General features: G+C 37.4%; 6 protein-coding genes and 1 long non-coding RNA gene across 18 annotated transcripts; 5 read left to right on the top strand and 2 right to left on the bottom strand.

Moving 5' to 3' along the window:
- The first annotated feature begins 29,869 nt into the window (after nucleotides 1-29,869).
- Nucleotides 29,870-36,441, top strand: LOC120295756 (glutamic acid-rich protein-like). Of its 2 annotated transcripts, none has more exons than XM_039317316.1 (2): nucleotides 29,870-30,772; nucleotides 35,743-36,441. In XM_039317316.1, exon 2 carries the CDS (start codon nucleotides 35,890-35,892, stop codon nucleotides 36,283-36,285), a length of 396 nt encoding a protein of 131 aa, XP_039173250.1. In that variant the 5' UTR covers nucleotides 29,870-30,772; nucleotides 35,743-35,889; the 3' UTR covers nucleotides 36,286-36,441. The 2 variants fall into 2 exon arrangements, with proteins under 2 accessions (XP_039173250.1, XP_039173251.1); XM_039317317.1 differs by lacking the exon at nucleotides 29,870-30,772 and adding an exon at nucleotides 33,503-34,487.
- Nucleotides 36,442-37,196: 755 nt separating this feature from the next.
- Nucleotides 37,197-44,444, top strand: LOC120295755. Its single transcript, XR_005553138.1, has 2 exons — nucleotides 37,197-37,886; nucleotides 43,281-44,444. It is a non-coding gene; the product is annotated as an uncharacterized LOC120295755 (long non-coding RNA).
- A 391-nt stretch (nucleotides 44,445-44,835) lies between these two features.
- Nucleotides 44,836-46,350, top strand: LOC120295654 (disease resistance protein At4g27190-like). The gene has a single exon (XM_039316942.1). It carries the CDS (start codon nucleotides 44,836-44,838, stop codon nucleotides 46,348-46,350), a length of 1,515 nt encoding a protein of 504 aa, XP_039172876.1.
- A 716-nt stretch (nucleotides 46,351-47,066) lies between these two features.
- Nucleotides 47,067-68,542, top strand: LOC120295752. Of its 11 annotated transcripts, none has more exons than XM_039317310.1 (12): nucleotides 56,894-57,082; nucleotides 57,827-58,548; nucleotides 58,654-59,370; nucleotides 60,633-61,118; nucleotides 62,045-62,900; nucleotides 63,014-63,161; nucleotides 63,761-64,091; nucleotides 65,636-65,808; nucleotides 66,362-66,527; nucleotides 66,775-67,360; nucleotides 67,483-67,629; nucleotides 67,999-68,542. In XM_039317310.1, exons 2-5 carry the CDS (start codon nucleotides 58,534-58,536, stop codon nucleotides 62,879-62,881), a joined length of 2,055 nt encoding a protein of 684 aa, XP_039173244.1. In that variant the 5' UTR covers nucleotides 56,894-57,082; nucleotides 57,827-58,533; the 3' UTR covers nucleotides 62,882-62,900; nucleotides 63,014-63,161; nucleotides 63,761-64,091; nucleotides 65,636-65,808; nucleotides 66,362-66,527; nucleotides 66,775-67,360; nucleotides 67,483-67,629; nucleotides 67,999-68,542. The 11 variants fall into 11 exon arrangements, with proteins under 11 accessions (XP_039173247.1, XP_039173244.1, XP_039173243.1 ...); XM_039317309.1 differs by having other exon boundaries at nucleotides 65,632-65,808; XM_039317311.1 differs by having other exon boundaries at nucleotides 65,625-65,808.
- Nucleotides 68,543-70,021: 1,479 nt separating this feature from the next.
- LOC120295753 (18.1 kDa class I heat shock protein-like) lies at nucleotides 70,022-70,895 on the bottom strand. The gene has a single exon (XM_039317314.1). It carries the CDS (start codon nucleotides 70,795-70,797, stop codon nucleotides 70,204-70,206), a length of 594 nt encoding a protein of 197 aa, XP_039173248.1. The 5' UTR covers nucleotides 70,798-70,895; the 3' UTR covers nucleotides 70,022-70,203.
- A 582-nt stretch (nucleotides 70,896-71,477) lies between these two features.
- LOC120295754 (methionine S-methyltransferase-like) lies at nucleotides 71,478-74,325 on the bottom strand. Its single transcript, XM_039317315.1, has 2 exons — nucleotides 73,026-74,325; nucleotides 71,478-72,137 (listed from the first exon to the last, which is right to left on the bottom strand). The coding sequence occupies exons 1-2, from the start codon at nucleotides 73,191-73,193 to the stop codon at nucleotides 71,811-71,813; spliced, it is 495 nt and encodes a 164-aa protein (XP_039173249.1). The 5' UTR covers nucleotides 73,194-74,325; the 3' UTR covers nucleotides 71,478-71,810.
- A 33,172-nt stretch (nucleotides 74,326-107,497) lies between these two features.
- On the top strand, nucleotides 107,498-118,264 carry LOC120295652 (putative disease resistance protein RGA3). The gene is made up of 8 exons (XM_039316940.1): nucleotides 107,498-110,392; nucleotides 112,178-112,707; nucleotides 112,874-112,938; nucleotides 114,202-114,266; nucleotides 115,938-116,184; nucleotides 116,348-116,643; nucleotides 117,363-118,085; nucleotides 118,214-118,264. Exons 1-8 carry the CDS (start codon nucleotides 107,498-107,500, stop codon nucleotides 118,262-118,264), a joined length of 4,872 nt encoding a protein of 1,623 aa, XP_039172874.1.
- The last annotated feature ends 25,915 nt before the right edge of the window (nucleotides 118,265-144,179 follow it).

Below are 144,179 nucleotides of genomic sequence, written 5' to 3'. Positions count from 1 at the left end.
ATTTTTTAAATCATTAATTATTTGTAAAGCAAACGGAGCCTAAGAGAAAGAGGGCGAGGAGAGAGAAACAAGGTTATGGTAAGTAACATTGTTTATTACTAAATTGAGTATTGATAGCATGAGAGTGTTTTGGTCGCTTTAAACAAAAAGCCATGATTATCTACTATGCGAATAAGACACACACACAACACATATATATAAAAATCAAATGGCGGATTTGACATTTGTAATACGGTGGGATTCTTTTTTCAGATCTCATATTCTATTGGAAGAGTGGGGGGAAAGAAACAAGAAATCAAAGGAGAGGAGAGGAGGGTTTTTACAGGAGAGAGAGGCCTCTTTTATGGAATTTCATCGTCGAGAGATTGCTTTATTCGCTATTATCGATTTCCCCCACTTTATTCCACTCTCACCACCACGTTTACAACACTTTATCCCCATCTTTAGGGTTTTGTTGCTATCTATGTTGTCTCTTCTTCTAGTAATTCTCTTGTCTTGAGAATACTCGACCTTTTCCCCTTTTCTGCTTTTTCCCTAGTACCCTTTTGAAGTTTCTCTCTCTTTCACACACACACACATACATACATACATACATATATATATTTATTTATTTATTTTCTCTCCTTTCTTTCTTTTTATCATTGTTCCTTGTACTAAGTAGCTCTAGTTGATTCTGACGAAGTATTTATTACAATGGTAGAACGGTTGTTACATTGGAAGTCACGAAATTGGTTTGAATCAGTTGCTAATGTAACTGTATTGATTATGCCTGATGTTTAAGTTTACACTTTGCATCACAAGAAATGTGGAAGTACAAATGAGTGAGGTATGATCCATCGGACCAAGCCATGTACTGATAAAGGAACTTTCATTTTGTCCATTGAAGTCGGAAAATAACATTACGGTATATATATATATATATATGCATTAATTATCCATTCACAAGTTTTCCGAATGTAATGAAAATTCACGAAAATGTACTCTAGATAATACAAAGAAAATAAATGAAAAATAAAACAAAACAGCTCGGTTTTTTGGAAGATTTTCTGGGTAAGACATCGCGATAGGACACGTCATTTCGAACTTAACAACGTATTCTATGCACTGTTTTCTGTTTGATTTGATCAAGGCGTGAATGTCATACAAAGCAGCAGCCTTAGAGAGTTAGAAAGAAAATCGTAAAGGCTAAAAAAAAAAATCCAGTTTATATAAAAGGCCAAATATATATCTTAAAGCTCCTGAATTGTTTACAACATTAAAATTGAAATTTATCCATGAGATACCAAAAGTTAATTTGTTACCATAAATGTGTCTACAATTTTGGCCGGTACAAGTGTTATTGAAGTGGCGGTCGACACATGAGTTAGGGCTTACGTCATGTCCACCCGTGTCGTGGTCCTTCGACGGTCACGCAAGAGGCTAGTCAAGGCCTATGTATTCATTGCGTTAGTTTGCGAGAGCGGCGCCAACTATTGATGAATTGAGGCTAGGGTTGTGAGTTATCACGGGCTAATCCTCCTATCCTCTCTTTGATTTCCTTTTTATTTATATATCCTTATTTTCAGACTATTTCTTTTTCTTATAAAATTTTCGAAATACATGACTAATGCAATATCACAGTAGCCGTAGTTCACGAAACTAATGAAGAATGTATTTCGTAGAAGAATTGCCTAAGAACACATTGGATAAGTTTTGAAATTCGAATCATGTCTTATAAATAATATAAAGTTGAAGGTCTTCGAGGATGTCTGATGAAAAAAAAAAAAAAAAAAAAAAAGAACACAGCAATCGAAACCGATGTCTGATACCATGAGGCACCGGTTTAGATTTAAAAAAGAAAAAAGAAACAATCAATGTCGATAGAAAAACAAGTTGGCAATTGGTGCCGATTTCGTAATCCGTCACATCGCAATCATGTTTTAAGATCCATATTATTATTGTTTGCGTGGCCTGCCGTTCCTCACTTCCTCTATTGTCACAAGACACAAAGCAAATATTTGCACAAATTTCGATTTTGCGAAAGAGGGGAGAGAGGGGGTGTCCTTGCGCGAGACAGAGGTGGTGGCCGGACGCAAAGGGTCCACAAATTAATGCTGAGATCGCAAACTCCGAGAAAACCCCGACAATTAATTTCCATAGATTTATGTTTTCCTGACAAAACACACACACCCACAACAACTTCAATCCCATCACCAATCATGATATGTATCTCTCTCTCCTCAGCTAAGATACACCTGTAAATACTAGAGATTTATACATGCACGCTCTTATTGTTTCCCTTTTCTTTAGTTCTTTGCATGTATTATTTAAAAATTCAATTCAAAAACTTAAACTAACCGAGAGAGATCAAGTGAATATATGAGTAATACCTTCATCATGTGAAATTCGATTGATGGGAGGTGGACAAATGTATATGAAAGGAGTAGAAATAATTCTAGGGTCATGTTAAAAGGTTTAACAAAAAAATTTAAAAATTTGTGAAAGCAGATTATATGAATATATAAAAAAAAAAAAATACATGATTCATTGTCAAGTAATCTGGCATGGTATTCTAGTACGTACTATAATCTTGTTTGCGTGGGATGATGATGATGATGCTTTTAGATGCGGGGAGGGGTGAGCAAGAATCGTGAGAACTGTTTCCTCCCTAAAAAGGAACATAAGGGGCACGCCCAAAGATGTTTATGATTCTAGGGTTTGGTGATAAAGACCATTCATTATTCTCCAACCTAAGGGAATGAGCCTTTTTTGTGCATTTTTTAAAGCAATTTATCATTAGTCAAATGGGGATCTTGCTTTTGAGACGACAATTATACCTATCTTTACTATAACAAACCCTCTTCCCAGATTGGGGAAATCTCAACTACTCCCCTTAAGATTGAGGGCCAATCATTTCCAGTTTCTGCTAATAAAAGGAAAAAAAATGGGTGCGGCTTTGATTTGTGCATAAGCCTTGCGAGAGGACCCTCGAGCCTTTGCTTTTTCTAGGGTTTGGTGCTCAGATGTGCATGTTAGTCGTCATCATCATCATTTGACATGAACAATCATTTCTATTTCCAGTTAGGGTGAAGTGACTTCGAGAGCCTTTGTTTTGCAACTACTCAAGAGCAATGTGCTTTTCTGCAACAAAAGAACTTAATGGCAATCATCTGTGACCACTCCACCAATTCCCATTTCCCATCATAATTCTTCCTGACTTGGTACATACTCCTCCCTCCCAGTGTCCCTCCCTTTTGCCCTTTTTTTTGCCCCAAATCAAAAATCTTCCCTTGCGGTTTCAGTCATCCACCTCTCTGATAGAGAGCCCATGATTTTCTTCCTATGTTCTCCCATTGATTACTAAGTTGTTCATACTATTACTAGGTACATTTATGGTAGTAAAAAAAAAAATGACACAAACACCAGTAATTTTTTTTGTAATATTTGTATCAAAATTGATTTCATATAAGCATACATATGAGACTATTGTAACTATCGGAATTACTCTATACGTCTTTGCAATTGATTATGTTCATGAATTTTATTTTTGTAACCATTGTACCTAGGATAAATCCTAAAGAGTTTATAGATCACTCTCCCATGTGATATATCTGAACTCCAAAATATCCTTATGAACATAATATGCTCCACAAGTTAAAACTACTTAACAGAAAATTATAGGTAGAGATCTCAAACTTCTAGATTTCTCTTTTACCCATTTGTGAGCTTTTTCATTTTTGTCATGTTCCATTGGTCTTTGTACAAAGGAGAACAAACGATTCACTAACTCAATTTTGCAGAAAATTTTGCAACCTTAAATAGAGTTGGATAGCTTGAGGTGGTAGATATAATTCAATCAAGTACCTCACCATAAATATATATAACACGGGATACCCATCGGGTCATTCCGATGCGTGTAAATTATCTCACGGGAAAATTCATCGCGTAAAAGAAAGCATCCTGGCAAACGAGGAGACGTGGTTTACCAGAGGGGGCTCGTTCCTCATCTTGGGACAAATCAATAAATAAGGTGGGAAGATGGAGGAGTTTGCTTTTGGAATCACGCAATTGCAAGTGATTTGGACGTAAGGGTGGTCTTGTCGGCTCTGCGCTTTCTGTCCTTTGCCTTGGGGTCCTTTCCCTCGTTAAGAGAATCTAATGCAGAGGTCTCTTTTAGCACCTTCTCTCTTTTTTCTCTCCCACATTTCATTGCACCTTTGTTTTTATAATGTTGTTCTCTTCTGAATTAAACTTTATGCCGAAAAATATTCAAGATCGAGGGAAGCGCAAAGACCAGTCCTTGGGAACATTCCCCCTCCACTTTTTCTAAGCCAGAAGAAACCAACTTATGACAGCATCCGCAAGATTCAAAGCGAGCGAGAAGCGCACACATTCAGAAAAAGAGAGAGAGAACATCCCTTTGCTTTCACACAATCCGCTGGGTATCTTGCTAGCTTTGCGCTCCCATCTCTCCTAATGAATGATTGAAGCTCCGATGACCCAAAAAGAAAAGGGATAAAACAAAAAAAAGGAAAGAAAGAGAAAAAGTGGGAAAAGCATGCGTATGAGTTGCTTTATTTGCATGGGTTGTTTCTTCTTTGGACATGACCAAACAAATTTAGAAGGAGTATTTCGTTTCGATAAATTAGACTGATAAGAAGAGAGTTAGTTTACATAACATGTACCAATTTAGTATTTCCCATGAATGAAAATCAAGTTTCACACCTAATTGCGGGGGCATTCTTAATTTTTCTCTTTAATTCATTTGTCATCCTCTATTTGCAAGGCTTTGCACTTTGAACTGCTGTATTTTGAAATTTTTTACACTCTGCACCTCGTAATAGTAAGACCCTTCCACTTTTTTTTTTTTTTTTTTTTTAAAATTCATAAAGGTCCTCATACTTTACACCCAAAGCAAATGCACGAATATGAAAAGTAGGGCGAAACTATAATAACCTTGATGGTTTTATGTAAAGCAAAACAGTATTACTCATGCAAGTTTTGACTCTGATTTGGCTTTATTAGACTTCCCAAGCTTTGGACTCCATTCGAGGACATCATCTTTTTTTATTAATTTGTGTGGAGGACCTCACTTACTAATTTATTCGACATGCTACCTAAAATTGGGACTGATGAATTTTTTTATTTATTTATTTTATCCTCCCAAATAAAATCCCTCCAAAATTCTCAAAAATAGTCAACCTATGTTCACAAACCACGAGCAATCCTTTAAATAAGCAAGCAACTTTGGTTAGCCTCAAAACTTCAACACGTGGGAAGGAATCAGAACTACTAAAACTGGCTAAGTAATATTGAGACATCTCAAGCTGTACAATCAACATATCAAAGAATGTCGCGACAAGTCAGTAATGAAAACAAAAGTCTCTTCAGTCTACATTAGGAATCCAAATCAACTTAAGAGAGGACAGACTTCTCTTCTGTGAGTGAAGCAATCATATTAATTCAAACAATATTTGGATTCCATTTCTTTCGTGAAAAATAACTAAATAATTTTTTTCCCCAAAAATTTATGTCTAAAATTTTTTGCAGACATTTCATTCTTCATTTTTGCAAGTGATATAATCAATCAATTTTATGCAAAAAAATATTATCCAAATCATTTATTTTTCCACGAAAAGATTTATCTCAAGAAAACAAACACTCATTATTGCATCATCAAACTACACTTTACTATTAAGATGCATAAGAATCCTCTTGAACTAGGAGTAAATTGATTCAATTTACCAATGGAGACGTGAAAATTTTCTATTGTTGTGCTTCCATAGTAAATTGTTCCATCACATCTCTGTTTGATTGGGAATAATCCCAATGCATCAAAACTTTAGGTCATTGTTCAATTATGAAGTTTGGAGTGCTTGTTAGGAACTAAGTAAAAAGTCGAGACCTTAGCTTTAAGGTTTTACTTTTCTATGTACTAACTTTCACGCGCACATTATGTGCAATGACTGATTCGAAATGGATTGAGATGATTTTATGCTGGAAAATATGGAAATAAATTTCAAAGATGAGAATACATGATCCATAGAAGGTACGGAGATGTTGAATATTTATCCTTGATGATATATAATGCCGTCTTTTTACTCTCTCTTTTTCGGTATCGAGATTAAGATGAGATGATCGCATTTTGGTCATCTAATAAGTAGTCACGAAATTTGAAAGCTGCCTGAGATTGTATTTTTCAGATGTAACAAAGAAGACCTTTTTATATTGGAAATGTTGCCTCCGTGATGGATTCCTAGAATGGCTTCGTTGGGTCGGAAAAGCTTCAACCTTAACATATCTTATCTGGCCCAATGGACAATGTCCAGGCCGTGCAACGTCCTTCGAGGAGCAAAAGAAACCGGCACAATTCGCTTCCTCGAGAGAAAAAAGATCTGCAGTCTTTTAAGTATGAAAGAAAGACTACGTTGAAACTTTTCAAATGGCTTTGAACTCCAAGGTCAAAGACTCAGTCAAGTTCCATGCTAAATCATGAATTCTAGCTGACTTTTCCTACTTTAGAATGCCTGCTGCTGGATTTTGTACGATTGTTTGCAAAGACCAAAGCGAAAATAATTTGCAAATTTAGGCGAAATGACAAATGCTACAGTCAATGGAATCCTTGCTCGAGACGAAGAGGTAAGTCCTCGTTCCCTTCCCAGGCCCATGGGTGTAGTTGAGAATTTGCAATGAGAAACTAGGACGTCAAATTGAGCCCATCTCGGCCTGTTTAGACTATAGATATTACGCTCAGTGGTGTCTGAGAGATGGGCCCTTTGAGAGTTTCCAATGGACCCCAACTTGATCCCCCTTCTGTCATGAGAGGATCAAGAGGACGGGCTAATCGAAATTCGAGAGCTGTATGCTTTCCCAACACACGAGCCCTTCCTCTCGGCTGTTAAAGACTACACGTTAGTCTCTCAATACCATTAATCTTCATATTAAGACTCTTTGGCCTCAGGGAAAATTTTGTGATCCGTAAGATCCGCTTAAAGTGGCAAGTGAAAATCGTACTTGCTGAACCGGTTCATCTTATGGGATCAAGATTGTAGTACTATCCTTCAAATATCACCATGCCTAGAGGAGAAAAGTTTAGTAGAACAGTTGAAAGAACGTATCAAAACTTTGGGAATTTTACAACTCTCTTGACTATTGCTTTCTATTCAAGTAGCATATCGCCTTATAAAGATGAAATTAGATTAATAGGGACAATTCATCAGTATAACCGACAAAACATATTATACACCGGCAAAAAACATTACAGAGTTATCAAAGTAACAAAATCTAGAAAGATTTGTTATAAACTCAATAATACGACAAATCTTACAATTTAACTTTATTAAGTAGTCACATTAATTTTGAAGGATTCCCTCTCTATTTATAGGTTCATGGTATGGGTCGAGATTAGGGTCTTCATTTGAGCTTAAATTTGGTCGTCACATGTCTTCAAGATGAGACTCTCTGAAATTCCATGGGTATTGGGAAAATCCATTGGTTCTGATCGGCTCTGCCTGTACTTGTCCAATATGTGGTTGAGACATTTATGGCGGCATGATATGTGTGGGAATAATCTAATGGCCATTTTCTCTTGACGAGTATTGGGCCATGAAAATCTCAAAATAGTTTGATTCTCTTCGTATAGGATTCCTAAAGGTCTCGATATTCTTCATAAATTTCTTTGAAATTGCATCCAAAGGATTTGTACAGGATTATGAAAGTCTTCCACATGACCTTTAGGAACAAGTACGAGGCTCTTTAAAGTTCAAGTGACATGACTGTCCATGGGAAATAAGGGTTTGGTATGCAAAACCCTATGTTGTATTTGCCTTTTGGATGAATTTCAAGTGGGAAAACTATTTAAAAAAATGTCATAAACCTTTTGTATTTGTACCAATTTAGTCCTAAATTTTTTATTACCTTTTATTGGTGCCAATTTAATCATAAACCCGTTCATTTGGTGCAAATTTAATCCTTTCAACTAATTTTGATTAGATTTTGATATTGGTTGGTCCGCGAACGTGACATGATGATGCTAATGTGGATTAATTTTTAATAAATTTTTAATAAATTTTTAATAAATTTTTCGTGTTTTTTATTTTTTATTTTATTTTCCTTTTCTTGTTCTTTTCTTTTTTTTTCTTCTTCTCCTCCTTCCTTTAGCCGGTCGTCGGACCTTGGTGATCACTAAAGGCAACCTTTGACGAGGTCAAGGTCGACCCTACTGGCCTTTGGTGAGCCTCATCGGCCACTGGTGAGGCTCGAGCCCTCGCCGCCCTAGCGCGAAGGCCGCCCTCACGGCCTAGGTAGCATCGAGCTAGCCTCACCAGGCTGGGGAAGGCTCGACCCCATCAGATTTGGCGACATTGGGCCTTAACCATGGCCAATGAGGCTTGACCCTTGCCAAATCCAACGATAATGAGCCTTGCCGCCCAGTGCGAGTTGCCCTTGTGGCCTTTGGCGAGGGCTCGAGCCTCGTTGGTGACCGACAAGGTTGAGCTCGACCTCGCTAGGCACTGCCTTTGGTTGGTCACCGAGGTCTAGCGATGACGAATAGCTAGAGGAGGGGGCAAGAGAAGAAAAAAGAAAAAAGAAAAGAAAAGGAAAAATTTAATAAATAAAAAGAAAAAAAAAAATATTAAAATATTATTAAAAGTTATCTATGTTAGGTCGATTATGATATGTTAGCCTAGTTAGCAAAATTTGATCAAAATTAATCACAAATGACTGAATTAACACAAAGTGAAAATGTTTAAGACTAAATTAGCCATAAGTGAAAATGTTCATGACTGAATTGATATATGCATAAGATTTATGACTTTTTCTTCTTTTTTATTTCACTTTTCCCAATTTCAAATAGCAAAATTCTCCATTTGAGACCAAACTTGGAATATATCCTCGCATGAGAAAGGTTAGAAAGACGAGTTCTAATTTGGTGGGGGAAACTTACCATATTGCAAAGAATAGTTAAGTGGCTAATAGTTGATGACAAGCCTTATCTTATCTCTAGTTTACTCTACTAGTTGTTAACATAGAATACTTCACAATCCCATTATGAATCAAAAAGTTCAGTCACTCCTTTACTGGATTAAATCATTATATCCTTGTTGGGTTGGTTTAGCATGTTCTGGTGATTCATTCTTGAACGACTTTCCAATGGTGGGATTGGCATCCTCAATTTTCTTGCAAAAATGATACTTGTTCAAGCTCCCATTCAAAGATAAACAGCTATTAACATCTAATTTTGCTTATTTATTTATGGCTTAATTGCATAGAAAATTAGGGATTAATTTCTAACCCTTAGCAAAAATAATTTCTATTAAATTGCATGGCATATAGATATTAGGATTATTTGCATTATTAGAATTGATTATTATTAATTTAAAAAATAAAAAAAATAGGTTGATAAAAATAATAATATTATTTTTTTAAAAGAAAGAGAGAGAAGAAGAAACGAAGTCGGACCGGGCTGGCCCTTTCTTCTTTTCTCCTTCTTTTCATTTCCCCTCGAGCAAGCCGGCCCACTGTTTCCTTTTCCCCAACCCCGGCCCCCTTCTCTTCTTCTTCTTCTTCTTCTCTCCTCTGCGCATTTTGGACACAAGGCCCACGGCAAAGGGCAGGAGGACGATAAAAGGATGGTACGAGAGGAAGGACGAGTGAGGAGAATGTTGTTTGCGCAATACTCGGCCAGGATGATCTGCGAGGGCAGCTGGCGTTGTCTTGGGAGAGAGGGAGAGGGACGAGGATGAAAAGAAAGGGGGAGGATAAAGAGCTCAGGAGAGAGATGTTCTTCTTTGGCTGAGAAGATGGGAAGAGCGGGGCTGGGAAAGCGAATCGAGAAAAAGGGGAGGAGAACGTGGTGGTTCTAGAACTCCAAGAAAGAAAAGTCGAGCGAGAAAGAGTGAGTTGGCTCACTGGGGTTGAGAGAGAAAGTGTGTGAGCAGAGAGAGAGAGCGAGCAAAATGGGGAAGATGCTCGCCGAAGGAGTGATTGGTCGGATAATGTATGCTCGAGGAATCGGTAGAGAGAGAAATCATGAGAGAGACCGGCTGAAGGTAAGGAGTTACTCCGGTCGCTCGGCCATGCTTGAGTCCCATTCGACGACTATTGGTTGTTATCCTTGTCGTCCCGACCTCGCTTTCTCGATACCCACATCTCCGGTAAGTGTCTTTTCGGTTCGAACCTCCCTTGCCCCAAGGATCTTAGCTCAGGGACAGCACGATGCGGTTCTTGAGTCTTTTGTGTTCGACTGAGTTGATTTCTATGGTGGGCACGAGTCTAGACATGAGTCTGAGCCCTGGAATGGTCATTTGCTTCTCCTCAATGCACTGCATGCCGTTCGTTTGCCAAATGTCCAAATGAACCTCTGTTATTGTATGGGAACATCCCCTGAATCAAAACATTTTGATGATCGTTTCTTCCTTCTTTTTTCAAATCACAATATTTGTCTTTGAGTCATTCATTTTGAGTTCATTTTTCGGTGGCTCGAGTACATGGCTGTACGCGCCCTATTTTTTTCTCGTGTTTGGCTCCCTATTTTGCATCTTCTGGTGTTGCCTTTGGGATGCTTGCTGGAAATGAAGCAGATGGAGTATACGTACGGCTAGAATGTATAAGATGAATTGATATGATGATGGGTGGTCAATGGTGAAGTCCATTCGTTTGTGGCTTGAAATTTTGGTATGTTGATCTTAAATTGTGATTCTCAAGGTTCATGAGTTAACAGATAAAATTTAATAAGCTTTCGGTCCACTAACTGGAAACAGTGGATATAGAAAGTTTAGTAAGCATTATGGAGGGTGAGAGAAGGAACCAAAAGAAGGGAAGTTTTACATTCTGGAAATGTTTCTGTGGATGAGTTGAATGTGAAGAAAAAGTGAGCGAGAAGCATAGAAAATTAGGGTGTGGACTTGGGTTTAATCCATCCCTTTTTGAAGGAGGCTTTAGTATTGATTTGGCCTTACTTTAGTAGAAGAGTAGGTTAGTTGTGAGTCTTCTCAATTTGGGCTTGGTTTAAGTTAAGCAAACATGGGGCTTAACTTGGGAGTCTTTTTGAAATCGGGCTTACGAGGTTAGAATTGGAGAGGGTTTGAAGATGGACTCAATTGCGCCCTTTAGCCCATCTCGACAAAGCCACAATACTGCCTTTAATCGGATTGGGCTCAAGGACCCAGTTCGATTCACCATTTTCAGAATTTTCAAATATTAAAAAACTAAAAAGTATTTAAAAAATCAAAAATATTTAAAATTGTGAAAATTCGGAAGAATAAAAAAATTAAAAAATTTGCAAAACTCCTCAAATTCCTAAAAATTCCAAAAAAAGCTTCTAAAAAAAATTAAAATTTCTAGAAAATTTTTAAAATAGTTTTTTTTATTTTATTTTTCAAAGTAATTATCTCTTAACAAGCGGAAGTCCTTCAATTTAGAATTGTACTCAAAATTAAACAAGCCCTTAAGGCTCTACTTTAGGGTTTCAATTGTCCTCAAAGACAAATACCCTTAATTGCGCACATCTATGATGATGATTATTATTTACCTTTAGCTTGGTTAGGGCTGACGTTTATTTCATGTTGGATCCTTGTTCTCCCCTATAATTTATTTAATGCTTTTCTTGATTGCTTATTGTTATTTTAATGATTGTGCACTCGTATGATCACATTGTATATTAGCGAATAGGTTTAAAATCAATATGGACTGTCTAACAAAAATCTTTTTGAAATGAACAAGATTAAATATCAAAATGACGCTAATTGATTAATTAGTGTAACTAAGTTCCCGATTTTAGATTCTTTAGCTGCGTGGGAAATGAAGTATACTCCTATTTTCACTTGGTTTCTAGCTTACCCTAATAGGCTAATGGTAATTTCTCATTAGAAAATTTTCTTGAACACCCTAATGCGACCTGAGGTACAGGCTTGGGAGAACTTCTGTCTAATACTAGAGTTGTAGGATGTGACATCCCAAATTTTCCACGTTTGATAATAGATTTTGACATGATTATCCTTTACTGTTATAGTTCTATTAGTTGTAGAAAGGGATTGATATGCTCAAGATTTTAATTTTATATGATATTCAAGTTTCAAACTTATTGAATTGAGATTTTCTTGATTTTGATATTTTTCATTGATGATTCAAAATATTTTCAAAACTCACAAGTGTTTAAAATTAGATGTTCAGAAAGAAAATATTTTTAGATGCAAGAACTTTATCTTATGAGGCCATTTGTATCCTAATTATTCACTTAGGGTCACTTGAAGCAAATCTATTAGAACACAAATCCTCTCTACCTATAGACATTATGATTTAACCCAAAGTCCTTATTACCTTTAATCTTGGTTATGTGTTCAAGCAAACTAAATGTGGCCATGAGTGCTCAAAGTCATTATTACCTTTAAGGCTTGGTCTTCTAAGTTTATTCCCCTTAGCCACATCATTTGAAAGGAATCACATGATCATGCCACTTGTGATTCTCTAACTTAAATACGTTTTTTGCACTTCCACCTAGCATGTTCTTTAATTTCAAGTCATCATTTCTCTTAACTTGAGTTACTTATTCTTACCTCCTTTGGCCTATAAATAGGTCTCCTTTAGTTTTTAATCTTTTCACGTTTTATCAATTGAGTTATTCGGTAAATTTTGGTCATTACTGATGTGGATGCCGACAGTTTTACATGATATAACCGGCGTTGGCGTTGACAATTTTTTTTTTTTTTTAAATTTTAAATATTTTTCATTTTTGTTTTTTTGTTTTTTCCTTTTTCCTTCTCTTTGTGTTGGCCGGATCAATGTAAATGGCAAGCACCCTTTTGAAAGGTAAAATATGTGATGTGGTACCTTTTCATTTATTTGGGACATTCATGTGTGATTGGTAACTTTCCAATACATCAAAGTAATAATTATCATATGGCCAATGAATTTTCTTATGCTTGGATAAGTTTCGTGTGTATTTTGACTAAGTTTGACTATTTAGTTCTTCCACATCTCACTTATCCAATAATGAATATGGAAGGTGGACCTAATTTGTAACATCCTTGATTTCGACCCTTACCTTGATTCTAATTAGTAGGTTAAGGATTGGCACACCAATGTTGGGAGTAGGCCATAAGCCGACTCAAGGGTTGGTTGTGAGCCATTTAACTTGTTCAAGAATGGGCGACTAAATGATCGATTATACTCGAATAGAGTATTTGACTATGGACAGGTTATTCGACAATAATAATTGGTCATGGGACGATCACGTACCATCACGGATCGATCAATAGATGGTTATGGATTGATTACGCACATTCATGTACCGATTGTGGGTGATTCCACACGGTCATTGTATCGGTCGTGAACGACCATGAATCGATTCAATGCGAATGTTTGTCGAGGTGGATTGATCAATCCCACATGATTACATGACAATCGAGAATCGACCATGGATTGAATGAACTCAATGTGGTCCAGTTTCGAATTGACCATGGATTGTGGTGTGGGATCTTGAGTTGGCCATAGGACCAGCCCTAGGACTAGTTGATAGAACCAAGGACTGGACCTTGGACCCAACTAAGTGCCATTTTACATGGTAAAGGGGATTTTTGAATTTGGTTTTGCCAATTAAGCTTGGTTGTGGCCGGCTTAGTCCGATCATGGCTTAAGCGCAAATCTCGGACCAAATAAGGTAGTCGATTGTGGTTAGACTTGAATAATTCCCACCCAATGAGATGGCCTTCAATTTAGTCACTTTTCCCATGAAGCATTAAATGCTCTCAGAAGCTAGTTAATAAATGTAAGTATTAACTCATCAAGCCACTTTTTGACCAAAAAAAAACTCATCAAGCCACTTGGCACAAAATGGTCTTTTTTTCTTAAAGATGATCATGACTTTTGGATTTTAGCACATAATTGGAGGGTGAGTCACACGCCTATTTAAGAAGCTTGAAGACCAAGTTAGATTAGTCAAACTTCTTGAAAGATAAGAACTGCGACAATTAATGAAGGTAATGATTCATAGGCATATGTGTCCCTAACTACCTAGGACCATCATTGCCCTAAAATGAGAGCCATGAGACCATGGAGGCAAGAAGAAAGGGCTGCACTCCCATAATGAAGAACAAGGCAAAGTCAAGCCTTCTTAGATTTAAGATAAATATGCATTAAATGCCTTTGGACTTAATACATTAGTACCAAGTTGAGTCATATGCTTAGGTATCCCTAATTGTTTAGGACTAATCATTTCCCCCCATAATGAGACTTGAAGACCAAGTTGCCATCTAATTATTGTCTTCCTTTAATGCTTCTTGACTTGAGACAAATTAAAGCCGATAATGGTGTATTGCAAGAAACCTATGGACGCCACTTTTGGGAAGGAATAGGGAGACCAGCTCATCAATTTAGGACCATTAGTATAGGTTGAGTCATGGCCTAGATAGAACAATTAGAAGCTTGACACGTGGATTCTAGAACATTTTAGGATAATCTCATAGTCTTGCCACCTTGCTCATTAGGCTTACCACCTAAGTCCTCATTAAAATCCTTAGCAAGACAATTGTTGAAGAGAGCTCTATAAATTGGGAGAGGACTCATTCTTGCCCAAGGTTTAGACACACAAACTCCTCTCTTCCTCTCCATCATTGACCGACTCTCTCTTTCTTCCTCTCAACTTTCTTGGGCATCCTTCTTGCACCAATTGCTACCATCGTTAGGCCGTCATTTAGATAGTTGTAAGTGAACTTATTAATATTTAGTCAAGGTGTTGTGTTATACTATTCCGAGTGTGTAGCGAGTCATTGATTGAAATTGTTTGAAACGTTGTTCTTGCTTGATGAGGTTCGGCTAGTGCTTTGTTTGGGTCAGTTTAGACCGTCATTATTGTTGGATGAGTTTCAATTCTTGCTTGTTGAGCTTCAGCTCGTACTTTTGCTCAAGTTGCTTTGGAAGAAGTTTGGCTAGTGTGCTTATTTGATATGCTTCCGTTTTGCTTCAATTCAAACTAATTTGGAAAACGTTTCTGTAGGAACTTATTATTTCCTTGCAAAACCATTTCACACTATTTCATAAGTGCATGTTCTAGTTCACACCCCGAGCTTCAAAAAGGGGTTTCGTTGGACTTGAATGTAGGTGGGATCGTGATGGATTAATCCTTCCTCGATTTCGATGTGGTATTAAGGCACATCGTTCTAGAACTAAGTTTGGTACTAGATCGGTGTTCAAACGTGTCGGATCAAGCTATGATCTCTGATTTGTGCTTGGCATGTTCAACGTCACGATTTCAGTAAGTCATTTCACACACATATGCATGGCACGCCTTCGGGCCCTTTGACTAAAAGTGAAGATAAGAACCGAATTGTGTTGCTCGATGCATGGGTACACGAGAAACTATTTTTGTTGTTGTTGACCGATGGATTTTGGTGACGTTGCCTGATGGATTTTGGAAGAATCGATGGATTTCGGTTAAGCCATCAACCGATGGATTTCAAATGCCCATTGGATTCCGAAAGAGTCAACAGATTTTGGCTATTAATAAATAAATTCCATGTGCATGAGTTCCTCATCTTATGGAATGGATCTTGGTTTATGCTTGCATATTAATGAGTGAGGATTTCGCACGTTCTAAATAAGACAAGGCTTTTGTGTTGCTATTGATTTGCTGTCGACAAATGTTTTGGATAAGTTATGCGTTTGTTGAAAGGTGAGGCATCCTCCTGTCCGAAAAGTAGTGGGTTTAGTTGTCGAGTTCATGACTCACCAGTTGTCCTTTTCAGACTTGTAGGTATGGATTCGTTGCCCACATGCTTCATGCTTTTGAGGGTGCTTGTAAATATGGAAGTCTCAATTGTGGACATATTTAGGGAGGAAACCAAATACCGGAGGGTCACTACTAACGTCTGAGTCGAGGAAGGCTATGGCAATCTCGTCCCCCACAATTACCGAGCTTGGTATGTGTGGTTTGATGGGGACTTTGTCGGGCTCCTTTGTGGGTTTTGTGGGCCACTTGGACCAATTGACGATGGTCCGCTCGATGGCACTGTAGATGACTCCTAGGTGGCTAGTCCTTATAGGGGTACTACTTTTGAGTAGCATCTTGTTAGAGGAAATAGGGTTACCCCTAAGCTTGACAACTTTTTGGAAGGGACCAGTTACTTTTGTAGAAGGAGCTTGGCCCGAGTGAATGGGCTTGTAAATGTTTGAATTGAAATATGTCAATATAGCAGTTGTCGTGCATACATGTTTGCATGTGTGTTTTTCCTACTGCTTGTTGATGTTATTGATGTTATGGTGATTGGTGTTGTTGTATTGCTTCTACATGTGCTTAACTCAAAGATTACTAAAAGAAAGAAATATGGGATGGCGACAAGCCTGGGATGTCGCAAAAATATAACCCCGTCGCTTGTGACCCTGGAGATGGAGTCATTTTGTTACATAATTATAATCCAGAAGGGTATATAAATTAATATGGATAGTGCTTTTCTTGTTAAACTGTAAACCCGATCTCAAATTTGAGATCAATTGTAAATATATTGACCTAATATTTCAGGCTGACAAACAATTCGAAAGTCCTAAAATAAAATCTAGGCTTATTTAGGATACTTAATTGAGATGACGGTCCAGCTTTAGTCATAAGGTATCCTCATGCACTTTTTGCTTTTCATTTAGGTTTTTGGCCCACTCAGAAGTTCGAGAAAAATAAGTGCCATGACTAGGCCTTCTAACAGGAGCCTTGGAATCGGGTAAATCAAGATGCAAAAGGAAATCTTTCATTTGATTATAATTTTATGATTTTCAAAGAAATGTTTAAAAAGAAAGCCTTTAAAGGCACAAAAATACCAAGATTGGACTCGACAAACAACATAAAGTTTAAGCAAAGGTAATGACAAGTGAAATTACGTGAAGAGCAATATCATTAGATACCAACCAACAACTCACTTGAGCAGCGCCAGTGCTGAATTATACAAACTATTTGAGAGACCCAAGGCCATTCGTCAATGTTGCCTATTTGTTGCACGGGTGGAAGACTATATCTTTTTAACATATGTTGCCTTTGTTAATATTTCAAGTTAATTATTTACATTTTCATTGAAGGTGTTACATACATTTGAAATCCTAATCATCACGCGCGCGTGTGGGTGTGGCCTGTACTTCTCTATTTGTTCTTCTAATTACATCTTGTGATATGGACAATGAAGACTACAAAGAGTACTTATTCAACAAGAAACAAGTTTCAGCACAAAAAAAGAAACACGCGATCTTCCGAGTCGAATCATTTTCTTACTTTAACAGCTGGCAATCATATGTTTTTTTTAAGACCACTTGAGGGAACTGCAATTTAAATTCTTTAATGCCAAGAAATTAATTAAAATTCACAAATTTTGTCTTGATTGAGAAGATTGAGAGCGGTCATTTCTCACTCTTGTTCTTGGCCAATGAAAAACTTGAACAAGGTTACATTTCAGATCCCTGTAGTCGATATAATCGATATCTATGCCTTTCTTATTTCTAGTGATTTGGATCTTTGTTAAGATTCTGGATCGTTAGATCTCTTGTACTAAATCTCGGGTGTTATTAATAGAATACTATCAACAATTACTATTCAATATATAAATCAATAACACAGCCATTTTATGTTTAGAGATGTTGATCTATATACCATTTTACATCCACGGGGGACTTAATAAAAACCTAGAAAGGTATCAAAATTAACATAGGTAGTGCTTTTCCAGTTAAGTTATAAATTGTGGGCCGACAAACATTTCAAAAGCCCTAAAAAAAAGTTGGGCTTATACTGCACACTTAATTTAGATGGCGGTCCAACTTTAGTCTTAAGGTATCCTCATGCGACTCCTTTTGCTTTTCATTTAAGTTCTTGACCGGCTCGAATCTATGAGAAAAATAAGCGTGATGACTCTTTACTTTTTAACAAGAGCTTTGAAATCAGGTAAACTAAGATGCAAAGGGGAATCTTTCATTTAATCATTATGGTTTTCAAAACAAAGTTTAATAAACAAAAAGCCTTAAAAAGGTACAAAGAAACAGAGATTGAAGTAGGTCTCGACACATGACATAAAGTTAATAAGAGAGGGAATCACATGAAGAGCAATATCATTGGGTACCACACAGTCATATGATTATTTTTTAAATATTATTTTTATGTGAGTTTTAATCTATTTTGCCTTTGTTAATATTTCAAGTAATTATTCACATTTTTATTGAAGGTTTTTAATAAATTTGAAACCCTAATCGTCGTATTGATTCCCACAGCCGCCCACATGCACATATCGACGAGAATATCAATATTGTGAAAAAGATTAAAGATGCTACTCATCACAAGCGTATGGGAATTTGGCCTGTCCTTGTCAATTTGTTCTCTTTATTAATTATATTTTGTTATATAGATAATAACAAACTATAAAAATTACTTATTAAACGAGCGATAATCCTAGTCAAACCATTTTCATACTTTAACAGTCTTCGTTTTTTTTAATCTTCTTTAGGCCACTTGATGGAACTGCAATTTAAATTTAGTAATGCGAAGAAATCAATTAAAATTCACGAATTTTGTCTTGATTGAGAATACTGAGAAAGCTCATTTATTATTTTTATTTTCGGCCAGTGAGCGACTTGAACATTGTGCTGCAAAGTTTTCAGCTTCCCAAGATTTGATGTTGCTTAGTTAACCAGGTTACATTTCGGATCTCCATAATCGACATCTATCTCCTCCTCCTTTCTAGTGATTCGGATCTCTAGTAACATTCTGAACCGTTGAATCGCTTGTACTAAACTCAAGTTTTATTTAATTAAACATTATCAACGGTTGCTATTCAATATATAAATCAATAATATGGCCATTTTATATTTTAGAGATGTTTCGATCTATATACCATTTTATATTGACTATAGATTGAAATTAATATTTCTTTGAGTTGTAGAATTAAACACCTCTCTCTCTCTCTCTCTCATAGTTACATTTCGGGTTTGAGTTAGTAATCAAGATGAGTTGAACATGGGAACACCCACATGAAATGTCAAGCCGCTTAATAGAACTAGGCACATCAAAATTGACTTGATGACATGCTGTATAAAAGTACATGTAATGTGGGTGTGGCCCATCCTTATCTATATGTCCTCTTTTAATAAAGGGAAAATGTCACAAATTATCCCTATACTTTTACTTAATGTGCAATATCGTATCTAAACTTTCGATTTACTCAATTTGGTCCATGAACTATTGATAAATGTCCGATTTAATCATTCGGTTAATTTTTTTTTTTCATCTTCTCTCTTCCCTCCGCCGGCTATGGCGGAGCCGACGGAGGGAAGTCGGCATCCGGTGAGGGCTGTCCTCGCCAGACGCCGGTGAGGGCCGCCCCGGCATCGGGCGAGGGGCTCCCTCTCTTGATGCCGGCGAGGGGATCCCTCACCAGATCTATGAGGGAGCCCCTTGCCTGACGCCGGCGAGGGCTGCCTTCACCTGCGTTCGGTGAGGATGGCTCTCGCTTGACGCCAGCGAGGGCAACCCTCACCGGACACTGGCTTCCCTCTGCCATGGCTAGCGGAGGGAAGAGAGAAGAAGGAAAAAAAAAGAAACAAGAAAAAAAAAGTAACCGAATGACTAAATTGGACATTTATCAATAGTTTAGGGACCAAATTGAGCAAATCGAAAGATCAGGGACTAGATCAAACATTTATCAATAGTTCACGGACCAAATTGAGTAAATCAAAATTTCAATGATGAGATTGCACATTAAGTAAAAATATATGGACCATTTATGACATTTTCCCTTTAATAATTGGGTTAATACCTTGAAAAATTCAAAACTGGTACACCCGTGACAAATTTACTATAAATTATTATCATAAAAAACCTCAAACTGGTACACTTGTGACAATTTTACCCCGATTAATTATAAAAACCATAAACTTGTACATTTATGACAAATTTACACAAACTAATTTATTCGACAACAAAAAACCCTAAACTAGTAAATTTGTGACAATTATATATCTTCTCGCTAAATTGGATTAATACCACAAAAAATCACAAAAATTGTAAGCTGAACCAATTAACTATCACATGTCATTGAAAACTAACGAGGATAAATTTGTCACAAGTGTACTAGTTTGGAGTAAATTTGTCAAAGGTATACCGGTTTGGGATTTTGGTAGTAAAAAAAATAGTTTTGGATAAATTTGTTACAAATGTACCAGTTTAGAATTTTTCAAGATATTAACTCTTAATAATTTCATTTTGTTATATTAATGATAATAGATCGAATAAAATACTTATTGCACGAGCAATGATTAGAGTCGAATCATTTCGGCACCTTTAACAGCTGGTAGGCGTCCGTTTTCTATATTTTTAAGCCACTTGATGTGCCTGCAATATTTCTGGATTGTTTATAATTCCACTTTGTGGTGCTAATTGAGGCGATTAGTCTTTTTTTATTTTAATATTTGGCCAGTGACGAGTTGTCCTACTAACCCTATTTGGTTCAGCTTTTGAAAGTGGTTTGGGACTCTAAAGTCTCTTGGCCAAATACAAACGTGTTTGATTTAATTTTTTGGGTCACTTTAGTGATATGCAATTGTATCTCCAAAGGATTCTAAGGGCCCTTAGCCCAAAGCAGTCTAGAGGTCCTTTGGGAACTTGCATTTCTGGAATGCAAATTCCGGTTACTGTTCGCTTCAAGTTACTGTTCATATGTGAGGAAAACCACCACACGGAGGCCAACAACCGCCGCCCGAGGATTGCCCTACCCCGGCGACCGTTGCTGGACCTTAGGCAACGCCCGGGTTGCGCAACCTAGGTGATTGATGGCCTGAATTGCGTGACCTAGGTGATTGCCGGAGGTCACGTGACCTCAGGCGTGACCTCGAGCGATGGTCACTTGGGTCGCGCGACCTCGGCGACCTTCCGAGGCCAAATCCGGCGATTAGATCCGGCAATCCGATGGCCGGACTTCAAAAAAAAAAATACAAATATATATATATTTTTAAAATTTAATGAAAGTCATTTATGAATGTAAATTTTACTAAATGGTGTTTTGGCCAAAGTTGTATCTCAATGCAATTTTTACCAAACAATATTTGCATTTTGGAAAACCCCTTTCACCCAAAAGTATTTGTATTCTTGCAAATGCAATCCCCAAAAGTTCAACCAAACGGGCCCTAAGGAAGGAGGTCCTGCATTTCACGGTTTTCTTGGTGGTGGAACCATACTTTAAATTTTAAAATGCAAAGAAATCCTGCAAAGAATCTACCTGCATTAGTGCTCCGATTGTTAATAATTCCACGTCGTGGTCTTGATCAAGGCAGGTGGTCTTTTCTATTTTAAGTTTTGGCCTACAATGATCCGCAATTCACGGTAAAGGAAATCACGTGAAAAGCAGTATCAATAGGCGCCTCACACTCATTCACATTAGCAATGGAACCACAGTTCGACAACTATTTGAAAGTCCCAAGACCACTCACGACTCTCGAAATACTTTAATTAACTTGTGTGTCGGTGACATGTCCCAAGCACACTCACTCCTAAGACTTTACTACTTTAAGTTAGTTTTTTTTTTTTTTTATTTTATATCCAAGATCCGGCTTGGCACAACCTTACGTGTGCTCACAACCGTACGCTATACTTGGAGGGGAGCTAACTTAGGACCCCACCATCAGGGCTCCCCACTTAAGACCCTAGCAATAGAAGATTCGAATTTTTTCCCCCAATGATGAGGTAGTAAGGCGCAAACCATCACGGCTACCTATCACTTTAAGTTAGTTATTATTTATTTTTATAGTTATTTTTCACAATTTTGTAAATATTAAATTTAGATTGTAACACTTTCATGATTACTATGGTACGAATGAAAATAGAATGAGCTATCGTTTAGAAGATAAACTAAGGTTTTGGGAAAATACAACTCAAAGACCGATGCTGACAATATTTTAAACTTGGTATTGTTGTAAAAGTGTGCTTTGAAATATGTCAATCAGTCAATTAAGAAAAACCAATGACCAATTCAACTTCACAATTTTACAAAGAAAATTCTTGAAAAACCTATACATATATAATAATAATAATAATAATAATAATAATAATAATAATAATAATAATAATAATAATAATAATAATAATAATAATAATAATAATAATAATAATAATAATAATTTTGTAAGTACTCCATGAATCTCTTACCTTTTAAATTTTGATTCAGAATAATCGTCAAATATTCCATAAATGCTCATCTTTTCTAAGAAATTGTACATAATGCAAATGACTTTTGTTCTCCACAAAATGTAAATTATACTTACTTGACATTTTATTCAACATGAACAATATGATAATTTTATGTTAATACTTCCTGTTTCTTAAGAAAGGATACGTAAAAAAGCAAGTTATTCTTTACGATAAAAGATTGTGCTTATCGGACCTGTTTGGTTCGCAGGACTATACAATTATTCCTCGCAAACTAGTTAGTTATCACACAAAAGATCATCATCAACATACTTACAAAGAGAACGCCCCTCATGTTATTTAATAAATCATGATTTTTTTTTTGTTAGAAATTGGTCATAATAAATAGACAAGTTTTAGGATTAGTTTTACGTTTTTTTTTTTCCCTTATAATTAAGTTTCTTTTCACTTAAACAGATAACTTGAGGGGCTTTTTGCTAACGAACCTGCAAAAATTTGAAAGATAACACATGAAAGGTAAGACTTATTTCAGCTAACAGTTAACATTAAAGTCCATTTTGGTACTTATTACACAGGCGATATAAAATTGTAATCTCATTTCGATGATGACAGACAATATAAAGTACTTACAACACAGGCGATGATTAAAGTCAAACCATTTTGGTACTTTTACAGCTGATGATCATCTGTTTTCTATTTTCTCTTTAAGCCACTTGATGTATGTGCAATTTAATAATAGCAGAGATATCAAGCAAAGAGCTTTTATATCATGTATGTAGACATTACTTGATTGTTCATAAGCTGCTGGTCGGCGATTCACAAAGATAATGTCTCGAATTGCTAGAAAAGCAAATGCTGAGGCAAATCATAAGAATTATAATCCAAGCAAATTATATAGAGAAATTTGACAAATTCATTTAATGCCATCATAGAATATATATGGAATCACACAAAGAGCCTATGTTGATACGAACAAGCAAATTGTAAAGAATGTCGCTGCCTCCATAACTAAAGGCAAAAGCCTTAAAAATGAGGGGATGGCTAGCTATTATTCTGAAAATTCATTGTAGATCTAATGGTTAATAAATTTAGTATCAAATAGGAGACACCGTTGTATTTTGTCATATTAATCAGATATCTGAACCAAAAAAGACAAAGAAAAAAAGATTACTTTAGTTTGTCAAGTTGAACTAATAGTTTGATGAAACATTGTTTGAGCTGTGGAGTTAAACCACTTTCTGTTTCTATTTTTTTTTAAATATATATATTTATATAGTTACATTTGGGGCTTGAACTAGTAACTCATCTTGGGCAAACACCTCCATGAAATATCAAGCCACTTAATAGAACTAGGCACATGAAAATTGAGTTAATGACAAGCCGTAAAAAGTACATGTAATGTGGGTGTGGCCCATCCTTATCTATATGTCCTCTTTTAATAATTTCATTTTGTTGTATTGATGATAATAGATCGTATAAAACACTTATTGCACGAGCAATGATTAGAGTCGAATCATTTCGGCACCTTTAACAACTGGTAGGCGTCCGTTTTCTATTTTTTTAAGCCACTTGATGTGCCTGCAATATTTCTGGATTGTTTATAATTCCACTTCGTGGTGCTGATTGAGGCGATTGGTCTTTTTTTTTTTTTTTTTTTTTTTAAATATTTGGCCAGTGACGACTTGTCCTGCTAAGGAAGGAGGTCCCGCATTTCACGGTTTTCTTGGTGGTGGAACCGTACTTTAAATTTTAAAATGCAAAGAAATCCTGCAAAGAATCTACCTGCATTAGTGCTCCGATTGTTAATAATTCCACGTCGTGGTCTTGATCAAGGCAGGTGGTCTTTTTCTATTTTAAGTTTTGGCCTACAACGGTCCGCAATTCACGGTAAAAGAAATCACGTCAAAAGCAGTATCAATAGGCACCGCACACTCATTCACATTAGCAATGGAACCATAGTTCGTAAACTATTTGAAAGTCCCAAGGCCACTCATTAACTTGTGTGTCGGTGACATGTCCCAAGCACACTCACTCCTAAGACTATAATTTTTTCATATATTATTTTTAATGTTCTTTTATAATTGATTTTGCCTTTGTTAATACTTTAAGTTAGTTATTTTTCACAATTTTGTAAATATTAAATTTTGTTGTACCATGGTTGTTTGTTAATATTCTTTTTTTTTTTATATATATGAATATAATTAATAAGTTATGCAGACAAAAGTTAAAATGAGAAATATTTATGACCTCAAAATGAGAAATTTATGGTATATTTGACAATTATTTTGAATTAAAATTTAGATTGTAAGACTTTCACGATTACTATGGTACGAATGAAAATAGTATCAGATATTGTTTAGAAGATAAACTAAGGTTTTGGGAAAATACAACTCAAAGACCGATGCTGACTATATTTTAAACTTGGTATTGTTGTAAAAGTGTGCTTTGAAATATGTCAATCAGTCGATTAAGAAAAACCAATGACCAATTCAACTTCACAGTTTTACAAAGAAAATTCTTGAAAAACCTATATATACATATATGTATATTTATTTAAAAATTCGTAAGTACTCCATGAATCTCTTACCTTTTAAATTTTGATTCAAAATAATCGTCACATATTCCATAAATCCTCATCTTTTCTAAGAAATTGTGTAGAATGCAAATGACTCTTTGTTCTCCACAAAATGTAAATTATACTTACTTGGCATTTTATTCAACATGAATAATATGATAATTTTATGTTAATGCTGCCATTTTCTTAAGAAAAGATAAGTAAAAAATTAAGTTATTCTTTACGGTAAAAGATTGTGCTTACTTAACCTGTTTGGTTTGCAGGACTATACAATTATTCCTCACAAACTAGTTAGTTATCACAAAAGATCCTCATCAACATACTTGCAAAGAGAACTTCCCTCATGTTATTTAATGAATCATGAATTTTTTTGTTAGAAATTGGTCATAATAAATAGACAAGTTTTAGGATTAGTTTTACGTTTTTTTCCCTTATAATTAAGTTTCTTTTCACTTAAAGGGATAATTTTTTTTTGGCCCAGACTTAAAGGGATAACTTGAGAGGCTTTTTGCTAACAAACCTGCAAAAATTTGAAAAATAACACATGAAAGGTAAGACATACTCCAGCTAACAGTTAACATTAAAGTCAAACCATTTTGGTACTTATTACACAGGCGATATAAAATTGTAATCTCATTTCGATGGTGACAGACGATATAAAGTACTTACAACACAGGCAATGATTAAAGTCAAACCATTTCGCTACTTTTACAGCTGATGATCATCTGTTTTCTATTTTCTCTTTAAGCCGCTTGATGTGTGTGCGATTTAATAAAAGCAGAGATATCAAGCAAATAGCTTTTATATCATGTATGTAGATATTACTTGATTGTTCATAAGCTGCTGTTCGGCGATTCACAAAGATAATGTCTCGAATTGCTGGAAAAGCAAATGCTGAGGTAAGTCTTAAGAATTGTAATCCAAGCAAATTATATAGAGAAATTTGACGAAGTCAGTCAATGTTGTCATAGAATATATATGAAAATCACACAAGGAGCCTACATTGATACGAACAAGCAAATTACAAAGAATGTCGCTGCCTCCATAACTAAGGGGAAAAACCTTAAAGATGAGGGGATGGCTAGCTATTATTCTGAAAATTCATTGTAGATCTAATGGCTAATAAATTTAGTACCAAATAGGAGACACTGTTGTATTTTGTCATATTAATCAGATATCTAAACAAAAAAAAAAAAAGATTACTTTAGTTTGTCAAGTTGAACCAATAGTTTGATGAAACATTATTTGAGCTGTAGAGTTAAATCACTTTCTGTTTCTATTTTTTTTTCATCATATAGTTACATTTGGGGCTTGAGCTAGCAACTCATCTTGGGCAGACACCCGCATGAAATATCAAGCCACCTAATAGAACTAGGCACATCAAAATTGAGTTGATGACATGCTGCATAAAGTACGTGCACGTGGGTGTGGCCCGTCCTTATCTATATGTTCTGTTTTAATAATTTTATTCTGTTGTACTGATCGTAATAGATCGTATAAAGTACTTATTGAACGAGCAATGATTAGAATCGAATCATTTTGAAACTTTAAACAGCTGGTAGGCATCCGTCTTCCATATTCTTAAGCCACTTGATGCACCTGCAATATTTCTAGACTATTTATAATTCCACTTTGTGGTCTTGGTTGAGGCGACTGGTCTTTGTTTTTATTTAATATTTGGCCGGTGACGACTTTTGCTACTAAGGAAGAAGACTCTGCATTTCACGGTTTACTTGGTAGTGGAACCATACTCTAAATTTTAAAATGCATCCTGCGAACAACCTACCTACGTTAGTACTTCGATTGTTTATTATTCCACGTTGTGCTCTTGATCAAGGCGGCTGGTCTTTTTCTATTTTAAATTTTGGCCTACAACAATCCACAATTCACAATAAATGGAATCACGTGAAGAGCAGTATTAATGGGCACCACGGCTCTTGAAAGAGCTGGTTAACTTGTATGTCGGTGATATATCCCAAGCACAGTCACTCCTAAGACCATCATTTTTTCAAATATTATTTTAAATGTTATTTTATAATTGATTTTGCCTTTATTACTACTTTAAGTTATTTATTTTTCACAATTTTGTAAATATTAATTTCGTTGTATCATGATTGTTTGTTAATATTATTTTTTATAAATATGAATATAATTAATAAGTTACCTAGAAAAACGTTAAAATGAGAAATGTTTATGACCTCAAAATGCGAGATTTATGATATATTTGACAATTATTTTGAATTAAAATTTAGATTGTAAGACATTCATGATTACTATGGTATGGATGAAAATAGTATCAGATATTGTTTAGAAGATAAACTAAGGTCTTGGGAAAATATAACTCAAAGACCGATAGTGACTATAGTTTAAACTTGGTTTTGTTGTAAAAGTGTGCTTCGGAATGTTAATCGTTACAGTCAATTAAGTAAAACCAATGACCAATTCAACCTCACAATTTTACAAAGAAAATTCATGAAAAACCTATACATACTTACATATATGTATAAATATATATAAAGCAATTCAAAAGCACTCAGTGAATCTCTTACCTTCTAAATTCCGATTCAAAATAATCGTCAAATATTCCATTAATCCTCATTTTTTAAAGAAATTTTGTAGAATGCAAATGACGCTTTTTCTCCACAATATGTAAATTATACTTGGCATTCTATCTTGCAATTACTCAACATGAATAATGTGATAATTTTATGTTAATGCTGCCATTTTCTTAAGAAAGGATTTGTTAAAAATTAAGTTATACTTTACGGTAAACAATTGTGCTTACTTAACCTGTTGGATTTGCATGACTATACAATCCTTAGCAACATACTTGCAAAGTGAACGCCCCTCATGTTATTTAATAAATCATGAATTTTTTCTGTTAGAAATTGGTCATAATAAATAAACAATTTTTAGGATTATTTTTACATTTTTTTCCCCTTATAATTAAGTTTCTTTTCACTTAAAGGGATAAATTGAGGGGCTTTGTGCCAACAAACCTGCAAAAATTTGAAAGATGATAAGTGAAAGGGAAGACTTATTTCAGCTAACAGTCAACAACAAAGTCAAACTATTTTGGTACTTTTACAGCTGGTAATCATCTGTTTTCTATTTTCACTTTAAGTCTCTTGATGTCCGTGCAATTTTAAAAAAGCAGAGATATCAAGCAAAGAGCTTGTATATAATGTATTTAGATATTACTTGATTGTTTTTTTTTTTTTTTGGTGACCGAGGATTTCGCCACATGCCTCTTGTGCCCGAACGGCTCCTGAGGACCAGGCTTCTATACCTTGGGGAAGACTAGCACAGTAACCCACCACCATGACTTCCCACTTAAATCGCTAGCAACGCAAAGTTTCGAACTCTCAACCTCAACGACGAGGGAGAGACTCTCAATTAACTACACTACCCACAGATGGGTGATATTACTTGATTGTTTATAGGCTGTTGGTCATCGCTTCAAAAAGATAAGGTCGCAAATCGCTGGAAAGGCAATACCGAGGCAAGTATTAAGAATTATAATCCAAGCAAATTATATAGAGAAATTTGACAGTCATTCAATGTCGTCAAAGTAGAATATATATGGAAATCACACAAGGAGCATACGTTGATACGGACAAGCAAATTGCAAAGAATATCACTGCCTCCATAACTAAAGGAAAAAACCTTAAAGATGAGGGGTTGGCTAGCTATTATTCTGAAAATTCATTGTAGATGTAATGGCTAATAAATTTAGTATCAAATAGGAGACGCTGTTGTATTTAGTCATATTGATAAGATATCTAAACAAAAAAGAAAAAGATTGCTTTAGTTTGTCAAGTTGAACCAATAATTGATGAACCATTATTTGAGCTGTTACATTTGGGGCTTGAGCTAGTAATCAAGATGAGTTGAATATGGGTTTGGACACACCCGCATGAAATATCAAGCCACTGAATAGAACTAGGCACATCAAAACTGAGTTGTTGACATGCTGTATAAATAACGTGTCATGTGGGTGTGGCCCGTCCTTATCTATATGTTCTCTTTTATTAATTTCATTTTGTTGTGCTGATCATAATAGATCGTATACACCTTTGACAGCTTGTAGGCATCCGTTTTTCATATTTTTAAGCCACTTGACACACGCGCAATATTTCAAGATTGTTTATAATTCTACTTTGTGGTCGTGATTGAGGTGACTGGTCTTTTTTTAATTTTAATATTTGGCTAGTGACGACTTGTGCTACTAAGGAAGAAGATTCCGTGTTTCACGGTTTATAATTCCACGTTGTGGTCTTGATCAAGGCGACTAGTCTTTTTCTATTTCGATTTTTGGCCTACAACAATCCGCAATTCACGGTAAATGAAATCACGTGAAGAGCAGTATCAATGGGCACCACATATTCATTCACATTAGCAATGGAATCATAGTTTGTCAACTATTTGAGAGTCCCAAGGCCACTCACGGCTCTTGAAAGAGCTAGTTAACTTGTATGTCGATGACATATCCCAAGCACACTCATTCCTAAGACTATAATTTTTATATATATTATTTTAAATGTTATTTTATAATAGATTTTGGCTTTGTTATTGCTTTAAATTAATTATTCAATTTTGTATTTGTTGTATCATGATTATTTGTTAATATTTTTTTTATATATCAATATTATTAATAATTTATATAGACAAACGTTAAAATGAGAAATATTTACGACCTCTCAAAATGAGAGATTTACAATACATTTGACAATTGTTTTGAATTAAAATTTAGACTATAGGATATTCACTATTACTATGGTACGGATGAAAACAGTATGAGATATTGTTTAAAAGATTAACTAAGGTTTTGGGAAAATATAGCTCAAAGACTGATGTTGACTGTTGACACCTATTTTTAAACAAAAAAAAAAAAAAAGAAAAGAAAAGAAAAGAAAAAACAAAAAAAAAAAATGCTTAGGGGTTGGGTCGGGCTGGATCCGGCTTGTCCGCCGCCTCTCTTTTCTCTCATGGCCCAAGCCGTTTCCCCTTGGGCTTGGCCCACGCCAGCTTCTTCCTCCTTCCTGGCCATCCTCGCACACGGGGGAACCTGGGGAAAAGAAAAAGCAGCAGGCAAAGGGGGACAGAGAAGATAAAAGAGAGTAGAGAAGTGGAGCAGAAGAGGGGAGGGGGGGAGAGCAGAAAGCAAAAAGAAAAAGGAGCAACAATGGAGTAGCAACGGAGGGCTAGGAGAGGATCGAGGGAGAGAAAGTAGAAGCAGAAGAATAGAACAGGGGCTTCTTCTGGGGGAAGAGGACCCGCTTGCCGCCCTCTTCCTTCCGGGGGGAGCTCCGAATGCCGACCCCCGGCACTTGACGTCGCTGCTGCCGAAGCTTCGCCCTACCTCAACCCGACGCCGATACAGCACCTGCAACCGCGAGCACCGCCATGCCAGCAGCCTAAGCCCCCCTCGTCGCGCCGCCACTGCCCTTGCAACCTACCCCCACAACTTGCCCGTCCCCTGCAGCTCGAAGCTGCAATGTCGCCGCTGCCTTCCAAATGTCAACCTACGGCACTCGCCGCTGCTGCTCCCGACGCCGAGCCAACCTAGACTAGAGGGAGAGGGAGGATGAACTTGGAGCCTCCGATCTGAAGATTCGAGGCAAGGGGTTGGCCAAAGGCCTAGATCTGATCGCGCTTGATCAGATCTGGGAGTCAATCGAGCTCTACCGCATCACTAGGCCGGCCGCTGCTGCTGTTCAATCACCGACGACACCGCTAGGCCACACCTCTCCAGCACTGTCGGCACTCAGCCTTCGACATCATCATGGTAAGCCCAACACCGCCCATCCTCGCAGACCCCAACGCCGTCATCCTCCACTTGAAACTCCAACCGTCGCCCGTCACGTCGTTGCTATCAAGTCACCGCTCGGTGATGTCCTAGCCAACCCCCCTTCCGATGCCGCAGATTGCCAGCTTTGAAGGCTCGAGAAATCCGGATCAACGAAGAGGAGGCCGAGTTGGAGTCGAGTCGGGCAAGGGTTGGCGTTCGGGTAGGGTTTCGGCCAAAAATCGGGTCGGGCGTGGATTTGAATCAGGTAGGGCTCCGGTCATAATGGGCCAAGTCGGTGGGCTCGGTTTATGTTTTGTTTTGTTTTTTTTTTTTTTAAGGAAAAGAATCACAGGCCAGGGGGATCCGAACCTGGTCCTTTAAAAAAAAAAAATATATATATATATATATATATTATAATATTAAAATAATATTTTAAAAATAAAAAAAATTAAATTTTTTTTTTAAATTTCGAAAATTAAAAAATTGCAGGGTTTGTTTAGAAATTGCAAAGTCTTGCTTTCTTAGTATAATTAGACATTTATTTTCTTACACATTGATTTTAGCGCATGTTTAATTTGCATAATTAATTATGTTTAATTGCACGTACTCCATTTTTACTGTAATTAGGATCTGGGTAGCTATGATTATTATTTTAATGATTGCGCACCTGCATGATCACTTCACATGTTAGTGGATAGATATAAAATCAATCCAAACTACCTGACAAAAATATTTCCTTTTAAAATTAACAAGATTAGGTACTGAAAGGGCACTAATTGGTTAATTAGTATAATCAAGTCCATGACCCTAGATTATCTGGTTGCATAGAAAGTGAGATATACTCACATACCTCACTTAGTTTCTAGCTAGCCCCAATAGGCTAGTGGCGACTCTTTTTTGTGAAATCCTTGAGAATACCCCAATGTCACATGAGATATGGGCTTGGGAGAGCCCGCGCCTAATCATGAGCTTTAGGTCCGTCTCTTAGGCAATATCTCTAAACCTGTTCTCTCCCTCCGAGGGGTAGGTCACGACACTGACTATAGTTTAAATTTGGTGTTGTTTTAAAAGCGTGCTGTGGAATGTTAATCATTACAGTCGATTGAGAAAACCAATGACCAATTCAACCTCACAGTTTTACAAAGAAAATTCATGAAAAACCTATACACACATATATATTTAGAACAATTAGTAAGTACTCCGTGAATCACTTACCTTCTAAATTCTGATTAAAAATAGTCGTCAAATATCCCATAAATCCTCATCTTTTCTAAGAAATTGTGCAGAATGCAAATGACGCTCGTTCTCCACAATATGTAAATTATACTTGGCATTCTATCTTGCGATCATTCAACACGAATAATATGATAATTTTATATTAATGCTGCCATTTTCTTAAGAAAGAACATGTAAAAAATTAACTTATTCTTTATGGTAAAAATTGTGCTTATTTAACCTGTTTGGTTTGCAGGACTATACAATTATTCCTCAGAAACTAGCTAGTTATCACACAAAAGATCCTTATCAACATACTTGCAAAGAGAAGGCCCCTCATGTTATTTAATAAATCATGATTTTTTTTTGTTAGAAATTGGTCATGATAAATAGACAATTAGTTTTACGTTTTTTTTATCCTTATTATTAAGTTTCTTTTCACTTGAAGGGATAACTTGAGGGGCTTTTTGCCAACAAACCTGCGAAAATTTGAAGGATAATACATGAACGGGAAGACTTATCTCAGCTAACAGTTTACATTAAATTCAAACCATTTTGGTACTTATTACACAGGCAACGATTGAAATCAAACCATTTTGGTACTTTTACAGGTAATCATCCGTTTCCTATTTTCTCTTTAAGCCACTTGATGTGATAGCAATTTAAAAAGGGCAGAGATATCAAGCAAAGAGCTTCTATATCATGTATGTAGGTATTACTTGATTGTTCATAAGCCACTGGTCGGTGATTCACAAAGATAATGTCTCGAATTGTTGGAAAAGCAAATGCTGAGGCAAGTCTTAACAATTATAATCCAAGCAAATTATATAGAGGAATTTGACAAAGTCATTCAATGTCGTCAAAGTAGAATATATACGGAAATCACACAAGAAGCCTACATTGATACAAACAAGCAAATTGCAAAGATTGTCGTTGCCTCCATAACTAAAGGGAAAAACCTTAAAGATGAGGGGATGGTTAGCTATTATTTTGAAAATTCATTGTAGATCTAATGACTAATAAATTTAGTATTAGATAGGAGACATTGTTGTATTTTGTTATATTAATCAGAGATATCTGAACAAAAAAAAAAAAAGATTACTTTAATTTGTTAAGTTGAACCAATAGTTTGATGAAACATTAATTGAGCTGTAGAATTAAACCACTTTTTGTTTCTATTTTTCATATATGTTGGCACCTAAATTTTGGCAATCAAGCTAGTTATTTATTGTATAAAAAATTAGGGGCTAAACCTAAACAAAATGTGACATCCTAAATTTTCAATCCTATTTTCTAGTGAATTAATTGGGCATTTCATTGACGCGTCTATAGGGCTGTTCTTAGAGTTGATCACTCTCGAGATAACTAGACCATTTGAGATAACTAGACTATCTAGGTAAGCCATTAGGGAATTTTAAGACAATAGATTTGAGAATTTGACAATGAATTGACTTCTCGACCGTTCTCATCTTTAGAGGCCATTACGGCACAGTTAAAAATCGATTTGAGATCAGAGATAGGTTGGTTCAATTGAGATGTGTGGCCGATTGTGGGTGACTCCACCAAATTGGAAAATTTTCGTCGACCGACACTAATTTGATTTTTACTATCGTTTTGGTACCTTGTGTCCATAATTGAATTTTCGAGATTTTCATGACAACCAAGAGTCGCCAATGTGTCGAGTTGGCTCATTGTGGCTCAAAGAAAATCCACCACGGGTCATTTGCCCAAAGAAGTTCTAAAAACTACCTAGTAGCCTAAGTCACGCTAAAAATGCACCAAATGGAAATTAACCGCTAATTTAAGTCTGATTTCAGAAATTGAAGATTTTGTCATGTTACAATAAATTCTGGAATCCACGACTCAGTCTCAGAAGATTTTTCTGACAATTGAGACTTTTTGGGAACCAGTCGGTTTAGGACCATTTTTGTTTAAGCAAGGCCAATGATTGTTTTTGATTGCAAAATTGTGAAGCATGATGGATGTATGGGTGAGGAAAAATGCCGAGATGATTGAGGGATGGCCAATTGAATTTTTTATGGTCAATTGTGATTGAATCAAGAGAGTATAAGAGTCCAATTAGAGGAAAGGACTTGCAAATTCGTGTGCCCCCTCTTCCCTAGCATTTTGGACCGTTTTACATGTCCAAGGAGGCATGGGTGACCCGTTGTGAGCCAAGGGATGATACTTGGCCTAGGTTGATTCTTGGGGATATTTTATTGGAAAATAAGGCCATATAGACTCCATACTCTCACTCATCTCTATCATCTCCCTCACTTTCTCTCACTCCACCGTCCACTCTACCCTCTCCCTCCTCCAAGCCGTGCGACCAGCCAATAGGGAAGAAGAGCCACAGCCGCCATGCCTGGATGCTAGATCGCCACCCCACCGTCACCGGTTTGCGAGCCACCGCTCGCACGCCACTCTGCCGCACGCTGTTGCCCCCTTGGCCGCTTCCGTCTCGTCCAGCAACTCTGTTTCTGGTCTATGGAAGCTCAACCGGAGCTGCCTTTCGCCGTTTCTTTGCCGGTAAAGCTGCGCTAAGGCCCGGTTTGGTCTATTCTTTCATTCCCGAGCAAGTTCCGCCTAAACCGAGTGATTTTTCTTCAATTTCCAATCAAGAGCAGCAAGTTTCAGAGTGGGTTTCCAGCCACCTCTTTGGCCCATTTTGAAGTGCTTGTGGGCCTCGGTTCCTAGGCCTGCTTTGGAAGAAAGTATTCCCCGTGCCGTTCCCATCGGTTTGATCCAACTCGCGTGTTATTCCAGTGAGTTTAGCTCACTAATCTTTGCTTAGTTTGCTAATGATGCTTAATGGTTGATTAGTATTAATTAAGTAGGATTAGGTGGTTAGATTATAATAGATTAATAATTATTAGTTAATTGCAATGCATGTTAGGTGATTAGACATAGACATTAGGGAGTAGAAATGCTCTATTATTTATTGAATGCATCTCGGGATTTTTCCTGACCTGTTTCGGGCTCTAATTAGGCATTACAGGCTAAATTTTATTTATTGCATTTATTTATTAATTTTTGAAATTATTTATTTATTTATTTATTTTTCGGAAATTAGGCTGGGATATCCAACAACCGAAATTTTGTGCTGATTGTCGTGGTGTAGTCCGTTTATTTATTTGAGCTCTACGTTGTGTTGAATTGAATTGATTGTGCAATTTGAGGAATTTATCTTATATTGAGTTGAATTCGAATAATTGATTGGTAGATGGCTGAGTATAATTATTTAGCACCAATAATGCTTGATGGGCTAAAATAGAGAGAATTGTGAGAGTAAAATGGAAATACTCTTGGCTAACCAATCTGGTACGATGTTATAGACATACGTAGTTCGGTGATTAAGGATATCACTGGCGAAAGTGGCGCCTTAAAGAACGCACGTAATTGTCTATTAAATACATCATTATGGACACGTGATTTAGTGATTAAGGATATTATTGGTGAAAACGACGCCTTAAAGAATGCACATAATTGTCTATTAAATACATCATTATGGACATACGTGGTTCGGTGATTTAGGATATCACTGGCAAAAATGGTATCTTAAAGAACACACATAATTGTCTATTATATACATCACATTGGCGAAAATGGCGCCAGAGAGAAAGAATGTACGTGATTTATGGAAATATGTGGTTCGGTGATTAGAGATATCACTGGCGAAAACGATGCCCGAGAGCATTAATGTAGCTCTATGACTAAGTATACTATTGGAGGTTATATAGTGTGAAGTGAAATGGCCTAAAAATGGTCCGACTGACATGTAACCGACTAAATCAATTGGTAAATGATTTGATCTGATGTCGTGAATTGACTGATTGCTTGATGTGATATATGAGGCATCTGTGTATAACCTTGAATTGTAGATTGGGACTGAGGCCAAGGTAAGTCCTCTGACCCGTGTGTGCATAAGCAGCCTGGATAGTGTATTGGTTTACTAATCAAGTCTTAAGGGGTAGAACTTGCTGAGGCGTAGTCTAATTGGTTATTAAATAACCATTTCAGGCCCGTAGATGGCAACGCCTCCACCTCCGCATCCTCCTATGCATTATGGCATTCCTGAAGCGAATGCCGAAGTTGCGTACCACTTCCTGATAGACCCCCACCCCAAAGGATTAGAGTATGTGTTGATAGAGTCCAAGATTTGGGTTGATGTGGGTAGAGATGACTTGGTGCCCCACGAGTATCAATCATGGTATCACCACTACCATGATGGGCGAAGAGAGTCCCATTCTGGAAGGTGATGTGCCTTTGTACGTCCTAGAGGCAGCATTCGGACTGGGGACAGAAGACCCTAAGGATGGGTCGGAAATGAATGCCAAGGATCCCAAGCTTGAGGGCGATGCTAAGTCACCAGTTTACTCAGCCGGGGGTGCTAACTGGAGTGATGTAGAAGAAGGGGAGATTGTCGAGCAGGAAGAGCTAGAGAAGGAGGAGCCAGAGGAGGAAGAATCGGAAGAGGACGAAGAGCTTGAAGAGAATGAGATTGATTTAGAAGAATCAGAGGATGATCAGGATGATCTTGAGTACGACTCGGATGAGGACTGAGATCCCATCCCGTTTTGTGTGAACCTTATGTTCATGTAGATAGGTGTGAGATCATACCTTTGTGAATAGTATGGTAAAATACTATGGGTTGTGCTATGTATAAAAGTAAGGTTGTGAATTTCATTATGAAAAATATGGCCCTACTTTTCTATCTAATTGCTTTATTGTCTAGGGATTTATAATTGCTTCCGCATGTGCTTATGAAAATGAAAAGGTCGGCGATACGTAGTCCTAGGATATCGCATTTAAAATCGACCAAGGTAAAGGATGCTTGTGTGTTTGAAGATCAGGGCATGACACAAAAAATATTAGTTAACATTGCATATCATTAGATAATAGGAACACTTGCATTAGTAGTTAATAGGCCCATATATTTTCATATTTATGAACCGGCGGATGGACTTGAATAAATGATTTCAAATTGGATTGATTGGACTGAACCCGGCGATAAAATTTGACCCAAGCTTGTAGCTGAAAATTATTGTGATTAACAAGGCTATTATTTTTGTCATCCGATGGGAGAATATTTCAAAATATTCTTACATATGAGATGGGTGGATTGCTTTATATTCAGGCATATCAATTTCGGTCAATAAAGAAAAGAAAGCAATCAGCATGGATTCCCGGTTATATTTGCACGTGCTCAGTTATTTGGGGAAGTGAATATAAAGGAGGAGCAAGGCGACGACAGAATATCGCCCACTGTTATTTGTATTTCTAATTTTGTAATGCAAGGAAAAACATACGAGGAGAACACATGACACGGATGCAGGAGATAATGGAGGAAATGTGGATTTTAACGATTCTTTTTTTTATTAAAATTTCCTTTTTTTCAGTACAAGGCAGGCACTATAAAAGGGGGCCTTTCTTCAGCTGAAGGGGGCCTTTCGACACGATCATACGAAAGAGAAAAGGGGAAAACTTAATAGGAGTGGTCTTCTTTTGGAGGTGCCTTCAACGGCGACCAACTCGACACCTACAAGCTTCCGCCCGCAGTTGCTCGACCGCCAACGACGACGCCGCACGACGCCTGTGCTCTTCGGACACCAACGACGTCACCCACTACGTCGCTCCCACCGGCGTGACCTGAGATCGTAAGCTGCCCTGAGACGTCTCCGCTGTGTTGAACTGAGATCATCGCCACCCCACCATCGTCGTCGTCCCCTCACCGCTGCATCTCCTCAGTCACGGACCAGTCTCACCAGTGCTTCCATCTTGCACGGATCAAGGCGGCCCCCGGCAAAGGAGTTCCCGTTGACCTGTTCGGTCAATTGCTAGCGTTTCAGACTAGGCCTAGCGGCGCAGAGCTTCGCTACGTAGCTCCAATTTTTCTCTGGCCAGCATAGTGCTTCTGCGGTGGTCCAGTTCGACGCTGAGGGTGTTCCGTGCTTGAGAAAGCCCATCATTGCCATTGAGGTCTTCTCGTGGCTGCCCGTCGCTGTGCTGGTCATCCTTGTTGACTTTGCCAAGCCAAGTCAGTGAAGCGCGGACCACCACTTGAGATTTGCTATTGCTTATCGAACGAGGCAACATCGTTGAGCCATCCCGCAATCTGTGTTCGCCCGGACTCGGAAACTTATCCGCACAATAATCTGAATTAGGTAATTATCCTGTTTATCATCAATTTGATTGAGAATATTATATGATTCCTGAATTTGAGTGATTCGGTATATTATGATATATCCTATTAGATATTAGATATATTTTGTTAGATATTAGAATATTCTGTTAAATATTTACTTAAATAATACAATATCAACAAAATCCTAAGATATCCTTCAAGTTAGGAAATTTTTCTATAAGAGATGCAGTGCTCAAGATATGGAAAATCTTCCATCTTATCCATAATCTATTTGAATACAATCATTGATTTACATGTTTCCAAATTTGAATAGATAAGTCCTCCATCAATATCCGTAACAACTTGGATATGATTATTGATTTATTTTGTCTCCTTATTGAGATAAATAACATAAGATTGTAGATTGCATTATCTAATTATATGTCTATCCATTATTTGATTGCTTGCTTTAAAGAAGAAAACCCAAAAAAATATCTTTGAATTAGATTTGATTCTTGCTAGAATATTGCTTGTTTTAGGCTAGATCGCATATTTAGATTAGGGTATATCTTTATTCCGAATTTTCAAAATAAAAAATACCAAAAACATTGTTTTAGAATGATAGATTTCCTTTTCCTTAATTAAAATTGCATGTTTAATTATTGGGTGATTTTAATTTCCGATTTTAATTAAAAAAGAAAACAAAAAAATATACATGTGTCAAGTAAAATTAGGTTATGCCTTGCACATTATTTAGTCACTGCATGTTTAGGATCATTTAAATGTGTGGCATATTATAATAGCATTAATATTTGCTTGTCATTAGATTAGGTCATGTAAGTAATGTAGTATGATAGATAGTTTGCATATTAGGTTGCACATTGCATGTCATGTTAATATAGATACATTTTTGTACATCATTGCATTGCATTAGATTAGGTTTATAAAATCCTAAAAGATTGAGTGATTGTGTGCCAATTAGAAATCATATTTGGGGCTATTAATGTGAATTCTAAGCTAACATTGTAGATGTTTTTGTTCATATTATTTTATTGGGTATAAATTTGATGGATTACACACCCGCATGGCCAGCTCATATGCATTTTTTCATGGAAAGAAAGATACCAAAATGAATCTAGTGTAATCAAGTCTCCATTCTTAAAATCTCTTGTTCTCTTGTTCGGAGTAGAATACTTAAAGGTGTCTAATCAACCAAACATAAACTATTTAATGGCGATTTCTAATTGAAAAGTCATTTACATGTTAAAAATTTGAATCTAAGTTGCAAATTAGTATGGGTTTAGTAATCAATTAATCAAACCCTAGGTCATTCATCAAATTAGGTCGTGACAATATAGTTACATTTCGGACTTGAGCTAGTAATCAAGATGAGTCGAACATCGGTTTGGTGCAAATCATAGAGACTCGCACAAAATATCAAGCCCCTTAATAGAACTAGGCACATCCTGAAATTCAGTTGATGACATGCTGAATAAAGTCTGTGCCATGTGGGTGTGCCATGGGTGTGGCCCGTCCTTATCTATATGTTCTCTTTTAATAATTTCATTTTGTTGTACTGATCATAATAGATCTTATAAAGTACTTATTGCACGAGCCATGATTAGAGTTGAATCATTTTGGCACTTTTAACAGCTGGTAGGCATCCGTCTTCCACATTTTTAAGCCACTTGATGTGCAGGCAATATTTCTAGATTGTTTATAATTCCACTTTGTGGTCGTCATTGAGGCGACTGGTCTTTGTTTTATTTTAATATTTGGCCAGTGACGACATTTGCTACTTAGAAGATTCCGCATTTCACGGTTTACATGGTAGTGGAATTGTACTTTAAATTTTAAAATGCATCCTGCAAACAACCTACTTGCATTAGTACTACGATTGTTTATAATTCCACGTTGTGGTCTCAATCAAAGTGACTGGTCTTTTTCTATTTTAATTGTTGGCCTACAGCGAGCCACATTTCACAATAAATGAAATCACGTGAAGAGCAGTATCAATGGGCACCACACAATCATTCACATTAACAATTGAACCATAGTCTGTCAACTTTTTGAGAGTCCCAAGGCCACTCGCAGCTCTTGAAAGAGTTGGTTAACTTATATATCGGTGACATGTCCCAAGCACACTAACTCCTAAGACTATAATTTTTCATATATTATTTCAAATGTTATTTTATAATCGATTTTGCCTTTTTACTACTTTAAGTTAATTATTTTTTCATAATTTTGTAAACGCCAATTTTGTTGTATCATGATTGTTTGTTAATATTCTTTTTTATAAATATGAATATAACTAATAAGTTATATAGACAAACATTAAAATAAGAAAATTTATGATCTCAAAATGAGAGATTTATGGAATATTTGACAATTATTTTGAATTAAAATTTAGATATGAAGACATTTACATTTACTATAGAATAAATGAAAATAGTACGAGATATTGTTTAGAAGATAAACCAAGGTTTTGGGAAAATATAACTCAAAAACCAATGCTGACTATAGTTTAAACTTGGTGTTGCTATAAAAGTGTGCTTCGATATGTTAATCATTAAAGTCAATCAAGTAAAACCAATGACCAATTCAAACTCATAGTTTCACAATGTATGTGTGTATGTATGTATGTATGTATAAATAAATATATAAAGCAATTCGTCAAGTACTTCGTGAATCTCTTTCCTTCAAAATTCTGATTCAAAAAAATCATTAAATATTCCATAAATCCTCATCTTTTCTAAGAAATCGTGCAGAATGCAAATGACACTTGTTCTCCACAATATGTAAATTATACTTACTTGGCATTCTATCTTGCAATTACTCAACATGAATAATGTGACAATTTTGTGTTAATGCTGCCATTTTCTTAAGAAAGGATATGTAAAAAAAATTAACTTATACTTTACGGTAAACAGTTGTGCTTACTTAGCCTGTTTGATTTGCATGATATTCAATTATTCCTCATAAACTAGCTAGTTATCACACAAAAGATCCTTAGCAACATACTTGCAAAGAGAACGCCCCTCATGTAGTTTAATAAATCATGATTTTTTTGTTAGATTTTGGTCATAATAAATCGATAAGTTTTGGGATTAGTTTTACATTTTTTTTCCTTACAATTAAGTTTCTTTTCACTTAAAGGGATAACTCGGGGGGTCTTTTTGCCAACGAAGCTGCAAAAATCTGAAAGATAATACATGAAAGGGAAGACTTATTTCAGCTAACAGTTAACATTAATCGATTTAAGGGTCAAAGTTAGCCCTAGCCTAAATATGTTAATATGTAGAACATTATTAAAAATTGCTATTCAATATTTAAATAAAAAAAACAAGGCTATTTTCTTTTTTGTTCTAGAGCTATTTCAATTTGTATATTATTTTGAAAATTGAACTTCACTTTTTTTTTCCTGTTCAATTAACTTAATTGTGATATTATTTCTATATTTTCAATATGATTTCATGGATCCGCACAAGGAGCTGGTTTAGGACTGATACCTAATTAATATGGAAGGATAGATTAGGTTTGTCTAAGATCCATAGTCCGTTGTCCATTTGATTAGCAGACCATGCATGAGTCTTGTGAGTTGGGTTTTCCTTCCCAGTAAAACACTACTTCAGAAAATGATATATGAACTCCTATTTTATTATTGATATAAGAAGTGATGACTCTCGCAGCTTCTCATCTCTCTTTAAAAATAAATTTTATAAAATGAACCGTATGTCCTAGGATTAGTCTACATCCAATGTCATCAATCCCGTTGGAAATCATCATCCCCAAATTGTATTATCGTTTAATTCGAAATGAATTCTAACCCGAGTAGTAAACTATATTTCACCAAAGAACATATCTTTGAATTTTACGGAAGGGGTTTAGTGGGAGTTGCAATCAGCGTAATAACGAATATGAACAGTAAATTTAAAGGTAAAAGGTATTTGTAAAAGCCTTTTTATACTCCAATAATCATAACCGCTCATTTAGACTTAACTATTCTAAATGTAGATGTAATAGCATACCTGAGATTCTAGGTCTCATATCCGCACACCGACTCTATTCTAAATGTAGTTGTAATAGCAAACCTGAGACTCTAGGCCTCATATCCGCACACCGATTCTATCCACAAGCTATCACAACTCTTAAAGTGCCATTGGGTTTACCATTGCTCATTTGCTCGGTGCCTTTATCTTCAATCGACATCTTCACCATCTCCTTTCTTCTTTTCCCTTTGTCCAACGCTTGGGCAAATTTGGGAGTCGATAATCGTCGACCAATCTCTGTTGTACGTCGACAATTGTATCTCTAGGTCATCTGTAGTCACTGTTCATGGTCATCCATAAGCGCTTCTATTATCCTTAACTTACCAACAACCATATCAATTGTCAGGAACTCTATACCCACTTAAATTGACATCATGTCATTTACAAAGACTTGATCATTTTTCGGTATAAAAAATTATACATTTGGCTACAAAAGTATATTCCATAATCAAGCAACTATCATGTGATTGGAAAAAAATCTTTATTCTAAAAGCTACAGTACAACATGTTACATAAAATGTACAACCAATCATATGGGATTTACACATTGAATGATATATTTCCATCTACTTATTTGTATGGTTGCCAATTTAGAAAGTTAAGCTCACTTGAGTATATCAATTGGCTAAATTCTCAACATAAAAGCGCACGATCATGGACTTATCATGTATTGCGTGCCACTTGACTTTCGCCATTATAATGACTAAAATCCTTAGTATCTATTTAGACTAAACTCTCGTCATGGATGATTGTAGACCTGCTGTGCATTACGTGCCGTGATGCTACTTGATTTCTACACCATAGTATGGTGTCATCAACAATTATGCATTTAGTCATATTTACTTATTATACATGCATAGCCGTGTAATATAACCCTCTAAAAATTTATTATTTTTGTTCTACAGAAATTTTGTAATTATGGATAGTTTTTTAATTTCCTATTGATTTGCTATCAGTTGTTTCTTTTACTTTCGATTATTTATTTATTTGTAAGTCATGTAGAGAACCCTATGTATATACACACACCTTGTTCAATGAAGGGTATCCATGCATTTTTAAGCTCTTTATACAACTCGACATAATCTGTAATATAAAATATCTATAGAGATATGTTAAAGTAATCTTTATAAACGATTTGCTAAAGTTCAAAATACAATTGATATTCAAATAAACAATATATGCTCAAGAATTAGGGATTTGTTAAAGTGACCATCAAAATCAAATTGTCGGGAAAAGCTCACACGTGAGCGTGCTGGCTCGACCTCAAGAGAGTTTTACCATATATATTTTTTCCTAGTTAATTAAATTTATTTAAATAACTCAACTATTCTATTATTTAAATACATGGAGGATGCCCAATAACAAATAACTTTTAATTTATCCAGGTCAAGCGCAAATTTGGAACATTGTGGATCTTCTGTAAGACCGAAATAATCAAATCGTGAGATTTGCTTAGTCCAAGCAAGAACTTGCACGGTAAAAGATCTTTCCATACTTTAGAAAAGAGAAATCTGCATTTTAGTCGGTAAAAGTTGTTTCCAATGCATCTTCCGTCATTAAAAGCTTACTTCGGAGGGTCCTAAAAACCCCTAGGAGGACTTATTTTATCTGTAGCGTGCTTGCACTAAAGGGGCAACTCTTGGGCTCGAAGAATTCGCACGTGAACAATATCAATAGAAACATTTTTAGAACCATGCATATTAATCATAGCTTTCATTTTATTCATGTGTTCTGATATACAACATTTAGTAGTATGAGAAGTCCCAATTCACCACGCGTTGTGCAGATATGTTTGAAACTATATGCACCTTAGTTTGACCAAAGTTATGGTGACATCATTGGCACCAACCAGGACTTCTATTGCTGTATGCTTTCTTGTCTAATCAACCAGGCATCGCTCATTAGAGGTGTCATGTACATTTCAAATTCGAATCGCTGGATTAACGCAAGCCCCCACATGCAAATATTTCGATATTAATATAACAAGAAAGATTAAATATGTTTCTTCATGAATTTTCTTAAGTACTCTGGAAATTCCAAGGGTCCGCATGCGCTTTTGCCTTGGTATATGGTCCACATGTTGTCACGTGAGTGTAGCCTGTCCTTGTCCGTTTGTTCTTTTTGTCAATTACATTTTGTTATGTCCACGATGACAGAGAAATCATCCATTTCTGTGACTCGATTTTTTGTAAGTCCACCATAGCTGTCTGGATTGAGGTGTCCACAGCGGTCTTTTTCTATTTTTATTTTTGGCTAGTGATGGCTCTAAGTTTTCAGATTGTCGAGGATTTGATTGGGGTTTAGTTAACGCTTTAAGTAAGATTTGGTACCGAGCTCCATAGTCTATAACCTTCTCTCCTTTCTTCTTCGTGATTTGGGTCTTCGTTAAGATTCCAAATTGTTGGATCTCTAGTTCTAAATCTTGGCCGTTGATGATCAAATATTCCAGCAAAAAAGTTTCTTTGTTTGTTTCTCCTTTCATTGCTCTTCGGTGATCCTTTTTTGCAGTCAAATCTCTTCCGGTCGTCTTCTTGCTCTTGTTTCTCGGGGGCCAAAGGAAAAAAAAAAAAAAATCAAAGAGAAAATGTCGCTCGATTCCGCCGTTGCTGTTGCATGGGATGTCTTGAAGATGGTAGTTATTCCCATCAAGCATCAATTTGGATACGTGATATCCTCCAAGAGCTACGCCCAAGATCTTCAGAAGGAAGTCGAGAAGCTGGCGTACGAGGCTGAGAGGATCGATAATGCCAGCCGAAGTGGCTAGAAACAATCTTCGGAAGGTCCGCTATCTGGTCGTGAAGTGGCAGGAAAGTGCGGAGCAGGCCTTGAAAGAGGCGCGAGACCTATTGCGTGACTTTGACGAGGCAGAGCAAGACTTGCTGCTATGGGACTCTTCCCAACCCCAATTGTCGCTATCAATTCAGCAAGAAGGCGAAGGACATGATTAAGGGCATTCAGCGACTAGCTCAAGAAGGCAGTGAATTCAGAGACATCTCCTTCAGCGATCCTGCTCCAGGGAATGTCGCCGCTCCTACTTCAGCTGGGAGAGAAGGCAAAGATGTTGTCCAGTCGACCACTGCGATGGCCTCCACTTCTTGTGCCTCGACGTTGATTAAGCTTAAGGACGATGGCGTCTTTGAATCCAGAACTTCGATCATACAGGACATCATGGACGCCCTTGCTGATAACAGCAATAGTGTGGTTGGGGTTCATGGAATGGGCGGGGTCGGCAAGTCCACCCTTTTGGTGGATGCCGAAAGGAGAATAAAGGAAGAGACCTTGTTTGATCAAGTCACAAAGGCCGACGTGTCAGCAAATCCAGACATCAGGAGGATTCAAGAAGAGATTGCGCACGAGTTGGGCCTGGACATCAAGAACGAAGAGTTTGTCAGCGTGCGAGCGAAGCTTCTGTGCAAGAGGTTGGAAGCTGAAGGGAAGAAAAAGAAGGTCCTCATAATACTGGACAACCTATGGGAGCGGCTCGACTTGAAATCAGTTGGCATTCCTTGCGGACATGACAACAAAGTCATCGGATGCAAGTTGTTGTTGACGTCAAGAGATCGGAATGTTTTGGAAAGGGAAATGTGCTGTGACAGGGATTTCCTTCTTGCTGGGCTGCAAGAGGAAGAGGCAAGAGGTTTGTTTGAGAGGATGGCGGGAGACAAAGTTCATGATGACAAGTTCAAACCCTTGGTGGATGAAGCACTCCACAAATGTGCAGGTTTCCCTTTCCTAATTATTGCAATGGCCAAATATTTTAAAAACTCTCTTTTATCTGATTGCAAGGATGCTTTGAAACAAATTGACATGTCTACAAACAAAGGAATCAGTAAGGTAATAAATGATATGTTGCAATTGAGTTATGATCATTTAAAAGATGAGGAAGGTGAGGAGGCAAAGTCTTTGTTACGACTTTGTGTTGCTTGTGGTGTCTCTAAGCCATATCTGGAGGACTTGGTGAGGTACGGTGTGGGTTTGAGGTTATTTCGAGAAGATAGTAGCATGGAGGAAGCTAGAGATAGGTTGAACTCACTTATCCATACTTTGCAAGCCTCTTCCCTTTTGTTAGATGATGAAGATGCTAATGGTTTCAAGATTCATGACTTGGTTCGTGGGTTTGTTGCCTCGGTTGCATTAAAAGATCACCCATTTCTCGTTTTGAAAGATGAAAATAAGTTGGTAGCAGAGTTGTCGAAGGATAAGCTCAAAAGTTATAAGGCGATATGCTTTCCCAATGTTAACTTGGAGGAGCTTCCCAAAGATTTAGATTGCCCTGAATTGCAAATGTTTCTGTTGTTCACAAATGAAGAATCTCTTCAAGTCCCAGATTCATATTTCAACTCTATGAGATATCTCATGGTCTTACATCTTAATGGGATACATCTTAGTCATTCGCCTTCACCATTTCAATTCTCAGAGAACTTACACACTCTATGTCTTGATTTTGTTTGTTAGATAATTTGGCCATTCTAGGTGAGCTAAAAGGGCTACAAATTCTTAGCTTTAATACTCCAAATGTTCATCGATTGCCGAAAGAAATTGGGCAACTAGTAGAGCTGAGGTTGTTAGACTTGAGCTATTGTTCACAACTTGAGATAATTGAACCAGGTGTACTTCAAAGCTTGATCAAATTGGAGGAGTTATATATGAAGAATAGCTTTCATCAATGGAATGACAAGGAGCAAACTCCACCAACTAATGCCGGTCTTATTGAGTTGAATAACATGAAGAAACTCTGCACTCTACACGTATCCATTCCCAATCCAAGTTTGCTCCTAGAGGATCTAAACTTCAAGCAATTAACCAAGTATGAAATCCAAATAGGTAATGCACAACACTGGAGCAAGTACAAAGGATCGAGGACATTGGATCTCAAGTTGGATCTAATAAGCAATATTCTTCAGAAAGGATGCATACAAAGTATTTTACATAAAACCGACACTCTATTTTTGGATGGGTTGAACAAAACTAAGCAAAGTGTTTGTGCATTATCCCAAGAAGGTTTTCCAAATTTGAAGCATCTAGAGGTCCAGAATAGTCCTCTATCCAAAATATCCTCCAATGGCCTTCCCTTATTACTTTTAAGACATTGGAGTCGTTGCATCTTCAGAATCTCATCAACTTGGAGAAGATATCCAACAACAATATCTCCTCCGAGTCCTTCAATGCATTAAAAGTAGTACGAGTTGACAATTGTGACAAGATGGAAGTCTTATTTCCTCTTTCAGTGGTGAGAAAACTTCCACATTTAGAAGAAATCAAAGTTGTCTGTTGCAAGTTGATGTGCGGGATTATAGAAGTTGATGATAGCGGCAAAGTTGAGTTGTGTAATTTGCGTGTATTGAAATTGCGTGACTTGCCATGTATCAAGAACTTCTTAAATGTCGGGTCAAGTCCTTCAAGCAGTACATCACATGATCAAGTTAGCACTCAAATTGCATTCTTCAATGGAAAACGGGTAACTATTTATTAACTATTCCTTCCTTTTCTAATTAGATGTAACGTAGATTATGGTGCTTATTTATTTTGTTATATTTAATTCAATTTTTCTCCTAATTAGCTTACCTGTTCATGCCTTCTCTACAATTATATAAAGCAATCTTCTGTTTCTCTTCATTGTGTAGAAATCCAACTAATTTATGAAATCGATGTAAATTTAGTTTGTGGTATATTATTAGTTATAATCCAACTTACATGCTGCAAGTATATCCACATTAATAGGGATTCATAAAGCAAAAGCAAGAAATTTTTTGCACTAAAGTAAATCCATAAGTAAAGTAATTTTTAATCTTTTGAAATGGATTCCATTGAATTGACTTGTCAAACTTTATTATTATCCACAAAATGTAAAATATAGGTGACTCTTAAAAAAAAACAAACAAAGAATGGAAAGGGGGACCGGGTTTTTATATAGAAGCAACTATGCTAATCTAATTGATGCGCGTCTTTTGTATATCGTGTTTAAACAAATAAGCCCTTAGTCATTGCATAAACCTCATAATTATATGAGTACAGAATTTTATGTATGTTCATGCACTCATATAATATGTACAGATATATATTTGTGTGTACACACGATATCCTAATAAATTGATCCTAACATTAAAGAGAAGCTAGTAAATTGAATACAAACAATTGCCCAGTTGAGGAAAGGGCACAGCTTTTTTGTCCAACAAAAATTGATGTGACTATTTCGTTGGCTAGACAAGATTGCCCTTCTATAATGGTGCGATCACCAATGAAGTTGATGGTGGGGCCCAAAACTCCTCCGTTACATTAGTTTTCCGTCGGTAAAGGGTCTTAGAAATTTTAGTCTATGGGCCCCACGTGCTAGAATGTAGTACGACTTGTTTCTTCCCATGCTTGGAGCTTCCATGGAGAGAGCTTGCGCTCGAAGATAATGGAAATAAATCGGCAAAATTTTGTGAAGAGCCTTTGTGGCTTTGCTTTTCCTTTTTCTTTTTTGTCCGTAGTAACAATAGTCCAATGAACGAAACACATGAAAGTTAAAACTTGTTTTATGGATGAGAGCAATGGGTGATGACAAGGTAGATGGAAGATTGCAAGCAACTTCGCAGATAAAGGATTTTCTTAGAGTTTTAGCAATGAACTTTGGACAATGACAGTTACTCTTAACACAACCAAAAACAGAAGAGAAAAAAAGAAGCAAAACATAAAATAAAGGTTTCCATTATAATTAGAGACAATTGGGTGTTTTAAACTAAAACGTTATGGTTTTGGACATGTAGGCTGCGGATTTAGACTCACCCTTAAGGAAATTATGACAACAAGGATGATTTATTGGGATAGGTTATAAGAGCTTACCTTATTGGAAGTAATTTAACTTGAAAGTACTTTTTGCTTTATGGGTAATTAATATTTGTTGTCATTAGTAAACTGAATGAGTGCTAATTCTTGATGACAATAATTTTCCTTATTGTTAGGAAATTGCAAACAAAATCTAATCAGCACATGCCTTCTTTATTGTAAATTTTGTGAGTGCAAAAATTATCCTAAAGGTTATAAATTATCTTGCTTGTAAATTTTCTTCATTGATTATTTATAATATGGTGCTATAGAATGTAAATTTCCTGCCCATCCTTTATAATTATAAATTATATTGTTGATGGCTCTATCCATTAGGTTTCAATCCCATCCTTGGAGTCTTTGACACTGGAAGCACTTCCCGATATGCAAGAGATATGGAGCGATGAATCTCCATTGGGGCTAAGCAATCTCCAATCTCTCGTAGTGGTGCAATGTAAATCTCTTTTGAAGGTTTTCAGCTTCGGGTCGTTATTAAAACTACGCAAGTTACACACTTTAACTATCAAAGATTGCGTTTCGGTGCAAGAAATTTTTGACCTTGATGGACCAAGCGGTAGTGGAAATGTTGCGACTCTCTTTGAGCTAGCCACCTTGGAATTAAGCAAAATGCGAAGCTTGAGGCGCATATGGAACAAGAATCCTCATGGAACAATGAGTTTGCATAATTTAAAGAAGTTGGTGGTGGAAGACTGTGAAAACCTCGAGTTTATGTTTTTCCCATCCATGATTAAATCTCTTGCACATTTGAGAGATCTAACCGTATCGAATTGCAAGAAGATGGAGGCGATCATCATGGAGGAAGAAGAGGTGGGAATGGAAATAGTAGAAACTTTGGAGTTCCCGATGTTAACCAATTTATGCTTAAAACAGTTGGAAAGTCTTATGTGCTTCTCTCACGGAAAAGGTAAGATTGATTTCTTGTTTTTCTCGTTGATGATTTTCACGTAGATGGATTCATCCTTGCAATATAAATGGTGACATTCTTTTCATCCAATGACAAATCGATGACAGGTTCACGAGAAACTTGGAGTCAAGGCCATGTCCAATCACGCTTCATTGCACTCTTCAATCGAGAGGTACATGAAATGTCAAAGTATTAAATATACTAGAGACAAAGCATAGCCAAAATGAAAACTAACTAAAACAACTTGCAGAATATACTTTGGTTAAAAAAAATAATTTAGAAGTAAATTGAGTGGCCCGCAAGTATATGTGTTCAGAGTTGGCGACATGTATGGATTGCAGTTTCTCACTTTTAGTTTCTCCGAAAATAGTTTCCATAGACCGTTGAAAATCTCTTACGTTTTCTACACAAAGCATGAGGAAAAATTTGCTAGTCTAGGAAAGCGCATGGCTATTTTGTCCGGCAAAAATTGCCACGGCTATTTCCTTGAATAGACAAGATTGCCCCTTTATAATGGGGCAATTATCATTGAAGTTGACAGCGGGGTCGAAGAACCCCCGCGATAACAAGAAGTTCATCAGCAAAGAGTCGTCCAAAAGAAAAAAAAAATGTAAAGAGTCGTGGAAATTTAAGGAGTGGGTCCCATAATTACAAGAGAACGACCGTTCTTCTTCCCATATGCTTGGAGCTTCCACAGAGAGAGAGAGAGAGAGAGAGAGAGAGAGAGAGAGAGCTCTTTCAAAGATAATGGAACTAGATTGGGAAATTTTGCAAAGAGCCTCTGCGGATTTGCATCTATTTTATTTTTCATTGTAATATTGTCAGGGAAGACGATAGTCCAATGAACCAAACACAAAAAAGTTAAAGTTGCTGAATGGATGGGAGCGATGGGTGCTGGTAAGATAGGTGTGAGATTACGAGCTATTTTGCAATTGAAGGATTTTCTAAAGTTATAGCAATCAACTTTTGAAAAAGACTAGTTACTCTTTACAAATTAAAAGAAAGGAAATAAAGATTTCCATTGTAATCAGGAAAATTGAGTCTTTTCACCTAACGGGGTATGGTTTCATACAAGTAGGCTATAAATTTAGACTCACCCTTAAGGAAATTATGATAACGAGGATGATTAATTGGGATAAGTTATAATAGCTTACCTTATAGGAAGTAATTTAGCTTGAAAGTACTTTTTGCTTTATGGGTAATTAATATTTGTTGTCATTCGTCAACTGAATGAGTGCTAATTCTTGATGGCTATAATTTCCCTTATTGTTAGGAAATTGCAAACAAAATCTAATCGGCACATGCCTTGTTATATCGTAAATGAATATTAAAGTTCGTTAGTTGTCTTTTGGGGTCTTATAGTTCCTTTATGTACTGAGTTAATTAGATAAAACAATATTCTGTATCTCTTCATTGTTAGAAACCCAGTTTATTGTGCGAAATTAATGTAATTTGTGATAAGTTCCGAGTTATTTTAAACTCACATGCAGCAAGTATGTCTATATTAATAGGGTTTCATAGAGCAAAATTTAAGGGAATTTGGATACCAAAGTAATTTCATAAGTAAAGTAATTTTCTATCTTTTGAAATGGATTCCAATGAATTGGGTTATCAAATTTTGTTATTATCCACAAAATGTAAAATGTAGGTGACTCTCTCAAAAAACAATGCGAAGAATGGGAAGGAGGACCTGTTTTAAAATAAAAGTAATATGATAATCTAATTGATCCACGTTTTTTTATGTCCATGCTTAAATAAGCACTTAATCATTGCATAAGCTCCATAATTATTAGAGTACATAATTTTGTGCATGTTCATGAACGTATTTAGTATGGATATATGTATTTGGACTCATTTATGTCATCACATACACACAATAGTGTTTGATATCATGTTAAATTGGTTATTGATAGTGATTAACTAGCATTAAAGAGAAGTGAGTAGACTAAGGACAAACAATTGCCTAGTTAACGAAAGCACACGGCTATTTCGCCAAGCAAAAATTGCTGCGGCTATTTCGTTGACTTGACAATGTTGCTCTTTCATAATGGCTCGATTATGACTAAAGTTGATGGTGGAGTTCAGGCTCATACAATATTTTAGTTTCCCTATCAGTAAAGGGTTGTGGAAGTATAGGTTGTGGATCTCACATGCCAGTGTGTCTGAGTATGACTTATCTTTTTTCCGTGCTTTTAGCTAGAGCTCGCTTTCAAAAATAACGGAACTAGACCGGGGCAAAGAGCCTTTGCGGCTTTGCTCTTCTTCTTTTTTTTCCTTCCTTTTGTGGTAATCTTGTCGGGGATGACAATAGTCCAATGAAACATAAAAAAGTTAAAACTTACTGTATGGATGGGAGTGATGCGTAACAGCGAGGAAGATGGGAGATCGCGATTAACTTTGCAGATGAAGGATTTTCTAGAGTTACAGCAATGAGCATTTGGAAAAGACTAATTACTCTTTCCAAAAAAAAAATTAAAAAAAAAAGCTTTTTAAGCTTTCTATCGTAATCAAGGACAATCGGGTCTTTTCAACTAAAACGTTATGGTTCCAGACATGTAGGCTACGGCTTTAGACTCACCCCTGAGGAAATTACGACAGGAAGGACCATTAATTGGGATTAGGTTATAAGAGGGCTTACCTTAAAGGAAGTAATTTAGCTTCAAATTACTTTTTGCTTCATGGATAACTAATTTTGTAATCATTAATAAACTGAATGAGTGCTAATTCTTGATGACTATAATTTCCCCTATTGCTAGGAAACTGCAAGCAAAATCTAATCGGTCCTTCCCTTGTTATACTGTAAATAATTGGTAAAGTTCATTAGTTGTGTTTTGAGGTCGCATAATTCCTTTTTGTATAGTAAATTAGCTTTTGTTTATCATAAATTTCTGTGAATGCAAAATTAATCCTAAAGTTGTAATTTATCTTACTTATATATTTCCTTCAGTGACTATTCATAAGAACATGATATAGCATGTAAATTTCCTACCCATCCTTTGTAATTGTAAACTTTATTGTTAATATGTCTGTCCGTCAGGTTTCCATCCCATCGTTAGAGTCCTTGATAATGAAAGGGCTTCCCAATATAAAAAATTTATGGAGCGATGAATCTCCATTGGAGCTGAAGAATCTCCGATCTCTTGAAGTGGTGCAGTGCAAATCTCTCTCGAAGATTATCAACTCTTGGTCGCTAGTAAAACTATGCAAGTTGAACACTTTAATTATCAAAGATTGCATTTCAATGCGAGAAATTTTGACCTTGACGGACCAAGCGATAGTGGAAATGATGAGACTCTCTTTGAGCTAACCACCTTGGAATTAAATGAAATGCCAAGCTTGAGGCACATATGGAACAAGAATCCTTGTGGAATAGTGAGTTTCCATAATTTAAAGAAGCTAGTGGTGAATGACTGTGACACCCTTGAGTTTATGTTTTTCTCATCCATGATTAAATCTCTCACACATTTGAGAGATCTAACCATATCAAAATGCAAGAAGATGGAGGCGATCATCACGGAGGAAGAAGGGTTGGGAATGGAAATATTAGAAACTTTGGAGTTCCCGATGTTAACCAATTTACAATTAGAAGGGTTGAAAAATCTAAGGTGCTTCTCTTGCGGAAAGTGTAAGATTGATTTTTGTTTTTACCACTAAATATCTTTGTGTAGATACAGTCGTCCATGCAATACAAATGATGACATTCTTTTCATGCAACGACAAATCGATGACAGGTTCACAAGAGGTTCGGAGTCAAGATCGCATCCAATCATGCTCCATTGTACTCTTCAATCGAGAGGTACGTGAAAAGTCAAAAATATTAAATATACTGAAAACAAAACATAGCCAAAATCAAAACTAACTAAACTACTTGTAGAGTATATTTTGGTTAAAAAAATTAAAAGAAAATGAGTAGCGTGCAAGCATAAATGTTCAGAGTTACCGACATGAATGAGTTGCAATTTCTTCCTTTTAATTTCTCCGGATATAGTTTCCATAAAGATGGATGAACATCTCCTATGGTATCCGTACAAAGCCTGAACAAAAACTAGCCAGTTAAGGAAGGCACACGACTACTATTTTGTCCAGCGAATAGCACGATTATCACTGAAGTTGATGACGGGCCGTAGCCTCCTTCAATATTTTCGTTTCCCCATCAATAAAGAGTTCTGAAAATTTAAGCTGTGGATTCCACATGCTAGCATGCCTGAGTATATGACTGTTCTTCTCTCCAGGTTGTGGCTAGCCTTCAAAGATAATGGAACTGGATCTGGAAATTTTTTAAAAGAGCCTTTGCGGCTTTGCCTTTTCTTAATCAGCCTAGTCTTTGGGGCTTTTAACTTTGCCATTGTTCTCATTAGACACTGGCCATGTATATTATCTGAACTTTGGGCCATAATTTGAGGTTGAAATTATTGCGAAGGGAGAAATTCTTTAGATAGAATAAACTTATTTACTAAACAAATTAAGCTTTGCAATTCAAAGTTGTTTTCCCAAGGGAAGACTGGATATTCGAAACCACACTAATATGGAGATTTTTTCACTCCTTTTTTATTGTCGATTTTATTCCTTTCTTCCATTTGTGTAACTTAATAATCCCCCACTCCCCTCAGCACTCATCTATATTCACATCTTGGAAGTCCATGAATTCAAGATTTTACAAAATCACCAATTTTGTGAGTGAATTTCACAGGTTGCCTTTCCGAGATTGGAAACATTAGAAATTATGAGCTTGGATAACTTCGGGTTTATGTTTCTCCCATCTTCGGTTACATCTTTCACACAACTAAAAGAATTAAAAGTATGGTTTTGTGAGAAGATGAAGGCGATCATTGTGGAGGAAGAAGGGTTGAGAATGGAAACATCAGAAACTCTTACATTCCCAATGTTAACCGATTTACACTTATCTAATTTGACAAGTTTGAGGTGCTTCTCTCACGGAAAATGTAAGATTTGATTTATTCTTTAATCACTGAAGATGTTCTCGTAAATATATTCATTCTTGCAATAAATATAACGACATTCTTTTCATCCAATGAAAAACTGATGACAGATTCACAAGAAGCTCGAAGTCAGGACCGTGTCAAACCACACTCCACTGCACTTTTCGATGGGGAGGTATGTGATTAACATTACGTTAAAATATTAAATATACCAGAGACAAAGCATAGTCCAAAATAAAAACCAACTAAATTCCTTACAAAGTGTACGTTGATGAAAATTATTTAAAAGAAAATCAGTAGTGTACAAGCATATGTGTTGAGTGTTGGCGACATGTATGAGTTACAGTTTGTTACTTCTAATTTCCCTGGGAATAATTTCCATAATGGTTGAACTTCTCTTATGATACATGAACAAAGCATGAACATGTAATACAACTGTCGAACAGGATTTCTAAAATCTTTTCAAATTCACAAAAAACTTAAAAACTCTTAGCAACCTCACGGCTTAGACATTGCACATACATTGAAAGAAATTGAGGAAACAATTGGGAGGAAAGTGAGCAGCAAGGGTCAAGAGGCTGAAGACGAGCCTTTAATATTCTCACTCGACTTCATTTGCACTTACAAGATCTCCTTTTTTTTTCCTGATTGAAGGAAGCTTTGCTCTCTCTTAATTGCAATTTGCACTAGGCGAAAGGAATCTGGGCCCTCCGCGTCACCAAAATGAGCAAGATCTCTAGGGTCCAAGGCCTTTCTTTTTCGAAATCAGCCCTTCAGTTTTTACATGAATTGCAAGACCTTTTTTTTTTATGAAACTCTTATTAAAGAAATAAATATATTTCTCGAGTGGAAAGTGGAAGAACGTTTAAATGGAAAATGAAAGAGAGTAATTTACAAGCAAGTCCACTTCGACTAAACTAAAAGCAATAGAGGCTGTTCACCAAAAACGTTGTTTATGTAGCCAAAGAAGCTGTAAAAATGGGACCCCCGTAGGATTAATACGTCGACTTTCTTAGATACTTTCAATTTGTTATAATGAGATATTTAGCAATGTTTTCTATAGTTTGACTCGAGTATATGTATATGATCTGTCATTGGCAAAGAGCTACCGGATCTTCTAGCATTGACAGAAAATCAATGAATTTTAAAGGAAATTCAATCAATCAAGTATATTTAGTTCTTTCAAGTGTGGAATGAGATAACTAAGATTTTTTCATTACCCAAGCAATTCCTTTTTTAATTGCTTTCTTTTAGCCTAACTTTTTAACTGCTTTGGAGTGATATGATATTCATTTGAGGAATTCGGTATTAGATAAAGTCACACCTCCTACTGTATCGCACCATTTGATGGATGTTTGGTTGGCTCTATCTCAATCTCTCCGCCATTTTCTTTCTAATGGCTAATATTCTTCCCTTAAGCGATCCTTAGCTGCAATTTTTCTTTTACTACATCAATTCAATGACTTCTTACGTTGATTAACCTTTAGACGTGCTTCTTGTTTCTTTAAATATATTATTCTTTCTTCTTAAGCAATTTATGCGAGACTAATGTGATTATATTTATATGATTGCTTTATGAGCATATTTATATCACCATTGTCAACAGAAGAATCTGGTCAGAATTCCTACCTTTTGTTTTGTCTCCAGTAATTCCAATAGCCATCTCATCCTAGAGTCATCTACATTTGCATAGAGATTTTCTTTACTAACTTTTTTTTTTTTTTTTTGTGCAACTCAACGACAGAATCGCTAATTCCATTAATTTGTAATTTACAGAAGTTCGTGACTAATTCCGTGAGTCAATGTTGCAGGTCGCCTTTCCTAGCTTGGAGACATTAGATATCGTTGTTGTAGATAACATCGAGAACATATGGAACAACCAAGTTGCTGCGGATTCTTTCCACAATCTAAAATCCCTTTATGTGTGTCACTGTCATAAGCTAGTGAACCTTGTTCCTTCTCACATTCTAGGACGGCTCTCGAGTTTGGAACGTTTGGAGGCAAAAAACTGTGGTTCGCTTGTAGTTGTTTTCGAACTTCAGCCACCGAATCCTCCAGATAGACATCCCACTACTTGTTCTTTGTTAAAAGAGCTGATATTAATTGAGTTACCAGAGCTAAAGTGTGTATGGGATGAGGAACTCCACTGTCAAGTTATATTCCAGTGTCTACGTTCTATTAGTGTTTCTAGATGTAAAAGCCTCACTTCTTTGTTTCCAGCCTCAATAGCCAATGATCTAATCCAGCTCGAGGATTTGAAGATCGATGAATGTGGCATTGCGAACTCATGGAGAATGAAGAAGGCCTAGTTCCCAAGTCTGTGTTCCCAAAGTTAATCTCCCTCAAGCTTAGGCATTTGGTAGAGTTGAAGTGCATCTACACGGGAATGCATGCTTTACAATGGTCGGCATTGAAGACCTTGGAGGTCCATGGTTGTAACAAAGTGGAGATATTTGCTTCGCAACTTGAGAGTGAGATGACACTTGATAAACAGCCGCTTTTCTTGATAGAAAAGGTACGACCCAAGATTATTTGTTTTGCTTTGATGGCGAATATTTGAAGTGATGATTAAAGTCACAGCCAAACATCTCATACATGTAGCTTTATATATGAAGATGTGAACTATATGACTCTCATTTTTTTCTTTATGGGTAATAAGTTTCTCCCTAAATCCATAAAAATTTCATCGATACATCATATGATCTTCATGTATTGACCAAACATTCTTGTCAATATCTAATGTATCAAATGCATCCTAGTTAATCCCCCTTTTGAAAAAGGTAATGCTAATTCTGATCATTTAGCTCTCTCCTAAGCACCGCAAAGATTGACAACATGTGGCATGTGGTGTGATCTTACCATGGCACAAGTGTGTTGTCTAATTTGAACCCCGTTAAGGTCATCGACGTTATGCTAAAAACAAAAAAAATGGGACATTATCGTTGACATTAATCACCAAAATTTATGCAATTATGATTGTATTTGATGCATAAGTTATTTTCAGAAGGGATATATTTTTACAAACATGAATGTAAAGAGTTACTTAAGTTCAGATATGGAAACAAGTCAAAATATAAAAGATCAGTGATAATGTTTGGTTCATGAGAGCACATTTCTTTCCGTTCAATCATATGAGACTCAACATTTTAAAATGCAATTATTTTGTGCAATATACAAGACTTATGTAATAATACATGAATACTTCTTTAATTAAGTTTTAATTAAGCTGGCTATAGGTTCTGATTTGACTATTTTCTAGGGCACATTACCTAATCTCCAAAAGTTAAAATTGGATTTATCCAAACGGATGGAGATATGGCATGGACATTTTCATGATGAAGATTTCTTCCACAAGCTTAGAGTACTTGAGCTTCATCATCTCTCCAAGGAAACTCCAATGTCCACATATCATTTTCTTGAGAGCTTAACCAACTTGGAAAAGTTAGTTATATGTGAATTCTATCTAGAAAAGCCAAGTAGCAATGAGGTGGCCATAGAAGGCACAAGTCACGAGCTAAAAGTGGCATTACCCTTTTTAGGATATATACGACATCTGCAGATCCTATACATGTCACATTTTGATGGCTTATCAAATTTGTTCACAATGATAATAGCTGAAAATTTGGTGGCACTCACAAAATTGAGGATAAGTAATTGTGAAACATTGACAAAAGTCATTAGCGATGAGGAAGGTGAGGAGGGGCATGTAGTGGCTTTCAATCAATTGAAGTACATGGAGCTTGACGGGTTGACAAATTTGAGATGCTTCAGCTTAGGTGGGTACACTTTGATATTCCCTCTCTTGGAAGATGTCATTGTGAGTAATTGTCCCAACATGAAGTTTTTCTCCAAAGGACCAATAGAGACACCAAAGCTAGAGAGAGTACAAGTAGAGTTGAAGGGATTGTATAGACCAACAAGCACCAGTATTTTTGGGAGGGAAACCTCAACATCACCATTGAAAATATGAGTAAAGAAATGGTATGCATCAGTTACTAAATTATCTGCAATTGGATTCTTTTTATCACCAAGTAATTGCTTTTTTGCTAAGTAGAATTTTACATTTAATGATGCATTTTCTGACAGGTCAAGGTTGTTGGGATTAAGTTTATGCGGTTATTTGAGTTCCCCGAGTTGATTAGAAAATGGCATAGCGAATTGAATCCCCTCAAGTCATATTGGCAATTACAAACACTAATTGTGGATAAATGTCCATCATTTATTAATGTTATTCCATCCAAATTGATGCTTGCTTTAGAAGAAATGAGAAGCTTGCAAGTGGGCAATTGCGAGTCTTTGGAAGAAATATTTGATCTTGAGGGGCTTGATCCTGACAAAAGCACTCAAGTGTTGCCTGGGCTATGGAATATAAATTTGATTAATTTACCAAAGTTGAGGCAATTATGGAACAAAGATCTCCAAGGGATGATGTGCTTCAATTCTCTATATTCTCTAACCCTCTATAAATGCAACAACTTGAGACACGTTTTTGTTTCATCGATGGCTCGGTGCCTTGCTAATATACGGAGGATGAAAATAAAGGGGTGTGGTCAGATGGAAGGAGTGATCAAAGATGAAGAAGGACTGGGAAGTGCAGTAGAGAAGATTACATTCTTGAAGCTTACATCGATACAACTGAAACACTTGCCCAATTTAACTAGTTTCTTATCAGGGAAGAATCCTACACTGGATTGTCCTAAAATGGAATATCTTAACATTGCCCATTGCCCCCAAATGAGAAGTTTAACTTGGCAGTCTTCAGTGGATATTGACCATGGCACCTCTTCACTTTTCACTCCACAGGTTTGTCCTCTTTTTCTTCATCCAATGCTTTTGTTTTTTAGATAAATCATCTTGTCAAATGGAAGTACCAATGAATCGAATGCCAGTAATTGGAATTTGGAAATAGAACGGTGCTTTGCACGCATCATTTCCGCATTTTTTCAGTGCAATAAAACATCCACTTTCGTTTTTCATCTTGGGCAAAAAAAAAAAAAAATCCCTAAAAGAAGGCTTTAATCAAGGATAAGAAATTGGTTTCCCCTTACACAACCAAATTTTGCCAGCAGTTGTATCACTGACCCACCTCAAAAGGGAATAAATATTATTTCAAGCAAGTTATTAATGGTCCACTGGATCTTGATTTGAATCTGAATCTTTTCACTGTGAAAACTTGTAAATTGACTCAATTTGCTTTTTCAGGGATCACAATATACGATATTTATTGAAGTTGTTATGTCGTCCGTGCTTGTTACGAAGTCATTTTCTTTCAATACGAAAGATTTCTGCACATATTGAAGAAAAAATTGTAAACAATTAAAGTTAATTTTTCTCTTGTTTGCTGACAATTTTTCTTGATGCCTCTCATTAGTGAACTTTGCTAATTTGAAGATTCATAAGTAATATTCGCAATTAGTATCATTGGTGAATAAGTAGCGGTGTTCAGAATAGATAGAGGAAATAATGTTTAGCCCGTGCTTCAGCTTCATTCATTCCTCTGTCGATACATGCGCTGCTTAAATTCTTTGCACGCATTATTCATACCCTTTAGTTGATTGACTCGTCATCACCAAGCCCTTGCTTTTTTTGTCCAATTGTTATGCATGTTCACCTTGAAGCAAATAAATCTAAGAAATTCTTACCTTATCTGATGTTGCATTATCAAAAGACCGGAGCTAGCAACTTTGATAATGATTGGTGCAAACAAATCTCACAAATTGCATGAAAATTGAAGAATCTAAGAATTCGTCATGGCAACTTTCCAAAAATCAAAGGGATAAGGCCCTCCTAATAATAAATGTCAATTAAGCCACTTAAAAGTCGATGCTCAGTGTATTATCGATTATATGCATTTATAATTTCATGCGTGTTGCAATGCAACATACTTGACCTTAGTCATTAGCCAACTAGATTGAAAGCATCAATCAGCGCTCTCTATTTAAGTCACTAACAAGCTCTTGAATTCTCATGATTTTTGAGAGGAGGGAAGTTTGGAAGTTCCTTCTTTGAGGTCATAACTCAATGTAATCATACTCATTGGGTCTTTTTTTTTTTCAATATGGCAGGTACAATTTCCTCAACTTAAGTCAATCGTTATCTCCCATATGGACAATCTAAGCAATATATGGACCGCCAGTCCTCAAGAAACTCTCACGTTTGACTGTTTACAAATAGTGCATGCCTGGAACTGTAAGAGCCTCAAACATCTATTTCCACATTGGGTGGCTACAAGTCTGACCCAACTTATGCGACTTGAAGTGGAGTCTTGTGTGATCGAGAGAATAGTCTCTTGTGGAGATGACACTCCACACTTTAACATTGCTCAAGTTCTTTCCCCGAAACTAACCTCCCTATATTTACATGATATGCCACAATTCCAGAGCTCTTGTCCTAACTTGCCCACTTTGAATTGGCCAGTCTTGAAGGAACTATATGTGACTCACTGTGACAAACTAAACATGTTGTCCTTTGCAACATCCATGAACAGTTGGGTTCAAAGAGATGATCAACAGGACCTTTTAGACCAAGAAGCACACTCTTCATTTGAGAGGGTATGATTATACCTGCTCTCCCTCAGTTTCAACTTTGTTCTTTGAAGCACTCGCTAAACTCTTTGCCATTGCATAATCACGTCATGTTGTAAAGCTATAGAAAACATGATCTCCTTTGCCTATTAATTTTTCGACAACATGACTATTAATTTGTCGACAACACGAAGATATTTGTAATATCTTACATATACTTTCATTTATGGACATCCATAAGAAATTCCATTACCTAGAATTAGAAAAATATTGATAGTCTTCTATTGACAACACATATATTCCTAATATGATATAATGTTGCTTCTTGGGGAAATCAATGAGAATTTGACATGAGGTCCTCTCCATTGTTGACACGTGTTGCACATTTAAACTTTTCTTCTCTATAAAAAGATCAATTCAAACAATTCTTTTAAAACAAAAATAACATTATGACCTTAATGCACTATTTTCTATTGTATTCCTTAATATACTTGTCCACTACATAGTCGTCTTGTTGTCCTGTTATGATACTATAGAAAACTTGAAACCCCTTACCTATGAGTTTGAGACAAAGCAAGATATTTCTTGTATCTTAAGCACATTTTTTAGTTTGTGGACCCCGTATGTTTTAGTAACATTATGAGTGTTTCTCATTACATAAAATTCCAAAGATGATAGATTTTATTGACAAGATAAGATATTTTGAATGAAAGATGAATTTGATGAGCTGGAGGGCTCTTGAATTTAGGTTCACTCTACCAACTTAACCATGCCAACTTTTACTTGAGACTTTTAAAAGCTTGAGAATTGTATATAGAGATATTATTTAATTAACTATAAGAAGATGGCCACCTTCCATGAAAATCATCTGAATTAGGTTTACCTTTTACAACACATGTTTATTGCTTAACTTTGTTGAATTTACTTCTCTTCTTGTACTGGCAATTTGACAGGACTTTCCCATGTTAGAAAGACTTTCATTAGACGATAAAAATATTCAGATGATACAAGATGGAAAATTTCCCAAAAACTTCTTTGGCAAGCCAGAAGCACTAACATTGGCATGCTTTCATGATGAAAAGGCCATTTTTCCTCTCAAATTCCTCCTAGAGAGATTTCAGAATCTACAAAGTCTTGTGATCTTCTGTAGCTCCTTTGAAGAAATATTCCCTGATGAATGGCTTGTTGACGAGGGAAAACATTCAGTGCTTGGAAATTTAAGAGAACTTAAGTTAAACAAGCTACACAACCTAAAGAGTGTGTGGAGAGAAGACTCTTTAATGTCAAAAATTCTTCAGCGCATTGAGACATTTGAGGTTTGGGATTGTCCCTGTTTGACAACAATATTTCCGACTGTGACATCCTTCCAAAATCTAACGAAGTTAGTGGTGAAAAATTCCTCTGGATTGGTACATCTAGTAACAGCTTCAATAGTCACAAATTTGGTGAATCTTACTTGGATGACTATAATAGGATGTGAAAGAATGAAAGAAGTAGTGGCCAACGATGGAAACGGAGAAGGAAAAGTGATTTCTTTTGGGAAGCTAAGCCAGTTGACACTCCAACATTTGCCAAGTCTAGAATGCTTCTCTTCCATCCCGAGTTGCATCTTCAAGTTCCCATCATTGTCTAGTATTACAGTGAATGACTGCCCGAAAATGAAGACCTTTTCTAAGGGTACACTAAGCAACCAGAGACCATGGTTTGTGTCATTGTTCGGATACTACATGCTAGAGGAGTGGGGGGAGGTTGTTGATCTCAATACAACCATACAAAAGTTATCAGCATAAAGGAATTCACGTAGACCCGGTAAAGGTTCAATCGACATCATCCTCTCATCCATTATTTTTACTTTTTCTTTTATTATTGATACGTCATTAGCCCTATTAATCGATCTCGCCTCCTCCATCACTAAACAACAGGAAGCAAAGAGGGGCTCCTTCTCCTTCTCGACGCCAGAGGCCGTCTCTCTCTCTCTCTCTCCATCGGGAGCGGGAGCGAAAATGGGGGAACTTGAAGTGAGCACAGAAGTCTGGACAGTTAAGTCCTCCACTTGAACCCGGCAAACTCGTAAGTTCACGTTTGTTCCGATCTTCGGGTCTTGTTGCGCGTGAATTAGTTGAAGCCAGAAGTTGGTTTCATGGAGGGAGATCTTCCTCAATCCTCGCCTTCTTCTTCTTCTTCTTCTTCTTCTTCTTCTTCTTCTTCTTCTTCTTCTTCAGTTAAGGGCTCTGTTCTTCAAAATTGGTTCCACATTAGAGAGTCTTAAGAGCATGAGTTCCTCAAACCTATCAATGTTATTGCCCTATTAAGAGATTTCTGCGTGTTTGAGCTCATCATTGATGGAGATGATATGGTGGAACTTGAAAATTCAGAGAATCCCATGCCTTGTCAAAATATGAAGGAGTCACTGATTACTCCTCGTTCATCATCACGACAATTTGGAGGGATGACTTGCGGTTTAACATGTCTTGTTTTTGATCGTGTAACTCTCTTTCTGCCATTCTTTCCGGATTCTAGAATAGTTTCTAAGAAGCTTTTGTTTTAATCTTGACTGTTTACGTCACAATGTGGGGATAATATAAACTTCCAATCCGAATGTTTTCATGGCAAGTCTAATTAATGAAGTGTGCATAAATTGTCAGTGAAGTTGTTGTTTTCAAGTACAGGGAGGACCAAACAGTTAGCAGATTGAGGCATCCTGAGCTGGTTTTTTTTTTTGTCCCCATATCCAAGTCCTCTCACTGCTCTTAAATAGGCCAACAAATTTTAAACGGAGCATCCTGGGTATGGCTTATAAAACGGAGAGGGAGGTCACGGGGGATGATCCCGATCTTGGCGTTCCACGCCCTGAGCGAGTACTACTGGCTCGAGCGGAAGCCCCCTGTCACGGCCGGCCTCCTCGCCGCCAACACCCTCGCCTACCTGCGGCCCAGCCCCCTCAACGCCCTTCTCCCCACCATCGACCGAGTCTGGTTCAACCCTCACCTCATCCTCAAGGTGGGTCGCTTGGCGGTGTTAATAACATTTTTGTTCCTCTTTGGGTGGGGAATGCTGGCTGACCTTGATCGTGCTGTGTCGTCGCGAATGCGAATTAGTTCATGTTTGGGAATTATATTGACCTGTTGCCAGAGCCGCCTCTTGCGGTTCCAAGATCAAAATTTGATTGTGATTGGCTTGACTGTGAATTAGTTCGTGTTTTAGACTTAAATTGGCCTGTGGTGAGAGCTGCCTCTTGCGTTTCCGAAATCAAAATTGGATTTTGATTGGCTTGACTGCGAATTAGTGGGTGCTGTCTTGCACCCAAGGTTTCTCATTTATCAATGGCTTGAGTTCAATCTGCGGTTGTTTTTTAAGTTTCATGAAGCTTGGAGTTTCTAAGGATCTCTTGTTTTTTAAGTTTCATGAAGCTTGGAGTTTCTAAGGATCTCTTGTTTTTTAAGTTTCATGAAGCTTGGAGTTTCTAAGAATCTCCTGTTTTTTTCCAAAGGTGGTGATGAGGCCCTATTATGTTAAGTATGGCTTGTAGTCTAGTGTATTCCAAGTTGACTTAATGTAGTAAACCACATAACATGTTATTTTCATTGAACTTTTCCTGGGTATGTGTTTAAAACCACTTATGAAATCTTAACAATGGAGTAATTGAAGTAGGGAAAAGAATGAAATGACACTTATTGGGACATAAGCTGGTGGTCGAGGTTCGGAAAGATAACAATTGTCTCCTTTTTTGTGGATAGATGTTTTGGAAAGAATTGCTGAGGCAAGTGTTAAGAATTTATATCCAAATCCTCCTATATGGTATGTTATCAATGCTGTAAAAGTAGAATATATATGTAAATCATACAAGGAGACTAGTTGATACGGAAAAGTAAATTGCAAAGAATGTTGCTACCTCCATGACTAAAGGGGAAGACCTGAAAGATAAGGGGGTGGCTAGTTATGATTCTGAAATTCCATTGTAGATCTGATGATGAATGCTTATAATGTCAAATAGGAGATACTGATTTATTTTGTTACATCAATTAGATATTTAAGAAAAAAAGATAAGTTTACTTTGTCAAGTTGAATCATTAATTTGATCAAATTTGAGTTGCGCTTGAAAGAATTGAACAGCTTAGATTAAAAATTTCACTTCCATCTGTGTTCAGGTCATTGATGTCTTTGCCTTTTATCCTGCACTTGCGGTTTGTGTGGCTGAAATTCATGGTCTCAGTTATATGTAGGACATGGAAGGCCTTTTCTGGTTACGTACCCTATTGCACTCTAGGAGTGTATATTTTGACATTTGACTTTGGGTTGCACGTTGAGATTGTTTACTATCATTATTTGGCTCATTGTCAATTCAAACTCCTGAAACTAGCAACTACTACCTTATACTCACGCTGTGTGTGATTAGATTCTCTCATTAGTACATGCTTATGTTTTGGTCTTTCTTCACCATAAGTTGGTTTTCAACCACGTAAATGGGGAGACTGCTCCTGTTCAATTCATTAGGCAACTTATTCAGGAAAACAACAAATTGCAACTCTCAAGTATTCAGACAGGTCGTGGACAGTGAAGCTCGGGAGCCATGGACATGGATGGCGGGGGGCATTTTTTTTCTTCTGGTTAGCCCACATTTGCCAGAGAAGCTCGTCTGCATGTAGGAGATGTTTGTGTGTTCGAGCTCATCGATAGCGAGGATGTGTGTTCAGAGTCTACATTTCCACTAGTGCTGGTAAGGACTTGTTTTACATTGATCGAAATGTACTCTGGAAGTGTCATTTTGGCTCATCCAAAATCAATTCAGTTTTCATTTGTTATATGTGCTTTGTTTAGCCTTGGTGAATCAATCAAGTGTACTTTTTCCATTCCCGTTGGGTTTGTGAGTTTCACAATATTAGAGATGCGTCCTCATTAATGCCGCATCCCAAATCGAAATGAACCAAAAAAGATGTGCTGCAACATCAAAGCAAAAATTATAACCTAAAACGCTCATCATGAGAATTCAGAGGTGACTTGTTGGTTTCTAAGTTACGCTTATCTGCACGACATCACATTCTTTTTCTTGGTCTCTCTCAAAAGTTGAGACATTTTCCTAACAAGCTTTTGTATATTGATGGGTGACATTACGATTTAGGAGATGCCAAGTGTAGCTAATGTGTTATGTCTAACGTGAAGAACATGTAAATGTTAGTGACATGATCACAGGTATTGATTTGTAGATCGTTGTAACTCGATGCAAGGTTTACAGTAGTACCTATGAAAACTCTCTTTTTTCTTTCATGCAGGTTGGACTAAACAATCTAAATGTCAGGTGTCCCCTCATGAGCAAGCTTTGCATGGTCCCACGTCTCCGCAGCCTCCCTCTGCTCTTGAAAAAACTGGAAAATTTGAATTGGAGTATCCATTTTAGAAATTGGTGATGTGGCCACTATTATTAAGGAAAGAACTGTGGTAAGGCCCCTATGTCCTGTCATAATTAGCATAGCTCAACCATGATGCCTTCCACATCTTTCCCTTCGGTTTTTTCATATGAATCACATTAGATTTTTTTTTTTTTTCAATTTAAAGTGTTCATGGCTTTATGTGTAAAACTGGGGCAGTCTTGATTTTGATTTTGAAATTTCATTTTTTTTTTAAATTTTGGATTCATAAGATTACCAATTCTAAAATAAAAGATTCTATTTTTTTCACTGATCAGGTGTAAAGAAGATTACTATTATTCATAAACTAAGAGGATGTGGTGGAGATGATCAGTGTTAGCAACTCTTGAAGCTTTGCCACGAGAGTTCAAAAATTATGTACGCTATTGTAGAGTCTACAAGCACTGTATTGTGAAATTTTAACTTTAAGTTGTAGGTTGGGATTGAAGACTTCTATTACCCAGTCAAGACTGTTAATTAAATTACCTGAAACTAGTAAATGGTAGCATATATTTACATTTTGTTTGCCTTTTCTGTCTATTGTTTGTTTGTATTTATTCTTTTCCTCATCATACTATATTGGCAGTGTGCCTTGTGAATTCATAACGAGACATTTAGAAGAACTAGCAAATTCCAACTCTTAGGTATTTGAACAAATCATGGCTGGTGCAGCTCAAGACCTATCAACTCCATTATCTAGCTGGTTGGCCTGCGTTTGTGAGAGAAGCTTGTCTATATAAAGGGGATGTTTGTGTGTTTGAGCTCATTGAAGGGACGATTTTACGGTCAGTCTCCATCTCCAATTATGCTAGTAAGGACCTCATCTAGGTCGATTGAGATGAACATTGGAAGCGTTACTTGAAAGTAATTCATGCCTCCTTTATTCAGCTACGACAAATCAATTGGAAGTGCACTTACTTTTAGCTTTGCTTCTCTTTCTCAACTTGCTTACAGTCTTATTAGAATTCTCTCCTTTTTTTGTTCAGGTCAGAATAGACAGTCTAAAAATGTCCAATGAGCCCTTCTGTGCAACTTTTTCATGGTTCCAAGTGTCAGAGACTGCTCACTACCCTTGAGAAAGCTAGATAATTCAAATGAGAATATCCCTTTTCTTTCTTAAGCAAGAGGTGGCGGTAAGGCTCAGATCTCCATTCATAACTAGCATATCTCAATTATGAATGCCACCTATTCTATATATGTGCCCCACTGTGCAATTTTTCCCGCGTAAATTTGCTTTTTATAGAAACCACAGGATATATTATCTTCCTTGAAGTGTTCATGGTTATATGGGTAAAACAGACATCTTAACGACTGCATAAAGGGAGTTGGGAAAAGTAATTAGTTGGATAGTAATTAGGAAATAACCTAGAGACAGATGGGTGTGGAGACAAGGTCAAAGGGTTGAGAAAGGCAATAACAACTATAAGTTGAGAATTTAATGATTTCAAGTTTAATAAATTCCTCCCAAAGATGACTACTTGGTTCTTTATTTGGCTGCCTAGGCTTGGGAAGAAGAGGTGGCACAAAATGTCCAGCTTGAGCCTTAACTACTGCATCAGGCCTAGGCTTGGGATGACTGAGCTCACTGCAACAGCATAGCAACACTTACGAGAGCTACTATTGCAAGCAGGTTCAAACTTGAGATTGGAAATGAAGGGAAGGTAGTGCGGCCTTAGAACTCAAAAATTAGTCCCACCACCTCGATGCTATGAAAAGAAGCAAAGGTGATTGCCAGGGAAAAGAAAGTAATTCCTTTTTGTGTATTTGTATCCATCTAGGAGCCTAGGTGCAGCTTTACATGTTTGTTCAATGCATATCGCAATGCAAGAGTGGTGACTTGGATATTCACCTGATCCATGCATGTCTCTATATTGATTACACATACTTATTGTGAAGTCTTAGAAAGCATAGGATCGCGATACTTTGATTTCATATTGCAATTTGTGATTAGAGACTAGCTCATCAAACCATTTAGACTGCTAATATGGACTCTGGAAACTAGCAAGTACTAGCATAAATGCACATCTTGTAGGCCTTTTCTGTTCAGTTTATGCTTCCATCCCATGTCTTATCATATATCAGCTGGTCAAAGTCTTCATGGGCAGACCGTTCTTTGTGAATTTTTGAAGACATACAGTCAAGAAAACCAGCAAATTGCGACTCTTAGGTACTTGGACACATTTTGGCCGGTGACCATCAGGACCTATTGACACTACAGTGTAGCAAACTTTTGTGTTGGTTGGTCCAAGCGAAACTTGTCTCGAGTGAAGGGGATGTCTGCATGTTTGAGCTCACTGACAGGGATGATGTTTAGGTTGAATTGGATGAACATCGGAAGTGTCATTTTAGACCATATACTAGTTAAAAGCGATTTATGCTGCTATTCTGTTGTAATGAACTGGAAGAAAGGCACTTATATTTGTAACTAGCTCAGAACTGCGCTCTTTTCTGAGCTAGTTACAATCTTATCATTTCTAGGCCTGGCCACTCCCATACATCAGATGTTTGTGATTATAATTCCTGCAAACATTTTCTACTTTGGGTATCTCCCTTGAGCTTGTTATGCTTTTATCATTGCCTTCCTGGAAAGGATCTCTAGTTTAGCAGTTGCCCTGGTTCCAGGTTATTGAACCTGGTTTTCTATTACAAAAAAATGTCAAAAGTGACGTTTTAGTTCTGGAAGGGATGTGGAAATTTTATGCACCATTCCATCATGGTCAACTGATAGTTTTCAAATCGCGTTCAGAGTATCGATTTTCAGAACCACTAATAAGACTAGGGTGAACAATACTATGGAACACGATACAGCAGAGGAAGCATCGCTTTGGCCTACTTTTGGTGACGACAGAACATACAGAATGGCTAGGCTGGATTCTTAATTTGGCAATTTGGTCTAGAGATCCCAGCCAATGACAATGTCTCTATCCGGGGATTGATCCAAGGATTACAGTAGCATTGTGGCGCCCACGGAAAAGCTAGATCTTAATTGGTTTGCCCTCGATCGAGGAGCCGAAACTTTTCTGGAGGGAAGAGTGAAATACTTGGCGTGCGGTTCCCAAAATGATAGACAGGCAGGATCTTTGGACCTAACATGGATGAATGAACTCCGTCTGTAAGTGCAATCCCAGAAATGAGCTCATCATATTTGAGCAGGGAAAATCTTAAAAGAGAAACATAAGGAGCTACCTGCACACTCTGATGTCATCTGTTTAGACATCATAGCTGAAAACGCTAATTTCCGATAATGGCACAAATGTTTGGATTGGGTTAATCTTTCAATGAAGAGAGTCATTCAAGATCATCATCTTCTCGAAGGGAAACGCCAATTTCTTCGATCACGTGCCTACCTTTTCTTTTTGGTAGGTAACTCTTGCGTGCGCTTGTAATATCTATTGATTTCTTGCGAACGTTTCACCCTCTTTGGGGTTCTTCCATTTGCTCTTCATCTTTGGATTTAACACTGGAATTTCTTGTGGTCTGTTTCTTTTAGTTCTTACAATCACAGGAGAAACCTTGGAGAAAGCATTTGATTTTGCAGGCCCGGTTCAAAACAGACTTTGTTCAACTCTCATTTCTGGGAATACAATCTTTGACAATGGTTTATACCTTATACACGACATTAACCATAAATCCAAACATCTCGTTCATCCAACACAAAAACATTATTCCTCGTAACGGTTGAAACTGAGAGATCAGTCTGAGGCTCTTCACATGTCGGCCTTCTTGACGTGTGGCGAAGACGGCTCTGCCTCCGACTCGGCGATCTGAATCACCTTAGGCTGCCTCTTCCTGTCGTCGCCGAGTTTGGGGATGGTGAGCCTGAGGACGCCGTCCTCGAGGCGAGCCTTGATGTTGTCCAGGTCGGCGTTCGCGGGCAACCTGAACTGCCTCCAGAACTTGCCGCTCGCCCTCTCGGCTCGGTGCCACTTGTCCCCTTCCTTGTCCTCGACCTTCCTCTCTCCGCTGATCCGGACGACCCGGTTGTCCTCGACTTCGATCTTGACGTCCTCCGTCTTCATCCCCGGGAGGTCGAGCGCGATGACATGGGAAGTTGCCGTCTCCTTCCAGTCAGCACGCGCCAGGAGGGGCAGGGGAGCGTCAGCATCGGGCAAGCCCTTGGGGAGGGAGAGCGGAGCGTGTTCAAGTACCCGGAAAGGGTCGTCAGGGAGAGACATGAGGTCCCAAAGCGATGACCTCGAGTATGGGACGAGCGCAGTGGCTGGAGTAGCAAGGGACGAGAAGAAGATGAGAGCGACCGTGACGGCGAGCGGCGGTAGGGTTGCCATTTTGGCCATGGCCATGGAATGAGGATTGAGGGAACAATGAGGATGAGGCGATTCTCTTGAATTGCAGAGGCTTCTCGACGTGAATTCTGTGCTACTTGGGGAGAGAGCGGTGAGAGGTGTTTATATAGGTGGGGGGAGTTGTCTGGATTGTTCTGTGCGCAGGGAGAAAGGGAGAGTTGTCTGCATGCTTCTAGAGACACTCCATGGCTTCTTGGCAGTTCTAGAAAACTCTGCCCTCATCAACAGATCACGAAAAAGAATTGCATACAGGTTTTCTTCTCATAAGATATGACCCGTCATTGATATGTACCCTAAATTCATTACCGAACTTATTAACTCAGATAAAAATAACGGATAATACTGATTCAACGTTACTTAAGAATATCATAAGATTATTGAGCTCTCTTCAAAATTCACCACATTTTTGGAAAAGGACATTAACCTGTTGATATGCTTGCTAATGTTAGCATAGCGAAGCATTTGGATACTACGTTTTACTCACAACCTCTTAGAGAATTATCTTATATTTTGCTTAGTGATAAAATTGGTATTGTAGACGTTAATTTTTCTTAATTTTGTAACTTGTATTTACCAAAAAAAGAGATATAACTCATCTTTCTACCCGAAAGATTGAGATTTCATGAAAGATTAGATGCTTTACTAAGCGGAATGTCGAGTTGCTACAACCACTTGAATTAGATGCAGATCGAATTCCTCTTGGCATACCCTCTGGATAACGCTCTCCACATCATACACAGAACAAGGAGTGGCAGACAAATTCATAAAACCAAAAAACTATCATAACCGCAGGGAAAGCGCAGTCTAACCATGTGCAAACAATTCACCGTCAGTGCAGACAAACGACATTTTCCTGTAATGTTCGTGCAAGAAGCATTTCACGATGCTCTGGATTTCAGGGAAACTCAGGTAAGAGTTTCCAAACAGCACGGGCTTATTAAGACAGGAACACAGAATGAAGGGCAAGCAGTGGTTAAACGAGATCACACATGGCACGTTGCATTGTTTGCTCAGCTACTGACAGCGCTTCCGAACTTGACTATGCAACCCAAAGCCTGGTCAAATTCATTCTCATCCAAGGCGATTGTGAAGCGGCAGTAGCCAGGAATCCCAGTCCACGAACTGCTGTTTATGCATAAACCGGTGCTTCTGAGCAACGCTTCCCTAATGTTAGAGTTGTCTATCTTAATGTCATATGTAGATCCCTCTTCTGCACAGACGCCATCTTTAGGAGTAGGCTTGATGGAGAGAGTCTTGTCAAGGTAAACAGAAGGCTTTGCCACCATCGAAAGACCAGCACAAGGCTCTAGAACATCCCAACGGTTTTCCTCAAGAGTCTGCCACGTACCACAAAGTAAAGGATATAATAGCATGAGAAGTAAAATGAAACGCATCCGCATCAGCACTGCAAAACTAGCTGATTTAAAGCCTTAATGGTCTGCACAACACTAATTAGCAATAACAATGTGCCATTAGCAGACATAAAGCCATATGTCACCAAATGGAGAATATTCTAAATGAGGGAAACAAAATCTCTACTACAAGTTCAGCTCATACTCATGTATAACGTTGAAAGATAGATCGTAAGTAATCTAAACACCAGCTAGGTGCCAGACTTGGAGTTGTCCAACCTGGTCCAACTATTTCCAGTGCTCTTAGGAAATAGAGTAGAGACAAAAGGCAACTACAATTACAGATCTCAATTCATTCCTTATGGATGAGCTACTCTGGGTAGAGATGAGCATTTCACCAAAATGCCCATCATTGCGACTACAAAATGGACAAAACCCATTGTACCATATATGAGCCACAAAATTGCCACTCCCAACTCAAAGGGGGCATTGAGTTATATAGTAAATGTAGCCACCTGTTAAGCGCCCAACTAACCATTCTTTCGACTTTTACTATTAAATAGTGAGTGCTCAACGCTTATCCAAGCATATGGACCAGAACTTTCATTATGGCAGAGACGCATTTGTTAAAAGAGTTGCACTAATTAGAACGAGAGGAAATTACAATACATTTACACCCAAATGAGCCCCTTCAAAGGTTTCATAGTGGAATCCCACTCCAGCATGGAGTTTAAACGTCAAACCAAGCACACGAACATTCATTACCATTTCTGCAACGCCCTTAATTATAACTGGATTTATGACTGAATCTGAAAACAGCAAAAGCCATGACATAGTAAATGGAAAGCTTCCTGTAGAAAAAGGGATTATTACCTCCTTCAGTCGCTTTGATCTAGTCTTCAACATTTCTATATGGGTGGCAACAGCATCCATTAGTTCCCCTGCTTTTCGCTCCCTCAGACCCAACAACTTCTTAACGGCATACTTGACAGTGCCATGAGGTTTGCTTAATCCTGGAAAGCTCTGGAATGCATCAACCATATTTTGACAGGTTAAAAACCAGAAAGCCGAACTTCAATGCTCCAGTAAGCAACTTAAACGACAGTCCCCCGAGCAGACACACAGAAAAAGCTGGATTGCTGGAGGAATTTAACTTTGACAAACTGTTTGCAAGATCCCAACCACCCCGACCATCAGAACCAAACTCCAATCCTGAGAAGGAGGTGTCGATAATAACTCTTGCGCCAAACCTTTCACATGCAGATAATATCTTTTCAATCTCATGATTGCTGTAAAGCAAGCCAGTAGGACTGATTGTTGGGCCACATATGCAAACCCTTTCAAACAAAAGAAGGCAGGAAAAGAGGACGAAGGAGACGTGAAGTTTTCTGAGGCTAATACCAAACATTACAAGCTGATGAAATCTGTGTAATAACAATGGTCCCATCCTGCGCCTACCATATTATGTTGAGCATATGTGTCAAAGTATTATCTCATTTTTCTGCGCTTATTTCTGGAAAGCAGACTTTGAGTAAACACCAATGAAATCTGCGACCACGCAAACCATCCACTCCTTGACGACAGTCAATTTAAGAAATTAGTGACTGTAAATCTAAAACTCGATTCCCCCTCCACAGTGCAATCGACGGCAATGGGAATTCAGAGGACAGCGAGAGAGAACTGGAGAAAAACAAAACGAAACAGATATCAACAGACGAAGTCGAAACGTATCGAAATTAATTCTAGAGTCGAATCGAAATGAAACAACCTGGTAAGTACAACCGTCGATCCACCGATCATCGCCCGAATGTCACGAGGAAGCGGTTGTGAGTGGAGATTTCTTATGGGGCGTCTTCCTTCCTCCGCTTGTTGTTTCAGAATCGTCTCTCTCTCTCTCTCTATTTCTCTCTGGCGCAATTTACCGAACACCTTCCGCTCAAAGGAACGCAGCACGTTCTATCTTCGGCCAAGCATCGTTTTTTTGTGTTCATCTTCCATTTTCCCCAAGTCTTCCTCCATCAGGTCGTTTCATGTCCGATTCAACTTCCGAGTCAAATTTCGAGTCGTTCCAAATACGTTCCGTCGATTCTTGCTTCGTTCTGTTCTGTCCCCACTTCATCTCCGTCCTTCGGATTCCAATGCTGTCGCTTGCATCCGAAATACGCACCGCTTGTGATAACTCCTATATAACATGCTGTAGCCCATTTCTTGAGGGCTAAGGAGGGGCCCACATCAAGCGGTGGAAGGAGAACCCGTGATGATCACATGCTGTAGCCCATCATTAGCCCTCATGAAATGGATTCTGAGCTCAAGTGCCACGCAAATTTATCCTAAACATTTTTTTTATAATTGGTGCGTGTGACGGCGGTGCGTATTTCGGATGCAAGCGACAGCATTGGAATCCACTAGCCGGATGTCGCGATTCCCCCTCGGCTTCCGCGTGCGCCTCCAGTCTTCAGAGAGGGCGGGGAAAAGAAGAAGGGAACGGCCTACTTGGTGGATAAAATGGGCTGGCGCCGATTTATATAATTAGTTCATTATTTATTTATTTATCTATTCTTTTTTCGCCCTTCTTCTTTTGTTGTGGTCGTTTTTGCTACTTTCATTTTTCGGTACTTCTACAGCCACGTGCGCTTGAATTCTCAACAAAAGTTCCGGTGAAAATTTAACTTGTAATTGTCGGAAATGCCTTTTCTTTTCGCGAAAATCTGCTCACTCTCGATTGACTTTGTTGCGCCGTTCCAGGTGCTGGAGCTAGCTGGGAATGCGGCGAGGGACAACAAGAAGAACAGGAGCTGAGCAAGCTCCTGGGCTCGGTGACCATCGCCAATGGCGGCGTCTTGCCCAACATCCACCAGACGCTGCTGCCAAAGAAGACCGGCGGGAAGGGCAAGGGCGACACCGGGTCTGGACAGTCAGTCCCCCGCTCACTTCATCAAAGAATAAGATCATACTCCCATCATTTCTGCGGCCTGCCTGGAGCTGGTTTCGTAGAGACCGTCTTCAATCCTCGCCTTCTTCTTCTTCTTCATCTAGGACTCTGTTCTTCAAAATTCCTTCATATTAGAGTCGTAAAGCACATCTCCTGCGCTTCCCTCGCGAGCATTGGCGAGAGAAACGCATCTGCGTAGGAGATTTATGCGTGTTTGAGCTCTCATGGATGGAGATGATATATAGTGTTCAAAGTCTCATGTTTGGACGCTTCTTCTCACCCCTTCCAGATGATCCTGCCTTTAAAGAAAGGGTCTGGTTAAGGAAGGAATCCATCGGTAATTATCACCCCCCATCATGAAAAATGGAAAAAAATCATGAAACTTGGAAATATTCAGAGAGAATTCCATGCTGTCAAAAATATGAGGAGTCACTTTTACCACATGACATGTTATTTTCCTTTAAGTGCTCATGGGTATATATTTCAAATCGGGTATATATCCTAACATTGGAGTGTACTTCTATTCCGATTGGGTTTGTGAGGTTCATAATAATCTAGACGAACACTCATTAATGCCACATTCCAAATCTAAATGAACCAAAAAGGATGTGCTTCAGGATGTCCTGTCTGATTTATGCGTTCTTCTTGTTCAACTTGAATTTGAAATCAAGTGTCATAGGCTTATGAAGATTTATGTGTTATATCAAATGGTGCAATTTATTGACCTGTGGCAATAGAAAAAATGTGATGAGATGGTTTCGTAATCAAAGGGTTGGAATGAATTTGCAGAGCATTACTCTATTTGTGAGGGCCAAATTTTGGTCTTCAAATTTGAGTGGACTCCATTTTCCATGTAATCATATTTCATAAAAGCACATCTGAGATAGAATATTTGCCAACAAATGCTGATGTGAGGAACCAAGCCTCAGCAGTTGTGGATTTGTCAGGCCGAAAGTGAATGCATTCCCCAAATGTCCTTAGCTTTGTTGGCGGTTCCTATGCACAATCATCAGCACGGAGTTTGGGGAAAGACGGAAGTTTGAGCTGCTCATCACGAGATTTCTGAGGTTTGAATCTTAATATATTAGCTAATTCTCCCCTTGACTGTGTTGTTCTCATGTTTGATTTGAATTTCGTACAAGAACATTCCATGTTGTTAGGTTAACAGAGACTGTGTTAAAGCTAATTCATCCTCTTAGTGTTTCTCTGTCTCTAGCTCTCTCGTGTGTGCATATGTATGTGTTGGGGGACCTCGTAAATGTCAAGGTCATATCAATTTCAATTGTGCTGAAAATGATGTTGGTGTGCTTATAGGCATTGGAAGCTAGACCATTAGAAAGACTCAGATGCATTGATTTAGTTGCTATAACGGTAGATATGAGTTTCACATAACAAGAATAGTATATGCCTAGAGAGCGAAAGCTTTCTTCATGTTCTGTTTGTGCGTGCTGCAGGGAAGGTAAGCTGAAAGAGCTGGGCTTTGCAGAGCTCTTGAACCGGCCAGCAAATGCCCAGCTAATTTATACTTGATTATCCCTTCTTCCAAATTGCGGTGAGGTGAATATATCTAAAGAAAAGCAATATGGTAAGATCCTCACGACAATGGAAACTCTTGGATTTAAATCACATAGTTGCTAGAATGTGTTAGCTCTAGGTTAATCGTGCATTGTGTTAATAGTTTCTGTTGTTATCCTTCACATGCTTTGAAAAGCATCCTCATACAGTCTTCCTCAGATATCATCAGTTGTTTTCTTCTTTCTGATGACAAAATTGTGAAATGTCTACTTGAGCAGAGAGCTTCTGGTTCATTCCCAAAGATGCACATTAAGAAATGTCTACTGAAAGTTCATTTGTTACCATAAAGGTGTCTACAAATTTGGCTGGTACAAGCGCTATTGTAGCAGTGGTCGACACACGAATTAGGGCTTATGTCATGTCCACCCGTGCCGTGGTCCTTCGATGGTCACGTGACCTCGCGGTGGCTTGCCAAGGGCTATGTATTCATTGTGTTAGTTTGCGAGAGCGGCACCAACTATCGATGAATCGAGGCTAGGGTCGCGAGATTGTTATCACGGGCTAATCCTCCTGCCCTCTCTTTGATTTCCTTTTTATTTATATATCCTTATTTTCAGACTTTTTTTTTAATTTTTCTTATAAAATTTTCGAAATACATGACTAACGCAATACCACAACAGCCGTAGTTCGCAAAACTAATGAAGACTCTCTATTTCGTAGAAGAATTGCCTAAGAACACGCTGGATAAGTTTTGAAATTCGAATCATGTCTTACAAATAATATAAAGTTGAAGGTTCTTCGAGGATGTCTAATGAAAAAAAAGAACACAGCAATTGAAACCGATGTCTGATATCATGAAGCACCGGTTTAGATTTAAAAAAGAAAAAAGAAACAATCAATGTCGATAGAAAAACAAGTTGGCAATTGGTTCCGATTTCGTAATCCGTCACATCGCAATCATGTTTACGATCCATATTGTTATTGTTTGCTCTGTTGTCACAAGACACACAGCAAATATTTACACAAATTTCGATTTTGCGAAAGAGGGGAGAGAGGGGGTGTCCTTGCGTGAGACAGAGGTGGTGGCCGGACGCAAAGGGTCCACAAATTAATGCTGAGATCGCAAACTCCGAGAAAACCCCGACAATTAATTTCCATAGATTTATGTTTTCCTGACAAAACACACACACCCACAACAACTTCAATCCCATCACCAATCATGATATGTATCTCTCTCTCCTCAGCTAAGATACACCTGTAAATACTAGAGATTTATACATGCACGCTCTTATTGTTTTCCTTTTCTTTAGTTCTTTGCATATATTATTTAAAAATTCAATCCAAAAACTTAAACTAACCAAGAGAGATCACGTGAATATATGAATAATACCTTCATCATGTGAAATTCGATTGATGGGAGGTGGACGAATGTATATGAAAGGAGTAGAATTAATTATAGTGTCATGTTAAACGGTTTAACAAAAAAAAATTAAAAATTTGTGTAAGGAGATTATATGAATATAAAAAAAATACATGATCCATTGTCAAGTGATCTGGCATGGTATTCTAGTATGTACTATGATCTTGTTTGCGTGGGATGATGATGATGATGCTTTGAGATGCGGGGAGGGGTGAGCAAGAATTGTGAGAACTGTTTCCTCCCTAAAAGGAACATAAGGAGCACGCCCAAAGATGTTTATGATTCTGGGGTTTGGTGATAAAGACCATTCAATATTCTCCACCCTAAGGGAATGAGCCTTTTTTGTGCATTTTTTAAAGCAATTTATCATTAGTCAAATGGGGATCTTGCTTTTGAGACGACAATTATACCTATCTTTACTATAACAAAACCTCTTCCTAGATCGGGGAAATCTCAACTACTCCCCTTAAGATTGAGGGCCAATCATTTCCAGTTTCTGCTAACAAAAGGAAAAAATGGGTGCGGTTTGATTTGTGCATAAGCCTTGCGGGAGGACCCTCAAGCCTTTGCTTTTTCTAGGGTTTGGTGCTCAGATGTGCATGTTAGTCGTCATCATCATCATTTGACATGAACAATCATTTCTATTTCCAGTTAGGGTGAAGTGACTTCGAGAGCCTTTGTTTTGCAACTACTCAAGAGCAATGTGCTCTTCTGCAACAAAAGAACTTAATGGCAATCATCTGTGACCACTCCACCAATTCCCATTTCCCATCATAATTCTTCCTGACTTAGTACATACTCCTCCTTCCCAGTGTCTCTCCCTTTTGCCCTTTTTTTTGGCCCCAAATCAAAAATCTTCCCTTGCGGTTTCAGTCATCCACCTCTCTATCAGAGCCCATGATTTTCTTCCTATGTTCTCCCATTGATTACTAAGTTGTTCATACTATTACTAGATACATTTATAGTGGTAAAAAAAATTGACACAAACACCAGTATTTTTTATAATATTTGTATCAAAATTGATTTTGTATAAGCGTACATATGAGATTATTGTAACTATCGAACTTACTCTATACGTCTTTGCAATTGATTACGTTCATGAATTTTATTTTTGTAACCATTGTACCTAGGATAAATCCTAAAGAGTTTATAGGTCACTCTCCCATGTGATATATCTGAACTCCAAAATATCCTTATGAACATAATATGCTCCATAAGTTAAAACTACTTAACAGAAAATTATAGGTAGAGATCTCAAACTTCTAGATTTCTCTTTTACCCATTTGTGAGCTTTTTCATTTTATCATGTTCCATTGGTCTTTGTACGAAGGAGAGCAAACGATTTACTTACTCAACTTTGCAGAAAATTTTGCAACCTTAAATAGAGTTGGATAGCTTGAGGTGGTAGATATAATTCAATCAAGTACCTCACCATAAATATATATAACACGGGATACCCATCGGGTCATTCTGATGCGTGTAAATTATCTCACGGGAAAATTCATCGCGTAAAAGAAAGCATCCTGGCAAACGAGGAGACGTGGTTACCAGAGGGGGCTCGTTCCTCATCTTGGGACAAATCAATAAATAAGGTGGGAAGATGGAGGAGTTTGCTTTTGGAATCACGCAATTGCAAGTGATTTGGACGTAAGGGTGGTCTTGTCGGCTCTGCGCTTTCTGTCCTTTGCCTTGGGGTCCTTTCCCTCGTTAAGAGAATCTAATGCAGAGGTCTCTTTTAGCACCTTCTCTCTTTTTCTCTCCCACATTTCATTGCACCTTTGTTTTTATAATGTTGTTCTCTTCTGAATTAAACTTTATGCCGAAAAATATTCAAGATCGAGGGAAGCGCAAAGACCAGTCCTTGGGAACATTCCCCCTCCACTTTTTCTAAGCCAGAAGAAACCAACTTATGACAGCATCCGCGAGATTCAAAGCGAGCGAGAAGCGCACACATTCAGAAAAAGAGAGAGAACATCCCTTTGCTTTCACACAATCCGCTGGGTATCTTGCTAGCTTTGCGCTCCCATCTCTCCTAATGAATGATTGAAGCTCCGATGACCCAAAAAGAAAAGGGGAAAAAAAAGGAAAGAAAGAGAAAAAGTAGGAAAAGCATGCGTATGAGTTGCTTTATTTGCATGGGTTGTTTCTTCTTTGGACATGACCAAACAAATTTAGAAAGAAAGAGTATTTCGTTTCGATAAATTAGAATGATAAGAAGAGAGTTAGTTTACATAACACGCACTGATTTAGTATCTCCCATGAATGAAAATCAAGTTTCACACCTAATTCTGGGAGCCGTTCTTAATTTTTCTCTTTAATTTATTTGTCATCCTCTATTTGCAAGGCTTTGCACTTTGAACCGCTGTATTTTGAAAATTTTTACACTCTGCACCTCGTAATAGTAAGATCCTTCTACTTTTTCTTTTTTTAAATCATAAAGGTCCTCATACTTTACACCTAAAGCAAATGCACGAACATGAAAAGTAGGGTGAAACCATAATAACCTTGATGGTATTATGTAAAGCAAAACAGTATTACTCATGCAAGTTTTGACTCTGATTTGGCTTTATTAGACTTCCCAAGCTTTGGACTCCATTCGTGGACATCATCTTTTTTTATTAATTTCTGTCGAGGACCTCACTTACTAATTTATTCGACACTCAACCTTGGGGACTGATGATTTTTTTTTTTATCCTCCCAAAAAAAATCCCTCCAAAATTCTCAAAAATAGTCAACCTATGTTCACAAACCACAAGCAATCCTTTAAATAAGCAAGCAACTTTGGTTAGCCTCAAAACTTCAACACGTGGGAGGGAATCGGAACTACTAAAACTGGCTAAGTAATACTGAGACATCTCAAGCCGTACAATGAACAAATCAAATAATGTCGCGACAAGTCAGTAATGAAAACGAAAGTCTCTTCAGTCTACATTAGGAATCCAGATCAACTGAAGAGAGAATAGACTTCTGTTCTGTGAGTGAAGCAATCATATTAATTCAAACAATATTTGGACTCCATTTCTTTTGTGAAAAATAAATAATTTGAAAAAATTTATTTCCCAAAAATTTATGTCTAAAATTTTTTGCAAACATTTCATTCTTCATTTTTGCAAGTGATACAAGCAATCAATTTTATACGAAAAACATATTATCCAAATCATTTATTTTTCCACGAAAAGATTTATCTCAAGAAAACAAACACTCATTATTGCATCACCAAACTACACTTTACTATTAAGATGCATAAGAATCCTCTTGAACTAGGAGTAAATTGATTCAATTTACCAATGGAGACGTGAAAATTTTCTATTGTTGTGCTTCCATAGTAAATTGTTCCATCACATCTCTATTTAATTGGGAATAATCCCAATGCATCAAAACTTTAGGTCATTGTTCAATTATGAAGTTTGGAGTGCTTGTTAGGAACTAAGTAAAAATTCGAGACCTTAGCTTTAAGGTTTTACTTTTCTATGTACTAACTTTCACGCGCGCATTATGTGCAATGACTGATTCGAAATGGATTGAGATGATTTTATGCTAGAAAATATGGAAATAAATTTCAAAGATGAGAATATGTGCTCCATAGAAGGTACGGAGATGTTGAATATTTATCCTTGATGATATATAATGCCCTCTCTTTACTCTCTTTTTTTTCAGTATCGAGATTAAGATGAGATGATCGCATTTTGGTCATCTAATAAGTAGTCACGAAATTTGAAAGCTGCCAGAGATTGTATTTTTCAGATCTAACAAAGAAGACCTTTTTATATTGGAAATGTTGCCTCCGTGATGGATTCCTAGAATGGCTTCGTTGGAGCTTCAACCTTAACATATCTTATCTGGCCCAATGGACAGTGTCCAGGCCGTGCAACGTGCTTCGAGGAGCAAAAGAAACCGGCACAATTCGCTTCCTCGAGAAAAAAAAAGATCTGCAGTCTTTTAAGTATGAAAGAAAGACTACGTTGAAACTTTTCAAATGGCTTTGAACTCCAAGGTCAAAGACTCAGTCAAGTTCCATGCTAAATCATGAATTCTAGCTGACTTTTCCTACTTTAGAATGCCTGCTGCTGGATTTTGTACGATTGTTTGCAAAGACCAAAGCGAAAATAATTTGCAAATTTAGGCGAAATGACAAATGCTACAGTCAATGGAATCCTTGCTCGAGACGAAGAGGTAAGTCCTTGTTCCCTTCGCGGGCCCATGGGTGTAGTTGAGAATTTGCAATGAGAAACTAGGACGTCAAATTGGACCCATCTCGGCCTGTTTAGACTATAGATATTACGCTCAGTGGTGTCTGAGAGATGGGCCCTTTGAGAGTTTCCAATGGACGCCAACTTGATCCTCCTTCTGTCATGAGAGGGTCAAGAGGATGGGCTAATCGAAATTCGAGAGCGGTATGCTTTCCCAACACACGAGCCCTTCCTCTCGGCTGTTAAAGACTACACGTTAGTCTCTCAATACCATTAATCTTCATATTAAGACTCTTTGGCCTCAGGGAAAATTTTGTGAGCCGGTTCATCTTATGGGATCAAGATTGTAATACTATCCTTCAAATATCACCATGCCTAGAGGAGAAAAGTTTAGAAGAACAGTTGAAAGAACGTATCAGAACTTTGGGAATTTTACAACTCTCCCTGACTTTTGCCTTCTATTCAAGTAGCATATCGCCTTATAAAGATGAGATTAGATTAATAGGGACAATTCATAAGACAGTATAACCGACAAAACATATTACACACTGGCAAGAAATATTACAGAGTTATCAAAGTAACAAAATCTGGAAAGATTTGTTATAAACTCAATAATACGACAAATCTTACGATTTAACTTATTAAGTAGTCACATGAATTATGAAAGATTTCCTCTCTATTTATAGGTTCATTGTATGGGTCGAGATTAGGTCTTCATTTGAGCTTAAATTTGGTCGTTACATGTCTTCAAGATGAGACTCTCTGAAATTCCATAGGTATTGGGAGAAATCCATTGGTTCTGATCGGCTCTGCCTGTACTCGTCTACTATGTGGTTGAGACATCTATGGCAGCATGATATGTGTGGGAATAATCCAATGGGCATTTTCTCTTGACAAGTATTGGGCCATGAAAATCTTAAAATAGTTTGATTCTCTTCGTATAGGATCCCTGAAGTTCTCAATATTCTTCATAAATTTCTTTGAAATTGCATCCAAAGGATTTGTATAGGACTATCAAAGTCTTTCACATAACCTTTGGAATAAGAATGAGGCTCTTTAAAGATCAAGTGACATGATTGCTAATTTAATCCTAAACTTTTTATTGGTGCTAATTTAGTCCCAAACCCCTTCATTTGGTGCCAGTTTAGTCCTTTCAACTAATTTTGATTAGATTGAGCGTTGGTTGGTTGACGTGACACGATTGGTATTAATGTGGACAACTTTTAATAATATTTTAATATTTTTTTGATTTTTTTAAAATTGTTTTTACTTTATTTTATTTTATTTTTTTTCTTCTCCTCTCCTTCCTCCTCGGCGGCCGACTAGAGATGACCTTTAGCGAGGTCAAGGTCAACCTCACCAATCTTTGGCGAGCCTCATCGGCCACTGGCGAGGCATGAGCCCTCGCCAGCCCAGCGCAAGGCTGCTCTCACAGCCTAGGCGGCCTCAAGCTAGCCTCATTAGAGGTTGGGCAAGGTCGATCTCATCGAAATTGGGGAAGTCGGGCCTCGTCCATGGCTAGCGAGGCTTGACCCTTGTTAAATCTGGCAAGGGTGAGCCTCGCCGCTTGGCGTGAGCAGCCTTGGCCTCTAGCAAGGGCTCAAGCCTTGCTAGTGATCGATGTGGTTGACCTTGAGCTCGCTAGGTGTTGCCTTTGGCCGGTCGTGGAGGTTTGGCGACCAGTTGGAGGAAGGGGAAGGAGAAGAAAAAAGAAAAGAAAAGGAAAAAGAAAAAATAAAATAAACCAAAAAATAAAAATAAAAAAATCTTAAAAATTATTAAAAGTCATCCATGTTAGTGTCGATTATGATATGTTAGCCGACTAGTGTCCAATTAGCAAAATCTAATTAAAATTAATCGGAAATAACTAAATTGACACCAAGTAAAAAGATTTAAGACTAAATTAATACTGAGTGAAAATGTTTAGAACTTTTTTGTCACTTTTCCCAATTTCAAGCAGCCAGATTCTCCATTTGAGACCAAACTTGGAATGTATTCTTGCACGAGAAAGGTTAGAAAGATGAGTTCTAATTCGATGAGGGTGGGGGGAGCTTACCATCTTGCAAAAAATAATTGAGTGGCTAATAGTTGATGACAAGCCTTATCTTTGTCTCTAGTTTACTCTGCTAGTTGTTAACATAGAATACTTGACAATTCGATTGTGAATCAAAAAGTTCAATCACTCCTTTACTGGATCAAATCATTGTGTCCTTGTTGGGGGTGGTTAAGCATGTTCTAGTGATTCATTCTTGAACGACTATCCAACAACGGGATTGATATCCTCAATTTTCTTGTGAATATGATACTTGTTCGAGCTCCCATTCAAAGATAAGTAGCTGTTAATACCTAATTTTGCTTATTTATTTATGGCTTAATTGCATAGAAAATTAGAGATTAATTTCTAATCCCTAGCAAAAATAATTTCCATTAAATTGCATCGTATATAGATGTTAGGATTATTTGCATTACTAGTATTGATTATTATTAATTTTAAAAAATAAAATAAAATAAAATAAAATTGGTTGATAAAAATAACATATATATATATATATATATTTTAAAGTAAAAGAGAGAAGAAGAAACGAAGTCGGGCCGGGTTGGCCCTTCTTCATTTTCTCCTTCTTTTCTTTTACCCCCGAGCATTTGGGTCCACCGTTTCCTTTCCCCAGCCCCGACCCCCTTTTCTTCTTCTTTTTATCTCCTTCTCTGCGCATTTTGGACGCAAGGCCCACGACAAAGGACAGGAGGACGATACAAGGACGGTACGAGAGGAAGGACGAGCGAGGAGAATGTTGCACGCACGACGCTTGGCTAGGATGATCGGCGAGGGTAGTTGGCGTCGTCCTGGGAGAGAGGGAGATGGACGGGGATGGAAAGAAAGGGAGAGAAAGAGCTCAGGGAGATGTTCTTCTTTGGCTGAGAAAATGGGGAGAGGGGGCCGAGGAAGAGAATCGAGAAAAAGGGGTAGAGAACGTGGTCGTTCTGGAACTCCAAGAAAGAAAAGCCGCGCCAGAGAGAGTGAGTTGGCTCACCGGGGGAGAGAGAGAAAGTGTGCAAGCAGAAAGAGAGCGAGCAGAGGGGGAAGACGCTCACTGAAGGAGCGACTGGCCGGAGAATGTACGCTCGAGGAATTGGTAGAGAGAGAAATCGTGAGCGGGAGCGATTGAGGGTGGGAAGGAGTTCTCCGGTCACTCGGCCATGCTCGAGTTCCGTTTGATGACCATCGGTTCGTTATCCTTGTCATTTCGACCTCGTTTTCTAGGTACTCGCATCTCCGGTAAGTGCCTTTTTGGTCCGAACCTCCCTTGCCCCGAGGATCTCAGCTCGGGGACAGCACGATGCGGTTCTTGAGTCTTTTGTGTTCGACTGAGTTGATTTCTCTGGTGGGCACGGGTCTAGACACGAGTCTGAGCCCTAGAATGGTCATTTGCTTCTCCTCAATGCGCTGCACGCTATTCGTTTGCAAAACGTCTAGTGAACTTCTGTTATTGTATGGGGAACATCACCTGAATCAAAACATTTTGATGATCATTTCTTTCTTCTTTTCTTAAATCGCAATATTCATCTTCGAGTCATGCATTTTGAGTTCATTTTTTTGTGGCTCGAGTACATGGCTGTATGCCCCCCATTTTTTTCTGTGTTTGGCTCCCTGTTTTTCATGTTCCGGTGTTGCCTTTGGGATGCTTGTTGGAAATTAAGTAGATGGAGTGTACGTACAGCTGGAACGTATAGGATAAATTGATACAATGACGGGCAATCAGAGGTGAAGTCCATTTGTTTGTGGCTTGAGATTTTGGTGTGTTGGTCTTAAATTGTGAGTCTCGAGGTTCATGAGTTAGCCAATAAAATTGAATGGGCTTTCAGTCCACTAACTGAAAACAATGGATACAGAAAGTTTAGTAAGTATTATGGAGGGTGAGAAAAGGAGCCAAAAGAAGGGAAGTTTTACGTTTTGGAAATTTTTTTATGAATGAGTTGAATGTGAAGAAAATGTGAGCGAGAAGCATAGAAAATTAGGGTATGGACTTGGGTTTAATTCATCCCTAGTTGAAACAGGCTTCAAGTATGGGTTTGGCATCACTTTAGTGGAAAAGCAGGCTGGTCGTGAGTCTTCTCAATTTGGGCTTGGTTTAAGTTAAGCAAACATGAGGCTTAACTTGGGAGTCTTCCTGTTAGGAAGGTTAGAATTGGAGAGGGTTTGAGGATGGACTCAATTGTGCCCTTTAGCCCATCTTGGCGAATCTTGGCGAAGCTGGAATACTATCTTTATTCGGACTGGGCTCAAGGACCCAGTTCGATTCACCATTTTTGGAATTATTAAAAATGAAAAAGCTAAAGAAGTATTTAAAAAAAAAAAAATTTAAAATTGTGGAAAATTTGGAAAGATAAAAAAAAAAAAAAAATTCATAAAATCCCTAAAATTCCTAGAAATTCCAAAAAAATTCTAAAAAAAATTAAAATTCCTAGAAAATTTTTAAATAGTTTTTTTTTGAAGTAATTTTCTTTTTAAAAAGTGAAAGCCTTTCAATCTAGAATTATGCTCAAAATTGAACAAGCTTTAAGGTTTTGCTTTAGAGTTTCAATTGTCCTTAAAGACAAATGCCCTTGATTACACATTTTTATAAAGATGATTGTCATTTACCTTTAGCTTGGTTAGGATTGGTGTTTATTTCATGTTAGTTCCTTGCTCTTAATGCTTTCCTTGGTTACTAATTATTATTTTAATGATTGCGTACCCGCATGATCACTTTGTATGTTAGCGAATAGGTTTAAAATTAATCTAGGCTAGTTGACAAAAATCTTTTTGAAATGAACAAGATTAGATATCGAAATGGTGCTAATTGATTAATTAGTGTAACTAAGTTTCCAACCATAGATTCCCTTATTACATAGGAAGTGAAGTACCGTCCCATCTTTACTTGGTTTCTAGCTAACCTTGATCGGTTAATGGCAACACCTTACGAGATATGGGCTTGGGAGAGCCCGCATATAAAATTAGGGTTGTAAGATGTGACATCCTAAATTTTCCACATTTAATAATAGTATTTGACATGATTTTTTCGTTACCATTATAGTTCTATTAATTGTAGAAAAGGATTGTTTTGCTCTAAATTTTATATTTTATGATATTCAAGTTTTAAACTTATTGAATTGAGATTTTCCTGATTTTGACATCTTTCATTGGTGATTCAAAATATTTTCAAACTCATGAGTGTTTAAAATTAGATGTTCAAAACGAAAATATTTTTAGACACAAGAATGTTTAAGAATAAAATGTTCCGAACAAAAATTGATTTCCTAAATCTCTACTTGCCTTCAACTTACAAGCTACTTCTCTTTTCTCTACAAATGATTTTAAACTTATGTCTTGGTTTGAGACATTGAACTTGGCTAACAATGAGATAATGCATTAATTCATGACAACCTTAGCCCATTAATTTACTTGGTCAAGAAGGCTTAACTCTCATACATTTTTTTTTTTTGCTTGGGCAAGAAGGCTTAATTCTCATCCATTCATCATGCTTGGCCGAAGAGTTTCCTTTCAAAATATCACATTCTAGTTTATCTTTTGAGGCCACTTGTACCCTATTTACTCACTTAGGGCCACTTGAAGCATATCTATTGTAACACAAAACCTCTCTACCTTTAGACTTTATGATTTTGACCCAAGGTCCTTATTACCTTTAATGAGGCCAAGAGGGCTCAAAATCATTATTACTTTTAAGTCTTGGTCTTCTAAGTTCATTCACCTTAGCCACATCATTTGAAAGGAACCACATGATCATGCCACTTGTGATTCTCTAACTCGAGCACATCTCTTGCACTTCCACCTAGCACGTTCTTTAATTTCAAGTCATCTCTTAACTCGTGTTACTTATTCTTACCTCCTTTGGCCTATAAATAGGTCTCCGTATGTCTTCAAGTTTCAAAAAGGAATTCCAACTTAGCAAACAAAGAAAGAGATAGCTTCCTCTTTTATTTTCCCATTTCAATCTTTCGTGTGAAAGGGAAGTTTCTATTTTTGTGTTATCAAAATTTCAAAATTCCATTTTTCTAGAGCTTATAAGGTGATTAAAGCTTTGATTTTACTCAAGCCTTCTATATGAGGTAATTGAAAAACCCGAGGTGCTAAATTGGGTTGATTCACTTAGTGCTTTTGACTTGGTTGGCGATTGGTTGTTAATTTGTTTTGGCTTTTGTTGTAATGTGTAGGTAACTTCTAATGATAGTATGTGAAATTTTGTGTTCATTTGACTTGGATTATTAAGCTCGTTCTGTGCTTATGAGTCATTTGATGGATTTCTTAGGAGTGCTTGATTATTTCTCTAAGATGTGATGACACTTTTTTAGTATGAACTCGGAAGCGATATTTTTGTAGTTTGACTAAGTTACCGAATTACTAATTAGATGTTGTTGATTAATCACATGATCAATTCTTTATGTTTTCAATGTTCACGGTATCGATTATTTGAGTTGTCAATGTTCACGATGTTGATCATATGAGTTGTCAATGTTACGTTGTTGATTATATGAGATAATCTAATGATGCCAAAGCCGGATCCCTTTGGAAGGTGTGTGGTTTAGGGACAAACTAGGCAGGGTTGAGCTGGTGGGCTTGTAACAACTTGGTCCGATGAACACGGGGAGTGGCCAATGAGGCGAGAGGACCCGAACAAGGAGTAGCTCCTAGCAGGCTTCTAGGATGGCAAAGGGCTAAAAATGAACCGAACTGTATACCGAAAAAAAGGGAGAGAACATTGGGTACGTCTCGAGAGTGTTCATGATGCCTCTTGAAGTTAAATAGATCATGGCCAATGACAAGTATGAAGTCACATGTGTAAGTGTTGGTGAGCTTCATGACTTGTATGAACTCAGCTATTTATGAGTTTCATGATCAATATAAACTCACTTGTGAATGATGATGAGATTCATGACAATGGAATGTATGTATAATAGTGGTGAAATGCATGACATGTATGAATTCACTTGTGGTGGGTGTGGTGGTGAGATGCATGACAAGTATGAACTTGCTATGTAGATCCATGTATATGATATTGAACTATTAGCTGATACCGGTGCATCTTATAATATGCCATCCGTTTGCTTTTGGGTGAATGAACATGTAATGTTGTTAATGGATCTTATTGACATATGATAGAAAAGAAAGAGAGCTTGTTCATGCATAGTTTTTTTTTTTGCATCGCCTTAAATTCATGTTGTTTTATTGGTGTCAAGTTGAGTATTAAGATGATCTCCAACTTTTTTGTTGATGTATGATGACGTACTTTGTAGTGCTTTTGCATGCTTAATTATAATTGTGAGTATAAATGGAAAAGACACGTATAGCATGTACACACTTGGGGTGTTACCTAGGCTCATCTTTTAGACAATATCTTTGAACCTACTTTTTTTCCTAACGAGAGATTGATTGTGACAATAGATTTGAAGCATCATGTAGTTTTGAGATGTAAAAGTACAATATTTATCGAATCATAATATAAGTACACACTATGAATTAATAATAAATATTAAAGCACAAAAAATGTAACTTCCTCTTTCTTGGTGTCTTTCCTAAATTTGTTTGGATCTTCAGATAAATGTCATCGACTTGAATCGGGAAAGGCAGCCAAGCTATTCATGCAGAATCTTCTTGAGAGCAAAATTAATATTTTTTATCTCCTCTATTTGCTAATCATTCAAGAGCATCTTCCAATTTCCTATAGAACGCCTCTGTTTCCACTCTCAATATAGCTAAAGCACACCATTTATTAATTAAAAAGTGTAAAATGTCTTCAATTAAAATAGGCAACCAAGTAGACCAGAAAAAGGCAAGCAATTGGGGTCTAAATAACCATCTAATTTGAAGCCGAAAAATGAAAATTCCAAAAATACACACATAACCCAATTCCATCTTCTTGCTAATGAAGTTTGAACCCGTTTGTTTCTTTTCAATTTAGTGTTGCAGCTTGTCTTCATCGGACATTTTCATTATTCACGGATTGAATGTTTTCAATTTGCTTATTTGACTAAAGAAAATCTTCCCAAATGCGCCCTAAGCAAAAGTGATTTTAGGGTTACACTATTTCCGACTCTTCTATGGCCCCATACGCAATCAATTCAGCACATTGACTAAATTACCCTTTAAAGAAATCCCATTTTAGTTAGGCTTTGTTCAGTTGAGAGCAAAGTCATTTAGTTAGGAAAAAACATAAGCTAAAGATACTTCTTATATGGCCATACAAGAAATATTACTAAAATAATCATAAATTTATTGCAATCATACCAATTCAATCATGATTTTTTTTTTTTTAATTTGATCAATTTAATTCTTAACCATTTCCCGTTTTGTCAATTGAGTCATTCGGTCAATTTTGATTGAAACCGCTAACATGGATGCCGGTCATTTTACATGGCATGGCCGATGCTAAAGTGGACTATTTCTTTAATTTTTAATTTTTTTAATTTTTTAATTTTCCTTTTTTCTTTCTCTTTGTGTAGGCTAGGATCAATCTAAATGGCAAGCGCCCTTTTGAAAGGTAAAATATGTGATACGATAACTTTTCATTTGTTTGTAACATTCATGTGTGATAAGTAACTTTTCTATGCATTAAAGTAATTTTGAATATGCTTAGTAATTTTTTTTTAATAAATATTGTATGGTCAATGAATTTTATTATGCTTGGATAAGTTGCATGTGTATTTTGAGTAAATTTGACTATTGAATTCTTCCACGTGTCACTCATCCAAAAAGGGATGTGGAAATTATATATATCTGACATTGATGGTGGACCTAATTTTGCGGCACGCTAATGTTGGGAATAGGCCATAAGTTGACTCGAGGGTTGGTTATGAGCCATTTAGCCCATTCAAGAATAGGTGACTACTCGGATAGAGTATTTAATCATGGACAGTTGATTTGACCATAAAGATTTGTCATGAGATGATCACACACCGTCACGGATTGATCATTGGATAATTATGGATCGATTTCACATGTTTGTGTACTGATCGTGGGTGATTTCGCACGGTCATTGTACCGGTCATGAACGGCCATGAATCGATTCAATGTAACCATGGGTCGAGACAGATCGATTGATTCCACATGATTATGTGACAACCGAGAATGAGACTTGAAGACCAAGTTGCTATCCAATTAATTTCTTCATTTAATGCTTAGTGTCCCTAATTGTTTAACCATTACTACCAAGTTAAGTCATATGCTTAGTGTCTCTAATTGTTTTCCCTAAGAATGAGACTTGAAGACGAAGTTGCTATCCAATTAATGTCTTCCTTTAATGCCTCTTGACTTGAGACAAATTGAAGCTAATAATGGTGTCTTGCAAGAAGCCTATGGACGCCACTTTTGGGAAGGAATAGGGAGACCACCTCATCAATTTAGGATCATCATTATAGGGTAAGTCACGGCCTAGTTGGTCGATTAGAAGCTTGACACATGGACTTTAGAACATTTTAGGATGATCTCATAGCCTTGCCACCTTATTCAGTAGACTTGCCACCTAAGTCCTTGTCATTAAAACCCTTAACAAGACAATTATTGAAGAGAGCTCTATAAATTGGGAGAGGACTCATTCTTATCCAAGGTTTAGACACACAAATGCCACTCTTCCTTTCCATCACTGACCACCCTCTCTCTTCCTCTCTGCTTTCTTGGGCGTCCTTCTTGCCACTGATTGTTGTCGCCGTTTGGGCGCCATTAGCCCACTGGTTTAAATAATTGTAAGTGAACTTACTAATATTTAGTTAGGGCATTGTGTTACGCTATTCTGAGTGTGCGGCGAGTCTTTGATTGAAATTGTTTGGAATGTTGCCCTTGCTTGATGAGGTACTAATTTTTAGCCGTCGACCATTGGATTTTGACAATGTTATCGGATGGATTTCGAAAGAATTGATGGATTTCGGTCAAGCCATCAACCAATAGATTTTGGTGACATTGCCCGATGGATTTCAAATGCTTGATGGATTTTGGAAGAGTCGATGAATTTTGGCTATTAATAAATGAATCCCATGTGCATGAGTTCCTCATCTTATGAAATAGATATTGGTTTATGCTCATATGATATTGAGTGAGGATTTCACATGTTCTAATCAAGACAAGGCTTTTATGTTGCTATTGATTTGCCATCAATTTGGATAAGTTATGCATTTGTTGAAAGGCAAGGCATTCTCCTACTTGGAAATTAGTGGGTTTACTTACTAGGTTCAGGATTCATCTGTTGTCTTTTTCAAACTTGTAGGTATGGACTTGCCGCTTGCATGCTTCATGTGTTTCGGGTGCCCGTAAATTTGTGAAGGGTCACTACTATCATCTGGGTTAAGGAAGGCTATGATGATCTTGTCCCCCACAATTACCGAGCTTGGTATGTGTGATTTGATGGGGACCTTGTTGGCCCTTCCGTGGGTTCCATGGGCTGCTCGAACTAGACGATGATGGCCCGCCTGACGGCACCGTAGATGACTCCTTGATGTTGTTGATGTTATGGTGATCGAGTGTTGTTGTCGTATTGCGTTTGCATGGGCTTAACTTGAAGATTAATAAAAGAAAGAAATATGAGATGACAACACGCTAATATAACCTCGTCGCTCATGACCTTGGAGATGGAGTTGGGTCATTACATAATTAAATCCAGAAAAGCATTAAAATTAATATGGATAGTGCTTTTCTTGTTAAACTATAGACCCAATCTCAAATTTGAGATCAGTTGTAAATATATTGACCTAATGTTTTGGGCCGACAAACAATTCAAAAGTCATAAAAACAAAATCAGGGCTTATTTAAGATATTTAATTGAGATGATGGTCTAGCTTTAGTCATAAGGTATCTTCATGCACTTCTTGCCTTTCATTTAGGTTTTTGGCCCATTCGGAATTCTGAGAAAAATAAGTGCCATGACAAGGCCTTCTAGAGCCTTGGAATCGGGGAAACCAAGACGCAAAAGGGAATCTTTCATCTGATTATAATTATTATGATTTTCAAAGCAAAGTTTAATAAAAAAAAAGCCTTAAAAGCCACAAAAATACAAAGATCAAAGGGGGGGCTGGACAAACAACATAAAATTTAAGCAAAGGTAATGACAAATGGAATCACGTGAAGGGTAATATTATTGGGTATCAACCAACCACTCACATAAGCAGCGGCAGTAGCTGAATCATAATTTGCAAAATATTTGAGAGACCCAAAGCCATTCATCAATCTTGCCTATTCGTTGAATCGGTCAAAGATTATATTTTTCATATATTATTCTAAATATTAGTTTTAAAATATGTTGCCTTCGTTAATATTTCAAGTTAATTATTTACATTTTCATTGAAGGTGTTAAATACATTTGAAATCCTAGTCATCACGCGCGTCTGTGGGCGTGGCCTGTCCTTCTCTATTTGTTCTCTTAATTACATCTTGATATATAGACAATGATAGACTACAAAAAAAAAAAAGAAGAAGAAAGAAACAAGCGATCTTCCGAGTCGAATCATTTTCCTACTTTAACAGCTGGCAATCATATTTTTTTTATTAAATATTATTTTTAGGCTACTTGATGGAACTGCAATTTAAATTTTATAATGCCAAGAAATCAATTAAAATTCACAAATTTTGTCTTGATTGAGAAGATAGAGAGCCGTCATTTCTTACTCTTATTCTTGGCCAACGACAAACTTAGAATAGTCTGTCGCCAAATTTTCAGCATCCGAAGGATTTGAAGGTGCTTAGTTAACTTAACTAAGGTTACATTTCGGATCTCTATAATTGATATAATTGATATCTATCTCTTTCTTCTTTCTAGTGATTTGGATCTTCATTAAGATTCTGGATCGTTAGATCTCTTATTCTAAATCTGGGTGTTATTGATAATACAGCCATTTAATATATAATCAATAACACAGCCATTTTATGTTTAGAGACGTTTCGATATATTCCACAGGGGACTTGAACCTAGAAAGGTATCAAAAGTAACATGGGTCGTGCTTTCCAGTTAAGTTATAAATTGGGGGCTGACAAACATTTCAAAAGCTATAAAAAAGAAGTTGGGCTTATACTGGACACTTAATTTAGATGGCGGTCCAACTTTAGTCTCACGGTATTCTCATGCGACTCCTTTTGCTTTTTCATTTAAGTTCCTGACCGACTCGGATCTATGAGAAAAATAAGCGCGATGACTCTTTACTTTCTAACAAGAGCCTTGAAATCAGGTAAACTAAGATGCCAAGGGGAACGTTTCATTTGATTATAATCATTATGGTTCTCAAAACAGAGTCTAATAAACAAAAAGCCTTAAAAAGGTACAAAGAAACAGAGATTGAAGTAGGTCTCGACAAACGACATAAAGTTAATAACAGAGGGAATCACATGAAGAGCAATATCATTGGGTACCACATGGTCACATGATTATTTTTTTATATTATTCTTTATGTGAGTTTTAATCTATTTTGCCTTTGCTCATATTTCAAGTTAATTATTCACATTTTTATTGAAGGTTTTTAATAAATTTGAAACCCTAATCGTCGCCTCATATTGATTCCCACAGCCGCCCACATGCACATATCGACGAGAATATCGATATTGTGAAAAAGATCAAAGATGCTTCTCATCACAAGCGCATGGGAATTTGGCCTGTCCTTGTCAATTTGTTCTCTTTATTAATTATATTTTGTTATATAGATAATAACAAACTATAAAAATTACTTATTAAACAAGCGATAATCCTAGGCAAACCATTTCATACTTTAACAGTTGGCAATCCTTCGTCTTTTTTATCTTCTTTAGGCCGCTTGATGGAACTGCAATTTAAATTTAGTAACGCGAAGAAATCAATTAAAATTCACAAATTTTGTCTTGATTGAGAATACCAAGAGCGCTCATTTATTATTCTTATTTTCGGCCAGTGAGCGACTTGAACATTGTGCTGCAAAGTTTTCAGCTTCCCAAGATTTGATGTTGCTTAGTTAACCAGGTTACATTTCGGATCTCCATAATCGACATCTATCTCCTCCTCCTTTCTAGTGATTTAGATCTCTAGTACCATTCTAAACCGTTGAATCGCTTGTACTAAATCTTGAGTGTTATTAAATTAAACATTATCAACGGTTGTTATTCAATATATAAATCAATAATATGGCCATTTTATATTTTAAAGATGTTTTGATTTATATACCGTTTTATATTGACTGTGGACTAAAAAAAGTCTAGAAATGTATTAAAATTAATATTTCTCTGAGTTGTAGAATTAAACCACTCTCTCTCTCTCTTTTTCATATAGTTACATTTCGGGCTTGAGTTAGTAATCAAGATGAGTTGAACATGGGAACAACCACATGAATATCAAGCCGCTTAATAGAACTAGGGACATCAAAATTGAGTTGATGACGTGCTGTAAAAAGTACATGTAATGTGGGTGTGGTCCATCCTTATCTATTTGTCCTCTTTTAATAATTTCATTTTGTTGTATTGATGATAATAGATCGTATAAAATACTTATTGCATGAGCAATGATTAGAGTCGAGTCATTTTGGCACCTTTAACAGCTGGTAGGCGTCCGCTTTCTATATTTTTAAGCCACTTTGTGGTGTTGATTGAGGCGATTGGTCTTTTTATTTTATTTTAATATTTGGCCAGTGACGACTTGTCCTACTAAGGAAGGAGGTCCCGCATTTCACGGTTTTCTTGGTGGTGGAACCATACTTTAAATTTTAAAATGCAAAGAAATCCTGCAAACAACCTACCTGCATTAGTGCTCCGATTGTTAATTCCACGTCGTGGTCTTGATCAAGGCGGCTGGTCTTTTTCTATTTTAAGTTTTGGCCTACAATGATCCGCAATTCACGGTAAATGAAATCACGTGAAGAGTAGTATCAATGGGCACCGCCTACTCATTCACATTTGCAATGGAACCATAGTTCGTCAACTATTTGAAAGTCCCGAGGCCACTCATTACTCTTGAAAGACCTGATTAACTCATGTGTCGGTGACATGTCCCAAGCACACGCACTCCTAAGACTATAATTTTTTCATATATTATTTTAAATGTTATTTTATAATTGATTTTGCCTTTGTTAATACTTTAAGTTAGTTATTTTTCACAATTTTGTAAATATTAAATTTTGTTGTACCATGATTGTTTGTTAATATTCTGTTTTATATATATGAATATAATTAATAAGTTATACAGAGAAAAGTTAAAATGAGAAATATTTATGACCTTAAAATGAGAGATTTATGGTATATTTGAAAATTATTTTGAATTAAAATTTAGATTGTAAGACTTTCACGGTTACTATGGTATGAATGAAAATAGTATGAGATATTGTTTAGAAGATAAACTAAGGTCTTGGGAAAATATAACTCAAAGACCGATAGTGACTATAGTTTAAACTTGGTGTTGTTGTAAAAGTGTGCTTCGGAATGTTAATCGTTACAGTCAATTAAGTAAAACCAATGACCAATTCAACCTCACAGTTTTACAAAGAAAATTCATGAAAAACCTATACATACATACATACATGTATAAATATATATATAAAGCAATTCAAAAGCACTCCGTGAAATCTCTTACCTTCTAAATTCTGATTCAAAATAATCGTCAAATATTCCATTAAGCCTCATTTTTTCTAAGAAATTTTGCAGAATGCAAATGACGCTTTTTCTCCACCATATGTAAATTATACCTACTTGGCATTCTATCTTGCAATTACTCAACATGAATAATGTGATAATTTTATGTTAATGCTGCCATTTTCTTAAGAAAGGATTTGTTAAAAATTAACTTATACTTTACGGTAAACAATTGTGCTTACTTAACCTGTTGGTTTGCATGACTATACAATCCTTAGCAACATACTTGCAAAGTGAACGCCCCTCATGTTATTTAATAAATCATGAATTTTTTCCGTTAGAAATTGGTCATAATAAATAAACAAGTTTTAGGATTAGTTTTACATTTTTTCCCCTTATAATTAAGTTTCTTTTCACTTAAAGGGATAGGTTGAGGGGCTTTTTGCCAACAAACCTGCAAAAATTTGAAAGATAATACGTGAAAGGAAGACTTATTTCAGCTAACAGTTAACATTAAAGTCAAACCATTTTGGTACTTTTACAGCTGGTAATCATCTGTTTTCTATTTTCACTGTAAGTCACTTGATGTCTGTGCAATTTTAAAAAAGCAGAGATATCAAGCAAAGAGCTTGTATATAATGTATGTAGATATTACTTGATTGTTTATAGGCTGCTGGTCGGCGATTCAAAAAGATGAGGTCTCGAATTGCTGGAAAGGCAATACCGAGGCAAGTATTAAGAATTATAATCCAAGCAAATTATATAGAGAAATTTGACAGTCATTCAATGTCGTCAAAGTAGAATATATTTGGAAATCACACAAGGAGCCTACATTGATACGAACAAGCAAATTGCAAAGAATATCGCTGCCTCCATAACTAAAGGGAAAAACCTTAAAGATGAGGGGTTGGCTAGCTATTATTCTGAAAATTCATTGTAGATCTAATGGCTAATAAATTTAGTATCAAATAGGAGACACTGTTGTATTTTGTCATATTAATCAGATATCTAAACAAAAAAGAAAAAAGATTGCTTTAGTTTGTCAAGTTGAACCAATAATTGATGAAACATTATTTGAGCTGTTACATTTAGGGCTTGAGCTAGTAATCAAGATGAGTTGAATATGGGTTTGAACACACCCGCATGAAATATCAAGCCACTTAATAGAACTAGGCACATCAAAACTGAGTTGATGACATGCTGTATAAATAACGTGTCATGTGGGCATAATAGATCGTATAAAGTACTTATTGAACGAGCAATGATTAGAGTCGAATCATTTTGGCACCTTTGACAGCTCGTAGGGATCGGTTTTCCATATTTTTAAGCCACTTGATGCACTCGCAATATTTTTGGATTGTTTAAGTCGTGATTGAGATGATTGGTCTTTTTCTTTTTCTTTTTCTTTTTTTAATATTTGGCTAGTGACGACTTGTGCTACCAAGGAAGAAGATTCCGCGTTTCACGGTTTATAATTCTATTTTGTGGTCGTGATTGAGGTGACTGGTCTTATTTTATTTTATTTTAATATTTGACTAGTGACGACTTGTGCTACTAAGGAAGAAGATTCCGTGTTTCACGGTTTATAATTCCACATTGTGGTCTTGATCAAGACGACTAGTCTTTTTCTATTTTGATTTTTGGCCTACAACAATCTGCAATTCACGGTAAAAGGAATCACGTGAAGACCAGTATCAATGGGCACCGCATATTCATTCACATTAGCAATGGAACCATTGTTTGTTAACTATTTGAGAGTCCCAAGGCCACTCATGGCTTTTGAAAGAGCTAGTTAACTTGTATGTCGGTGACATATCCCAAGCACACTCCCTCCTAAGACTATAATTTTTTCATATATTATTTTAAATGTTATTTTATAATAGATTTTGTCTTTGTTACGGCTTTTAGTTAATTATTCACAATTTTGTATTTGTTGTATCATGATTATTTGTTAATATTCTTTTTTATATATCAATATTATTAATCATTTATATAGACAAACGTTAAAATGAGAAATATTTACAACTTCAAAATGAGAGATTTATGGTATATTTGACAATTGTTTTGAATTAAAATTTAGATTGTAGGACATTCACTATTACCACGGTACGACTGAAAACAGTGTGAGATATTGTTTAAAAGATTAACTAAGGTTTTGGCAAAATGTAGCTCAAAGACCGATGCTGACTATAGTTTAAATTTGGTGTTGTTATAAAAGTGTGCCGTGGAATACAACATTAAGAAAAAATCCAATGACCAATTCAACCTCACAGTTTTACAAACAAAATTCATGAAAACCTATACACACACATATATATCTAGAACAATTAGTAAGTACTCCGTGAATCTCTTACCTTCTAAATTCTGATTCAAAATAATCGTAAAATATCCCATAAATCCTCATCTTTTCTAAGAAATTGTGCAGAATGCAAATGATGCTTGTTCGCCACAATATGTAAATTATACTTGGCATTCTATCTTGCGATCATTCAACACGAATAATATGATAATTTTATGTTGATGCTGCCATTTTCTTAAGAAAGGACATGTAAAAAATTAACTTATTCTTTACGGTAAAAATTGTGCTTATTTAACATGTTTGGTTTGCTGGACTATACAATTATTCCTCATAAACTAGCTAGTTATCACACAAAAGATCCTTATCAACATACTTGCAAAGAGAACGCCCCTCATGTTATTTAATAAATCATGATTTTTTTTTGGTTAGAAATTAGTCATAATAAATAGACAAGTTTTAGGATTAGTTTTACATTTTTTTTTACGTTATTATTAAATTTCTTTTCACTTGAAGGGATAACTTGAGGGGCTTTTTGCCAACAAACCTGCAAAAATTTGAAGGATAATACATGAAAGGGAAGACTTATCTCAGCTAACAGTTAACATTAAAGTCAAACCATTTTGGTACTTTTACAGGTAATCATCTGTTTTCTATTTTCTCTTTAAGCCACTTGATGTGTGTGCAATTTAAAAAGGGCAGAGATATCAAGCAAAGAGCTTGTATATGATGTATGTAGGTATTACTTGATTGTTCATAAGCCGCTTACTTGATTGTTCATAAGCCGCTGGTCGGCGATTCACAAAGATAATGTCTCTAATTGTTGGAAAAGCAAATGCTGAGGCAAGTCTTAACAATTATAATTCAAGCAAATTATATATAGGAATTTGACAAAGTCAATCAATGTCGTCAAAGTAGAATATATATATGGAAATGACACAAGGAGCCTACATTGATACAAACAAGCAAATTGCAAAGAATGTTGCTGCCTCCATAACTAAAGGGAAAAACCTTAAAGATGAGGGGAGAATATTTCAAATATATATATATATATATATATATTTTTTTGGTGCTGGAGGAACCGGCTTACAAATCGACAGATGCCGCGCCGTAAACCCCTGTGTGACACTTAAGCAGGAGGACCCACCACCCCTGAGTCACACTTAATACACCTAGCGCCTCCCTGGGTTTTGAACCCTTCACCTCTGAGCTGAGCGGAGCCACCGCGGCCGGTGGTTATTTCGAAATATTCGATTAGAGGATATTTCGAAATATTCTTACATATGAGATGGGTGGATTGCTTTATATTCAGGCATATCAATTTCGGTCAATAAAGAAAAGAAAGCATTCGGCATGGACTCCCGGTATATTTGTACGTGCTCAGTTATTTGGGGAAGTGAATATGAAGGAGAAGCAAGGCGACGACAGAATATCGCCCACTGTTATTTGTATTTCTAATTTTGTAATGCAAGGAAAAATATCGAGGAGAACACATGATACGCATGCAGGAGATAATGGAGGACATGTGGATTTTAACGATTCTTCTTTTATTAAAATTTCCTTTTTTTTTTCAGTACAAGGCAGGCACTATAAAATGGGGCCTTTCTTCAGCAAGAAGGGGGATTCACAATTGAGAGACCAACCCGACAGCTACAAGCTTCCGCCCGCAGTTGCTCGACCTTCAACGACGACGCCGCTGTTATCCCGCCATCGGCGACGCCTGTGCTCTTCGGACATCAAAGACGTCGCCCATTACGTCGCTCCCACTGGCGTGACCCGAGATCGTAAGCTGCCCCGCGATGTCTCCGCTGCTGTCCTGACAGTCTGAGCTCTGCTGTGTCGAACTGAGATCATCGCCACCCCACCATCGTTGTCGCGCCTTCACCGCCGCATCTCCTCAGTCACGGACCAGTCTCACCAGTGCTTCCATCTTGCACGAATCAAGGCGGCCCCTGGCAAAGGAGTTCCCGTTGATCTGTTCGGTCAATTGCTAGCGTTTCAGACTAGGCCCAGCGACGCAAAATCTTCAATACGTAGCTCCAATTTTTCTCTGCCCAGCATAGTGCTTCTGCGGTGGTCCAGTTCAACGCTGAGGGTGTTCCGTGCTTGAGAAAGCCCATCATCGCCATTCAAGTCTTCTCGTGGCTGCCTCTCGCTGTGCTGGTAATCCTTGTTGGTAATCCTTGTTGACTTTGCCAAGCCAAGTCAGTGAAGCACGGACCACCACTTGAGATTTGCTATTGCTTATCGAGCGAGGCACCATCGTTGAGCCATCCCGCAATCTGTGTTCGCCCGAACTTGGAAACTTATCCGTGCAATATTCTGAATTAGGTAATTATCCTGTTTAACATCATTTTGATTAAGAATATTATATGATCCCTAAATTTGAGTGATTCGGTATATTCTGATATATCCTATTAGTTGTTAGACATATTTTGTTGGATATTTGAATATTTTATTAGATATTTAATTAAATAATGCAATATCCACAAAATCGTAAGATACCCCTCAAGTTAGGAAATTTTTCTAACTTAACAATATACCTGGATTGACCATCTAATCTTTAAGTCTGATCTCGGGATATGGTAATTTGACTATGATAATTGATTTACCCATTTTCAAATTTGAATAGATAAGCCTTCCATCAATATCCATAACAGTTGGATATGATTGTTGATTTATTTTGTGTCCTTATTGAGAAAAATAACATAAGATTGTGGATTCCATTATTTAATTATATATCTATCCATTATTTGATTGCTTGCTTTAAAGAGGAAAACCAAATATATATATATATATATATATATATATATATATATATATCTTTGAATTAAATTTTATTCTCGCTAGAATATTGCAAAGAGGCTTTTTTGCGCTTGGTCCTAGTCTGACTGTAGTGTCTCTTATTTAAGAGTCACAAGGATTATAAGTAGTAGGAATTGGACCATCTTCTGGAACATAATCAACTTATTTAAGCCTTGGTCCTAGTAGGAACTGGCACATCAAAATTGAGTTGATGACATGCTGTATAAAGTACGTGTCATGTGGGTGTGGCCCGTCTTTATCAATGTGTTCTCTTTTATTAATTTCATTTTGTTGTACTGATCATAATAGATCGTACAGAGTGCTTATTGCACAGGCCATGATTAGAGTCGAATCATTTTGGCACTTTTAACAGCTGATAGGCATCCGTCTTCCATATTTTTAAGCCACTTGATGCGCGGGCAATGTTTCTAGATTGTTTATAATTCCACTTTGTGGTCTTCATTGAGGCGACTGGTCTTTGTTTTATTTTAATATTTGGCCAATGACGACATTTGCTACTAAGAAGATTCCGCATTTCATGGTTTACTTGGTAGTGGAACCATACTTTAAATTTTAAAATGCATCCTGCAAACAACCTACCTGCATTAGTACTTCGACTGTTTATAATTCCACGTTGTGGTCTTGATCAAAGCGACTAGTCTTTTTCTATTTTAATTTTTGGCCTATAGTGATCCACAATTCACAATAAATAGAATCACGTGAAGAGCAGTATCAATGGGCACCACACAATCATTCACATTAGCAATGGAACTATAGTTTGTCAATTATTTAAGAGTCCCAAGGCCACTCATGGCTCTTGAAAGAGCTGGTTAACTTGTATGTCGGTGGCATGTCCCAAGCACACTCACTCCTAAGACTATAATTTTTCATATAATATTTTTATAATCGATTTTGCCTTTGTTACTAGTTTGAGTTAATTATTTTTCACAATTTTGTACCAATTTTGTTGTATCATGATTTTAGTCAATATTCTTTTTTATAAATATGAATATAACTAATAAGTTATATAGACAAACGTTAAAATGAGAAATATTTATGATATTAAAATGAGAGATTTATGGAATATTTGACAATTATTTTGAATTAAAATTTAGATTGTAAGACATTTACATTTACTATAGTACGAATGAATATAGTATGAGATATTGTTTAGAAGATAAACTAAGGTTTTGGGAAAATATAACTCAAAAACCGATGCTAACTATAGTTTAAACTTGGTGTTGTTGTAAAAGTGTGCTTTGGTATGTTAATCGTTATGGTCGATTAAGTAAAACCAATGACCAATTCAACCTCACAGTTTTACAGAGAAAATTCATGAAAAACCTACACATACATATATATATATATATATATGTATATATATATATAAAGCAATTTGTAAGTACTCTGTGAATCTTTTCCTTCGAAATTCTGATTCAAAATAATCGTCAAATATTCCACAAATCCTCATCTTTTCTAAGAAATTGTGCAAATTCCAAATGACACTTGTTCTCCACAATCTGTAAATTATACTTGGCATTCTATCTTGCAATTACTCAACATGAATAACATGATAATTTTATGTTAATGCTGCCATTTTCTTAAGAAAGGATATGTAAAAAGTTAACTTATTCTTCTCGGTAAAAAATTGTGCTTACTTAGCCCGTTTGGTTTGCAGAACTGTACAATTATTCCTCATAAACTAGCTAGTTATCACACAAAAGATCCTTAGCAACATACTTGCAAAGCGAACGCCCCTCATGTTATTTAATAAATCATGAATTTTTTTTGTTAGAAATTGGTCATAATAAATCGACAAGTTTTGGGATTAGTTTTACATTTTTTTTTCCTTATAATTTTCTTTTCACTTAAAGGGATAACTTGGGGGGTCATTTTGCCAACAAAGCTGCAAAAATTTGAAAGATAATACATGAAAGGGAAGACTTATTTCAGCTAACAGTTAACATTAATCGATATAAGCATCAAAGTTAGCCCGAGCCTGAATATGTTAATATGTAGAACATTATTAAAAATTGCTATTCAATATTTAAATAAAAAACAGGGCCGTTTTCTTTTTTGTTCCAGAGCTATTTTGATTTGTACATTATTTTGAAAATTGAACCTCACTTTTTTTCCTGTTCAATTAACTTAATCGTGATGTTATTTCTATATTTTCAATATGATTTCATGGATCCGTACAAGGAGCTGCTTTAGGACATAATGTCAATTGACTAAGATCCATAGTCCGTTGTCCACTTGACTAGTGGACCATGCATGAGTCTTGCGAGTTGGGTTTTCCTTCCCAGTAAAAAACTACTTCACAAAATGATATATGAACTCATATTTATTATTGATATAAGGAGTGATGACTCTTGCAGCTTCTCATATCTCTTTAAAAATCAATTTTATAAAATGAACCGTGTGTCCTAGGATTAGTCTACATCCAATGTCATCAATCCCGTTGGAAATCATCATCCACAAATTGTATTATTGTTTAACTCGAAATGGGTTCTAACCCGAGCAGTAAACTATATTTCACCAAAGAACATATCTTTGAATTTTACGGAAGGGGTTTAGTGGGAGTTGCAATCAGCGTAATAACGAATATGAACAGTAAATTTAAAGGCAAAAGGTGTTTGTAAAAGCCTTTTTATACTCCAATAATCATAACCGCTCATTAAGACTTAACTATTCTAAATGTAGTTGTAATAGCATACCTGAGATTCTAGGCCTCATACGCGCCAACCGACTCTATCCACAAGCTATCACAACTCTTAAAGTGCCATTGGGTTTACCATTGCTTGGTGCCCTTATCTTCAATCGACATCTTCACCATCTCCTTTCTTCTTTTCCCTTTGTCCAACGCTTGGCCAAATTTAGGAGTCGACAATCTCTGTTGTACGTCGACAATTGTATCTCTCGGTCCTCTGTAATCACTCTTCATGGTCATCCATAAGCGCTTCTATTATCCTTAACTTACCAAAAACCATATCAATTGTCAGGAACTCTATACCCACTTAAATCGACATTATGTCATTTACAAAGACTTGATCATTTTATGGTATAAAAAATTACATATTTGGCTAAACATAAGTATATTCCATAATCAAGCAACTATCATGTGATTGGAAAAAAATCCTTATTCTAACAGTTACGGTACAACATGCTACATAAATGTACAACCAATCATATGGGATTTACACATTGAATGATATATTCCCGTCTACTTATTTGCATGGTTGCCAATTTAGAAAGTTAAGTTCACTTGAGTATATCGATTGGCTAAATTCTCAACATGAAAGCGCAAGGTCATGGGCTCATCATGTATTGCGTGCCACTTGACTTTTGCGATTAGAATTACTAAAATGCTTGGTATCTATTTAGACTAAACTCTCATCATGGATGATTGTAGACCTGTCATGCATTACGTGCCATGATGCTAGCTTGATTTCTACATCATAAGTATGATGCGAACAACAATTATGCATTTAGTCATATTTACTTAGCTAGCGAACCTTGATTAGTGCTCACTCTTTTATATTATAGAATCCCTTCTCCAGGTCAGTTTAATTTGAATTTTTTAATCCCATGCATGATAAGAGTCTGGGGGCAAAAGAACACTTGAAATGTCAAAATTTGGCACGGGAGGATATTTAAGTGTCAAAAATTATATTTTTTTTTTCAAAAATAAGATACTTAAGTGCCAAGTCTAACGAAGGTGGCTAGCTAATGAAAAACCAAAACAACGTAGTTTGACTTTTTTAAAAATAAATATTATATATATATATATATATATATATATATATATATTTTAAAGGAGGAGGAGGCAAAAGGCGAGGGTTGAGTCCTCACCATCGCCGGGAAGGGTCGATGATGGCTGGGTAATGGTTGGCTAGGGTTGTTGGGCCCTCGCTAGGGGGCAGCGACCCTAGCCAATTGATGGCGAGGGCCTATGAGCCCTCGCCCTACAATCTTCATCTTCATTTTTTAAAAAATTTAATTTAATTAACATTTATATTAATTATCTTGCCACTTCAGCAAAATGACGTTGTTTTTGCACTTATCTAGCCATGTTAGCATGCAAAACAATGTTGTTTTGTACATGTCTCGCCAAATAGCATTTTAGCCTGATTTTCTAACCGTTGGTGTTTAATTGATCCACTTTGTTCCGATTTTGACACTTAAGTATAATTTTCCTAACTTTTGGTAATAAAGTGTCCCCGTGCCAAGTTTTGGCACTCTAGGGTCTGGGCGTCAGAGTTTGGGATAACCTATGCCGAGTGAAATCAAGTAAACCTCGAGTAGAGGTAATGCTTGTTTTTGCTCAACAATCCAGTATATCCGTTCTCCCTCAGGAGTTCTGATAAACCTCGAGAGTTTTACCATATGTATAGATGTTTTCCTAGTTAAATTAATTTATTTAAATGATTCAACTTGTCTACCATCTTAATACAATGAGGATGCTCAATAGCAAATAACCTTTAATTTATTTTGTCCAACTACAAATTTTGATTATCATAGATCTCACATGAGATCAAAACAATCAAACTGTGAGATTCGATTAGTCCAAACAAGTTGGGTAGTAAAAGATCTTACAATACTTTAGAATTTTTTTTTTCAAGTAGAGGATATTACCGTAGTGCATTTTAATTGGATCGAGTCGTTAATCGATCCATCCTCGCTATCACTAAAAACACAATCGACATAATCACAGAGGATGTTCCTAAGAAAACCTTACAAGAAATCACTTTTTTTCGGTAACAATTGGGCTGGAGAATTGGCACATTAACAATATCCAGAGAAACGTCCGCAGAACCATCCATATTAATCATAGATTTCATCTTATTAGAGTGTTATGATATACGATATTTAGGAGTATGAGAAGTCCCAATTTACCACTACTTGTTTGGATATATTTGAAACAATACGGGCCTTAGTTTGACCAAAGTTATGGTAACATCAGTGGCACCAATCTATTGTTGAATGCTTTCTTGTCTAATAAGCCAGGCATTGCAATTAGTCACTGTAGGTGTTATATACGTTTCAATATCAATTCAAGTTCACGCAAGCGAGCACATGCAAATGTGGATGAAAATTTTAATATCAAGAAGGAATAAAGATGTCCTTTCATGTATTTTCTTAAGTAATCTGGAGGTTCCAGGGTCCACTTGTGCTTTCTGCATTGGTATATGGTCCACTTTAGAAACTGAGTTCATGGCAGACTGTATAAAAATACATGTCACGTGTTCGCTTTGTCAATGTGCGAACGATCTGTCGATTGTCACCTAAAGAAATCACGGTAAATGAAATCGTGGTAAGAGTTCGAATTCCATGTCTCGTGGATGCCGACGCACCGTGTAAAATAGATATTCCGAGGGCAATAGTTTAAGTCGAATCATTTGTTGACTACTTTAACAGTTGATAATCATCTCTTTCTCCATTCATTGTTATTCCATGGTCCCTCCCTTCATCCTTTTTTTGGCACTCAAATCTCTTCGCCTTGATTCTTCCTCCTCTTCTTTTTCTTCTACTTCAATATCTGCTGCTTGTTTTCACCATTCTCTCTCTCCGTCTCCCTGTTTTCTCGCTCTTTATTTCTCAGGGAAAGAAATCAAGGAGAAATGTTGATCGAGTGTGGCCTTCCTACTGTATGGGATCTCTTGAAGTGGGCAGTTACTGCGATGAAGCGTCCTGTGGAATATGCGATGTCCTCTAAGAGCTTCGCCGATTATCTTCGGGATGCAGTCCGCAATTTGGAGAACGAGGCTGAGAGAGTCCACATTCTTGAAATAGGGGCCAAAAACAATGTTCGGAACTTCTACAGTGCCTTCACGGAGTGGCAGGCAAGTGCTGAGAAGGCCTTGAAGGAGGCACGAGACCTATCGGACGACTTCGAAAAGGCGACCAAGACTTGCTGCTACGGCACTCTTCCCGACCCCTATTGTCGCTATCAGTTCAGCACGAAAGCCAAGGCTGAGATTGAGGTCATTCAGGATCTCGCTCAAAAGTGCATTGATCAATTCAAGGAATTGAACGACATTTGCTTCATCGATCCTGCTCCTGGAAATGTCTCTACTTCGACTCTGGCCAAGAAAGAAGGCCAATATGTCATCCAACCGACCACTGCGACAGCCTCTGCTTTTTCTGCCTCTACGTCGATCAAGCTCAGGGAGGATGGCGTCTTCGAATCCAGAGCTTTAATTATACAAAACATCATGGAAGCTCTTGCCAATAACAAAAATAGTGTGGTCGGGGTTTACGGGATGGGCGGGGTTGGCAAGTCGACCCTTTTGGTGGATGTCGAAAGGAGAATAAGAAGAGAGAAGTCGTTTGATCTGGTCGCTAAGGCCGACGTGTCGGAAAATCCAAACATCAAGATGATTCAAGAAGAGATTGCGCACTGGTTGGGCCTTAGTGACATAAAGAACGAAGAGAATGTCATCGTGCGAGCGGAACTTCTGCACAAGAGGTTGGAAGACGAGGAGGGGAAGAAAAAGAAGGTCCTCATAATACTGGACAACTTGTGGGAGGGGCTCGACTTGAAGTCAGTTGGCATTCCTTGCAGACATGACAACAAAGTCATCGGATGCAAGTTGTTGTTGACGTCGAGAGATCGGAATGTTTTACAAAGGGAAATGGGCTGTGACGGGGACTTTCTCCTTGTTGGGCTGCAAGACGAAGAGGCAAGAGGCTTGTTTGAGGAAATCGCGAGAGAGAAAGTTCATGATGAGGAGTTCAAAGCCTTGGTGGATGAAGCCCTCCACAAATGTGCAGGTTTCCCTTTCCTAATTATCGCAATGGCCAAATATTTTAAAAACTCTCCTTTATCTGATTGCAAGGATGCTTTGAAACAAATCGACATGTCTACAAACAAAGGAATCAATAAGGTAATAAATAAGATGCTACAATTAAGTTATGATCATTTAAAAGGTGAGGAAGGCGAGGAGGCAAAGTCATTGTTACGACTTTGTGTTGCTTGTGGTGTCTCTAAGCCACATTTGGAGGACTTGGTGAGGTACAGCGTGGGTTTGAGGTTATTTCGAGAAGATAGTAGCATGGAAGAAGCTAGAGATAGTTTGAGCTCGCTGATCCATACTTTGCAAGCCTCTTCCCTTTTGTTAGACGATGAAGATGCAGGCAGTTTCAAGATTCATGACTTAGTTCGTGGATTTGTTACCTCGGTTGCTTCAAGGGATCACCCTATTCTTGTGTTGAAAGATAAAGATGAATTGGAAAGAAAGTTGTCGAAGAATAAGCTCAAAAGTTGTGAGGCGATATGCTTTCCCTACATTGACTTGGAGGAGCTTCCTAAAGAATTAGATTACCCCAAATTGAATATCTTTATTTTTTTCACAAATAGTAAATCTCTTGAGGTCCCAGATTCATATTTCAACTCTATGAGAAATATCATGGTCTTAGGTCTTACTGGGATACGTCTCTGTCATTCGCTTTCGCCTTTTCAGTTCTTGGAGAACTTAAACACTCTGTGTCTTAACGATTGTTATCTAGAGGATGTGGCCATACTTGGTGAGCTAAAAGGGCTACAAATTCTTAGCCTTGTGAACTCCAACATTTATCGATTGCCAAAAGAAATGGGGCAATTGACAAAGCTGAGATTGTTAGACTTGAATGATTGTTCACAACTTCAAATAATTGAACCAGGTGTGCTCGGAAGCTTGACCAAATTGGAAGAGTTGTATATGGAGGATAGCTTTGATGAATGGAATGCCTCAGAGCTAACTCCAGCAACTAATGCTAGTCTCATTGAATTGAATAACATGAAGAATCTTTGCAATCTACATGTATTTATTCCTGATCCAAGTGTCCTCCCAAAGGATTTAAATGTCGAGAAATTAACCAGCTATAGAATCCGAATAGGCAATGCGAGGCATTGGCCGAGCAAGTGCAAAGGATCGAGTACGTTGGAGCTCAAGTTGGATCCATTAAGTGATGTTCTCTGGAAAGGATGCATACAGAGTATCTTAGGCAAAAGTGATGATCTACTTTTGGACAAGTTGGATGGAAGTGAGCAAAGTATTTGTGCGTTATCCCAAAAAGGTTTTCCGAACTTAAAGCATCTACAAGTCAAGAATAGTCTCTTCATACGTTACATCCTCCAATCACCATCCCATATAGATTTTAAGATGTTGGAGTCATTACTTCTTAAGAATCTCATGAACTTGGAGAAGATATGCCACAACCATATCTCATCCAAGTCCTTTAATAGATTAAAAGAAGTACGAGTTGAAAGTTGTGATAAGATGGAAGTATTGTTTCCTCTTTCAGTGGCGAGAGGACTTCCACAGCTAGAAGAGATCGAAGTTGTTGGTTGCAAGTTAATGCGTGGGATTATAGAAGCTGATGAGTGTAGCAAAGTGGAGTTGCATAGTTTGCGTGTATTGAAATTGATGGACTTGCCAGATATCAACAACTTTTTAAATGTCGTGTCAGCTACTTCAGGTAGTAGATCACACAACCAAGTTAGCACTAAAATTGCATTCTTCAATGGGCAACAGGTAACTCTTTATTAACTTTTCCCTCCTTTGCTAAGTAGATGTAACCCAAATTATGATGCTTATTCAGTATAGTTTACTTCTTTCCTAATTACGTTATCTGTTCATGCCTTCTCTGCAATTAGATCAAGCAATCTTTTTTGGTAAAGGATTATTATTTTTTTTTTGGTAAAGTAGATCGAGCAATCTTTTGTTCCTCTTCATTGTTAGAAACCTAGTTTATTATGTGAAATTAATGTAATTTGTGATAAGTTCTGAGTTATTTTCAACTCGCATCCAGCAAGTATATCCATATTTATAGGGTTTCATAAAGCAAAATTGAAGGGAAGGAGGACCAAAATGTAAAATGGATTCCAATAAATTGAGTTATCAAACTTTGTTACTATCCACATAATGTGAAATGTAGATGACTCTTAAAAATCAATGTGAAGAATGGGAAGGAGGACCTGTTTTAAAATAAAAGTAATATGATAATCTAATCGATATACGTCTTTTATATTCATATTTAAATAAGCACTTAATCATTGCATAAGCTCCATAATTATTAGAGTACATAATTTTGTACATGTTCATGCACGCGTTTAGTATGGATAGATGTTTTTAGACTCATGTCTGTCATCACATGCACAAATTTGTATTCGATATCCTGTTAAATTGGTTATTGATAGTGATTTACTACCATTAAAGAGAAGTGAGTAAACTAAGGACAAACAATTTCCTAATTAAGGAAAGTACACAGCTATTTCGCCAAGCAAAAATTGCCGCGGCTATTTCCTTGACTAGACAATGTTGCTTTTTTCATAATGGCTCGATTATCACTAAAGTTGATGGTGCAGCTCAGGCTCACACAATATGTTAGTTTCCCTATCAGTAAAGGGTCGTGGACGTATAGGTTGTGGATCTCACATGCCAGTGTGTCTGAGTATGACTTATATTTTTTCCATGCTTTGTGCTAGAGCTCGCTTTAAAAAATAATGGAACTAGATCGGGGCAAAGAGCCTTTGCGGCTTTACTTTTTCTTTTTTCTTTTTTTTGGCTTTTGTGGTAGTCTTCTCGGGGATGACAATAGTCCAATGAAACATAAAAAAGTTAAAACTTATTGTATGGATGGGAGTGATATGTAATGGCGAGGAAGATGGGAGATTGCGATCAAATTTGCCAATGAAGGATTTTCTAGAGTTATAGTAATGAACTTTTGGAAAAGACTAATTACTCTTTACAAAAACAGAAAAAGAAAGACAAGCATATAAAGCTTTCCATCGTAATCAGGGATAATTTGGTCTTTTCAACTAAAACATTATGGTTCCAGACATGTAGGGTGTGGCTTTAAACTCACCCTTGAGGAGATTGCGGCAACAAGGATGATTAATTCGGATAGGTTATAAGAGAGCTTACCTTATAGGAAGTAATTTAGCTTCAAAGTATCTGTTGCCTTACGGATAGCTAATCTTGTAATCATCTGAATGAGTACTAACTCTTGATGACTATAATTTCCCTTATAGCTAGGAAACTGCAAGCAAAATCTAATTGGTACTTCCCTTGTTATACTGTAAATAATTAATAAAGTTCATTAGTTGTGTCTTGGGGTCGTATAATTCCTTTTTGTATTGTAAATTAGTTTTTATTTATCATAAATTTCTGTGAATGCAAAATTTATCTTAAAGGTTGTAATTTACTTTGCTTATATATTTCCTTCAATGACTATTCATAAGAACATGATATAGCATGTAAATTTCCTACCCATCCTTTGCAATTGTACATTTTATTGTTAATGGGTCTGTCCATCAGGTTTCCATCCCATCGTTAGAGTCCTTGATAATGAAAGGACTTCCCAATCTAAAAAATATATGGAGCGATGAATCTCCATTGGAGCTGAGCAATCTCCGGTCTCTTGAAGTGGCACACTGCAAATCTCTCTCGAAGATTATCAACTCTCAGTTGCTGGTAAAACTATACAAGGTGAACACTTTAATTATAGAAGACTGCATTTCGCTGCAAGAAATTTTTGATCTTGATGGACCAAGCGGTAATGGGAATGATGAGACTATCTTTGAGCTAACCACCTTGAAATTAAATGGAATGCCGAGCTTGAGGCACAGATGGAACAAGAATCCTTGTGGAATAGTGAGTTTCCAAAATTTAAAGAACTTGGTGGTGAAAGACTGTGATAGCCTCGAGTTTATGTTTTTCCCATCCATGATTAAGTCTCTTGCACATTTGAGAGATCTAACCGTATCAAATTGCAAGAAGATGGAGGTGATCATCACGGAGGAAGAAGGGTTGGGAATGGAAAAATTAGAAACTTTGGAGTTCCTGATGTTAACCAATTTATGCTTAGAAAGATTGAACAGTCTAAGGTGTTTCTCTTGCGGAAAGTGTAAGATTGATTTTTTGTTTTTACTACTAAATATCTTTGTGTGGATACATTCATCCATGCAATACAACTGATGACACTCTTTTCATCCAATGACAAATTGATGACAGGTTCACAAGAGGTTCGGAGTCAAGATTGCATCCAATCACGCTCCGTTGTACTCTTCAATCAAGAGGTACGTGAAAGTCAAAAATATTAAATATACCGGAAACAAAACATAGCCAAAACCAAAACTAACTAAACTACTTGTAGAGTATACTTTGGTAAAAAAAAAAATTAAAAGAAAATGAGTGGCATGCAAACATAAATGTTTAGAGTTACTGACATGTACGAGTTGCAATTTCTTACTTTTAGTTTCTCCAGATATAGTTTCCATAAAGATGGTTGAACATCTCCTATTGTACCTGTACAAAGCATGAACAAAAACTGGCCAGTTAAGGAAAGCACACGACTACTATTTTGTCCGACGAATAGCACAATTATCACTGAAGTTGATGGTGGGGCCATAGACTCCTTCAATATGTTCGTTTCCCCATCGATAAAGAGTTCTGGAAATTTAAGCTGTGGGTCCCACATGCTAGCATGCCTGAGTATACGACTATTCTTCTTTCCAGTCGTGGCTAACCTTCTCTTCAAAGATAATGGAACTAGAACGGGAATTTTTTAAAAAGAGCCTTTGCGGCATTGCTTTTTCTTAATCGGCCTAGTCTTTGGGGCTTTTAACTTTGCCGTTGTTCTCATTAGACACTGGCCATGTATACTATTTGAACTTTGGGCCATAATTTGAGGTTGAAATTATTGTTGAAGGAGAAATTCTTTAGATGGAATAAACTTACTTACTAAACAAATTAAGCTTTGCAATTCAAAGTTATTTTTCCCTAGGGAAAACTGGATATTCAAAACCACACTAGTATGGAGATTTTTCACTCCTTTTTTTTTTATTGTGGAGTTTATTCCTGTCTTCCATTTGTGCAACTTAATAATCCCCTGCTCCCCTCAGCACTCATCTATATTCACATCTTGGAAGTTCACGAATTCAAGATTTTACGAAATCACCAATTATATGAGTGAATTTCGCAGGTTGCCTTTCCGAGATTGGAAACATTAGAAATTATGGCTTTTGATAACTTCCGGTTTATGTTTCTCCCATCCACGGTTACATCTTTCACACAACTAAAAGAACTAAGAGTATGGTCCTGTGAGAAGATGGAGGCGATCATTATGGAGGAAGAAGGGTTGGGAATGGAAACATCAGAAACTCTGACATTCCCAATGTTAACCGAATTACAATTATATGATTTGACAAGTTTGAGGTGCTTCTCTCATAGAAAGTGTAAGATTGATTTATTCTTTCATCACTGAAGATGTTATTGTAAATATGTTCATTCTTGCAATAAAAATACGACATTCTTTTCATCCAATGAAAAACTGATGACAGATTCACGAGAAGCTCGAAGTCAGGAACGTGTCGAACCACACTCCACTGCACTTTTCAATAAGGAGGTATGTGATTAACATTACGTCAAAACATTAAATATACCAAAGACAAAGCATAGTCCAAATAAAAACAAACTAAATTCCTTACAAAGTGTACGTTGATGAAAATTATTTAAAAAAAAGAAATCAGTAGTGTACAAGCATATTTGTTGAGTGTTGGCGACATGTATGAGTTACAGTTTGTTACTTCTAATTTCTCTGGAAATAATTTCCATAATGGTTGAACTTCTCTTATGATACATGAACAAAGCATGAACATGTAGTACAACTGCCGAACGGGATTTCTAAAATCTTTTCAAATTCACAAAAAAAAAAACTTAAAAACTCTTAGCAACCTCACGGCTTATACATTGCACATACATTGAAAGATATCGAAGAAACAATTGAGAGGAAAGTGAGCAGCAAGGGTCAAGAGGCTGGAGATGAAGAGCCCTTAATATGCCCACTTGACTTCATTTGCACTTACAAGATCTCTTTTTTTTTCCTGATTGAAGGAAGCTTTGCTCTCTCTTAATTGCAATTTGCACTAGCGAAAGGAATCCGAGCCCTCTCCCTCCTCAAACTGAGCAAGATCTCTAGGGTCCAAGGCTTCGGAAATCAGCCATTTTAGTTTTTACATAAATTGCATGACCATTCTTATAAAACTCTTGTTAAAGAAATAAATATATTTCTCGAATGGAAAGCAGGAGAATGTTCCATTGGAAAACGAAACAGAGTAACTTACGGGTCCACTTCAACTAAACTAAAAGCAATAGAGGCTGTTCGCCAAAAATGTTGTTTATGCAGCCAAATAAGCTGTAAAAATGGGCCCTCTCTTAGGATTAATACGCTGACTTTCTCATATACCTTTAATCTATTAAAATGAGATATTTAGTATTGTTTTCTATCATTTGACTTGAGTATATATATATGATTTGTTGTTGGTATATAACTATCAGATCTTCTAGCATTGATAGAAAATTAATGAATTTTAAAAGGAAATTTCAATCAATTAAGTATATTTAGTTCTTTCAAGTGTGGAATGAGGTAACTAAGATTTGTTCATTTGACCCAAGCAATTCTTTTTTTAATTGCTTTCTCTTGGCCTAACTTTTTAACTGCTTTGGAGTGATATGATATTCATTTGAGGCAATCGGTATTAGATAAAGTCACACCTCCTACTGTATTGCACCATTTGATGGATGTTTGGTTGGCTTTTTAATCTCAATCTCTCCGTCATTTTCTTTCTAATGGCTAATATTCTTCCTTATACGATCCTTAGCTGTATTTTCCTTTTACTACATCAATTCATTGACTTCTAACATTGATTACCCTTTAGACGTGCTTCTTGTTTCTTTAAATATATTCTTCCTTGTTCTTAAGCAATTTATGAGAGACTAATGTGATTATATTTACATGATTTGCTTTGTGAGCATATTTATATTACCATTTTGCCCATTGCCAATAGATTCTGGTTAGAATTCCTACTTTTTGTTTTGGCTCCATTGATTCCAATAGCCTTCTCATCCTAGAGTCATCCACATTAGCATGGAGATTTTCTTTACTAACTTTTTATTTTATTTTACCGTTGTTTTTAATTTTTTTTTTCCTTTGGTGCAACTTAATGACAGAATCGAAACTTCCATGAATTTGTAATTTACAGAAGTTTGTGACTAATTATGTGAGTCAATGTCGCAGGTTGCCTTTCCTAACTTGGAGAGATTAGATATCAACATCATAGATAACATCGAGAAGATATGGGACAATCAAGTTGCTGCGGATTCTTTCCACAATCTAAAATCCCTTTGTGTGGTTAAATGCAATAAGCTAGTGAACCTTGTTCCTTCTTGCATTCTAGGACGGCTCTTGAACTTGGAAAGCTTGGAGGCAAGGGATTGTGGTTTGCTTGAAGTAGTTTTCGAACCTCAGGCACCAAATCCTCCAGGTATACATCCCGCCGCTTGTTTTCCGTTAAAAAAGCTAAGGTTAATTAATTTATCAGAGCTAAAGTGTATTATGGTATAAGGAACTCCATCGTCAAGTTAAATTCCAGTGCCTATGTTTTATTAGCGTTTCTAGATGCGAGAGCCTCACTTCTTTGTTGCCAGCCTTGGTAGCCAATGATCTAATCCAATTGGAGAATTCGAAGATCAATGAATGTGGCATTGCCGAACTCATGGAGAATGAAGAAGGACTAGTTCCCAAGTCTATGTTCCCGAAGCTAACCTCCCTCAAGCTTAGGCATCTAATAGAGTTGAAGTTCATCTACACCGGAACGCATGCTTTACAATGGCCAGCATTGAAGACCTTGGAGGTCCATGGCTGTTACAAAGTAGAGATATTTGCTTTGCAACTTGAGAATGAGATGACACTTGATAAACAACCTCTCTTCTTAATAGAAAAGGTACGACCCAAGATTATTTGTTTTGCTTCGATGGTGAATATTTGAAGTGATGATTGAGGTCACAGCCAAACATCTCATACAAGTAGCTCCATATATGAAGATGTGAACTATATGACTCTCCTTTTTCTTTATGGGTAATAAGACTCTCCTTAAATCAATAAAAATATTACATCATCGAAACATCATATGATCTTCATGTATTGACCAAACATTCTTGTCAATGTCTAATGTATCAAATGCATCCTCGTTGATCCTAGCTCTCTCCTAAGCACCGGAAAGATTGAAAACATGTGGCGTGTGGTGTGATTTTACCATGGCCCAAGTGTGGTGTCTAATTTGAACCCTATAAAGGTCATCGATGTTATGGTAAAAACGAAAAAAAAAAAGGGACATCATCGTTGACATTAATCACCGAAATTTATGCAATTGTGATTGTATTTGATGTAGAAGTTATTTTCGCAAGGGATATATTTTTATGAACTTGATTGTGTTTTATGCAATTGTGATTGTAAGGAGTTACTTAAGTTCAAATATGGATACAAGTCAAATGTAAAAGATCAGTGATAATGTTTGGTTCATGAGGGCTCATTTCTTTCTGTTGAATCACATGAGACTCAACATTTGCAATTATTGTGTGCAATATACAGGACTTATATAATAATATATGAATACTCTTTTAATTAAGTTGGCTTTAGGTTCTGATTTGACTATTTTCTCAGGGCACATTCCCTAATCTCCAAAAGCTAAAATTGGACTTATCCAAACGAATGGAGATATGGCATGGACATTTTCATGATGAAGAGTTCTTTTGCAAGCTTAGAGTTCTTGAGCTTCGTCATCTCTCCGAGGAATCTCCAATGTCCATATGTCATTTTGTTGAGAGTTTAACCAACTTGGAAAAGTTAGTTGTATGTGAATCCTATCTAGAAGAGCCAAGCAGCAATGAGGCAGCCATAGAAGGCACAGATCACAAGCTAAAAGTAACATTACCCTTTTTAGGATATAGTCGACATCTACAGACCCTATATATGTCACATTGTGATGGCTTATCAAATTTGTTTACATCGACAATAGCTGAAAATTTGGTGGCACTCACAAAATTGAGGATAAGTAAGTGTAAAATATTGACAAAAGTCATTAGCGATGAGGAAGGTGAGGAGGGGCGTGTAGTGGCTTTCAATCAATTGAAGTATATGGAGCTTGATGGGTTGACAAAGTTGAGGTGCTTTAGTCCATGTGGGTACACTTTGATATTCCCTCTCTTGGAAGATGTCATTGTGAATGAATGTCCCAACATGAAGTTTTTCTCCAATGGACCAATAGAGGCGCCAAAGCTGGAGAGAGTACAAGTAGATTCGAAGGAATTGTATGGACCAACCAAGTACCGGTATTTTTGGAAGGGAAACCTCAACATCACCCTTGAAAATATGTGCAAAGAAATGGTATGCATCAGTTACTAAATTATGTACAATTGGATTTATTTTTTATTTTTTATGTTTTTTATCACCAACCAAGTAATTGTTTTTTTGCTAACTAGAATTTTTACATTTAATGATGCATTTTCTGACAGGCCACGGTTGTTGGGTTGAGTTTATGCGGCTATTTGAGTTCCCTGAGTTGATTAGAAAATGGCATAGCGAACTAAATCCCATCAAGTCATCTTTGCAATTGAAAACACTAATGGTGGATAAATGTCCATCATTTATAATGCTATTCCATCCAAATTGATGCTTGCTTTACAAGAAATGACAAGGTTGCAAGTGGGCGATTGCGAGTCTTTGGAAGAAATATTCGATCTTGAGGGGCTTGATGTTGTGGAAAGCACTCAGGTGTTACCTAACCTAAAGTATATAAATTTGATTAATCTACCAAAGTTGGGGCAACTATGGAACAAGGATCTCCAAGGAATGGTGTGCTTCAATTCTCTATGTTCTCTAACCCTTTATAAATGCAGCAATTTGAGACATGCTTTAATTCCATCGATGGCTCGGTGCCTTGCCAATGTAGAGATGATGGAAATAATTAAGTGTGGTCAGATGGAAGGAGTGATCGTAGATGCAGAAGGACCAGGAAGCGTGGTAGAGAAGATTACTCTCTTGAAGCTCAGATTGATACAACTGGAATGCTTGCCCAATTTAACTAGTTTCTTATCAGGGAAGAATCATATGTTGGATTGTCCCGAAATGAAATCACTAAACATTGCCCACTGCCCCAAGATGAGAAGTTTGACTTGGCAGTCTTCGATGGATATTGACCATGGCACCCCTTCACTTTTCGCTCCACAGGTTTGTCCTCTTTTTCTTCATCCAATGCTTTTGTCTTTTAGAGAACTCATCTTGTCAAATGGAAGTACCAATGAATGGAATGTCAGTAATTGGAATTTGGTAATAGAACGGCGCTTTGCACGCATCATTTCCGCATTTTTTCAGTGCAATAAAACATCCACTTTCATTTTTTCATCTTGGACAAAAAAAAATCCCTAAAAAGAAGGCTTTAATCAAAGATAAGAAATTGGTTTCCCCTTACACAACCAAATTTTGCCAGCGGTTGGATCACTGACCCACCTCAAAAGGGAATAAATATTATTTCAAGCAAGTTATTAATGGTCCACTGGATCTTGATTTGAATCCAATCTTTTCAATGTGGAAACTTGTAAATTGACCCAATTTGCTTTTTCAGGGATCATAACATACGATATTTATTGAAGTTGTTATGTTGTCCGTGCTTGTTACGAAATCATTTTCTTTCAATATGGAGGATTTCCGCACATATTGAAGAAAAAACTTGTAAAACAATTAAAGTTATTTTTTTCTCTTTTTTGCCGACAATTTTTCTTGATGCCTCTCATTAGTGAACTTTGCTAATTTGAAGATTCATAAGTAATATTCGCAATTAATATCATTGTTGAATAAGTAGCGGTGTTCAAAATAGATAGAGGAAATCATGTTGAGCTCGTGCTTCAGCTTCATTCGTGCCTTCATCGATATATACGCTGCTTAAATTCTTTGCACGTATTATTCATACCCTTTAGTTGACTGGCTCGTCATCACCAAGCTCTTGCTTTTTTCGTCCATTTGTTATGCATGTTCACCTTGAAGCAAATAAATCTAAGAAATTCTTACCTTATCTGATGTTGCATTATCAAAAGATCGGAGCTAGCAACTTTGATAATGATTGGTGTAAACAAATCTCACAAATTGCATGAAAGTAGGAGAATTCGAGAATTCATCATGGCAACATTCCAAAAATCAAAGGGATAAGGCGCTCCTAATATTAAATGTCAATTAAGCCACTTAAAAGCCGATGCTCAGTGTATTATTGATTATAAATGCATTTATAATTTCATGCGTGTTGCAATGCAATATACTTGACCTTAGTCATTAATCAACTAAATTAAAAGCATCAATCAGCCTCTCTGTTTAAGTCACTAACAAGCTTTTGAATTCTCATGATTTGTGAGAGGAGGGAAGTTTAGAAATTCCTTCTTTGAGGTCATAACTCAATGAAATCACATTCATTAAGTCATTTTTTTTTTTTTCAATATGGCAGGTACAATTTCCTCAGCTTGAGTCAATGGTTCTCTCCCATATGGACAATTTAAGCAATATATGGACCAACAGTCCTCAAGAAACTCTCATGTTTGATTGTTTACAAACAGTGGATGCCAAGAACTTGTAAGAGCCTTGAAAATTTGTTTCCGCATTGGGTGGCTACAAGTCTAACCCAACTTATGAGACTTCAAGTGGAGTCTTGTGGGATTGAGAGAATAGTCTCTAGTGGAGATGACACTCCACACTCCAATATTGCTCAAGTTCTTTTCCCCAAACTAGCCTCCCTAGTATTACATGATATGCCACAACTCCAGGGCTTTTGTCTTAACTTGCCCACTTTGAATTGGCCATTCTTGAAGGAATTACAAGTGACTCACTGTGACAAACTGAACATATTGTCCTTTACAACATCCATGAATAGTTGGGCTCAAAGAGATGATCAACAAGACCTTTCAGACCAAGAAGCACACTCTTCATTTGAGAGAGTATGATTATAGTTGCTCTCCCTCAATTTCTACTTTGTTCTTTGAAGCACTCACTAATCTCTTTGCCATTGCATAATCATGCCATGTTATAATGCTATAGAAAACATGATCTCCCTTGCCTATCAATTTGTCAACAACATGAAGATATTTCTAATATTTTACACATATTTCATTTATGGACATTAATAAGATATTCCATTACCTAGAATTTACAAAAATAGTGACAGTTTCTATCGACGACACAATATATTCCTGATTTAATATAATGTTGCTCCTTGGGCAAATCAATGAGAATTTGACATGAGGTCCTCTCCATTGTTGACATGTGTTGCATATTTAAACTTTTCTTGTCCATTTCATCTTCTACAAACTCTAAAAAGATCAATTCAAACAATTCTTTCAAAACAAAAATAACATTATTACCTTAATGCACTATATCCTACTGTATTTTTTAATACACCTGTCCACTGCATAGTTGTCTTGTTGTCTTGTTGTGATACTATAGAAAACCCGAAACCACTTACCTATGAGTTGAAGACAAAACATGATATTTCCAGTATCTTAAGCACATTTTTTTCAGTTTGTGGACCCCACATGTTTTAGCAACATTATGAGTGCTTCTTGTTACATAAAATTCCAAAGATGAAAATTTTTTATTGACAATCTAATAAAAGATGAATTTGATGAGTTGGAGGGCTCTTGAATTTAGATTCACTCTACCAACTTAACCATACCAACCTCTACTTGAGACTTTTAAAAGCTTGAGCCTTGTATGTCGAGATCTTAGATTTAATTAACCATGAGAAGATGACCACCTTCCATGCAAATTATCTAAATTAGGTTTTCCTTTTACAACATATGATGTATTGCTGAACTTTGTGGAATTTACTTCTCTTATTGTATTGGCAAATTGACAGGACTTTCCCACGTTAGAAAGACTTTCATTAGACGATAAAAATATTCAGATGATACAAGATGGAAAATTTCCCGACGACTTCTTTGACAAGCCAAAAGCACTAACATTGGCATGCTTTCATGATGAAAAGACCATCTTTCCTCCTAGATTCCTCCTAGAGAGATTTCAAAATATACAAAGTCTCGAGGTCTTTTGTAGCTCCTTTGAAGATATATTCCCTGATGAAGGGCTTGTTGACGAGGGAAAACATTCCATGCTTGAAAATTTAAGAGAACTTAAGTTAAGCAAGCTACACAACCTAAAGAATGTGTGGAGGGAAGACTATTTAGTGTCGAAAATTCTTCAGCGGATCGAGACATTTGAGGTTTGGGACTGTCCTTGTTTGACAACAATATTTCCGGCCGTGACATCATTCCAGAATCTGACAGATTTACAGGTGAAGAATTCCTCTGGATTGGTACATCTAGTAACAGCTTCAATGGTTACAAATTTGGTGAATCTCACTTGGATGACTATAATAGGATGTGAAAGAATGAAAGAAGTAGTGGCAAACGATGAAAATGGAGAAGGAAAAGTGATTTCTTTTGAGAAGCTAGAATGGTTGACACTCCAACATCTACCAAGTCTAGAATGCTTCTCCTCCATCTCGAGTTGCATCTTTAGGTTCCCATCATTGTTTGATATTACAGTGGAAGAGTGCCCGAAAATGAAGACCTTTTCTAAGGGTACACTAAGCAACCAAAGACCATGTATTGTGTCACTATTCGGATACGAGGAGCTAGAGGATTGGGGGGAGGCTGATGATCTCAATACAGCAATACAAAAGTTATTAGCATAAACGAATTCACATGGAGCCGGTAAAGATTCAATTGACGTCATCCTCTCATCCATTATTTTTACTTTTTCTTTTATTTTTTTTGGCAGCGTCGTAAGTTTTTCAATTTTTCTTTTTGTAACATTTCTATAATTGATACATCAGATCAGCATCATCATCAACCCTATAAATCGATCTTGCCTCCTCCATCACTAAACAACAGGAAGCAAAGAAGGGCTCCTTCTCCTTCTCGACGCCAGAGGCCCTCTCTCTCTCTCTCTCTCTCTCTCTCTCTCCATCGGGAGCGAAACTGGGGGAACTTGAAGTAAGCACAGAAGTCTGGACAGTTAAGTCCTCCACTCCACTTGAACCCGGCAAACTCGTAAGTTCACGTTTCTTCCGATCTTTGGGTCTCGTTGCGCGTGAATTAGTTGAAGCCAGAAGTTGGTTTCGTGGAGGGAGATCTTCCTCAATCCTTGCCTTCTTCTTCTTCTTCTTCTTTAGCTAAGGGCTCTGTTCTTCCAAATTCGTTCCACAGTAGAGTCTAAAAGCGTGAGTTCCTCAACCTAGCAATTTTATTGCCCTATTAAGAGATTTCTGCGTGTTTGAGCTCATCATCGATGGAGATGATATGGTGGAACTTGAAAATTCAGAGAATTCCATGCCTTGTCAAAATATGAAGGAGTCACTGATTACTCCATGTTTATCATCATGGCAATTTGGAGGGATGACTTGCGGTTTAACATGTCTTGTTTCTGCTCGTGTAACTCTCTTTCTGTCATTCTTTTCGGATTCAAGAATAGTTTCTAAGAAGCTTTTGTTTTAATCTTGATTGTTTACGTCACAATGTGGGGGATAATATAAACTTCAAATCCTGAATGCTTTCATGGCAAGTCTAATTAATGAAGTGTGCATAAACTGTCAGTGAAGTTGTTGTTTTTCAAGTGCAGGAGGACCAAACAGTTAGCAGATTAAGGCATCCTGAGCTGGTTTTTTTTATTGTCCCCACACCCAAGGCCTCTCACTGCTCTTAAATCGGCCAACAAATTTCAAACGGAGCATCCTTTTTCCAAAGGTGGTGATGAGGCCCTGTTATGTTAAGATAGGCTTATACTCTAGTGTATTCCAAGTTGACTTTATGTAGTAAACCACATAACACGTTATTTTCGTTGAACTGTTTCTGGGTATATGTATAAAACCAGTTATAAAATCTTAACAATGGAGTAATTGAAGTAGGGAAAAGAATGAAATGACACTTATTGGGACATAAGCTGGTGGTTGAGGTTCGGAAAGATAACAATTGTCTCCTTTTTTGTGGATAGATGTTTTGGAAAGAATTGTTGAGGCAAGTGTTAAGATTTTTTATCCAAGTCCTCTTATATGGGAAAATTTTACAATGTTATCAATGCTGTAAAAGTAGAATATATATGTAAATCACACAAGGAGACTAGTTGATACGGATAAGTAAATTGCAAAGAATGTTGCTACCTCCATGACTAAAGGGGAAGACCTGAAAGATAAGGGGGTGGTTAGTTATGATTCTGAACTTTCATTGTGGATCTGACGATGAATAGTTTTAATGTCAAATAGGAGATACTGTTATTTTGTTGCGTCAATCAGATATTTAAGAAAAAAAGATGAGTTTTCTTTGTCAAATTGAATCATTAGTTTGATCAAATTTGAGCTGCGCTTGAAAGAATTGAACAGTTTAGATTAAAATTTTCACTTCCATCCGTGTTCAAGTCATTGATGTCTTTGCCTTTTCCCCTGCACTTGTGGTCTGTGTGGTTGAAATTCATGGTTTCAAATATTTTTATAGGACATGGAAGGCCTTTTTCGATTATGTACCCTACTGCACTCCAGGACCGTATATTTTGACATTTTACTTTGGGTTGCACGTTGAGATTGTTTATTATCATATATGGTTTATTGTCAATTTAAACTCCTAAAACTAGTGACGACTGCCTTAAATTCATACTATGTGATTAGATTCTCTCATTAGTGAATGCTTATGTTTTGGTCTTTCTTCACCATAAGTTGGTTTTCAACCATGTAAACGGGGAGACTGCTTCTGTTCAATTCATCAGGCAACATATTCAGGAAAACAAGCAAATTGCGACTCTCAAGTATTCAGACGGGTCATGGACGGTGAAGCTCGTGGGCCATGGATGTGGACAGGGGGCTTTTTTTCTTCTAGTTGGCCCACATTTGCTAGAGAAGCTCATCTGCATGTAGGAGATGTTTGTGTGTTCAAGCTGATTAATAGGGAGGATGTGTGTTCAGAGTCTACATTTCCACTAGTGCTGGTAAGGACTTGGTTTACATTGATTGAAATGTACTCTAGAAGTGTGATTTTGGCTCATCCAAAATAAATACAGTTTTCGTCTTTTATATCTCCTTTGTTTAGTCTTGGTGAATCAATCAAGTGTACTTTTTTCATTCTCGTTGGGTTTGTGAGTTTCACAATATTTCAGATGCTCCCTCATTAATACCGCATCCCAAATCTAAATGAACCGAAAAGGATGTGCTTCAATATCAAAGGGAAAATTCTAACCTGAAATGCTTATCAGGAGAATTTAGAGGTGTCACTTGTTGGTTCCTAAGTCACGCTTACCTGCACAACATCACATTTTTTTTCTTGGTCTCTCTCAAAAGTTGAGACACTTTCCTAAGAAGCTTTTGTATATTGATGGGTGACATTACGATTTAGAAGATGCCAAGTGTAGCTAATGTGTTATGTCTAACGTGAAGAACATTTAAACGTTAATAACATGATCATGGGTATTGAATTGTAGATCGTTGTAACTTGATATAAGGTTGAAAGCGGTACCTATGAAAACTCTCCTTTTTTCTTTTGTGCAGGTTAGACTAAACAATCTAAATGTCAAGTGAGCCCCCGTGAGCAGGCTTTGCATGGTCCCACATCTCCGCAGCCTCCCACTGTTGTTGAAAAAACTACAATATTTGAATTGGAGTATCCATTTTTGAAATTGGTGATGTGGCCACTATTATTAAGGATAGAACTGCAGTAAGGCCCCTATGTCCTTTCGTAATTATTATAGCTCAACCATGATGCCTTCTACATCTTTCCCTTTGGTTTTTCATAGGAATCACATTGGATTTTTTTTTTTTTATTTGAAGCGTTCATGGCTTTATGTGTAAAACCGGGGCAGTTTTGATTTTGAAATTTTTTAATTTATGGATTCATAAGATTACCAACTCCTGAAGCATTGCCATGAGATTTCAAAAATTATGTACACTATTGTAGAGTCTACAAGCACTGTATTACAAAATTTTAACTTCAAGTTGCAAGTTGGGATTGAAACTTCTATTACCCAGTTAAGAATGCTAACTAAATTACCTGAAACTAGTAAATACTAGCGTATATTTACATTTTGTTTGCCTTTTCTGTCTATTTTTTGTTTGTATTTATTCTTTTCCTCATCATACTATATTGGCAGTGTTCCTTGCGAATTCATAAAGAGACATTCAGAAGAACTAGCAAATTCCGAATGTTAGGTATTTGAACAAATCCTGGTTGGTGCAGCTCAAGACCTATCAACCTCATTATCCAGCTGGTTGGCCTGTGTTTGTGAGAGAAGCTTTTCTATATGAAGGGGATGCTTGCATGTTTGAGCTCATTGAAGGGATGATTTTATGGTCAGTCTCCATCTCCAGTTATGCTAGTAAGGACCTCACTTAGGTTCATTGAGATGAACATTGGAAGCGTTAATTGAAAGTAATTCATGCCTCCTTTTTTCAGCTATGACAAATCAATTGGAAGTGCACTTACTTTTAGCTTTGCTTCTCTTTCTCAACTTGCTTACAGTCTTATCAGAATTCTCTTCTTTTTGGTGCAGGTTAGAACAGACAGTCTAAGAATGTCCAAATGAGCCCTCCTGAGCAACTTTTTCATGGTTCCAAGTGTCCAAGTCCTCTTACTACCCTTGAGAAAGCTAGAGAATTCAAATCAGAGTATCACTTTTCTTTCTTAAGTTAGAAGTGGCGGTAAGGCTCAGATCTCCATTCATAACTAGCATATGTCAATTATGAATGCCACCTATTCTATATATGCGCCCCACTGTGCAATTTTTCCCACATTAATTTGCTTTTTATAGAAACCACAGGATATCTTATCTTCCTTGAAGTGTTCATGGTTATATGAGTAAAACAGGCATCTTAACAACTGTGTAAAGGGACTAGGGAAAAGCAATAAGTCAGAAAGTAATTAGGAAATAACGTAGTGACAGGTGGGTGTGGAGACAGTCAAAGGGTTAAAAAGGCAATAACAACTATAAGATGAGAATTTAATGATTTCAAGTTTAAGTATAAATTCTTCCCAAAGATGACTACTTGGTACTTTATCTGGATGCCTAGGCTTGGGAAGAAGAGGCGACACGAAATGTCCAGCTTGAGCCATAACTACTGCATCAGGCCTAGGCTCGGGATGACTGAGCTCACTACAACAGCACGCAACACTCATGAGAGCTACTATTGCAAGCAGGTTCAAACTTGCAATTGGAAATGAAGGGAAGGTAGTGCGGCCCTAGACCTCAAAAATTAGTCCCACCACCTCAGTGCTATGAAAAGAAGCAAAGGTGATTACTTCGTTATTGCCAGGGAAAAGAAGATTACTTCCTTTTTGTGTATTTGTAACCATCTAGGATCCTAGGTGCAGCTTTACATGTTTGTTCGATGCATATCACAACGCAAGAGTGGTGACTTGGATATTCACCTAACCCATGCATGTCTCCATATTGATTACACGTACTTATTGTAAAGTCTTAGAGCACAGGATTGCGATATTTTGATTTGAGATTGCAAGTTTTGATTAGAGACTATCTCATCAAGCCATTTAGACTGCTAATATGGACTCTAGAAATTAGCAAATACAAGCATAAATGCACATCTTATATGGCTTTTCTCTTCAGTTTATGCTTCCATCCCATGCCTTGTCATATATTGGCTGGTCAAATGTCTTCATGGGCAGACCGTTCCTCGTGAATTTATAAAGACATACTGTCAAGAAAACCAGCAAATTGGGACTCTTAGGTACTCGAACACATTTTGGCCGGTGACCATCAGGACCTATCGACGCTGCAATGTAGCAAACTTCTGTGTTGGTGGCTCCAAGTTTGTGAGTGAAACTTGTCTCGAGTGAGGGGGATGTCTGCATGTTTGAGCTCACTGATAGGGACGATGTTTAGGTTGAATGGGATGAACATCGGAAGTGTCACTTTAGGCCATATACTAATTAAAAGCAATTTATGCTGCTATTCTATTGTGATGAATTGGACGAGAGTGCACTTATATTTGTAACTGCGCTCTTTTCTGAGCTTGTTACAATCTTATCATATCTAGGCCTGGCCACTTCCATGCATTGGATGTTTGCGATTAGAAGTCCTGCACACATTTTCTACTTTGGGTATCTCTCCTGAGCTGGTTATGCTTTTAGCATTGCCTTCTCGGAAAGGATCTCTAGTTCAGCACTTGCCCTGGTTCCAGGTTATTGAACCTGGTTTTGTATTACAAAAGAATGTCAAAGGTGACGTGTTTTAGTTCTGGAAGGGATGTGGAAATTTTATGCACCATTACATCGCTCATGGTCAACTGATAGTTTTTAAATATGGGTGAAACTCTAATTCTCATGCAATTATATTTGACAAAAGTGCTTATATAGATGCATTATCCTTCTAGCAGTGTTGAATTATCAAATGCAGAGGGCGAATTCCTCTCGAGAAAATGGGGAGAATCTGAAGACCTCATGGACCTTGAAGATTCAGAGGGTTCCTCGCTTTGTCTGAAACTAATGGATAATTTGCATTTACCTACTTATCAGCCTTCCAGTTGAATTCCTTTTACAATTTGTGAGTTTCATACTGATGCAACCTTTAAAATAAAGATGCTTAGAACCAAAAAGGACTAAGCTTCGAACGTCAAAGAGTAACAGAATTTCGTTGTGACTTGCCATTTTATAAGTTGTGTACGTGCACATGACATGCTATTCTTAGTCACTTTTCAAATTCTTAAAAATTTGATGATAACCTTTTGGTACGTTGATTGATGGCATTGATTTGGGTGGCCCAAATTGTAGATAGTACTTATCTCTAATACGAAGAGCTTGCTAAATCATTTCGTTGTAACTCAAAATATTTTACATATGTGCTCATGACATTTCTCCTTTCCTTACCATAGCTCAGACCAAACAACCTAAATGTCAAGTGAGCCCTACTCAGAGGGTTTTTCAATGTTCTGCTCATCCAAGGCCTCCTACTGCCCTTGAAAAAGCTAGAGAATTTGAGAGTATCCCTTCTTCCAAATGGCGGTTTGGCAATCTCTTGTTATGAAAGGAAAAAGCGGTACCGCTCCGATCTCCATTCATCACCGACATATCTCAAATAAGAAACGACATGACATGTTATTTCGCTGAGGTGTACATGGCTAATCGACCATTTTATTGACCGAGTAATGGAACTAGGTAAAAAGGCAATCAGAACAGTAATCGTAATATATATCTTTATGTCCGTGTGTGTGTGTTGATTCAAGTGATAGGTTCGAAACCAGTGGAAACATTAAACCGATATGCCTATGAAAATTTATCCAAACTGAATCTGGAACGACCCAATAAACTGGAAAATTATCTACATGGGCAGATCATTCATTGCAAATGCATGGAGAGACACGAGTCGAAAATGGGCAAATTGCAGCACTTAGAATTCAAATAGATCGGGGCCGATGCGGCTCAGCACCTGTCAACAATATTGCACCGTAAACTTCTCCGGTGGTTGGCCGACGTCTGCAAGAGAAACTCGTCTGAGTAAAGGAGATGTCTGTGTTCGAGCTCATTGAAAGGGAACAATGTGGTGTTCCAAGTCTCCATCTTCAGTAATGCTGGTGAGCACCTGATTTAGGTTGAATTGAGATGAACACAAGAAGTATCACTCTATGCTAGGGAAAAGTGTTAAAAAAGTCCTAAACCTTTTACATTTGTGCCAATTTAGTCTTTTCCGGCCAATTTTGGCCGGATTTTGCTGACTAGACATCGGCCGATTGATGTGGCTTGATCGATGCGACGTTGACAACTTTTAATAATATTTTAATTTTTTTTTTTTTTAAAAATTCTTATTTTTTTCTTTTTCTTTTTCCTTCTCCTCCTTCTTCCTCCAGCCGCGTCGCCGGACCTAGGCGATTGGCCAAAGGCGACTCCGGCTCGACCTCGCCGACCACCTCACCAATGGCCGCGAGGGCGAGCCTCGCAACCTCGCCCGGCCGTCGCCTCGGCCGATCGCCGAGGTCCAATGTTGGAGGAGAAGGAAAAAAAAAATCGATAATATTAAAATATTATTAAAAGTTATCAACGTCAACGCCGATCAAGCCACGCGCTGGCCGGCATCTAGTCAGCAAAATCCGGCCAAAATTGGCCAAAAATGACTTAATTGGCACAACGTAAAAGATTTAGGACTTAATTGGCACCAAAAAGATTTAAGACTAATTTGGCACAAATGTAAAAGGTTTATGACTTTTTTAACACTTTTTCCCTCTATACCATAATTAATTCAAACCAATATACCGTGTTTGTCATTTTGTCTTTGTTCTCAATTTGGAGCTAATTGCAATCTTATCATTTTTAGATTGTCTGTAAACCTAACAAGTTGCTATGATGTTGTAAGTTGCTAGGATCACTCTCGTGACTCTACAATTGAAGAATGCAATTCTACTCTTGACCATTCGAGATCGTGAATCCATTCTTTGAACATATGTCAAGCCGAGCCTGTGACTTATAGCCATAAAGCTCAGGTGCAAGCTCATTCTTGTTGATGATCTCGAATAATTGCTCCAATTGAAGCAAGACCGTCAGCTACAATTTATATTTAAATACATCCGTAAACCTAAGGTTACTCGTCTTGTCTCAGCTAACTGAGTGATTGTGATCTTGTTGATGTTAAAACATAACCATTTAATTAACCAATCCTGGAAAAGATATATGAGCATTTACTATATGGAATCTTTATTTAGATAAATTATTCACATACACCGTTGCTTTGAATGGAAATTACCTAGCTAGCATAACCGAAACGTTGAGTAAGATGTTAATATAACTATCAATAATGATAATTCGATCCAAATCAATCAAAAAGAAAAAAAAAAATCTAGGATACCTTATTTTCAATTCTCAACTCAACATGCTAAACCCTGAAACGTGATTGTTTCATCTCTTGGATGGGTTTGCCACGTGATATATTTATACTTTGTTTGAATCGGATTTAACAATAAATACGGATTCATGAATTTGTAGGTATCTAATTTTCCATTAAGATTTCGTATTTCTTTCAAAATCTTATTGATATTTTCGAGATATTTAAAAATCAAATCATTTAACGACAACCTGATTCAAATGATTTTAGTTGTCCTAAATTTCGTTATATCAATGAGAAAAAAAATTTATGTTTCGTGCTGGAGACACTCCATCTCTTCAAGATCATGCCCTCTGACACACTTCAGAGTGAAAAAGCTTGGGAGAGCGGAATCAGAAGATGTGTCATTGTTGTGGTATATATATGCTTTTATTCGTTCTTTTTCTCTCCGGTTTTCTGCATTCTGTTATGTATTTCTTCATTTAAATTCAAAATCAAGTGCCGTAGGCTTATTAAAATCGTGGGTTTTATTTTTTACATGGGAAATCCAAAGAGGTTAATGAGACTAGATGGTGAGAATATCTGAGAATGTCGAATGGTGCAATTATCTGGTATGTGAAATTGGAAAAATGTAATGAATGGTTTGGTTACCAAAGGGAAAAGTACCAAAAAAGTCCTAAACCACTTGCATTGGTACCAATTCAGTCCTAAACTTTTCAATTGAACCAATTTAGTCCTAAACCTTTTAATATTGGTACCAATTCAGTTCATCCGGCCAATTTTGGCCGGCCGACGCGATATGGACGCGCCCGGTGGCCGGACGCCGACGTGGCAATTTTTATGATTTTTTCGAATTTTTTAGGATTTTTATGATTTTTATTAATTTTTTCCTTTTTCTTTTCTTTTTCCTTTTCTTTTCTGCTTTCTTCTTCGTGGTTGCCGGCGAGCCTCCTAAGTGAGGCTCACCGGCCACCGGGCAAGGGCCACGAAGCCCTCGCCGCCGCCGCAAGGGCCGTGGCCCTCGCTCGGCCTCTCTCCAGCCGCCGGCGAGGCGGCGCCGCCCGGATCCGGGAGAGGCCAGCCTTGCCGTGGCTGGCGAGGCCATGGCGGCCATCGCCGGGCGGAGGCGAGGGCCGCGAAGCCCTCCACAGCCGTCGGCGAGGGTCGCGACCTCGCTCGGCCTCGCCTTGGCCTTGCCGCCGAGTCCCCGCGCCTCCTCCGTCAGACCCTGAGCTTCGACCTCGTCATCGCCGCCCTCACCTCCACGAGATCCCAATTCAAGGCCCCGGTCCCCCACCTCCCGCGACTCATGCCGCCGCTCCTCCGCCCGATCTTCGCCTCCGAAACCCTAGCCGCCGCCCCAACACCCTCCTCTCCTTCTTCCGAGGCTGGCCTCACCCGCGCCTCGGTTGAGGCCGAGCGAGGGTCGCGACCCTCGCCGGCGGCTGGTGAGGGCCGCGGCCCTCGCCTGCCCGGCGATGGCCGCCATGGCCTCGCCAACCGCGGGCGAGGCCGGCCTCGCCAAATCCGGAGAAGCTGCCTCGCCGGTGGCTCGGGAGAGGCCGGGTGAGCCTCACCGGAGGCTCGCCGGCAACCGCAAAGAAGAAAGCAGAAAAAAAAAAAAAAGGAAAAAATTAATAAAAAAATTCGAAACAATCATTAAAAAATCATAAAAATTGTCACGTCGGCGTCCGGCCACCGGCCGACGTCCACGTCGGGCCGCACGGCCGGCCAAAATTGGCCGAATGGACTGAATTGGTACCAATATTAAAAGGTTTAGGACTGAATTGGTCCAATTGAAAAGTTTAGGACTGAATTGGTACCAATGCAAGAGGTTCATGACTTTTTTTGGTACTTTTCCTTGGTTATCAAAGGGTTAGAATAAATCTGTGAAATCGTATTTGATAAAAAGCATGTCCAAGATAGAATATCCGCCTTTGGCGCCGAATGCTTTGTGGATTTGTATGGATGAAACTGGAAGACGCCGGCTAAGGTCATGATGTTTTGGTCTGAGCCTGAAGTCTTGGGGGATGAATTGCATTCACCTAAGCGTCCTCAGCTTTGTAAGTTTGTGAAGTTCATAGCAGTTCCTATTCACGTTAATTTCAGCACGGAGTTTGGAGACAGACGGAAGCTCGAACTGCTCATCACGAGATTTTCGAGGTCCGAGTCCTAATCTATGAGCTAAATCTGACAGCGCGACTGTGTTGCTCTCTTGTTTGATTCGGACTCCATACAGGAACTTTCAGCGTCATTAGGCCAAGATAGATAATGTTAGGAGCTAATTCATCCTCCCAATGTTTCTCTATCTCTAGCTCACTATGTCAAGCTAATGGAAACAAATTGAATCGGTCATTTAGGATTTGACGTGCTGGAAAATGACGTTGGTGTTGTGCTTATGGGCCTCAAAAGCTAGACCACTAGAAAGATTCGATCTAAAGTTTAAGGTTGCTACGTCGGTGGATATGAGTATCACATGTGGGTGTATGCCTAGAAAGTGAAAGCTTTCTTCTCATGTCCCATCTGCAACTGATGCAGGCAAAGCTAAAAGAGTTAGGTGCAAGCAAAGCCCTCGAATCGGCCAGCAAATTTAAACCTGAGCATTCTATCTTGCAACTTGCAATGACCATGAATATGTTTGAAGAAAACAATGTGGTCAAATCCTCATAGCAATGACTGCTTTTAGATTTAAATCACATAATGGAAACATAGTAAACGAAAACTCACCTAATAAGCCAAGCCCATAATCAAAGCATCGAAAGTAAGTAAATATAGAAAGTAAAGTATGAGAATTGAACCCGCTACGGTGTTGGATAAAGAATATTCATTGTCTCATTATCAAGCCTTGGGACAAAAACCCCATGACCTTGAGTCCAAAAAATAAACACAAGCTTAAATGAAGACGTACATCGAAGTGACCCCAAAATGTAATCCTAATATAAAAGAAAAAGGGATTTTTTTATATCATTTATTTTCATTTTTTATTTTCTGTATCCATCTCATCTAAGAAAAACACAACCTAAAATTTCAATTTTTTTTTTTTTTTTTTTTTTTTTTTTTTTTGAACAGAGAAATAGAAATACATTACTAGGAGAAGTTTAAAGCAGTTACAGCAGTAGTATCCGCACACAACAAATCAAAAAGAGCATACGGAGGGTTACTAACCCAATTCCTAGGAAGATAACCCATTCGATGGGCTTTGGCTAGCCAGTCGGCCACCCTGTTTGTATTTCGACTACAATGGGCTAAAGAGAGGCTCGGCATCTCTGTTAATTTGCGCTTAGCCCGGTCCAGTAAAGGCCGAATTTCCCAACTCAGTGTAGCTGAAGCAAAAACCCCATTTACCAGCATACTACAATCAGAGTTGATATGAATCTCTTTTTCAGATCTATTTGGGGCAAGCTTTGAGGAAATAAAATCAAGGGTTTCAACCAAAGCCGTTGCCTCTGCTTGCTCAGCCGATCTCGCCTCTATATGTTTTGCAAACCCATCAACAACTCTACCAAGATTATCTCTGCAGATGCAAGCTACAGATCCGATCAAGGGGAGGGGTGTCTGTTGGGTGAGTGAAGAGTTGACAGCAGCGTCGCTACCCAGATCTGGATTCACGCCTTGCTCCTGGCCGATAGCCACCTTCCCTCTTCGCTGATTTCTTTTTCCCCTATGATCAGCTTTTGGGTTTCTGGGCAAAAGATTCTGCTGTGGAGGTTTGTTATTGTAGCTGGGTGGGTCAATGCCGATTGCATCCGCTACTCTATCTGATATGTTGAAACGAACAGGTAAGTACAAGCCCTCTAGTCTATTTTGATCTGGACTTTGAAGTTGTTGTCGTCCGCAATCTGCCTCTCCTTTTCGCTGAACTAGTGATCCCCTGTGACTGGCGTTATTTCTGATTTGTGTCTCTAGATCCGGTGAAGCTTCGTGTCTGGTTCTACCAGATCTGAAGAGATGTGGATCTGTTGGTAGATGAGGGATGTTGGGTTCTACTTCTTGTTGCTGATCTGTTACTGCTCTGTAATAATTAGTTGCTGATGAAGCTTCGTGTCTGGTTCTACCAGATCTGAAGAGATGTGGATCTGTGGGTAGATGAGGGATGTTGGGTTCTACTTCTTGTTGCTGATTTGTTACTGCTCTATAATAATTAGTTGCTGATGTAGTCTGCGTTGGAGAGGCAGTGGAGGTTTGATTGTTCTGGATAACTTGTAGCTGCTGATGATTTCCGTGCAATTGAGGGCAGCCACGACTTGTAAGAACGCATCCTGTTTCGTTGGTGAAAACCACAGCATCAGAAAAGTCACATTTCCTGAAATTTTCCACCTCTTGTGCACTCATCACGAGACCATGAGGAAGAGAACAACACCCAAGGAAGATCAATGGCGATACTGACGCTCGATTCTTTGCACACGGCCATGCAGATCTCGCACCCCTTCACCACAGAGTTCATATTCGAAACTCGACTATGTGGAATTTATCTCCATGAGAGAGCACTTTTGACCTTGGTCGGCGATCAGATAGGAGAGAAAGTCCCCGGAGGTGTCAACGTCGATGATCGGGGCTGGCGAAGGGGAACGATCAAGGTTCATGCACTTTCCGCCATCCTGACCAGAAAACAGAGCACAACGTGAGGAGGCCTTGCTGCAGCGAGACTGGCGATGGGAGAGCGGCTAGACGTGATGTGCGCAGAGATGAAACTGGTTTTGTTAAAAAACGAGAGAAGAACCCACCAGAGAGAGGGAGAGGATTCTCTTGATATCTGGAGCTGAATTCATTGCGAGCATCGATTCCCTTCTTCCTTCACGAACGTGCGTAAAGATATTGGTTGCATTTTATGTTTGGCTAAATGGATCGGATGACACCATTGTCAAGATTAGCATTTTTATCATGTCGCGCTTCAATTTTATCCTCGATCTCCATATATTCATTCAATCTAGACTAGCCTATTCGTAAAGTTTGATACATCACTATTGCATTTTATTTCAATCAATCTCGGGATTGTGTGAAAGATTTATCTGCTCGTGTTTCTTATCTCTCTCCCATCAAAGATCAATAGGGGATCTTGATTCTCTAAAACTCCCTCATAAGGTGCGTCGATATTTAATTTCATCAACATGCTCACAATTTGATAAAGATATATTGAAAAATGAAGACAAAAAATTAGAGGTTCCCCGGTTCCTCTCCACCTTACAAATGTTCCCCACAAAGATACAAAACGAGATGGATTTACTCCATTATTGAACATAATTGCAGCTTATGCAATGATGTCCTTTGATTTGTTGAATTCGGGTGGTTCATAATCTCTTTCTTGTTTGCATTTCTTCCTAACATAGCGTACTCACGGACGATTGAGCTATTGACTCGAAGATCTCCACACATTCCAACAAATCAATTCTGAATTCACATGACTTATGAGTTCTCATCGTTATTGGAAAAACAGAAAAAAAAATGACAGAAGAGACGGTGATTGCGAGATCACATGAATGGCCGGTCATTGAAAACAGAAAGGCCTCTGTATGTGTATCATATAACGTATTACATAATTTCATGGTGGTTGTGTCCAACGTACGTATATATGCCTTTCATGTAAAAAGTGCGTTGGTCGGGTCCTCTCATTTACGCTTCTAATTTTTCAACAGACAGCTAAGGGAAAATGGCAACGGCAAGGACCTAATGATTGGGTATGGGCTTGTGCTTGATGTTGTCTGGCGAGAGTGGGTTAACGGGCCGAGGCTTACTCTGATGGGCTTGGTATGGTCTGGGCTGCGCTTGTGGATCAGGCCCAACAGACCTGACCAGCCCTTTCAATTTTGAATGAATTGGATCATTTTTTCATTTCTTTCCTTTTTTTTCTCGTTTTTTATTTCGGTTTTTATTTATTTTTTACTATTTTTATATCATACTTTTATATTTATTTTTATCAAAATATGTGTTTGATTTGCTTGTAGAAATTCAAGTGTCAACAAAGTTAACATTCCATCATCTAGCCGGTGAATTATTTCACACTAAACTCTACTGCAATCATTTATTTGCGTAACATTGTCATTCAGTGAAAGAATAGTGAAAGAATAGCCCTCCTACCTAACTCCACAATCCTTGAGTTGAATTTGAGCATTAATAACATCGCTACACTGATGCTTGGCTTGATTTCTAGCGGTGTACAGCCTTGGTCTTGAAGCGCACCATTGCATGCTCCGTCAGTGTAGCACATTGTGCTGCAATTATTATCCACACCATAGTAGGTGTATTCATGACTTGTCATCTTAGCGCTCAAGTCATTTAGGATGATGTTCACTATAGTTGCATATGGACCCACAGGGAAATACCGCGGCCCGTTGCAAATTATATTTGACATGGTTGTGCCTACCACACAGCTCATTGCAGCGCACAAGAGGAAAGAGCTGGTGATGCATACAATTCCTTGAAATGCTATCATAATATTCATATAGGCGATCTATGTATTTTTAAGACTACTACTTTATTCATATAGTATCGATTAACTTGTGGATCCATTTAGGTCTTACAAAGTAAAGGAGTTGTTACATGGATCAATGTGACGTCGTTAGTATAACATGAAGGCAACATGAGGGTTGGGTATAACCACAATGATTTCGAGTTCAGCATGTGGAATTGTGATGAGCGTTTGGCATTTGTGCTAGCGAGAGTTTCAGAGAGTTGGTATGAGATGGGGCTAATGTTGGAAAGCCAGGGAGTGTCAAACATTTCTTTTTCTCCTCTTTGAAGTATGAATTGATCTTTTGGTTGCAAGTCCTAAGTTACTCGTGAAATCGCTGTACTCGCGATTGATTCTGCAATCTTGAAGCTAAGGTTGCGCTCCGGCACTATGTGGACAAGCTTTTGTCATTTGCTTCTGAGCGAAATTCATGCAGCCGGCACGGTTCGATTGGGTTAACGCCCGGCTGCACGCTCCATGGTCGAAGGAGTCGACGTCGCCAAACGTGGCTTAGCCGGGATAGTCGAACCCCTCAGTTTCACCAATAAACCCCATATCAATCATGACATAACCCAAAACGTTCGCGTAAGCTTCCGATTTGTGGCACTTCTCTCCATTGCAGATTTTTTAGATAACTGACACGTCCGGATCACTCATAATATCCAAGCTACACAAAATCGCCATGAGCATATAAGTGTGATTCTATGTGATGCAGGCATGTAGTATATGTGGTTCTTTCACTCACCTTTTTTTTTTCTTTTTTGGGTCATCCATGGCTGGCTCGACATGGGTGGGGCTGTTTCAAGGCCTCCTAGGTTGTGAGTGGCCTTGCATTGGGTGGGAAGGCTTGCCCTCATCAAAACCCCAGCCATGGGCAAGGCTAGCTTGAGGCCACCTAGTGCAATGCCTCAAGCCCTCGCCAACCATGGGCAAAGCTCGCCCTCACCAAATCTGGCAAGGGTTTAAGCTGCGAGGTGACCTCACAGCCTTTGGCAAGGTTGATCTCAACCTCGTCAGCTATGCCTTTAGCCTGTCGCCATGGTCCAACAACCTACTAGAGAAAGGAAGAGGAGAAGGAAAAAAAATAAAAAATAAAAAAAAATATTAAAATTTATTAAAAGTTGTCTATATTAACACCGACTATGCCACGTCAATAGATCGACATTCACGTCAGTAAAACCCAACCAAAATTAGCTAAAAGACTAAATTGACACCAAATTTCTAAAGTTTAGAATAAAATTAGTGCCAATAAACGGTTTAGAACTAAATTGACATCAATGCAAAAAGTTTAGGACTTTTTTGACACTTTTCCTGCTGTGGACATTATGATAGTTTTTATTGTCTTTCCTTCTCAAAAAACTCTCTTTCATTTAGTGTAGACAAACACACAAATGGAGTTGGGTATAAAAAGGGCTCATTCCTAGTAGCGTTCTCAGTCAGTAATTCATTTTTAATGTTGATTTTACATTCAATAGAATATCCCTGTCATTTCTAACTTTAGAGTCCTGGTTGTATCTTCATTGGATGAGAAGGATTTTTGCTCCTCTATTTAACCGATGAATTTGGTACATATATTATTTAATACAAGTTGGTTGACGTCCTGGCAAAACATGCTCTCTCATATCCTTATATATATAACTAGAATTTATTTTACAATAGCCAACCTATGTTAAGACAAGATATGTTGATCCCCTGTCATGCTAGTCAAGTTGGGAAAATTATTACCTACACTCAATATGAAGTTCTACCAGGAATGAAATTAAGTCGAGCTCTCACGAGTTAGAGTCAATCTCGATTTGGTCATTGTAACTGCTTGATTAGATACCAAGGGCCCAGCCATGTCGACATTAAATTCGGTTAATTGAAGAACAATCCATTGATGCTATCGTGAATTCTCGCGTGCTAAACGCGAAAGCAAGGTTCTTGTCAAGAAATCTCATTACTCGCATTCTTATTGCAATCTTCATCATGCAAATATGATACTTATTATATGGTATTATGTTGGTGTTGACGTAAATTTTTACTAAAGAAATGATATACAGAAAATTATTGCAAGATAAATATGCACATCAATCAAATTCTCTACTAAAGTTTAGTTGTTGTTTTATTTAATAAAGTAGATTTGAAGCGTAGAGATGTAGAATTGCGATATTTATCGAACCATAATATAAGTACACGCTATGAATTAATAAGAAATATTAAAACACAAAAAATGTAACATATGTCAAGCCGAGCCTGTGATTTATAGCCATACAGCTCAGGTGCAAGCTCATTCTTGTTGATGATCTCAAATAATTGCTCAAGTTGCAGCAAGACCGTCAGCTACAGTTTATGTTTAAATACGTCCGTAAACCTGACGTTACTCGTCTTGTCTCAGTTAACTGAGTGATTGTGATCTTGTTGATATTAAAACATAACCATTTAATTAACCAATCCCGGAAAAGATATATGAGCGTTTACTATATGGAATCTTTATTTAGATATATTATTCATATACACCATTGCTTTGAATGGAAATTACCTAGCTAGCATAACCAAAACGTTGAATAAGATGTTAATTTAACTATCAATAATGATAATTCGATCCAAATCAATCAAAAAGAAAAAAAAATTCCAGGATACCTTATTTTAAATTCTCAACTCAACATGCTAAACCCTGAAACGTGGCTGTTTCATCTCTTGGATGGGTTTGCCACGTGATATATTTATACTTTGTTTGAATTGGATTTAACAATAAATACGGATTCATGAATTTGTAGGTATCTAATTTTCCATCAAGATTTCGTATTTCTTTCAAAATCTTATTGATATTTTGGAGATATTTAAAATCAAATCCTTTAACAACAACCTGATTCAAATGATTTTAGTTGTCCTAAATTTCGTTATATCAATGAGAAATAAAAATTATGTTTCGTGCTGGAGACACTCCATCTCTTCAAGATCATGCTCTCTGACACACTTCAGAGTGAAAAAGCTTGGGAGAGCGGAATCAGAAGATGTGTCATTGTTGTGGTATATATATGCTTTTATTCGTTCTTTTTCTCTCCGGTTTTCTGCATTCTGTTATGTCCTTCTTCATTTTAAATTCAAAATCAAGTGCCATAGGCTTATTAAAATCGTGGGTTTTATTTTTTACATGGGAAATCCAAAGAGGCTCATGAGACAAGATGGTGAGAGTATCTGAGAATGTCGAATGGTGCAATTATCTGGTATGTGAAACTGGAAAAATGTAATGAATGGTTTGGTTATCGAAGGGTTAGAATAAATGTGTGAAATCGTATTTGATAAATTGGCGCCGAATGCTTTGTGGATTTGTATGGATGAAAGTGGAAGACGCCGGCTATGGCCATGATGTTTTGGTCTGAGCTTGAAGTCTTGGGGGATGAATTGCATTCACCTAAGCGTCCTCAGCTTTGTGAGTTTGTGAAGTTCATCGCAGTTCCTATTCATGTTAATTTCAGCACGGAGTTCGGAGACAGACGGAAGCTCGAACTGCTCATCACGAGATTTTCGAGGTCCGAGTCTTCATCTATGAGCTAAATCTAACAGCGCGACTGTGTTGCTCTCTTGTTTGATTCGGATTCCATACAGGAACTTTCAGCGTCATTAGGCCAAGATAGATAGTGTTAGGAGCTAATTCATCCTCACAATGTTTCTCTATCTCTAGCTCACTATGTCAAGCTAATGGAAACAAATTGAATCGGTCATATAGAATTTGACGTGCTGGAAAATGACGTTGGTGTTGTGCTTATGGGCCTCAAAAGCTAGACCACTAGAAAGATTCGATCTAAAGTTTAAGGTTGCTACGTCGGTGGATATGAGTATCACATGTGGGTGTATGCCTAGAAAGTGAAAGCTTTCTTCTCATGCCCGTCTGCAACTGATGCAGGCAAAGCTAAAAGAGTTAGGTGCAAGCAAAGCCCTCGAATCGGCCAGCAAATTTAAACCTTAGCATTCTATCTTGCAACTTGCAATGGCCGTGAATATATTTGAAGGGTCAAATCCTCATGGCAATGACTGCTTTTAGATTTAATTCACATAATTGAAACATAGTAAATGAAAACATCACCTAATAAGCCAAGCTCATGATCAAAGCATCGAAAGTAAGTAAATATAGAAAGTAAAGTATGAGAATTGAACCCGCTACGGTGGTGGATAAAGAATATTCATCGTCTCATTATCAAGCCTTGGGACAAAAACCCCATGACCTTGAGTCCAAAAAATTAAACACAAGCCTAAATGAAGACGTACATCAAAGTGACCCCAAAATATAATCCTAATATAAAAGAAAAAGGGATTTTTTATATCATTTATTTTCATTTTTATTTTCTTTATCCATCTCATCTAAGAAAAACACAACCTAAAATTTCAATTTATTTCAAGATTCAAGAGATATGACTCTCCCTGAAATCGAAGGACATCAATCAAATGAAATTATTCTTAAAAGGGAATTGCCTAACCGAGACTTGCATTTTTCTACAATTTTCACTGTTAATTTTTATTTTATTTTTTTTAGTTAGTGAATACAAAATAGGAGAAATTTATTCGGAAACGAATGTACCCCAAATATATACATTCCAAGCTATCGCACTCCGTGAACGAGCCGTCTAAGCATGGGATACGAAATGACATCACAAAAGTCACATTTCCTGAAATTTTCCACCTCTTGTGCACGCATCACGAGACCATGAGGAAGAGAATGACACCCAAGGAAGATCAATGGCGATACTGACGCTCGATTCTTTGCACATGGCCATGCAGATCTCGCACCCCTTCACCACAGAGTTCATATTCGAAACTCGACTCTGTTCCTATAGAACACTTTAACTGGAACCAGAGAGATCAGCAAGTCACGAGACGGCAATTTTCCCGTCACATGTGACATTAGTTGACAAATGAGCATCATATTCAAACAAGCTCGGCCATAATAAGGGTTCCATGAATCGAGAACAAATTGAATTCGTGTGATGTGGTGTTCGGTTCAAGGATTGAATCGAAGTTACATACTGTTTAGTTTACGCATTTCATCAAATAAGTGATATGCATTTCCACCCAGGAGTTCATACGCAAATACGAAGCAACGATTCACTTTCAGATTATCACGACAACAAACATGCAAGTCCAAGTTGTTAATAGAGCTTCAATCGCAACTGATTTACTCACAAACATTAGCTAAATCGCAGAGGCTCCATTTCGTTCATAAGCCGCAGAAACAGAGCGTGTGGAATTTGTCTCCACGAGAGAGAGCTTTTGACCTTGGTTGGCGATTGGATCAGAGAGAAAGTCCCCGGAGGTGTCAACGTCGATGGTCGGGGCCGGCGAAGGGGAACGATGAAGGTTCATGCACTTTCGGCCATCCTGACCAGAAAACAGAGCACAACGTGAGGAGGCCTTGCTGCAGCGAGACTGGCGATGGGAGAGCGGCTAGACGTGATGTGCGCAGAGATGAAACTGGTTTTGTTAAAAAAACAAGAGAGAAGAACCCACCAGAGAGAGGGAGAGGATTCTCTTGATATCTGGAGCTGAATTCATCGCGAGCATCGATTCCCTTCTTCCTTTGCGAGCGTGCGTGAGGATATTGGTTGCATTTTACGTTTGGCTAAATGGATCAGATGACACCATCGTCACGATTAGCATTTTTATCATGTCACGCTTCAGTTTATCCCTGTCGAAGACCTTTTTTCTGGATATTCATTCTATCTAGACCAGCCTCTTTGTAAAGATTGATACATCATTGTCGCATTTTATTTCAATTAATCCCGCGGTTGTGCGAAAGATTAATCTACCCATGTTGCTTATCTCTCTTCCATCAGAGATCAATACGGGATCTTAATCTCCTAAAATTTTCTCACAAGGCGTGTCGATATTTAATTTAACAACTTAATTTTAACGTGTTCACAATTCGAAAAAATATATATATCTGCCTTGCAAATATCCCCCACAAAGATACAAAACGAGATGGATTTACTCCATTATTGGACATAATTGCATTCCTTTGATTTGTTGGATTTGGGCGATTCATAATCTGTTTCTTGTTTGTATTTCTTCCTAACATAGTGTACTCACAGACGATTCAGCTAATGACTCGAAAATCTCCACACACTCCAACGAATCAATTACCAAATTCACACGGCTCGTGAGTTCTCATCGTCATTGAAAAAAAAAAAAAAAAAGTGACAAAAGAAGACGGGGAATGATTTCAAGCAATCCGAGTATGTTAATGCGATATCACATGAATGGCCACTCATCAGAAATAGAAAGGCCTTTGTATGTGTATATAACGTATCACATAATTTCATGGTGATTGTGTCCTTCGTACGTATATACATGCCTTTCATGTAAAAAGTGCGCTGGTTCTAATTTTTCAATAGACAGCAAAGGGAAAATGGCAACGGCAAGGGCCTAATAATTGTGTATGGGCTCGTGCTTAATGTGGTCTGGCGCAAATGGGTTAACGGGCCGAGGCTTGGTATGGTCTGGGCTGCGCTTGTGGATCAGGCCCAACAGACCTGACCCGACCGTTTCAATTTTGAATGAATAGGTTTTTTTCATTACTTACCTTTTTTCTTTTCCTCGTTTTTCATTTCGGTTTTTATTTATTTTTTACTATTTTTATATCATATATTTATATTTATTTTTACCAAAATGCGTGTTTGATTTGCTTGTAGATTCCTCCTCCACAGTGCAACCAACGACAACGGAAATTCGGAAGACAACAAGAGATTTGGAGGAAAACAAAACAAAACAGATACAACAAAAGAAGTCGAAACGTATCAAAATCAATTCTAGAGTTGAATCGGAAATGAAACAGCCTGGTAAGTACAATCGTCGATCGACAGACATCATCATCGCCTGAATGTCAGCAAGGAATGCAACATGTTCTATCTTCGGCAAAGCATCGTTTTCTTTCCGTTCATCTTTCATTTTTCACCAAGTCTTCCTCCATCAGGTCGTTTCATATCCAATTCAACTTCCGAGTCAAATTTCAATTCATTCCAAAATACGTTTTGTTGATTCTTGCTTCGTTCTGTTCTCTCGCACTTCATCACCGCCCTTCGGATTCCAATGTTGTCGCTTGCATCCTTCATTTCGCCCTCCTAAGCTACGCCAAGGGGACTTGGGGGTGTTCGTTTGATGATGATCATCATATGGATAAGATCCAAAGATTCCAAGGATGAGATTCTTCG

The sequence above is a fragment of the Eucalyptus grandis genome, chromosome 7 (assembly GCF_016545825.1).
Source record: "Eucalyptus grandis isolate ANBG69807.140 chromosome 7, ASM1654582v1, whole genome shotgun sequence".
NCBI classification, from domain to species: domain Eukaryota; kingdom Viridiplantae; phylum Streptophyta; class Magnoliopsida; order Myrtales; family Myrtaceae; genus Eucalyptus; species Eucalyptus grandis.
The sequence above is the reverse complement of the archived record's forward strand: the minus strand, read 5'-3'. Positions and strand labels throughout refer to the sequence as shown.

What these genes read in the sequence shown, in the direction of transcription:
- LOC120295654 (XM_039316942.1), top strand. Translation starts at nt 44,836, where the DNA reads ATGATTAAGGGCATTCAGCGACTAGCTCAAGAAGGCAGTGAATTCAGA.
- LOC120295753 (XM_039317314.1), bottom strand. Translation starts at nt 70,797, where the DNA reads ATGGCCATGGCCAAAATGGCAACCCTACCGCCGCTCGCCGTCACGGTC.
- LOC120295752 (XM_039317310.1), top strand. An exon ending in CTTCACTTTTCACTCCACAG is followed by an intron (nt 59,371 to 60,632) that starts GTTTGTCCTCTT and finishes TCAATATGGCAG; the next exon opens with GTACAATTTCCTCAACTTAA. An exon ending in CACACTCTTCATTTGAGAGG is followed by an intron (nt 61,119 to 62,044) that starts GTATGATTATAC and finishes GCAATTTGACAG; the next exon opens with GACTTTCCCATGTTAGAAAG.
- LOC120295754 (XM_039317315.1), bottom strand. Translation starts at nt 73,193, where the DNA reads ATGGTTGATGCATTCCAGAGCTTTCCAGGATTAAGCAAACCTCATGGC. An exon ending in GATCAAAGCGACTGAAGGAG is followed by an intron (nt 72,138 to 73,025) that starts GTAATAATCCCT and finishes GGTACGTGGCAG; the next exon opens with ACTCTTGAGGAAAACCGTTG.
- LOC120295756 (XM_039317316.1), top strand. Translation starts at nt 35,890, where the DNA reads ATGTGGGTAGAGATGACTTGGTGCCCCACGAGTATCAATCATGGTATC.
- LOC120295652 (XM_039316940.1), top strand. Translation starts at nt 107,498, where the DNA reads ATGTTGATCGAGTGTGGCCTTCCTACTGTATGGGATCTCTTGAAGTGG. An exon ending in GAAACTTTGGAGTTCCTGAT is followed by an intron (nt 112,708 to 112,873) that starts GTTAACCAATTT and finishes AATTGATGACAG; the next exon opens with GTTCACAAGAGGTTCGGAGT. An exon ending in TTGTACTCTTCAATCAAGAG is followed by an intron (nt 112,939 to 114,201) that starts GTACGTGAAAGT and finishes AACTGATGACAG; the next exon opens with ATTCACGAGAAGCTCGAAGT.